Below are 136,607 nucleotides of genomic sequence, written 5' to 3'. Positions count from 1 at the left end.
TTATAATGGAATTTTTTATTTCAAATTCCATTTGTACATGGCTGGTATATATAAAAGCAATCTTTTGTATATTCACCTTGCTGTACTCACTTGTTAGTTCCAAGAGTTTTTTTGTTTTTGTGTTTGGTAGATTCTTCGAGATTTTTTTCATAGACATCATGTCATCTGCAAATAAAGACAGTTTGTCTCTCCAGTTTAAATATATATTCATTTTATTTTCTTTTTCTTTCTTATTGCAGTAGCTAGGACTTTCAGTATAATGTCAAATAGGAGTGATGAGAAGGATATCCTTGCCTTGATCCAGATACTAGAGAGAAAGCATTCATTCTATTTGCTACTTTTTTGTTGAGGATTTTTGTGTCTATGTTCATAAAAGATATTGGGCTATAGTTGGCTATATTGGCTATAGTTTTCCTTTCTTGTAAAGTCTTTATTTAGTCTTTATTTAGTTTGGGTAGTAAGATAATGCTGGCATGATTTTCTCAAGTATTTCTCCCCTGGCTGCAACACTTCTAGCTTATTTTCCTGAAGTCTTGATTCCTGTTGACTACATTTTTCCCCCTTAAGTGAGACAGAAAGGTTAGAGGAAACTAATGCTTCTTCTAACATTATGGAATGTTAGAATGTTCTTTTCCCAACTGAGTGGAATGAATGTTCTTTTCCCAACTGAGATCAGCCTCTGCCAGAGTCTTTTCCTCTGAAGATTAGATCTCTGTTATGTAAAATATTCTGGGCATATTTCACAGGGATTACTCTTCTTCTCCACTTCAAGAACCACTAAACCATAAGGGGAACTTCCTCAAGTCTTCACCAGCGGTACCTTGTGTGTTTCTTGAAAATAAAGTCCATGAAAGTGTGGGGGCCAGCCAGGCGCGGTGGCTCATGCCTGTAATCCCAGCACTTTGGGAGGCCGAGGCGGGAGGATCATGAGGTCAGGAGATCGAGACCATCCTGGCTAACATGGTGAAACCCCGTCTCTACTAAAACTACAAAAAATTAGCTGGGCGTGGTGGCAGGCACCTGTAGTCCCAGCTACTCAGGAGGCTGAGGCAGGAGAATGGCGTGAACCCAGGAGGCGGAGCTTGCAGTGAGCCGAGATCGCACCACTGCACTCCAGCCTCAGTGATAGAGCAAGACTCCGTCTCAGAGGAAAAAAAAAAAGTGTGGGGGCCACCACTAAGACTGCAGCTGTAGATGTTTGTCCTTCTCACACTAATCCACACACTACCTGCAGTAATTCATCAGAATCACTACAGATGCTCCTGGACTCATGATGCTGTTATGTCCCAATAAATCCATCATCAGTTGAAAATATCATAAGTTGAAGATGTATTTTATACACCTAATCTACCAAACATCACAACTTAGCCTACACTACTTTAAGTATGTTCAGAACACTTACATTAGCCCAGCACTGCAAGAGAGCATTGTGCCACATATCACTAGCCCTAGAAAAGATCAAAATTCAAAGTATGGTTTCTACTGAATGTGTGTCATTTTCACACCATTATAAAATCAAAAAATTGTAAGTTGAACCATTGTAAGTTCAGACCATCCGTTCTGAGGCATCACTGAGCTGGCTTCTGCTCCAGGTAAGGAGATCTCAGCTGGACTTCTTGGAAGAGCCTTTCTCTCCAGAACCCAGATGGAGATTTGGCCTCCAAACTCAGTTTGCTGATAGATCCAGAAAAAGTCATTGATTTTCCAGTTTCCTGTATTTTTCTTGTAAGGGTGAGAGTGCTTCTAACCTCTTTATATATCAGAATTGAAATCAGAAGTCCTCTAGAGAGACCACTTTAGATAGAAGGTCAGGGAACACTGAAAGTGACATTAGAATTGAGCTCCAAAAATAAGCAGGAACACAACAGCCCTGCCAGGCAGGTAATGGTCCCATTTTAGCCCTATAGACAACAGTCCTAGGGCTAGAGAGAGAAAGTGATTTTGCCAAGAGTCAAAGCCCAAGGCTTTGAAAGGGCCCAGCTGGCTTCAAAGTCAATCCTTTCTTCATTCCACCAAGCAGCCTCAAACTCGTAATGCAAAGGGAGAGGCTGGAGGAGCCATCTGTCTGTGGAAATGCTCAAATATATTCAGAGACTTTGAAATTGTGCCTTCTGGCTGGGCACAGTGGCTCATGCCTGTAATCCCAGCACTTTGGGAGGCCAAGGTGGGCAGATTACCTGAGGTCAGGAGCTCAAGACCAGTCTGACCAACATGGCGAAACCTCATCTCTACTAAAAAAAAAAAAAAAATACAAAAATTAGCTGGGTGTGGTGGCGCATGCCTGTAACTCCAGCTACTCGAGGGGCTGAGACAGGAGAATTGCTTGAACCCAGGAGACAGAGGTTGCAGGGAGCCAAGATCATGCCACTGCACTCCAGCCTGGGCAACAGAGCAAGACTGTGTCTCAAAAACAACAAAAACAAAAAGAAATTGTGTCTTCTTTTAGCTTTGCCTCAAATAAGCAAACTGAGTTTAAAGCTAAGCAATTGTGTTATGGTGACTAGAGCTCTGGGCAGGGAGCCAGGAGACCTCAGCAGTAGCCTGGCTCTAGCAGGAGATTGCTGGTGACTTGGGGGAAGTGCTTACTCTCCCTGGGTTTTATTTTTTTCATCCTTAAAATGAGAAATCATAGACAAATCACAGGAAGTTTTTTTTTGCATAGTTTTTTCTTTTTTAACAGGAAGTTTTGAGTAGCCTGAAAACATTGAAATTTTCCATGGAATGTCATTCTCCTTAGCTGTCTGTAGGCCGAAGAGAGTCAACCCTGCCTCAAGGGAGAGATTATCCATGTGAACCTCAGCTCTGGTTCAGGTTCTGATGAAGGGTTTAGAGCAAGTCAGATGAAATAGGGTGCAGACAAGGACAAGTTCTCCACCCTGCTGGCACCCTAAAGGTACCAATTTTCTGGACAAAGCCTGGCCTCTGGCCCCAGGCAAAGCCTCAGCATAGGTGATACTGACCATTCTCATTGTTGATGTGCTCACAGCCTTATTTAATTCTTCTTCAGTGCTTATCTCACTGAGGACAGCTATAAAGATGAAGGCAGGGAAAGAACAGAAGCCACTGTGCAGATCATCTTGGATAGTCTAGGGGCTCATTAATTTGGCAGCCCCAGACTGGGTCTAACTGACGGCAGCCCACATTATGATGCTGGGCTAGGCTGTCTGGGGGAAGCCAGCTGTCTTCAGGCTTGCATGACCGGGTTCAGATTTGAGGTGGAAATTGTGCAAATGCAGTGATGCTCCATATATGTTTCACATGGCCACCCGCACATCGCTCCATTCAGATGGAGACTGAATTAAAACTCCAACTCTACCTTTTCCTTGCTCTATGACCTTGACCAAGTCACTTAATCTCTTTAAGTCTCCAGTCCTCCTCTTTAAGAGGATAGTAATGCTTTCCTTACAGAATTGATGTAAGGCTGGTAGATAATGTATGTAAAGCACTTAGCATGGTACAAGGCAGATCATGAGCAGGCGGTCATTGGTAGTTACAGTCTCAACTATTACAACAATTAAGTTAATAGTTATAACCATTTAGTACCTAGCCACTGAGTACTAAGCATGAGCTACGTCCTATGCTTGGTTCTTCACATGAAAGAGAAATTAGTCCAATATAATCCCTGCCCTAAAGAAGCCTCTAATCCAATAAAAGAGCAAATCATATACTAAATAATTACACAAGGCTGATTGGCATCATGCTCCAGGAGAGGAACCACAGTCCTAAAATAATCCAAGGCAGGAGCATTTGCTGTGGATGTAGGAAAGGAGAATTAGGCTGGACTTTTCGATCTTACACAGGCAGGAGATGGAGGGGTAGAGGTCAAGCCCATGGACTCGGGATGGTGCAAAGAGAAAAGGACCCTACTACCCAGAGTTCCATTTACTAGTAAATTGGAGCACAGCCTACAGCCCAGTAGGAAGATCCATGCAATATCCTTATGCCTTTTGTAAGGGTATGTCTGTCTTCAAGACTTGCAGTGGCCAATAATGGGTCACGAAGTTACCTCCCTGAGGTCTCAGACTTCCTGTGAAAACAGAATTTGTGGAATCTTCTCAGAGAACTTTCCAGGATGCCCAGAGGAAGCCAAAGCACCTATGTCAGGTCCTGTGGCCTCCTGCATTCCATGCCCACCCACAAGGGCACGTTCAACAAACCGATCCTTAGCAGTTTCTTCACAATTACATTATTACCCAGACATGTACAAATCAATCTCCACCACAGATACTTTCTAGCAGAGAAGGTCAGTGAAGCCTTTAAAAAGAGGTTGGCATTGAGCTGGGTCTCAGTAGGATTTGGGAAAGATTCTCCAGGAAAGGGGAAGAGCAAAGCAAGGCAGAGACAGAGGCTGGAACAACAGACCACCTCTAGATCTGATAAGTGAGCCTATTCTGCTAGAGCAGAGGGCATCTCTGCCAGTGACAATGGCTCAAGTTTCCAAGTGCTTTAAAAGTGTATCAGGTTCTAGACTAAGATCTGGAAGGCATTAACTCATCAAACCCTCACACACTGGATAGTGTTATCTTCCCGTTTTTCTTTTTCTTTTTTTTTTTAGACAGAGTCTCACTCTGTCACCCAGGCTGGAGTGCAGTGGTGCAATCTCGGCTCACTGCAAGCTCTGCCTCCCGGGTTCACGCCATTCTCCTGGCTCAGCCTCCCGAGTAGCTGGGACTACAGGCGCCCGCCACCATGCCCGGCTAATTTTTTTTTTTTTTTTTTAGTAGAGACGGGGTTTCACCGTGTTAGCCAGGATGGTCTCGATCTCCTGACCTTGTGATCCGCCCACCTCGGCCTCCCAAAGTGTTGGGATTACAGGCGTGAGCCACCGCGCCCCGCCATCTCCCCGTTTTTCTTAAAAGAAAGCTGAGGCTCAGTGAGATCAATGACTACCTAAGGCTACAGAGATAAAGCCTAAAGCAGAATTCAACCCTGACTGAAGTCCAAGCTTTAACCACTAAGCAATGTCAGTTTCCAGTGAGAAACGACAGGAAAAGGAGATTAGGGTCAGGGCAGGTCACCTTGAATAACTAGCAAAGAGCTTTGCATTCAGTGATACTAAAACTCTGCATCAAGAGTGTCTTGGAGGCCTCCAAGCTTGTAGTAGAGTCGCCTTAAGCCTGAGCAGAAAGTTGCATGCAGACCCAGGCCAACAAACAACCCAACCTGGAGGCCAGAATAATTCTAATCTGAGATAAGGTAGTGTCTACTGGGAATGTGACTGCAGACCCCGGGCTTAGAAAGGTCTTCCCAGGTGCTAGTTGTGCTCATTTTACCAATCTTTGTCAACACTTTGAGCTTCTGTCATCTTCAAGACCCAAGGTGCCTGTCTCTGATCCAGGAGAAAAGTTCAAAAAAAGACCCAAGATGGCACTTGACTTGTTCTCATGGATATATATATTTGTGTCCAGGCTGAGCACAGTGGCTCACGCCTGTAATCCCAACACTTTGGGAGGCCAAGGCGGGCAGATCACTTGAGCCCAGGAGTTTGAGACCAGCCTGGCCAACATGGTGAAACCCCATCTCTATCAAAAATACAAAAAAAATTAGCTGTGGTGGTGCACGTCTGTAGCCCCACCTACTCCAGAGACTAAAGCAAGAGAATCACTTGAGCCTGGGAGGTGGAGGTTGCAGTGATCCCAGATCGCACCACTGCACTCTAGTCTGGACAGCAAAGGGAGACTCTGTCTCAAAATAAAATAAAATTTAAAAATCTGTGTCCAGTAAAAATCAGCAACCCAGCAGGCAGATGAGGGTATGGAAAAGAAGACAGAGAGAATGATGAGAATCTACAGCCTCGCAGAGCTTCTCCCCACTGACCTGGCTTTGTTTGGGAGCACCATAGGGCCTTGGGTACCTCCTTTCCCTTGCAGAAGAGGAGAGGGAGCTCACCACAGCTGCTGGAGCACGATGAGCATCTGTCTGTGAATCAGGTCACCTTGAGGAAATGAATGATGACCTTGGACAAGTCTTTGTGCTGTCTATAAAAGGATGGACCAGGTGATCCTGAAGACCCCTCAGCGTTTTGTTTGTTTGTTTAAATTTTTTATTGTGGTTAAAAGAAACACACGATGGCTGGGCACAGTGGCTCATTCCTGTAATCCCCACATTTTGGGAGGCCAAGGCAGAAGGATTGCTTGAGCCCAGAAGTTTGAGACCAGCCTGAGCAACATAGTAAGACCCTCTCTCTGCAAAAAATTTAAAAAGTAGCCGGGTGTGGTGGCACATGCCTGAAGTCCCAGCTACTCAGAGAGGCAGAGGTGAGAGGATAGCTTGAGCCTGGGAGGTCGAGGTGGCAGTGAGCTATGATCATGTCACTGCCCTTCATTCAGCCTGGGCAACAGAGTGAGACCCTGTCTCAAAAAAACAAACAAAAACACATACAATTGTTCCTAATCATATTTAAATGGTTACAGTTCAGTAAAGTTAGATATGTTCTCATTGTTGTGCAACACATCTCCAAGTTTTTTGTGTTGCAAAACCGAAACTCTGTACTCATTAAACAATTCCCCATTTATCCCCTCCTCCCAGCCCTGGCAACTACTGTCTATTTTCTGTCTCTATGATTGTTTTCTTTTTTTGAGACAGGGTCTCACTGTTGCTCAGGCTGGAGTGCAGTGGCGCAATCATGGTTCACTGCAGCCTCAAACTCCTGGGCTCAAGCTATCCTCCCACCTCAGCCTTCTGAGTAGTTAGGACTACAGGCATGCACCACAACACCCAGCTAATTAAAAAAAAAATTTGTAGAGATGGAGTCTCACTATATTGCCCAGGCTGGTCTCAACTTCCTGGCCTCTAGCAATTCTCCTGCCTTGGCCTCCCAAAGGACTGGGATTACAAGTGTGAGCCACCCATACCTGGCCTTATTTTGACTACTCTAGGTGCCTCATAAGATTCCAGTCTAGGTGGAATCATACAGTATTTGCCTTTCTGTGATGAGCTTATTTCATTTAGCATAATGTTCTTATGATTCATCTATGTTGTAGTGTGTGTCAGAATTTCCTTCCATTTTAAGGCTGAATAATATTCCATTTTGTGTGTGTGTGCGCGTGTGTGTGTGTGTAACATTTTGTTTATCCATTCATCTGTTGATAGATACTTGAGTTGCTTCCACCTCTTGGCTACTGTGAATAATGCTGCTATGAACATGGGTATGCAAATATCTCTTTGAGATCTGACTTGGCCTTTCAGGTTTAAAATGTAATGAATTTGTTTGCATATTTTAGTACTACTTGTTTTTATTTTTATTATTATTATTTTTTTTGAGACGGAGTCTCGCTCTGTCGCCCAGGCTGGAGTGCAGTGGCGTGATCCTGGCTCACTGCAAGCTCCGCCTCCCGGGTTCACGCCGTTCTCCTGCCTCAGCCTCCCGAGTAGCTGGGACTACAGGCGACCGCCACCACGCCCCGCTAATTTTTTTTTTTTTTTTTTGTATTTTTACTAGAGACGGGGTTTCACTGTGTTAGCCAGGATGGTCTCAATCTCCTGACCTCGTGATCCGCCCGCCTCAGCCTCCCACAGTGCTGGGATTACAGGCGTGAGCCATTACTACTTATTAAAAACAACAGAGCCGGGCACGGTGGCTCATGTCTGTAATCCCAGCATTTTCGGAGGCCGAGGCAGGTGGATCATCTGAGGTCAGGAATTTGAGATCAACCTGGCCAAGATGACAAAACCCCTTCTCTACTAAAAATACAAAAACTAGCTGGCTGTGGTAGCAAGTGTCTGTAGTCCCAGCTACTGGGGAGGCTGAGCCAGGAGAATCACTTGAACCTGGGAGGTGGAGGTTGCAGTGAGCTGAGATGGCACCACTGCACCCCAGCCTGGGTGACAGAGTGAGATTTTGTCTCAAAAAAAATAATAATGATAAAAATTTTAAAAATTAAAATAAAAAATAAAAACAATGGCCGGGTGCAGTGGCTCACACCTGTAATCCTAGCACTTTGGGAGGCCGAGGCAGGTGGATCACGAGGTCAGGAGTTCGAGATCAGCCTGGCCAACATGGTGAAACCTCGTCTCTACTAAAAATACAAAAATTAGCTGGCATGGTGGTGGGCGCCTGAAATCCCAGCTACGCGGGAAGCTGAGGCAGGAGAATAGCTTGAACCCAGGAGGCAGAGGTAGCAGTGAGCTGAGATCATGCCATTGCACTCCAGCCTGGGACAGAACGAGACTCCGTCTCAAAAAATAATAATAAGAAAAAAATGAAAACAACAACATCACCAATCTTCTTGAAGAATGAACAAATTAAAATTAACACTTCAGATGCTGCAAGGAGATATTCATTTTAGGAAGTTTAGACACTCAAAGCTAAGATTTTTGGCACTCAATAAAGTCCTAAAGCTGTACCACCAGAAGGAGCTAGAACAGTGCTAAACTTGGGCCCTGCACAGAGAGGTCTGGCATTCTGCAGTATAATTATAAACTTCAGTCACAGCATTATCTAGGAAATCTTTTCAGTAGAGATAATGGGTGTCTATTAATGTAAGTAATTTGCTGGATAAGCCATGCATTGACTTGTTGGAAAATATCAGAGATTACATGCTACGTGTGCAGAAAACATCCTTCAAACTCAGTCCTGCGTGCTGTCCCCTTGGGGGAAATCCATACGTTCTCCTTTGAAAGAAAAGTTTGGTTTTCTCTCCTGAGTAGCATGGTTGAAAGGTCTGGCTGAGGATCAGACTTGCAGACATGTTTGGAATCATTGCCTACTGCCCCTCCCAGCATAGTGACTCAGTGGGCCGTGGGTGATAGTTAAATGATTAATATTTTAGGTGTGCCTGCTAACTGGGGAGCAGTTAATCACAGAATCCTTTTTAAAGAAAAATCTAGTGAAAACTTGGGCTGATTCATCAAAACTTTCCTCTCTGGGTTCATTTCCACATCTGAATGTTCATCCCAGAGCAGGACATGGGACATGGTTTGGCAGGACAGCCAAACCATTCTTCTCAATACCAATCACCAAACCTTTGCCCGAGAGTGTGGATATGAAGGGCACAGCCTCTACCCTTGAGATCCTGTGCAGGGAGGAGGCAGAGAGAGGTAGGGAGTGTGCTAATAGACATAGGACTGAACTATGGGAGCCCAGAAGTGAACTAACTCAGGCAGAAAGTGAAGAAAGGCTTTACAAAGATAATATTTGACATGGCACTGATGGATGAGGAGGAGTTTTTTTGTTTTGTTTTGTTTTTAAGACGAGTCTCACTCAGTTCCCCAGGCTGGAGTGCAGTGGCGCCATCTTGGCTCACTGCAACCTCCGCCTCCAGGGTTCAAGTGATCCTCCTGCCTCAGCCTCCCGAGTAGCTGGGACTACAGGCGCCTGCCACCATGCCTGGCTAATTTTTGTATTTTTAGTAGAGACAGAGTTTCACCATGTTGGTCAGGCTTGTCTTGATCTCCTGACCTCAGGCAATCTGCCAGCCTCGGCCTCCCAAAGTGCAGGGATTACAGGCATGAGCCACCTCGCAAAAGCACAAGCAAGGGCAGTCTAGGCTGGAGGAACAGCATGTGTGCAAAGGCATCCAGGTGTTTGGAAACATGTAAGAAGGGCAATGTGGCTGAATAGTAGAGGGTATGTGAGATTGAGACCTGTGAAGGCCTCTTAATGAAATGTGAGTGCTCTAGAAAAGGGCCACAGTATCCCCTAAGAATCCCCACTAGGAGCCCTGGGTGGATCCATCCCCATTGCCAGCCACCCTGAGTATGCACAGTGTCTAATCAAAGAGAAGCCACAGGTCCAAGGGTGGAGAATAGGCGTCACTTTGCAGGCTACACAAGGGCCACTTTCATGGAAACTATCAGGGGGATGGGGACTCTAAATCACAAGACAGGAGACCCTGCCAGGCAAAAGCTTGGAGCTGATGTCCCCTCTGCTGAGGCTGAGGTGAGTGTGGAGAATGTCCACTTCTCAGCTCCTTCCTGCAGGAGCCCTGGCCACTCCAGCCACCTGAGGCTCACCAACATGCCTGGGATGCAGAAACAGTATCTTCTGGCTCCACACAGCTCTCTAGGTGTCCTGACAATGTGGCTCTGAGGGGATGCTGTTGATCATTTATGACATCAGCAAGAGAACAGCAGGTAAGGTGCCTGGAGGCAGGTCAGAGTCTTTTGTCTTCTCTCAGAAAAACTGGCTGGTGGCAGCAGGGTGTTATCCAAAACAAGTTATTGATGGTTTGGGAAACAATGCTTTTTATTGTCCCAACCAACTCTTCTATCTGGGACACATGCTATCCTGAATGAGACACCAGGAAAAGAGACAAAAATTTGAACTGTGTTAGACAAACCTAGACTCTCTCTACAATGCTGTTTTCCTCTAAATATTTTTAGACTGAAACTGAGAGTCTCTTGGGAGACCCTCTAGTGAATGGAGCAGCCTGTCTCACCAGACAGGCCTCTGTTTGTCTGGGAGCTCTGAGTGTCTTTCCAGCCTCATTGAAAGTGAAGATGGTTTTTAATAGTAATTAATAATTAAATGAGAGGCCCATCTAGGTAGCACTATACAGAGCAGGGGCACACAAGATGTGGGCTATGAGAACTTTTATTTATTAATATTATAGCTATTTTTGGCCAGGTGCGGTGGCTCACGCCTGTAATTCCAGCACTTTGGGAGGCTGAGGCGGGCAGATCATGAGGTCAGGAGAGCAAGACCATCCTGGCTAATACAGTGAAACCCCGTCTCTACTAAAAAAGACAAAAAAATTAGCCAGGCGTGGTGGCAGGAGCCTGTAGTCCCAGCTACTCAGGAGACTGAGATGGGAAAATGGCGTGAACCCGGGAGGCGGAGCTTGCAGTGAGCCAAGATAGCACCACTGCACTCCAGCCTGGGCAATAGAGCGAGACTCCGTCACAAAAAAAAAAAAAAAAAGAAAAAGAAATTGTAGCTATTTTTAAATTATTTTGCTTAAAAAATGCCAACACACAAGTCTGTAAATTGAAAAGTGAACCTCCCCCTCTCCAGAACGTACCCACTGTTACCGATTTGCAGTTTCCTTCTAGAGCTTGTTCTATGCTCACACAATGTCAAGCACATAGTCAGACACAGAAACAGTCAGAAGAAAGGCCAGAACTGGGACAGAGGCACATTTGATGTCAGCTGTTCCTTCCTGTTCAGATTCCCTGAACAGGGAATCTGAGGAGCTGAGAGTGAAGCCCTTGGGAATAGCGAGTGAGGACTAAAAGTTTCCTATTCCCATATAGCTGAAGGGGGTCACAGCGGAGCATCCCCACAGGGAAGGAGAAATGATGCAATGCTTGGAAACCAGGAAAGGCTGGAGAAGCTGGGTTCATGGAGATGTTGAGATTTCTAAGACTAAGAGAAGAGATGGGATCAGAGGTACCCAACATGATGTAGAGTCTGAGCCCTAACTGTCCCTGGATCGCTGCAGCATTTTTATAGAAACTGGACAATATGTACTAAAACATTGAGAGTGGCTTCAAGGGTCTAGTAGCTAGGATGCTGTCGGTAGAGGAAACACCAGGGACAATTGACAACACTTATTATCAGCAAGGACATACTGGAACTCTTTTTTTTCCATTGTTTGTTTGTGTTTTGAGATGAAGTCTTACTCTGTTGCCCAAGCTGGAGTGCAGTAGTGCGATCTCAGCTCACTGCAAACTCCACCTCCTGGGTTCAAGCGATTCTCCTGCCTCAGCCTCCCAAGTAGCTGGGATTACAGGTGCGCACCACCACACCCAGCTAGTAGAGACCGGGTTTCGTCATGCTGGCCAGGCTGGTCTCAAACCCCTGACCTCAGGTGATCCACCTGCCTCGACCTCCCAAAGTGCTAAGATTACAGGTGTGAGCCACCGCGCCCAGCCTGAAACTACTTTTTTCTGTTTTTTCCCGCAAAAAACCATCTGCAAGTAGCAACTTGCATGTGTTGCTGGTGGGAATGAAAATAATACAGTCACTCTGGAAAAGAGTTCAACTGTATTTTACAAAGTTAAGCATACACTTACCACATGACCACTAATAAATATTGATCCAAGGGAAATGACAATGTATGTCCAAACAAAGGTAGTACTCAAATGTTCCCAGCTGCTTTATTCATAATTGTTAAAACCTGGAAACAACCTGATTATATCAAATATATCCATTAACAGGTGAATGGATAAACAAATTTAAGCACATCTATACAATGGAATATCTAGGAGCAATTAAAAAGGAATGGAGTTATAATGCACGTGACAACATGAAGGAATCTCAAAAGCATTATTCTAAGTAAGAAAAGCCAAATACGCCAGGTGCAGTGGCTCACACCTGTAATCCTAGCACTTTGGGAGGCTGAGATGGACAGATCACTTGAGGTCAGGAGTTTGAGGCCAGCCTGGCCAACATGGCAAAACCCCATCTCTACTAAAAATACAAAAAAAATTAGCTGGGCATGGTGGTGTGCGCCTGTAATCCCAGCTACTCAGGAAGCTGAGGCAAGAGAATTGCTTGAACCCGGGAGGCAGAGGTTGCAGTGAGCTGAGATCACACCACTGCACTCCAGCCTGGGCAACAGAGTGGGACTCTGTCTCAAAAAAAAATTTTTTTAAAGGCAAATACAAAATACTACATACTGCATGATGCCATTTGTATGAAATTCTACAAAAAGCAAGACTAGGAAATATAGGAAACAGATCAGCAGTTTCCTGGAGCCAGGAGGCTGAGGGAAGGGATTGACCACAAAGGGGTATGAGAGAACTATTGAGGGTAATAGAAACGTTCTGTGTGATGATGATGGTGGTGATGGTACATGACTATGTACATCTGTCACCAATCTTCAAATCATACACTTAAAATTGGCAAATTTTACCTCTACTACACCTAAATTTAAAAATTATACTTTACTAAAGCTGACAAAAAAGTTTTAAATTTAAGCCAAAAAAGTGAGAAGGAAATTGATCTCAGGATAAGAAATGGGAGATAATTACAGGTAGATTTTTTTTAATTTTTAAAATAAATTTTAGCATGTGTATTTAAGGTATACACACAATGTTATGGGATACATATAGTGAAATGGTTACTATAGTCAAGCAAATTAACATATTCATCATCTCATGAGCACCTATTTTTATTTGTTTGCTTTTGTGGCAAGAACAGCTAAAATGAGGCCTGGTACAGTGGCTCACGCCTGTAATCCCAGCACTTTGGGAGACCGAGGCGGGCAGATCACGAGGTCAGGAGATCGAGACCATCCTGGCTAACACGGTGAAACCCAGTCTCTACCAAAAAAATAGAAAAAAATTAGCCAGGCGTGGTGGCGGGCGCCTGTAGTCCCAGCTACTCGGGAGGCTGAGGCAGGAGAATGGCGTGAACCCAGGAGGTGGAGCTTGCAGTGAGCGGAGATCGAGCCACTGCACTCCAGCTTGGGCGACTGAGCAAGACTCTGTCTCAAAAAAAAAAAAAAAAAAAAATTAACCAGGCATAGTGGCATGCACCTGCAGTCCCAGCTACTCGGGAGGCTGAGGCAGGAGAATGGCGTGAACCTGGGAGGCGGAGCTTGCAGTGAGCCGTGGTTGCGCCACTGCGCCACTGTACTCCAGGCCTGGGGCGACACAGCGAGACTCCGTCTCAAAAAAAAAAAAAAAAAAAAAAAGAATAGCTAAAATCCACTTATTTATCAGGAATCCCAAATATAGTACAATTTTATTTCCTATAATCCTCATGCTGTGCGTTAGACCTGGAGCCTTGCTCATCCCACATATCCTCTACTTTGTATCCTCTGACCTACATCTCCCCATTTCCTCTCCTGGTTCCCCCCATCACCCCTGGTGTTTGCTGTTTTATTCTCTAACTCTGTATATTTGGCTTCTTTTTTCTTAGATTCCACATGAAAGGGAGATAATGCAATATTTTCCTGAGTCTGGTTTACATCACTTAACATAATGTCCTCCAGGTCCACATGTGTTGTGACAAATGACAGGGGAAGTAGTTTTTAGAAAATCATTAGGGAACAACTTTAAATAAGTACATTTTAAACATAATGGAAATAGACCATGTTTCAGAAAAATACAATCTAATAAACTGAATCTATAGAAAAGTTATTAACAGTTTTACTATGCTGGCATAACCCAGAAGCGCCCAAACTGATCAAAGACATCAATGAGTTAGAAGTAGCACAGTCCATGCTACCCTCACTTCTGACACCAAATGTGAGTTTGGGGGTCCTTAAGATCCATGGGTTTGATAATGCACCAGAGGAACTCAGAACTCACTGATAGCTATTATGTTCATGGTTATAGTTTATTACAGGAAAAGAATACAGAGTGAAATCATCCAAGGGAAGAGACACATAGGGCAGATTCTAGCAAAGTTCCAAACATGGAACTTCCAGTGTTCTCTCTGGAGAGTCCTGGACAGTGTTGCTTTCCTGGCATCAGTGTGTGGCAGTACACACAGCAGTGGCACCCAGAGAAGCTCACCCCAGCCTTGGTGTCCAGAGTCTTTACTGAGGCTCAGTCACGTAACCCTGGTTGGCTGCCATGTGGCCCACCTCAGTCTCTGGCCTCTCTAGGGGTCAAGTTAATTAACTGCTTGGTCTCCACCCAAAATCACACGGTTACTATCTGACTGTACCAATACCATGTGATTTGAATTGCAATGACTTTGTAGTATTTTGAGATGTGATAAGGAAAACTGACTAACACTGATTTAAGCAATACAAACTTTTACTATTCACCTAACAAGATGCTTAGAGGGAGACTGGATGGCATCAGACCAATCCTGCAATGGTGTCAGCCATAAAACTGACTCTGCCTCCTGCTTCACCAACCTCAGCTTGTTGATAGTATGTTCTGCTTTGTGCCTCACGGTCATGACACGACTGCACAGAACTGAGCACAGCAACCAGATCCAAAGGCAGGAAGCAAGAACTCTATACTTATGAGACTCTGTTTTTTTCTGAGAATAGAAAAGCCTCAATAGACTACTTGTATCTCATTGGCCAGAACTGGGTGATAACGCTCATCCTTGGACCAATCACTGGCAAAAGAGGATAGAAATTAATTACAGTTACTGGTTGAGACCAACAATTCATTAGTGTTGGGAGCAAGCCCCCCAAAATCTGGCCATAAACTGGCCCCAAAACTGGCCATAAACAAAATCTCTGCAGCACTGTGACATGTTCATAATGGCCCTAACGCCCAAGCTGGAAGGTTGTGGGTTTACGGGAATGAGGGCAAAGAACACCTGGCCTGCCCAGGGAGGAAAACCACTTAAAGGCATTCTTAAGCCACAAACAATAGCATAAGCCATTTATGCCTTAAGGGCATGTTCCTGCTGCGGTTAACTAGCCCAGTCTATTCCTTTAATTCAGCCCATCCCTTCGTTTCCCATAAGGGATACTTTTAGTTAATTTAATATCTATAGAAACAATGCTAATGACTGGTTTGCTGTTAATAAATATGTGGGTAAATCTCTGTTCGAGGCTCTCAGCTCTTAAGGTTGTGAGACCCCTGATTTCCCACTTCACACCTCTATATTTCTGTGTGTGTGTCTTTAATTCCTCTAGCGCTGCTGGTTTAGGGTCTCCCCAACCGAGCTGGTCTCGGCACATTAGTCTGAGGTAAGGACCAACTGAGGCCTATTCTCAGAGAAAGTTGATCCCATACCTAAACCCAGTGGCAGGTCTGTTTGAAAGAAATAAGTGGGGAATAACTGTTGGGCAGGAATTGGGTCTGCTACACCTTAACGTTAAAAATACTGCACCAGGGTTTTTTTTTCAAAATGAATACTTTGAGAGTTCTAGTTTGAGTGTAATTAAATTTATATATTGCCTGTAATCCCAGCTATTCAGGAAGCTGAGGCATAAGAATCACTTGAACCCAGGAGGCGGAGGTTGCAGTGAGCTGAGATAGTGCCACTGCACTCCAGCCTGGGCAACACAATGAGAATCTGTCTCAAAAAAAAAATATATATATATATATATGTATAAATTTAGATACCCAATATATTTATGATAATCAAGGTTTTTAAATCAAGAACATGGTTTTTTTTTTTGTTTTCATCTTATTTTAAGAACTTTAATAACATTTCTAGTTTCTTTCATATAAGTCCTGCAATTCTGGTTCACCAAAGGCCCAAGTATCTTAGAGTATTTGTCACAATTGTGAATTGAACATTTTTCCACTGTCCATTTATAGGTGCTTATTGGTATTTGCATGTATCCCTTGCATCCTGCCATCTTTCTAAATTATCTCATGAGAGACAATACAGCATAGTATTTAATGTTATGGAGCCAAACTGCAAGAGACTTAATCCCATCTCCACTATGTTCTAGCTATGTGACCTGTGCAAGTTACTCTCTGTGCTCAGTTTCCTCATCCATACAATGGGTAATAATAACCCTTGTAAAGGTTGTTACAAGGATTAAATAAAGTAACATATATGAAGGTTTAGAACAGTCCCTGGCATATAATACATTATATATTATAATTTTCTATTATTAGAAAATAATATTTTACTAATTCCAGTCACTTTTAATAGAATATCTGAGGTTAGTTAGCCAGAAGGCGGCTTATGCCTGTAATCCCGAACACTTTGGGAGGCTAAGGTGGGAGGATTGCTTGAGCCTAGGAGTTCAAGAACAGCCTGATCAACATAGCAAGACCCCATCTCTACAAAAAAAAAATAAAGCCAGGTCCAGTGGCTCATGCCTGTAATGTCAACACTTTGGCAGGCTGAAGCAGGAAGATGGTTTGAGCCCAGGAGCTTGAGACCAGCCTGAGCAACATAGTGAGACCCTGTTTCTATAAGATAATAAAATAAAAATTAGTGGGCCATAGTGGCATATTCCTACAGTTCCAACTACTCAGGAGGATGAGGTGGAGGATTGCTTGAGCCCAGAAGTTCAGGGCTGAAGTAAGCTATGAGCTATGATTGTGCCACTGCACTCCAGCCTGGGCGACACAGCAAGACCCTGTCTCAAAAAATAAAAATAAAGATAAATCATGATTAGCAAAAAGTGATAGTCTTCTTTACCATTGTTTACATAATTTCATTTTTATTGCATTTTTAATACTCCAGTACTATGGAGATAAAGGGCTAGTTCCTTATTTAATTGAAATCAACATTTTTCCAGGTAAGAAATTTGCTTTCAGTGTTCGATAAAGAATTTTTATTATATTTAAGTGATTTGCTTTTATTTCTGTTTTACTTAGGGCTATGACTAGGAAAGTCTACAATTTTTACTGGATTTCTTTTCAGCATCTATTAATATGATAAGCAGTTTTGTTCCTGTTTTCTGTTCATATGGACTAATAGATCTACTAATGTTGACACCAACTTACATTCCTGGACTAAACTCTACTTGATTATAGAATAGCAAAGCTTGTAATTTCTAAGTTGCTCATTTTTTCACATTTTAACATGTCTGAAATTGGGTCATGCATTACACTTAGTGGTGTTCTATGAGTGCTATTGCAGTAACAGATGTGACAGTTGTCATTGCCTGCACACACATCAGTGTAGTCATAGCTGCTTAGATTGTTGACCCTTCAGTTGAGTTATGGACGTTGCTTGTACTCCATGATTGACTTTAAATGCTCTATAAAATCTTCTAGGGCCAGGTGCAGTGGCTGACGCCTGTAATCCCAACACATTGGGAGGCTAACAGTGGAGGATCGCCCGAGTCCAGAAGTTTGAGACCAGCCTGGGCAACATGGTGAGACTCCATCTCTATTTTTTTGTTTTTTATTTTATTATTTTATATATATTTTTTTGAGACAGAGTCTTGCTCTGTCGCCTGGGCGGGAGTGCAGTGGCGCGATCTTGGCTCACTGCAAGCTCCGCCTCCTGGGTTCACGCCATTCTCCCACCTCAGCCTCCCGAATAGCTGGAACTACAGGCGCTGGCCACCACGCCCGGCTAATTTTTTTGTATTTTCAGTAGAGACGGGGTTTCACGTGTTAGCCAGGATGGTCTCAATCTCCTGACTTCATGATCCGCCCGCCTCGGTCTCCCAAAGTGCTGGGATTACAGGCGTGAGCCACTGCACCCGGCCTTTTTTTATTTATTTTATTTTTTATTTTTTATTTTTTTGAGACGGAGTCTCGCTCTGTCGCCCAGGCTGGAGCGCAGTGGCGCAATCTCGGCTCACTGCAAGCTCCGCCTCCTGGGTTCACGCCATTCTCCTGCCTCAGCCTCCGGAGTAGCTGGGACTACAGGTGCCCGCCACCACGCCCGGCTAATTTTTTTGTATTTTCAGTAGAGATGGGGTTTCATCGTGTTAGCCAGGATGGTCTGGATCTCCTGACCTCGTGATCCTACCGCTTTGGCCTCCCAAAGTGCTGGGATTACAGGAGTGAGCCACCACACCCGACCTCTATTTTTTTAAAGAGTAAAATCTTCTAAAATATGGCTCCAAGATTTGACACTGAAATGAAAAAGTTTTTGCAAATGCAGAAATTCATAAAATCAGAGCAGTGGAACATAAATTTGATATTAGTAAAGCAATTTTGTTATCAAAAGAATTACTTCATTTTCCTATATTCTTGCAAAGCAACAATTGAGACACTTATGGAACCTAAGAAAGCTATACATACACACACAAATGAAGTCTATTATGTTTTGCTATTGAGAAACACACAAAAGAATTGCAAGGCACTGGAAAAGTTGCCAAATCTCTTGAAATGGATAAAAGGAATTCCAAAGCAATGAAAGGTTGGTGTCATCAATTCATTTGTTTGACATCATTAAGACGTCAAACATCTTTTTGTCAAAAACTTCTGCTGATGTTGAGCAGAAGGCTATATGGAGCACCCTTTAAGAAATGCTGTGTCACCAGTGTTTCTAATGGTCAGAGGATAATATTGTGTGACAAATCCAGAAATCATCAACTCTTAAGTCTAAAAATAGTAAAAAAAAAAAAAAAAAAAAAAAAAGAGTTGGACTTTGAATGTGAAGATATCTAAGGAATGCCTTATCCTGTTCATTTCACTTATATTTTTTTCTTTTTAAGTGTGCACACAGGGATAGATGAGATGGGAATGAACCCAGACTTAGAGTGCAGTAGTACCCTGGCCACAATGACTGGCCAATCAGTATGAGGCTCTGGGTTTCGTTCACTCCTTAGTCTAACTGCCCCCTCCCCATGTTGGATCCTAGGAATCATCCTATGACCATAGGGAGAACCATCCTTAATATGAAGCCAACACATGGATAACGGCAGAGAAGCAAGAGAACCTCGACTGTTGATGACATCATGAAACCACAGGATCACCTCAAGGCAATTTGAATTGGGTTTTCTGTTAACTTGCAAATCAAAGCTTCCTAACTGAATAAAGACTCAGTTAATGTTAGTTGGTAGTGCAGGCAATGATGGTTGAGGACACTTGAGACAATCCTGCTTTCTCAACCTGGGGGCAGAATAATACCACCATCTAGCCCTCAGCCAGCCATCGGTTCACCTGGTAAACCATTGACCACATCTATGGAAGGTTTTAGAAAGAGGTCCCTACTGACTTTGCTTTGCTTTGAGACACACTGTGGAAGTATAGGATTTTTTATGCTTAAAACAAATAAGAAAGAGCTGAATTCAGAGATATTGGCATATAGAGAAAATATTTGAAGCTGATCTATGCACATCTATTTTTGAGATTCACATACAAGTCTTGTTCTTGATTTCGCTTTTACACATCCGCAGAATGGTAGCCTGGGCCTGACATGTTGAAGTCAAGCACCAATTTTTGCTCTATTTTCATCTTGATGCTAGCTGCTTCCTGAACTGTTCCCAGCGAGCCCAGACGCTACAGGGCCATAAGCTTAAAAAGATCATGTTATGCTGCTGACTCTTCAGTCACTGCTGAGTAGCAGATGAAGCTGAAGCCAGCTGAATCTAGAAGTGCTATGATGCTGAAAGAGTCAGAAGTCCTTACCCAGATCTGCCTCCTGCAAGCAGTGTTTTCTGCCTGCCCTATGGGACTTGTGAGGGACAGAAAAGTTTCCCAGCCCCTGTCAAGATGGTAACATTATCTAAAGTTATCACAAAACTTCTAGTCAACCTTAATTTCTACCACCTGAAATTCAGAACCTAAGGCTATTTTACAATCTTTACAATATTTAAATTATTTTTCTCTTAAAAGCTGGGCAGCTTGGTGGGTTTTCTTGGTTTATTCTTCAGGTTTTTTGTTTTGGTTTGGTTTTTGGTTTCAGTCCTTGAGCTTTGTAGATAAGTTTTCCTGTGCCTGCTTGCCTGTAACTTATTTTTCTGGTCTAATGACTGTTTTTTAATGAGTTCAGCCTGTGCTTTCTTGTACAAAAAGAAACGTGGGCATGTGAGGAGCATATTAATTAGCTATCAGATGTAGCCTGGTTTTTGAAGTCCAGATCTTCAGGATGTTACCGAAGTGTAAATATAATCATGACTTTTGCACATGATTAGTAATTACATCACAGTTAAAGCCTCAGAGGACCTTCCACCCCAGAATTCTGCTATCCCCAGCCCCTGAATGGCTCTGTCATTAATGGTCAGTCTCCGAGAACTCATTTCCCAAGGAAATGACTTCCTGTTTTGTTCTAAGTGGCCTTCCCTGCAAACCCTCTTCACCTTTGAACTTCCTATTTTGGGATGGAAAGAGTGACCCTTCTCCCGCTCCTCTTCACAAGGTAAGGAGAAATAAGGGAGAAGAAAGAAAAGTCCTCTGGAGAGAGAGAGATATATATGATATATATATATGTCATGTATATCATATATATCTTATATATCTTATATATCATATATCTTATATATCATATATTATATATCATATATATCATATCATATAGATCATATATATCATATATATCTTATATATATCTTGTATATATCTTATATATATCTTGTATATATCTTATATATCTTTTCTATATCTTATATATCTTTTATATATCTTTTATATATATATATCTCTCTCTCTCTCAACTACACCCACATTGCACCAAAGTACATGAAATATTTTCTGGCCTTCAAATCATATGCCTAACTCCTGCAGGAAAACTGCATGGGCACTCAAGCTGATCTCCCTTACCCCACAACTTAGATCCACCTCTCACGTTTTCTAAGTACATTTCCGCGCTGTCCCTGGGCCAGGCTCTAAGGTCCCAGAGGTGAAGTGGAGGAACTCACAGTCTGGTTGAGGAGAGACCCCCTTGAATAGATCAAGCTCCCCAAGTGTTGCTATAAGTTTACATGGAACATGGAGTCTTGAGTGGGAAGTCAGGGAGGTGAATCACGGAAGGCTTTGGACTTTGTACACCTGTGCGCAGCTCCCAGATGAAGGGGGGAAGATGTTGCAGGCAAATGGCCACCTTTGACGGGCGGGCATCAGCCTGCTTTGCCACTTCACCTTATGCTGCCCTGTGACTGGTCTTTGCACTGTGTCACCGATATGTCTTTTTTTTTTTTGAGACGGAATCTCACGCTGTCACCCAGGCTGGAGTGTAGTGGCACCATCTCGGCTAACTGCAACCTCCACCTCTGGGGTTCAAGCAATTCTCCTGCCTCAGCCTCTTGAGTAGCTGGGACTACAGGTGCGCGCCACCACACCCGGCTAATTTTTGTATTTTTAGTGGAGACGAGGTTTTGCCATGTTGGTCAGGCTGGTCTCGAACTCCTGTCCCCAAGTGATCTACCCGCCTTGGCTTCCCAAAGTGTTGGCATTACAGGCATGAGCCACCGAGCCCGGCCAACCACTAATATGTCTCGTGAGTCAGCTCTGCTGTCTCTGAAAGTCCAACCTCCTACTTTTTGTTTTTTGTTGTTAAGACAGGGTCTTTTTTTTTTTTTTTTTTTAAGACAGGCTGGAGTGCAGTGGCGCGATCTGGGCTCACTGCAACCTCCGCCTCCCGGGTTCAAGCGATCCTCCCACCTCAGCTCCGGAGTAGCTGGAAATACAGGCATGCGCCACTATTCCCGGCTAGTTTTTGTTTTCTACGTAGAGATGGAGTCTTACTATGGTGCCCAGACTGGTCTTGAACTCCTGGGCTCAAGCGATCCTCCCAAAGCCCTGAGATTACAGGCGTGAGCCAGCGCGCCGGACACAACCTCCTACTTTCACGGAAGTGTGGGCACTTCCAACAGGAGGAGTAAGTGGAGGAGCGGTGTGTGACAAACCCGCCTCAGCGTCGCCCGGAGTCCGCAAGGCTGCAGCTCACCGTTCTCTGCCCCATAGCTAGCATTGTGGAGTGAAAGGGAACGTGGGTGGAGGATTGAGGTTGGCAATTCTGAATCTGTACATACAGCTTGAAGGGGCTCATCGAATGTGTCGGTCCCTTAGATTCCCCCTGCCCATGGAGGTTAAAAAAAAAAAAAAAAAAAAAAAAAACCAGAAAAAAAACCCTATCAAAAGAGCTATTCAAAACCAGGCTGAAGATTGGCCAGCCTCGGCTGCAGGACAGGTGCTTCCAGACTCCATTAGGGGTGTCCAGCGCCTTCTTTTGCCCTAGGCAGCGCCCTGAAGAACGCGTCGGGGCCTCGGTTCGCGGACTCGAGGAGTGGACCGACCGAGCGCTGTGCATAAAAGGACCGGTGGAGTACACGCCCGAGCGCCACCGGGGATAGGAGACCGCGGCCCGGCGGTCTGCGAGTCAGGGGCAGACCCGGAGCTCCTCCCACGGGGGGCGGGGCGGGTCACATGGCGGTGGCGCGGCAGCGCGCGATGCAGCACAGGCTCGAGGCTGCGCAAGCGCGGGGCCCGCCCCTGGGACCCTCCGGGCCGGGCGGTTTGGTGCCTTAGCGCCCGGGCGTCGGGGCGGCAAAAGGCCGGCAGAAGGGAGGCACTTGAGGTAGGTGCTGCGCGCCGGGGCTCAGCGAGGCACGTGATGTCCGTAGGCGGGGCCTGCCGCGGCATAGGTGGGGAAACTGAGGCAGGGCAGGGCCGGCGGCGCGCGGTAGGGTGGGTGCTGGGCTGGTGAGGCGGGCCCCTCGGGCCCGCGCCAACTTTCCTGGGAGCCGCCGCAGCGCTGGCGCTCCCTCCGAGGACGACGACCCCTCCGCCACCCTGCGTGGCGGCGGGTGGAAAAACCCTGCGCCCAGGCGTCGGAGAACGGAGACGGGGACCCGGCGCTGCTGCGGCGGGCTAGGACCCCCTCTGTCCCCGCCCCCAAGCCTTGAGTGACACCGGTGGCGCCAACCTTCGCGAATTATTGGGACAAGGAACAGAGGAGAGGGCCCTGCCCTGGAGCATGGGCCCGGGGGCGGCCCAGCTGGACCAGCCCCAGATGCGGACCTGGCAGTCCTCGTCCTCGTCTCTGTGCCTGCTTAGGGTCGTGTCTTTTAAGAGGGCACGGTTTCTAGCGTTGTTCAGCGTTTTGAAGGCACCTGTTCCCCCTCCTTCCCAAGAGTCACAAACGCCTGACTTTAAATTGGGTAGAGCCCAGTTGTAAACTTAACAGCCCTGCTGAGGTCTAGGAATGAAAAGATGAGCAATCTGCCCCCAGGGTTGTTGCTGGGGCGGGAGGTGAAGGTGCAGGTGAAGATGGTTAGAGGCAAAGGAAGGGAAGTTAAGGCCCAGCCGGTCCAGGGCTGTGGGAAGGAGGCACACCCGGGAGTCCACTGCCGGACCGGGGTTCACAGCTGCTTCTGCGTCTCTTTTCCTTGCCACATCATGCTGTCTCCACAGCCCAGCAACCCAGAACTCAGCTTTTTTGTTTGTTTTATTTTAATGTATTTTCCTTTGAACCTGGCAGGTGGTTTTTTAAAAAGAAAATAATCAGGATTTGTTTTGAAAAGCATTGTGAAAGAGTCAGCTTGAATAGTCTTGAATGCTCCTGCTCCGGCCCAGCTTTGGAGAATGAGGATTGGGATTTCCGCTGCAGACCCCGACTCGTTACCATACTCATTCATCAGAAAACTCTTCATTTTGTGTACAAATAACGTTTTGAGGGTAATCATTGCTCTAGAAATGAAGAATTATACATCGTATTTATTGCACTTTTTGTAAGGTACTTCACAAGGCACCTCCTATACATTTAATCCTTTGATTCTTGCAAATCTGTAGAAGGTAATTAAGGAAGCATTCCCATTTTACTGATGCAAAACAGTTCCTTGTCCAGGTTTATACAGCTTGCAAGAATTAGAGTTAGATATTATTCTTGGCGTGGGCCTTTCCTATATCCCCCTCTTTTATAAATGCATGTCATTTAGTTGAGACCTTCTGCATTACTTCTGAAGGGGTACAAAAGACATTTCTGATGATTGTCTCATCTCGTGTCATTTAAATGGTGCTCAGAAAGTTTGGATAGGACTGGAACTCTAGGGCTCAAGCCCCAGGCTCTGTCCCTATCTATGCAATAAGGCAGCCGTCCTGCCAGTTGGGTTCTTGCCTCTTTGTGAAATGTTGAGCAGAAGCTCCAAGTCTCTTTCTGCTGTGGCTTGTGTGGTGAAAACCATCCTGAGGTGCTGTGCAGAGAGCCAGCCTCACCTTTGAGCTCAGTGGCCTCTGGCACAGGGAAATTACAGCTGGGCAGTGTCGTTTGCCTTCTCTGGTGCTGCTAGTGCAGGAGGCAGTGTTAGCTGCTACAGGAATAGCATGGAGCGGGCCTGCAGGCCAGAGGGGCTGAGACAAGCCAGTGTTCCCACCAGACCTAGAACGTTCACCAGAAAGCAGGCCTGCAGTGACACAGCTGCAGAAGTTCACTATTTTGTGCCTGTCATGCTTCAGATATCCTGTCTTTATAGGGGCATGAGTGAATCTGAGCCCTGCAAAAGAGAGAAAGATAATGCTGCTTTGCCGTTTTCTAGTGCGTTACCGCATTGCAAATTGCTCTTCTTATATAATCTTTACGACAACTTTTTAAAGTGCCCTTGTTTTTAAGAAGACACTGAGGTTCAGAGGGATAAAATAACTCTCAAAGAGAGAAAACCCCAGGATTATTGGCTTTTAGCCCAGTGTCTTCTGTGGTATTGCCTTGCCTTCCTATCCACACTCATATAACTTGATGGAGCCGGAGTTCTGAGCCCAGACAGGAGGCTGTGCAAATGAGATTAGAATGGCTTGCTCTTTGTGGGGGCCCCTACAGCTTGAGGAAACAAGAGGACATAATCAGCTACTGGGAAACCCTGAGATATGCCCAAGAATGAGGAATGTGGGGGCTGGTGCTGCTTTCAGCATCTATTCAGAGGTTTCTGAATCTGGCATTGGAGAGTAGGGCTGGGCCAGAACCAGACAGATACACACCCCAAGGAGAGTTGGAGACTGAGGTAGGTAGGTGAGAGCTCATTGCAAGTGACTGGTTTTGTGGTATATGAAGACAAGGGTGGGTGGAAGGGCATCTGTTGCGCATAAGGCTTTGTGTGCCTGCATCATCCATCAGTCTACTAGACAAGGATGGACAGAGTCTTGTTACTGTGGGGAGGAGAGGTGCAGAATGGCTTCTCAGCGGAGACTAGGCAATGAGACCCTTAAGACATTTGGCTTCAGATTATAAGCTGCTTACCAAGGATTGGGCTTGGGAGAGGCTGATGATGTTCTCTCCAGGCAGCAGATTTCCCAGGCCCTGTTTAGGGGCAGTCTTGCTCTTAGCTTGCCTGAGGCCAGAGAACAGGCTTCAAGACCTGCAGGGCCCCTCTTCCTGAGCCCAGACTCCCGTGCTATTCCAGCCTTAGAGGCCACTGGCCCGTGGCTGGCTGCCCAGGACCCAGCGTGTCTGATGCAGGATAAACAGTCATGAACTGGAAGTTGGGAGACCCAGACCTGAGTCCCAGCGCAGCCACTGACAACCTGCCCTGCCCATGTGACCTTGGACTAGCCAGCTCCTTCTCTGAGCTTTAGTTTCTTCATTTGCTCAGTAAAATGAGCTGAACCAGCGCTTTGAGGGAAGGAGAGGGAAACAGAGGAGACCAGAGAAGGAAGATGAAGCATCCTTTCAAGCCTTATTCACTGAGAGCCTGAGGCAAGGAGGCCCATGTGCACTCTTAGTTTTTTGTCTCCCTCAGCACCATTTCTTGCTTCTCCCCTGTCTCTGCCTCAGGCCAGCTCATTCTGAAGAGGGAGGACTCCCTGGTTGGGGCTGGGCTGCACAGGTGTACCCTTGATGTTTAGAATATGATGCTGTCTCTACTTGTTTCAGACATGATTTAACTCACCCAGTGCTGATACTTTGTTTCATTAAGACTTTATCAGTTCCTGCCCACAGGCAGCTCCTGGAACAGTCAGGAGTTAGGCCCAGCAAAGGAGGCAGTGTGAATGTGCACACCCAGCAGGAGAACAGTGGTGGCAGGGGTTCCCATGGCTTTCTAGACATCAGATCCCTGTAGTTGCAGTCACATGGTACTTTAGAGTCTTTGGATGTCAGAGCTAAGCAACCTCATAGAATTTTGAGTTCCTTCCTGTCTCTATACAGATGATGTGATCCAGGCCCCGAGTGTCTTCATACCTTAAGTCAGATTGCCCTGCTAGTGAGCAGTAGAGCGAAGACCCAGCCTAAGGTTACCTAAGTCCCAAGCTAGAGTGTTTTGTTTAATGTCAAGCCAGCCCTGTCCAAAATTGCCTTTCATACTGAACTGAAATTGGAATTGAGTGGTTATAAGTTCCAAGTCTGCCTCACTGTGGAATTCTAAGAGTAAAATTCAGATAATTTCATTAACATTTAATGCCTGGTAATTACCAGGATCTGTGTTGAGTGCTGGGGATGCAGGAATGAAGACGACAACACATTGTGCCAACATATTGTGGAGACAGACATGTAAATAACTAAAATTTACAAATTCATTTGTGCATTGTGCAGGATTATAGGTGTGTGCGCACACACATGCATGCTATAGAAGTCAGTGAGCAGTCAGTTGTCAGGGCTTTCAGGAAAGGCTTTGGAGAGAAAGTGTTATGTGTGCTGGGCCTTATGAATAAGTAGGCATTTACGTGGTTGGCCTGGGTTGGAGCGGGGGCATCCCGGGCAAAGGAAACAACATGAGCAACACTTGCTGAAGCCAAGCTGTGGAGGGCCCCATCAGCTGGCATGCTGAGGAGTTTATTGTTAGTGAGAGTCTGAACACAAGGGAAAGGTGTAATCAGGTTGGGGTGTGCTGGGCTCGCTCTGACTACGGCATGGAAAATAAACTATAGAGGACCAGACTAGAACCAAGCCAGATTTAGTTCTGTGGTTCTTGAAATAGGCTAGAGACAGAGTTATAGGATCCTGGGTTTGGACAGCAGCAGTGAGGTCAAGAAGAGGATGGGTAGCAGATACATTTTAGAAGATGGACAGAATTTCCTGAGTCGGTGTAGGCAGTGAAGGCAAATGAACAGTAAAATGTGAACCCCTTTCCCCCACCGCCCCCCCTCCCTGCCCCCCCATCTACTGAGCCATGGAACTCCAGCAGATAAATCGACTTTAGTTTCGGATGTGGTACAACAGAGATACCTACAAAACCCCCAAGTGGAAACTTTGGGTCAGAACAGCAATAGGAACTTGGAAGTCAATAACAAAGTGGTGGGAGAAGTGCTGGAAGTCACCCAGGAAGGGAGTGTGGGTTGAGGGAAGCCAGTGATGTGGCAGAAAAGGAAGGGAAAGCAAAGGGAGGTAAAGAATAGACAGCAGGTGAGGAGCCTCAGAGGTGCCAGCTGATTTTCCAGGCCTGGGGTGAGGAATGGGGCAAGGGAGCAGGCTGCACAAGGAGCCACAGAGAAAAGGACATCTTCTTTTATTTGCACTAGTGTGACATGGGCTGTGTTACGAGCTTTGCTTCTTTAGTCTGCACCGGATAGCAGAGGAGTCTGGTGGCACTTGGGAAATGTTATAATCTGCATGACTGCAAATGACTCAAAGCTTTGCTCAACTTTTTGAAGGGCTAGGGGGCCTTGGCAGCTTTCCATTTAGATGTTTTCTGGAGACTGACTGTTGGCAGCTGAAGAAGCCCCAGGGTTTCTGGGTGGCCTGGTCCTGCCTATGGAGTGACTGAGCCTAGGGACCTAGTCCCGCCTCCAGCCCTCCCCTTGCTGCCTGCCCAGGCCCGTCTGCTCACCCCTGGGTATACTTCTTTGTCAGGAGAAGCAGAGGTGTGGACGCTGTGTATGGTGAGTGCCTTGTTCCCAAGTTTGAAGTGTCCGAGGTTGGGGGTAAGAGACCATTTGAGGAAGGGAGTTGCCTTGTATAGGAAAGAGACAGGGTCTCAAAACTGGAAACTGAATTTGGCGAGGGTGGGGGTGGGGGTGAGGGGGGTGGGGGGGGTGTTGAGGAACCTAGAATGTTCTGACTCCAAAGTGACCAGTTTTTGTTAGACTCATAGGATGTCACTGGGGATCATTAGGAACTTCCTCATGGAGTTGAGAAAAATGGGGCCTGGGGAGGAATTGACTCAGTATAGCCTAGGGAGCCTGACTGGGTCATCTCCTCTTGCCCCCATGTTCAGACCAGAGCTGCCACTCTGAGCTGCCACAGCTGTTGTTTGTTTGTGGCTTTATCCTGCTTCACCTTCTGTAGGAGAGGGTGGATCAGATAAGCCCAGCAGTGGGGAACTGAATGCTATAGCTGTGTCAGGTGGGGGCTGGCTCTTCTGTAAACAACGCTACTATTCTGTTTCAGAGAAACTGACCCTTTCCTTAATGGAAGGGGGATAGAAAGGGGGAGGAAAGAGAAGGAACATCTGGTGTATGGTAAATTTCCTTTAGAGTAAACATAGTTTGACTGTACATGATGACTGAAAAAATGTGATTAAAAAAACATTCTCTTTAAGATAAAGGGAATCATACTCCTGGATCTCCAGGACTGACTTCTTTCTTCTTTTCTTTGTTAATCAACAATTACAGCAGATGTAAACCCACTTCTGAATGTGTGGTGAGAAAAGGTAGTCTTTCAAGTTTTGGAGTCCTAATCCTGTTGACTCGGGTCCAGGTTGTAGTACCGCTGCCTGCTGGCTCTGTGACACAGGGGAAGTTACTGAACTCTGAACCTCAGCGTTAGCTGCTAAACAGGGTAATCTTTGCATCACAAGACTGTTGAGTGAATGAAATTAGGCCATTACTGACAGGCTTCTAAGACCACTGACTGCAGAGGTACGAAGGATTGCTGGCCTCCATACCTCTGCAGTCTTAGAGGCCCATGTGAAAATGCATCGTTTCTGTTTAGAAATTAAAATTCCTTTGATTGTCCTTTTTTGTGTGTAGGAAAAGTTGTGATTTCAGAATTCAGGGTCTGCTCACTGCTCACTGTGCAGCAAGTCACAGTAGTACATGCTTCAAGACATGCCAGGATGGGAGTTGCTTTGTAGCCAAGGGGACTTGGATAAGAGGCTAGGCCTGTGTGCTCTCCAGGTATTCCTGAAAGTGAATTTTCTGTGCTTCTCTCTGGCATAAGAGTGGGCTGCTAGAGGCCCACTGGGTGCGGTCTGTCCATGGAGAGGCTTGACGCTCACCACTGGTCCTGATAACACTCTCAGCATGGTGCTGCGGTGCCTGAGGATGGGGTCCACCGCCCCAGAGGACTGATTCTCTGCTCACACTTTCAGGATCACAGTGGGAGGTTGGAAGACAGCACTTCTGGGGGTTTTGAGGTCTGAATCTTGTACCCAGCCCTTGAACTTGAGGTATGGAGATGGGGGTCTTTGGAACATAGAAGTTTGAGTTCTCAGGGTTCCTTCAGCACTGACACTTGCCCCAGTCAGCCCGCTGTCTCCCAGCTTAGCTGGCCCCATCTCAGCCTAGCCTGTCCATGCTGCCTCCTGTGTCCTACACCGGCTCCAGAGCCACTTCCTTCTGGGTGCTTCTGTGGCTACCCAGACAGGCTGTCATTCCTGCACCACCATAGCCTCATGCCCATACCTTGCCCAAGCTGCCCCACCTTCCCACTTGATTTGTTATTTGTGTACCAGGTCCATATTTTCTTGAGGATTGTGTATCATTTTATGTCCTCCCAAATCGCCATTTATTGAAGAGGTCAGTACTGAATAAATGTTTAGAAATAAATGTTGAGTCTAGTTGAGTTGAATTCCCTTGTGCCTAGGAGCAAACATGCCAAATGCCCATCACTGGACAGTGGGAAGGTGGAGGCTGTTTGAGTGTGGCAGGGGTGGGTGTGTTGGAAGAATGTGGAGCTGACTGTGAGGGGCCCTGGACTTTGTGAATGCACTGGTGTGTCCTAGGAGTCAGAGTCCATTTGCGGGATAGATGTAAGCCGGTCTTTGTATACTGACACAGAAATGCCCATCAAATCTGTGATCAGAGACCATTCAATGTGCTCCTGAGTCATAACACAAGTCTGAGTCATAACACAAGTCAGAAATCCAGGAACATTTTGGAAGTGCATAAAGGTACAGAAGTTGTTCCAGGCTCTGGGAAATCTCTTGTTTACAGCAAGCAGATAAGAGCTGTGGTTTTCACCATTCTCAGCAAACTATCGCAAGGACAAAAAACCAAACACTGCATATTCTCACTCATAGGTGGGAATTGAACAGTGAGAACACATGGACACAGGAAGGGGAACATCACACACCGGGGACTTTTGTGGGGTAGGGGGAGCGGGGAGGGATAGCATTAGGAGATACACCTAATGCTAAATGATGAGTTAATGGGTGCAGCACACCAACATGGCACATGTATACATATGTAACAAACCTGCACGTTGTGCACATGTACTCTAAAACTTAAAGTATAATAATAATTTTTAAAAAAGCTGTGGTTTTCCTCCTAATTCTTCTGTGAACTATAATCCAGTAATGTGTAACTTTGTCAAATTAAAGAATTGGAAGCAGGCCTGTGGCAGGTTCTTTCCTGTTTGTCCCAGGAACTTTGGTTGTCCATAAGCCATTGTCTCTGTAATTCAATTTTGTTGAGTTCTTTTCAGCATGCACTTGTGGTGAGCCTGCTTTGTACCAGATGTGCGCTGTGCTAGGCATGAGAGATTCAGAGATAAACTGCAGAAAGTCGCCAAAGGAGAGAAATCTGACAGGTCCAAACCAGTGTGTCAAGCACATCAGAAGAAATGTGGGTGATGTTTGGGCACAGAACTGAGGAGGGGGTGGATCAACACCTCTTGGGGGTGGAAGTGGGAGGCTGGAAGTAGGGGGCTGGCAGAACATCAGGGAAGCCTTCTTAAAGAGGCCTCTGAGTTGTGAAGCACAGAATGAAATAGGATATTCCAGGCAGAGGGGTAGAGATGTGTGTATGTCTGTAATGTTCTGTTCTCAGGGTCTTGGCTGGGGGCCCAGCTCTCCAAGGCCAGACCGCCCTCGTGACTTGACTTTATTCTGGTGGCTGATGGCCAACCGAGCGCAAAGTCCTGAATTCTTTGCCCTAACACAATGCTTCTCAATCTTTAATGTGCTTATGAATTGCCTGCCAGTCTGACTAAAAGGCAGTATAAGATTCCTTAGTTCTAAGGTGGGGGTTGAGATTCTGCATTTCTAGATGGTGCCATTTATGGGTTACGTTTTGAATAGTGGGTAGTAAGAAGCTCTTCTTTCTCAGCACAGGTCCCTCATGTCAGACACACCATAGCAGCACCCCCTTCCCCAACACACACACACTGATTTTCCCCTTCTTTTTCCTCTTCCCAAGTATATAGATGGCAAATTCTTCTTTCTTAGATGTTGTTTTTGTTTGGTTACTGCCCCCCGCTTACCTGGAACTTCTTTTCTTCTTCTTCATCTTTTTTTTTTTTTTTTTTAAAGGACAAGATCTTGCTCTGTCACCTAGGCTGGAGTTCTAGGCTGTAGTGATTCTCCCACCTCAGCCTCCCAAGTAGCTGAGACCACAGGCGTGTGCCACCATGCCTGGCTAATTTTTTATAGACAGGGTCCTCCCATGTTGTCCAAGCTTGTTTCAAACTCCTGGGCTCAAGCAACCCTCTTGCCTCAGCCTCCCAAAATGCTGGGATTACAGGCATGAGCCACTGCACTCAATCAAGGTTCTCTCTTATTCCTTTTTTTAAAAAAAAATTATTTTAGATTCATGGGGTACGTATGCATATTTGTTACATGGGTATATTGTGTAGTGATGGAGACTGGGCTTTTAGTGTACTCGTTATCCAGTAGTGACCCTTATACCTGATAGGTAATTTTCACCCCCCCCGCCCCCTCCCCTCCCCTCCCCTCTTCAGCAGTCCCCAGTGTCTGTTATTTCCATCTTTATGTCCATGTGTACTATTGATTAGCTCTCACTTGCAAATGAGAACATGTGGTATTTGATTTTCTGTTTCTGGGTTAGTTCACTTAGGATGATAGTCTCCAGCTCCATGTTGCTGCAAAGGACATGATTGCATTCTTTTTTATGGCTGCCTCTTTTATTTCTTAAATCTGAATTTCCAGGTGGCTTCAATGCTAGTCTGGCCTATCCTCTCCTTCCCAAAGTTACCACCGACTCACTCCCACCCCCACTTCATGCAGTGCACCCCTCACAGCCCCCACCCTTGGCAGTGACCTTCGGATTTCTAGGGCCTTTCCTGATCCTTTGGAGACATCGTCTCCCGGCCAAGTCCTGCAAGGGAGACTTGAATCGGAGGTTCGATGGGCTGGGGTGAGGTGGGCCACACAATTACCACACCCACTCCCAGGCCTATCCCCGGTGATCTAAACACACAGAAGCAGGCTGGTACTTAGGGAGGAAGGCACCAGGGTATGCCAGAGCTTAGGATGGTGTGAAGACCAAATGGAAAGATAGATATTGTAAGTGGTTGTTGGGAGAAGGAAGGCTGGAGGTGGGGGTACCTTGTGGGCTGCTTCCAGGAGCTCCCACCCACAGGCACAAGTCTTCCTAGCTGGAGAGGGGCCTCAGTGAGGCACCCAGGCAGATGCCAGGAGGAACACTGAATTCTGACAGAACCCGCCTGGAGCTCCATTTCAGTTGCAGAGACCCTTATCTTATGCAGCTATCTTTTGCCCAGCCTCCTCTGCAGATGCCACAGGACCTCCTCTTTCTTTTCTTTTTTTTTTTTTGAGACTGAGTCTTGCTCTATGACCAGGCTGGAATGCAGTGGCACAATCTCAGCTCACTGCAACCTCGCCTCCCGGGTTCAGACGATTCTCCTCCCTCAGCCTCCCGAATAGCTGGGATTACAGGCATGCGCCACCATGCCCAGCTAATTTTTGTATTTTTAGTAGAGACAGCGTTTCACTATGTTGGCCGGGATGGTCTCAATCTCTTGACCTCGTGATTCACCCGCCTCGGCCTCCCAAAGTGCTGGGATTACAGGCATGACCCAATGCGCCCTGCCAGGACCTCCTTTTTCTTTTTTTCTTTTTTCTTTTTTTTTTTTTTTTTTTTGAGACGGAGTTTCGCTCTTGTTGCCCAGGCTGGAGTGCAATGGCACAATCTCGGCTCACCGCAACCTCCACCTCCCAGGTTCAAGCGATTCTCCTGCCTCAGCCCCCCAAGAAGCTGGGATTACAGGCACGCACCACCACGCCCAGCTAATTTTGTATTTTTAGAAGAGATGAGGTTTCTCCATGTTAGTCAGGCTGGTCTCAAACTCCCGACCTCAGGTGATCCGCCCACCTCGGCCTCCCAAAGTGCTGGGATTACAGGCATGAGCTACCGTGCCCTGCCAGGACCTCCTCTTTCTGATATAACATCTGCATTTGTTTGGCAGACATCTGTGTAGTTCTGTTCACAGGAGAAAAAAGTCAGATTACTAAACACCAGTGTTTAACAGTGGCCATCAGTAGGTGGTAGCTTCAGAGAGTATTTGCTTTCTTATTGACTATGGTTTCATGTATTCTCTTTGTTTTGTTTTTTACTATAAATGTATTTTGTTTTTATAATGAGGGAGAAATAAAACTCTTCTCAATTGGGAGAAATTACTGCCTGCCTATAATGAATGAGGCCCTGCTGGGCACTGGCTGGGGGCTTGATGAGTAGGATATGGTCCCTGTTTCTGGAGGGTCCTCAAACTAACGAGTAAAGAAGATAGGGGAACAAAACAGTGTGGTTGGTGTTCTAAGTATCCTCTGATCACAGAAGAGAAACCTGCCCCTACCCAGGGACGTGATCCTGAGCCACCTGGATTGTGAGGGAGAATCAGGCATTGATGAGGAGGGGAATGAGGAAGTAGTCTGCCTACAGGGGACATAGCTCAGCACAGCTCCACAGAGCTAGGGGCTGCAACTTGGGGCATGAGAAGAGAGAGCAGCAAGAGAAGCATTTGAGAAGGCTGTCCTTTCTGTCATCACTCCTGACTCCCTGGTGAGCTCCATGGTGCAGGAACCTCCATGTGTGTGCTGCATCCCCAAGTTGTGGTGGCAGCAGGTGCTTAGCAGCTCTTGTCCAGTCTCACCTCTGACGCTGCTGCTCCCCTCCCCTGTCCTGACCTCCTGGTTGGCTGTCCTGCCAGAGCCTTGCCTGGAAGATGAAATTCCAGCTACCCTGTGGGAGCAGTAACGCCTTCTTCCTTCTTCTCAATCTCCAGAAATGTCTTTCCTCCAGGACCCAAGTTTCTTCACCATGGGGATGTGGTCCATTGGTGCAGGAGCCCTGGGGGCTGCTGCCTTGGCATTGCTGCTTGCCAACACAGACGTGTTTCTGTCCAAGCCCCAGAAAGCGGCCCTGGAGTACCTGGAGGATATAGACCTGAAAACACTGGAGAAGGGTAAGTAAGACCCTTCAGGTCTCAGTACTTTTCCAAGGAGCTGGGATACAGGCTTACTTACTGTTTTCTTTCTAAACTCTCTCCTTTTTTTTAATTGAAAAGATAATATAACAACATTAGGAAAAATTTAATAACAATTTTTAAACTAGCAATAATTCTATTACCCTAACACAGTAATTTTTATTTTGGCATATTCCTTTCCATGTGTACATATTACATAGTTGTGCTTGGCTTAGGTGCTGTTTTACATTTTAGCTTTTCTTATCAAAAGCATTTTTCATTATCTGTTGTTGTCTCTGTAACTATAATGATAAATTGCTCCATAATATTTAGTAATAATTACCATCTTTTACTAAACCAGTGCTTCCAGAGTGTATTCTAAGGAATTCCAGGCTTGTGGGATCGTCAAACTAAAAGGAGTTCCTGAGTCAACAAGTATGGGAGACACATTTTATCCAATTCCATGCTCCTGATGCTCAGCACAGACATGTGCTTATTAGAATGAGGTGTCTAGATTGCTGCTGATTCAGGCATGGCCAGCCCCTCCCTGTGAAGAAGCTGTGGTGTCTGAGGAATCACTTCAAGGTCGCCTGTTAGAGCAGACCTGCCTATCTCCCTCTTCTGGGAGACTACTAGAGTCCATTGTGGACAGCTTAGAGCCACACACTCAAATGTGTTAGCTCTGCCTCCTTGCTGTGTGCTCTCAGTGTTAGAGCTGTAGCTTGGTGGGATTTCAGTCATGCCAGTGGTGTGGCAAGAGAGTTAGAGTGGTGAAGGTCTCATTGATGGCGTGGTCACCATGTTAGCCCCCCAGGTGGAAGTCATCGTCATCTGTTTAGTAAGTAAGGAAGCTTGCCAAAGGAAGGCAGGAGATTGTGCAGGTTTATAGTAGGTCACCTTAGTAAGATACTAAGAGAGAGACCTGTTAAGCTTTGTTCAACCCAGGGTTTCCCAATCTTATTTGATTACAGACTCTTCTCCCCACGCTCTCACCCACCTGACCACACTTTTTTTTTTTTTTTTCCACCTAACATCTACGGGAACATGGATCCCTCTGGGAAATACTAAAATAATTAAGGGCTCATGTTTATTGAGCCCTCACCAACTCTATATTACCAGACATTGTGGTGAGCACTTTTATATTCATCTTTCAATATGCCCTGTGGCCCAAAGTGGAGCTACTAGATATTTGCATTTTACAAATGAGGAAGCTGACGTTCAAAGAGCAAAAATAACTTGCCCAGAGTTACACAGCTAGATTCAGACTTAGTTGGACCTTAGAGCTGGGCTTCAACTACAGTACTGTACTACCCCAAAGCATTTTATTCCTAGGCATCTTCTATCCTCCTCTGTTAATAATATTGCAGTTAACATATTTAAGTTAAAAATTTGAGACTTTTTCAGTTTGGGCCATGTTTCTCTTCTAAAGGATTATTATACAATATCTGATGACATCAGCAATAGACAAAATGGCCATTTTTCCAGAAATGTCCCACTTCTGAATGTTCAGGTTGGAAAAAAGATTTTCATGGTGGGAGGGACCTAGTGAATATATAATAGGATTCTTAAGCTTGGTTAACTTTCCTCAGGAAGGTGAGTATTCTGTCTGTCTGTGTTTCCTGTGTGTCTTTTCCCACGTGTGAAATGCCTGTCCAGGTCCTCTGCTAGGCCGGGTCTCTGACCTCGGCTGGACTTAGTGTGGTTCATGAGCTGCTTAGTGATTGGGGCTGGGCCGGGAGGAGATATCGAATTCCCTTTTTTTCTCTCTTAGAACCGAGGACTTTGAAAGCAAAGGAGCTATGGGAAAAAAATGGAGCTGTGATTATGGCCGTGCGGAGGCCAGGCTGTTTCCTCTGTCGAGAGGTGAGTGCAGATGAGGATCTATTCAGAGAAAAGGATCCTGGCAAGTAGGGGCCATTGTTTTCTGGCCAGAGCCAAGGGCCCATAAGCCAGCTTTAGCCTTTTACCCACATGGTCTGTTCTGTTATTTGCTCTAGGTATTTCTTTTGATTTGTGCTCTATTTCTGTTTTGTTGTTTTTTTTTTTTTTTTTAACAACTCACCCTCTCCTACTGGGGTTAGCAACACATCTGACTTTCCCTCAGTACTCCCAGGCCTTTCACCCTGTGCTATACCTTCTGAGTCCTGGACCATCTTCCAATTTAATCAGGGGCAGCGACCAGGTCCAATTCCGTGCTTCTGATGCTCAGCACAGACATATGATGTGCTTGAATTGCTTCTGATTCGGGTGTGGTCAATCCCTCCCTGTGGTGAAGCTGCAGTGTCGGAGGAAACACTTCAAGGTTACCTACTAAAGCAGACCTGCCTGTCTCTCTCTCCTTGGGGAGCTCCTAGAGTCCATCGTGGACAACTGAGAGCCACATTCTCACGTTAGCTCTGCCTCCTTGCTGTGTGCTCTCAGCATTGAATCTGTAGCTCAGTGGGATTTCAGTCATGCCAGTAGTGCATTTAGCATGAGAGTTTGTTGAAAGTTGGAGCTCACTGACTGGGTGGTCTCCAGGTTGGCCCCTCGAAGGGAAGACATCATCTATTTGTATGTGATGGAGCTTATCAATGGAAGCAAGGAACTGTGATTGTTGAAACACAAAATGCTAGTGTGAGAAGGAACATTGCAAATACTTGGATCTAGCCTTGTCCCTTTATAGGTGGGCAAACTGAGGACCAGAGTGGTTAGTGGCCTGTTTGTGGTCACACAGCCAGTCAGTGGCAGAAGACCCAGATTCTGAAATTACTGCCCTGCCTGGGAGAAGACTGGGAATGACAGTATTCCTGCTCTTGAGACAACTTTGCATCTCAAGCAGTGGCTGTGGCCCTGTCCAAATCGTCATCCTCATTCTCCTGGTTCCCCTCCCTGACCCTGAGGCACCACCTTTCAGCCTTGCTGATCTCTGCATGCTTGTGTGGCTGGGCTGGTGAAGAATCCACTTGCACTGCTGGATGCATGTGATGCCTGCAGTACCCTACCCCCAGGGCATTGTGTGCCTGCTATCTCAGTGGGTCCTCACCATAGCCCTTGGAAATACAGCTTGTTGTTTTACTCTCGTTTTATTATTCTCATTACAGAGGAGGAAACAGTTACAGAGGTTGTAACAAAGCCACCCTGATCGGGGAGATGTATTAATTTCCTATTTCTGTAACAAATTACCTCAAACTCAATGGCTTTAACCAGCACAGATTTATCTTGTAGTTCTAGAGGTCAGAATTCCAAAGCGGAATCTGGTTGCATTCCTTCTGAAGACTATAGGGGAGAATCCATTTCTTTTGCCTTTTCCAGCTGCTAGCGGCCACCTATGTATATTGGCTTATGGCTCCTTCCTCTATTTTTAAGTCAGCAATGGCTGGCAAGTCAGCAATAGCATGGAAACCTGTTTTGACTTGATTTCTTGGGGCCATTAAAATCCAGAAGGTTCCAAGAGCAACAGTTCTCCCTAATTATAACCTGTTTCCCTCTGTACTGGTCTGTGCCCACATAGAACATTTAGTGGAAACTTATGTTTCCATAAAGATGGGTGGATGGCAGTCTGAGTTATTTTGAGTGGCCCAACTAGCAGGTATGTGACTCAGTTTCCACATCATGGCTTTGTATAGTGCCACACCAGGAGTAAAGAGCCAGGGAAAGCGAGTAAGACCTTTCATCTCAGCCAGGTGCAGTGGCTCACGCCTATAATCCCAGCACTTTGGGAGGCTGAGGTGGGAAGATCACTTGAGCCCAGGAATTTGAGAAAACCCTAGGCAACATAGCGAGACCCTGTCTCTACAAAAAAAAATTAGCCAGGCATGATGGTGTGCACTTGTAGTCCCAGCTTCTCAGGAGGCCGAGGCAGGAAGATTGCTTGAGCCCAGGAGTTCAGGGCTACAATGAGCTATGATTGTGCCACTGTAGCTGGGCAACAGGGCAAGACTCAAAAGGCCAGGTGTGGTGGCTCACACCTGTACTCCCAGCACTTTGGGAGGCCGAGGCAGGTGGATCACTTGAAGTCAGGAGTTCAAGACCAGCCTGGCCAACATGGCGAAACCCCATCTCTGCTAAAATACAAAAAATTAGCCAGGTGTGGTGGTGTGCCCCTGTAATCCCAGTTACTTAGGAGGCTGAGGCATGAGAATCACTTGAACCCAGGAGGTGGAGGTTGCATTGAGCTGAGATGGTGCCACAGCACTCCAGCATGGGCGAGTAGCATGGGCGACAGAGCAAGACTCCATCTCAAAAATAAAAGACCTTTCATATTACAAAAAGGTGGTTTTTGATTATATCAAACACAGTAGTCCTCTGCTCTAGGGCAAAATTTGCCGGTCAGTAAAACTCTTGATAAATGTATTGTAATCAATTCTGCCTCATTAGTTGTCTTTTTTCTTACTCTAGAAAATAAATGAAAAATTAAATGTAGTTGCAAGCATACCACAGCAAATTTGTACTGGAGATGGGCAGACTGCATTTAAAAGGATTTGCTGCTCATTCTTTAATTCTGACACCAAATGTGAAAAAAGGATTGAGTTCTTAATGTTTAAGCTTTACCATGACTCATGCAGTTTCCCTCATTCATCTAGCACGCAGTTCCTGAGAGTCAAGGGTGTCTGCATCTCTCAGCTCAGCTGCATTCTCCCCATTGTCCCCCTTCAAATCTTTGCACCTGGTATTTAGCACCTGTTTTATACTCAGCCATGTTCTAGGCACTGAGGGTTCCAAGAAGTGGAAGACATAGTTTCTAACTATTAGAAACATTTGGCAATTTAAGAGACAACACTCGTTAGTGGTAACATGCAGACTCAGTACAGAAAATGTCACCAAACAGGGAAGATAGGATATGCACAGAGAAGTAGGGCTTTACTTCAGGGTGGACTAGCCAGGGAGATCTTTTTAGAACAGGGATACCTTTCCAGTGGGTAGGATTGAGCTGAAGAGAGAAGGAAGGTTATGGCTAGAGGAGCGTGTGTCTGCTGGGCCCTTGTGTTAGTTTGGTCTAGTGCAGGGAAGGGGCTGGGAGATGATGTAGGAGAGAAGCATTGTGGGTAGGAGGAGAGGATGTGTTCAGGTATGGCTGCTCCCAAGCTGTGGTTAGGACAGCCATAACAGGAGCCTTGCCTCTGCTTCCCACTGGAGAAGACAAGGAGCCTGGGCTGAGGAGGGAACCTGACATCCTATGTGGAGGCCCACAGCCAGCTGGGACAGATGTCCCTGAACCCTTGTGTCTTCCACAGGAAGCTGCAGATCTGTCCTCCCTGAAAAGCATGTTGGACCAGCTGGGCGTCCCCCTCTATGCAGTGGTAAAAGAGCACATCAGGACCGAAGTGAAGGATTTCCAGCCTTATTTCAAAGGAGAAATCTTCCTGGATGAAAAGGTGTGTGTGCTGGGAAGCTTTTAGACATAGACTGCTGGGGATTGTTCTCAGCTGTGTGATAGTGGGGTGGCCCAGGTATGTCTGGCCTGGAGCTAGAGGCTGGCCTTCCCTTCAGCTGTCCTGAACTTGCAAGGCCTTTTTCAGCCCCCTGAGAAGAGCATGATCAGACATTTTAAAGCTGTCCTCTCAGTTACAGACAGTCCCTGACCATCTGATGGTTTGACTTATGAACTTTCAGCTTTGTGATGATGCAGAAGTGATAAGCATTTAGTTTCTACATTTCTTCAAGAACCCATACAGCCATTCTGTTTTTCACATTCAATATTCAATAAACTACATAAGTTATTCAGTACTTCATTATCAAATAGGCTTGTGTTACATGATTTTATTCAACTGTAGGTTAATGAGAGTGTTCTGAGCATGTTTACGGTAGTGTAGGCTAAGCTATGAGGTTAGGTGTATTAAATGCATTTCAATGTAAGATATTTCAACTTATGATGGGTTTACAGGGACATAATCCCATTGTAAGTTGAGGAGCATCTGTATTACTTATTACTTAAGACTTTCCTGCCATGTGAACTGGCAGAGTAGGAAATAGCTGAAACTCCAACAGGTTCCTCCACTGTTGGGGGCCTAGTACAAAGCCCCACACCCTGTCCCTTAATTCATTTATTTATTTCTCTTCTGCTCCCACCTCTGCAGAAGGTAGCACTGTTACCATCCTGTCAGGTGGAAGACTAGTGAAAAGGTAGAGTCAGAATTGAAAGCTACGGGTGTCACCCTAGGTCAGGCCTACCTTGAGGTCAGAAACGACCCAGCAGGGTTCTGTTTCCTTGGCAGTTGAGAATGGACCTGGATTGGCTGGGCATGGTGTCTCATGCTCGTAATCTCAGCACTTTGAGAGGGTGAGGTGGGCAGATCACTTGTCAGGAGTTCAAGACCAGCCTGGCCAACGTGGTGAAACCCTGTCTCTACTAAAAATTCAAAAATTAGCCGGGCGTGGTGGCAGGCACTTGTAATCCTAGCTACTTGGGAGGCTGAGGCAAGAGAATCGCTTGAACCTAGGAGGTGGAGATTGCAGTCAGCTGAGATTGTGCCATTGTACTCTAGCATGAGTGACAGAGCAAGACTCCATCTCAAAAAAAAAAAGAGTGGACCTGGATGTGGGCAGTGTGTGTGTGTTGGGTAGGAGAGAAGACTGGAACCAGCAGCCTTTTGAGTCTTTGCCTTAGAACCAATGCCCTGTCGGGAGACTTTCCTCCTTGAGGAAGGCAGGCATGTAGAGTACTCATATGGCATCTGTCTTTCTCACTCCATAGAAAAAGTTCTATGGTCCACAAAGGCGGAAGATGATGTTTATGGGATTTATCCGTCTGGGAGTATGGTACAACTTCTTCCGAGCCTGGAATGGAGGCTTCTCTGGAAACCTGGAAGGAGAAGGCTTCATCCTTGGGGGAGTTTTCGTGGTGGGATCAGGAAAGCAGGTGAGTTCTTGGTGTTTACTTGTGGTCTGTAGGTGTCTGTGTCTGTGAATGTGAGACTCCAACCAGAAGCTGGAGTGGGGGTTGACTTTCCCTGTTTTGGGTCTCCTAGCCTTCCTTCTAGCAAGCCAGGGAACATGAAGAAGGGAAGGGAAGGCAGTTGTTGTTTATCACACATCTTTCTCTGCTAGTACCTCATACTTGAATCTACTCACTCATCACAGTGACACCATGAGACAGTTTGATCATTTTGCAGACAAGGAACTTAGAACTGAAAAGGGATGAGCAGCTGCACAAGAAGCACAGCTCATCGGTGGCTCTGCTAGGCCTGAACTCAGGTCTGCTGACTTTTAAGTTCAAGGAGCACAGCTCATGGGTGGCACTGCTGGGGCCTGAACCCAGGTTTGCTGACTTTGTTTTGTCTTCTGTGCTTGAACAAAAGCATAGTTTTATTCTGTTTTTGAATTTACTCTCTCGCAGTGTTCCAGGCCACATGGATGGATGACAGAAAAAAAAATAAGAGGAGAAAATAAGGAATAGAACTAGGCCTAATTAGGGGAAGTGGCAAGGAGGTGGCGGGGAGACGATGCTTTTTTCTGTGGGGATCTTGGTGTCAGGGCTGCCTAGGAAAGGTATCTGACTCCTCTGCAAACAGGCTATTATTATAGGTCCTGGCTGTGAGGCTCCACAAGCAGCATGGAGCCCTAGGGGAAGGTGTGGAAAGGAGGAATGGGGTCTCTGTAGGCCCAAGAGCCGGGTGGGCAGTTGTTTGTGTCAGAGTCTAGGCAGCCTTGAGCTATGGTGGCTCCCCTGCCCTGGAGAGCAGTGTCAGCAGAGGCCAGGAGGATGTGTAGCAGGGATGGAGCAAAGTGGATGAGGGGGCTGGGTGCGGTGGCTCACACCTGTAACCCCAGCATTTTGGGAGGCCAAGGCGGACGGATCACTTGAGGCCAGGAGCTCCAGACCAGACCAGACTGGCCAACATGGCACAATTCCATCTCTACTAAAGAAAAGCTTAAAAAATTAGCTGGGCATAGTGGTGCGCGCCATAGTCCCAGCTACTTGGGAGGCTGAAGCAGGAGATTTGCTTGAACCCAGGAGGCGGAGGCTGCAGCGAGCTGAGATTGTGCCACTGAACTCCAGCCTAGGCGACAGAGCAAGACTGCGTCTCAAAAAAGCAAGTGGATGAGGGAAGGGTATGGGAGAAGGACCTGGAAACTGGTGGCCTGACTTCTAGGCCTGTCTCTGTCAATTTTGGACATGACATTAATGTGTAGAAAGTGTTTTCTTGCTGTAGAAAGACGGGGTTTATCTGCATTGTTGGATCTCACTATTAATGTTGATAATTACATACTCTTCCCAATTTGGGAGGAATAAAAGGGAATAGAAATCCTTCAAGTTTAAGCTTTCTTTTTTTTTTTTTTGAGATGGAATCTCACTGTGTCACCCAGGCTGGAGTGCAGTGGTGCGATCTTGGCTCACTGCAAGCTCCACCTCCTGGGTTCACGCCATTCTCTTGTCTCAGCCTTCCGAGTAGCTGAGACTATGTAGGCATCCGCCACCACGCCTGGCTAATTTTTTTGTATTTTCAGTAGAGACAGGGTTTCAACTTGTGATCTGCCTGCCTTGGCCTCCCAAAGTGCTGGGATTACAGGCGTGAGCTACCACTCCCGGCCTAAGCTTTATTTCTTATGTTTTCCTTTTACAGCTTGGTAACTGATTCACTTGACTATATTAGAATTTAGCATAAAATGGTGTCTGATTTAACATAAACCTATTTGCTAATTTTCTGGTAAATCTGTCAAAGTGTCTTAGTAATAATGGTTTCCAATGAGTGCCTGTCTTGTTCTACGTGTTCAAGTACATGGTCTCATGTCTTCCTCACAACCAATCTAGGATGTTAGCCATTTTTATTCCCATACACATATACAGCAGTCGGCTTAGAGATTTAAAATAACTCAGCCAAAGACACAGCTAAGTGGTACAACGGAAATGAAACTTAGGAACTCAAATCTGTCAAACTCCGGAGACCCTGCCCAGCCCTGTCCTGCCCCTAGCCTCTCCTGCCCTGCCCTGCCCCTAGCCTCTCCTGCCCTGCCCTGCCCCTAGCCTCTCCTGCCCTGCCCTGCCCTGCCCCTAGCCTCTCCTGCCCTGCCCTGCCCCTAGCCTCTCCTGCCCTGCCCTGCCCCAGCCTCTCCTGCCCTGCCCTGCCCCGCCCCAGCCTCTCCTGCCCTGCCCTGCCCCTAGCCTCTCCTGCCCTGCCCTGCCCTGCCCCCAGCCTCTCCTGCCCTGCCCCTAGCCTTTCCTGCCCTGCCCTGCCCCCAGCCTCTCCTGCCCTGCCCCTAGCCTCTCCTGCCCTGCCCTGCCCCCAGCCTCTCCTGCCCTGCCCCTAGCCTCTCCTGCCCTGCCCCTAGCCTCTCCTGCCCTGCCCTGCCCTGCCCTGCCCCTAGCCTCTCCTGCTCTGCCCTGCCCCTAGCCTCTCCTGCCCTGCCCTGCCCCCAGCCTCTCCTTTCCTGCCCTGCCCCTAGCCTCTCCTGCCCTGCCCTGTCCCTAGCCTCTCCTGCCCTGCCCTGCCCCTAGCCTCTCCTGCCCTGCCCAGCTCCTAGCCTCTCCTTGGAGGTGTTTCCCAGTGACCACTTCCTGATGTCCTTATGCTTGGGCAGGCCACTTCCCCAGTGGATTGCCCATCCTCTCCCCACTCTGACACTGTGGGGTTGCTTCCCCTACCCGCCTCTGCCTTCTCATGGCCTCTAGGGCAGGGCTTGGCATGCCTGCCAGCCTTTTCTTGCCTGGCGATGACTCATCTGGTGCTCATGGGCCCTATGGCACGTTTCTGATGTTGCTAGGTGTGTTTGACTTTGTTGGTATTCCCTGGAGCCGCTGGCCTTCATTCTTCCAGGAGGAAGGTTAACTGGCTAGCTGAACTTCAGGACTTACCTCAGTTCTTGTTGGGTATAGAGTTTTTGTAGTCTAAAATTGGGGTGGTGGGGATTTCCTTTTTTTTTTTGAGACAGAATTTCACTCTTGTTGCCCAGGCTGGCGTGCAATGGCACGATCTCAGCTCACTGCAACCTCCACCCCCCCGGGTTCAAGCGATTCTCCTGCCTCAGCCTCTTGAGTAGCTGGGATTACAGGCACCCGCCACCATGCCCAGCTAATTTTTGTATTTTTAGTAGAGACAGGGTTTCACCATGTTGGCCCGACTGGTCTCAAACTCCTGACCTCAAGTGATCTACCCACATTGGTCTCCCAAAGTGCTGGGATTACAGGCGTGAGCTGCCGCACCTGGCCTGAATTTTCTTTTTAATAACAATCTTGAAAGCATTCTTAAAGAAGAAGCAGCTGGGCAACATAGCAAAACCCCATCTCTATAAAGAATAAAAAAGTTTAGCCGGCGTGGCGACATGCACCTGTAGTCCTGGCTACTTGGGAGGCTGAAGCAGGAGGATTTCTTGAGCTCAGGAGTTCAAGGCTGCAGTAAGCTATGTTCGCACCACTGAACTACAGCCTGGGAAACAGAGCAAGACCCTGTCTGTAAATAAATAAATAAATACAGAAAATTTAAAAACAGCAGAACATTAGAAGGTGGGGAAAACCATCCTATGAGCTCAACCACCATGGACAATCCATTGGAACAAAGCTGAGTGGCCTTTCCTTTTGTTTTGCTTTGCTTTAGAAAATTGTACCTTACTAAACTAGATGTTCTTTTTTCATTTAACAGTATATTGTGAACATTTTCCTATGTCACTATATATTCTTAGTTTTTTGTTCGTGTTTTTGTTTGTTTGTTTAGATGGAGTCTCGCTGTGTCGCCCAGGCTGGAGTGCAGTGGCACAATCTTGGCTCACTGCAACCTCCGCCTCCCAGGTTCAAGGGATTATCCTGTCTCAGCCTCCTGAATAGCTGGGAATAAAGGCTTGAGTTACCATACCCGGCTAATTTTTGTATTTTTTAGTAGAGACCGAGTTTCACCATGTTGGCCAGGCTGGTCTTGAACTCCTGACCTCAAGTGATCCACCCACCTCAGCCTCCCAAAGTGCTGGGATTACAGGTGTGAGCCACAGCACCCAGCCTATTAGTATTTTTAATGTCTGTATTATGGTTTACTGAGCAAGTAAATATAATTTTCTGATCTGCTTGCCCATAATCACCACAGTGTGGTGGGCCTTTTTTTTTTTTTTGTAAGTCTTTATAAATATTGACACAACGTATTTACAGATTTTCTTTTTAAGATGAGTTTCCAGATGTAATGAATCAAAGAACTCTAACAAGGATTCCTTGATGCTGATCTCAAACATGTTATTTTGTCTTTTTTTTTTTTTTTTTTTTTTACCACCTCTGACTTTAGATAACTTTGGGGTATCCTGTGTCTTAGTGCATTTTTCTTCACTGTATGAGAAGAAAGTGGCTTCCAGTTTCTTAGGAGACTAAAGAAAAAAGAGGGTCTCTCTTTTAGATGGTCATTCAGTGCCTTCCAAAGTCTAACTTCTGAGCTCCACTTCCACACCTTTGGGCCTTTCTGTGTTAGCTTCATTTTTTTCTCTTCACCTGGTGTGTTCTTTTACCTGCATCTCTACTTGTAGACATCCTGGTTACCCTCCATGCTTTATCATCTGTGAGGCCTTCCCTGATTGCCCTTGTCATGCTTTATCACTTCTGACTACCTGCTTCTAGAGAGCTGCTGGTACAGGCCAGATGGATGTGGCCTTCCCCGGTCTATCTTCCCTCAAAGACTGAACTCCTTGAGGGCAGGAGCCAGGCCATATTTGGATCTGTGTCCTTTGCTATTCAAGCAAAGGGCTTGACAGACAGCTGGTCCTCGATGCCTGTCTCATGAATGAAAGATTTAGGATGAGGACTGACATTACCTCTTGTTTCCTTTTAGGGCATTCTTCTCGAGCACCGAGAGAAAGAATTTGGAGACAAAGTAAACCTACTTTCTGTTCTGGAAGCTGCTAAGATGATCAAACCACAGACTTTGGCCTCAGAGAAAAAATGATTGTGTGAAACTGCCCAGCTCAGGGATAACCAGGGGCATTCTACCTGTGTTCATGGGATGTATTGTTTCCACTTGTGTCCCTAAGGAGTGAGAAACCCATTTATACTCTACTCTCAGTATGGATTATTAATGTATTTTAATATTCTGTTTAGGCCCAGTAAGGCAAAATAGCCCCAAAACAAGACTGACAAAAATCTGAAAAATTAATGAGGATTATTAAGCTGAAACCTGGGAAATAGGAGGCTTAAAATTGACTGCCGGGTCAGGTGAGGAGGCTCACACCTGTAATCCCAGCACTTTGGGAGGCCAGGGTGAGCAAGTCACTTGAGGTTGGGAGTTCGAGACCAGCCTGAACAACATGGGGAAACCCTTTCTCTACTAAAAATACAAAAATCAGCTGGGTGTGGTGGCACACACCTGTAGTCCCAGCTACTCGGGAGGCTGAGGCAGGAGAATCACTTGAACCTGGGAGGTGGAGGTTGCAGTGAGCCGAGATCATGCCACTGCCCTCTAGCCTGGGTGACTGAGACTCCATCTAAAAAAAAAAAAAAAAAAAAAAGATTGCTGTGCCTCATTACAAATGCATATGGTGTTTGAGTGCTGTTGTTTGAAATTATTTTTCTTTTCGGGTCTTCAAAAATCCGAGAAAAGTTGATGATTGACTTGAAGATTACAGAATTTAAGGTTTTTTGGCATGTGTGTTTTCTATTAATAATTGGTTATGTGATGTCAAAGTAATACTTTCATAATAGAATTGACATGCTCTGGGATAGTTTGACAAAGGTAAATTATAAAGTGAAATCTCTCATTTCATTATCTTCCATTCTAACCTTAGAGATCTGTTTCTCTAGAAAAAATGACCACCTCTGGCTTTAATAAAATTATGCATCAGAAATCACCTGTATGTACAAGATTTTCTGATAAAACTAATATTTACCATATAATTGGCTGAAAGTAAAAAAAAGTCAGCATTCTCCATGGCTTAGGGGTAAAGTGCCTGGGGAGATTCCTCTGGTTCTAGCTATCTAAGTGGTTGAAAATGACCAGGGAAAATTCATCCCGTCATTCATGTTAGTAATTTTGCTGTCTTTCCTAGACGAATGACTTCGGTGTTTAAAATTGGTAGCTGTTTTTCTATTGGTCTTTTAGCCTAATTTGGGAAATCAGAAGAAAGGACATAGAGATGATGAAATATAACTTAATTTCTTAATCTTTTTTGCTTGAATTTTGTCGTGTATGTTTGAGTGACATCATCGAGACCTACCAGGGAGCTCGGCTGCAGGGAGTCTACTCAAGGCATCAAACTGGCCCAGGAGAAGAAAGGTGGGGGTGGAAATAGGAAATAGTGTTTACCCAGGGGACTGGCCCAGCCAGGAGGAGAAGAGAGTCAGTATTTACCCAGGAAAGCAAGAATGGATACTGATGTTGGAGGTAAAGCCGGGAAAGTAGGAGAGCATCGGGATTGAGTATGCAGAGTGAGTTAGGGGTGAGTGGTTCAGGACTAAGACCCACTAAGACCATGCTTGCATCTGACTTCATGTAGCAGTGGCTGCACGGGGTATGCACGGGCCCATAAAGGGCTGGGCTTCTGCAGCAGTTGAAGCCACAGCCTTTGGTACTTGCACAGGGTTGGTACCTGTCATCCTTGGGACTCCAGCTACTGATAGGATAACTCAGTACCTAAACTTAGAACTTTAATACCTAAGACACTTGATGCTGAAACAGTTCTCTTGCAACTAAAGAAGAACCTGAGGTCAGGTGTGGTGGCTCACGCCTATAATCCTAGCACTTTGGGAGGTTGAGGTAGAAGGATCACTTGAGGTCAGGAGTTCGAGACCAGCCCGGCCAACATGGTGAAACCCCATCTCTACTAAAAATACAAAATATTAGACGGACGGGGTGGTACATGCCTGTAATCCCAGCTACTCAGGAGGCTGAGGCAGGAGAATCGCTTGAACCTAGGAGGCTGAGGTTGCAGTGAGCCGAGATCATGCCACTGCACTCCAGCTTGGGCAACAAGAGCGAAACTCCGTATCAAAAAAAAACCTGAGAGGACATTGCACCAATGGAGATGCATCAAGAGAAACATTTTTGTTTTTTTGTGAGCTCTCACCAACTTTTTTCCCCTGGGTCCTCACGTGCAGTGTGGTCTTCTCTTTCTGATTAGCATGTCACTTTGGAAAGAGCACTGGATTGAGTCATGAAGCATATTCAGTTTCTAGTTTACCAGTGTGATCTTAAGCAAAGATCTAACTCATTGGCAAAATGGGCATAATTCCTTCCCATTCAGGGCTGTTTATAAGTCACTGAGGGAATGATAAATATTATGACACTGCTTCTCAGACTGTAATGTACATGCACATCACATAAGGACCTTGTTAAAATGGAGACTTAAAGAAAAAGCTGGACACTAGTTAAAGGCAATAATGACAGATTTTACTCAATAACTACTGCAGAAGGAGAGCGTCCTCAGTATAGAACTGAGCTTAGCTCCAATCTGTGCAGAGGTGACGGAATTTTAAAGAGGGGAGGGAGGAGGTTCAGATAGAACTAGGGAAGTGGAAAATTACAAAAAGCTGGTAAGGAGATTGGTCTATGTGATTAGGCTATCTGTGTCTACTATCAATTTTATCTGTCAAAGTTAGGATCCTAGCCTCCCACAGAGACCAGGAGTCGGCCTTATCATTCCTGATAATTATATGACAAAGGGATGGCTCCCAGAAAAAGTGAGAAACACATTCCTGTGCAGCAGAAGATACATATATCCCTCAAAGGGAAAGAAAGGATTTACAATTGTAAATTTTATAAAGTAAGTCCTCTAAGAAGATGGAGGGGTTGGGTGCCATGGCTCATGCCTATAATTCCAGCATTGGATGGCCAAGGTGGGTGGATCACCTGAGGTCAGGAGTTCAAGAGCAGCCTGACCAACATGGTGAAACCCCGTCTCTACTAAAAATGCAAAAGTTAGCCTGTCGTGGTGGCACACACCTGTAATCCCAGCTACTCGGGTGGCTGAGGCAGGAGAATCGCTTGAACCTGGGAGGCGGAGGGTGCAGTGAGCCGAGATTACGCCACTGCACTTCAGCCTGGGTGACAGAGCGTGACTGCATCTCAAAAACACAAGAGGGAGATTAGAAACCTATGATCAGGCATTGGCTGAAACAAATGGTAAATTCTTTTGGCAGCCTTGAGCTTCCCCAGGCAGGGACCCAAAGGGGCCTGGGTTATCCCTGAGACACGGCCTTGAGCTGCTAGAAACTATGCTAGTATTTGTTCAAATCTCTCAGTGTCCGGGGTGGGCAAAATCGTTTGTGCTGAAAATCAATGATTTGCAGCTCTCAAGATTCCAGTAGGGAGTCTGGGTGGACCTGAGTTTCCGTTTTTTTTTTTTTTTTTTTTTTTAGGTAACAGGATCTTGCTCTGTCCCCTAGGCTGGAGTGTAGTTAGCAGCCCAATCATGGCCCACTGCAGCTGCAAACTCCTGGCCGCAAGCTGTTCTGGCTCAGCCTCCTAAGTTACTGGGCTTACAGGTGGATGCCACCGTACCCAACAGATTTTATTTTTGTAGGGATGGGAGTCTCCCTGTATTGCCCAGGCTGGTCTCAAACTCCTGGCTTCCCAAAGTGTTCAGATTACACGTGTAAGCCACCACACCTGGTCAGCCTCTGCATTTCTAACAGGTTCCAGGTGATCTTGATGTTCTGCTGGTCCATGGGTCACACTTTGAGAAGCGTGGTTCTAAAGGACTGTACAGATGAAAGTCATTAATCTCTATGGGCTTTGGACTTGAAGTTTCAGCAGCCTTTGACAAGCGTTTGCAGGTTTCCTTTTTATTTATTTGATAAACTGAGAATCCATATGCAAAGAAATGCAAGAAAATTCAAAGAATGTAAGAAAATGTCCTTGCTGTAAAGCTGGTGGTTCTCAATCTCGGATACACAGTAGAATCACCTGGTGCAGGGGTTGGGGGCGGGGTGCAGTGTAAAAATTATTAAATCAGAATCTCTGGGGTAGACCCCAAGCAACTTTTTTTTTTTTAGATAGAATCTTGCTTGTCACCTAGGCTGGAGTGCAGTGATGCAATCATGGCTCACTGCAGCCTTAACTTCTGGGCTCAAGTGATATCCTCCCACCTCAGCCTCCCTAGTAGCTGAGACTACAGGTGTGGACTACCACACCCAACTAATTTTTAAATTTTTTGTAGAGGCAGGCTCTTACACTATCTTGCACAGGCTGGTCTCAAACTCCTGGGCTCAAGCAGTCATCCTGCCTCAGCCTTCCAAAGCTCAGGGATTATAGACATGAGCCACAGCACCAGGCCAACAATATTTCTTAAAGCTCCTGGGGTGATTCCAATATGCAGCCAAGGTTGAAAACCACCCTTTAAAAGAGCTCGGTATCCAGTGTGGAAGACCAGCACTCACACATCGGGAGACCTTACCCAGAGCCAGGCTGCCCCTGATCATCTCTGATACTTTAAAACGAAGGCCTCAGAAGCAGCCCCAGAAGCAAAAGTTTCTCTCTGACCTTCTCCTGCCCTCTTGTTTCTGGCTTCTCATTCTCCCCCCAAGGCTACCCATAGAAACTAGAGTCCCTCTTCCCCAAGGCAGGTCATCAAAAACCAGAACCGGTTTTACCCAAAGCCAGTTATAAAACCTAAAAATAGTCCTCTCACTCCCCACTCCCCTTTCTGTGTAAAAACTGGTCAGAAAGAAATGATCTGACCTACTGTGTTTGACTGTCATAAGATACGCATTCCAGAGAGGGTCCCACCCTGTGCCCAGAAAGAAGGAATGCTGCGCAGAGAGGCCAAGAAGAATCTAGACAGGCCTTGCTGGGTTTCCCCTCTCAGTCTATTACTATTAGATCATACCCTTCTTGTCCAATCATATTTCTACACAGTCCATAATCTGTTGAACCTAAACATAAAAATGGACAACTCCCCTGTATCTTGGGGTCTTCATTCTGAAGGCTCACATACAATTATGATCAAATAAATTTGTTTGCTTTTTCTCCTGTTAATTTGCCTCTTGTCAGTGATTTTTTCAGCAAGTCTTCAGAGGGTGAAGGGCGAATTTTTCCTTGGCCCTGGCAGTGGCAAGGGTCACAGATGGTGTGGACATGGGTGCATGGGGAACCCCCAGCTGGAGGAACTTTCAAGGCAGAGATTTGGATAGCGAAGCATGACTAGGGGAAAACAGGGGGTCTAGTCTGTTTTGTTTATCTGGTTCTATGTCCTCTCTCCCAATATGCAGATTTCTCAAAAGCAATGCCTGTGTCTGCTTTCTCTCTTTCCCAGAGCAAAGCATACCATTGGAGTGTAGGGGAGTGGAGGGTAGGGAAGGTGAGCTGTGGGGAAGAGGCTGTAGGGGTTGTGAGGATAGAGGGTGGGTGCAGTCAGGGCAGACTGAAGTTTCTCCCCAGCACTGGCTGCCCTTCCTCCATTCTGGGTTGCCAGTGCCCCATGGGGCAAGCAAGAAGGTGTGTATTTGTCAGTTTATGTTTGGGAGGGGAAGGGAAAGAAAGTTGACTTGTTCTCATTTAACCCTTCAAATCCTTTCTACATTTAAAGGAGGATTTATTTGTCATTTTGTTTTGAAGACAGTTACAATTGAGGATGATAGTGGGTTAGACCCTGGATTAGGGAGGTGTGGGGAGGTCCTTTCAAGGACGTGCTTCTTCCAGCTGTACCTGGTCACCTTTCTGTGTTATATAATGATGGTCAAAGTCAACCCACACACTAGTCACTGCAGTAGGGGATAGGAGACAATTCTAAATTTTACTGGGAGCGATGGGAATTTGTTTAGAGGGTTTTTAGAAGAGTGACATGATCTGATTTCTATTATTCTGGCTGCTTTGAGAAAATAGATTTTAGAGGATCAAAGGTGGCACCAGGGAGCCCATTTGGGAGGCTGGTGCAATGATCCAGGCAAGAGAGAACGGTGGTGGCAACCAGGTGGGAGCACAGAAGGTAGTGAGAAGTGTCATGATGGATATATTTGAAGGCAGAGCTAAGAGGATTCTTTCACTGTTGGATGTAGGATGTGACAGGAAGAGGAGCTAAGAGGATTCTTGAACTATTTGGATACAGGATGTAAGAAAAAGAGGAGTCAGGGTTACCTTCATGATTTTTCTCCTGGACAACTAACTGCTCATGAAGTTTTGATCATTTTACAGCAGAAAATGATGGGGCAGTAGAAGGTTTTACTGTGCTATAATAGTTACAATGAATGAATTAGAGGTATAAGTATCAACTTGGATGCACTGAAACAATGCTAAGGAAAACTTCAGAATGTACATTCAGTAGGATACAGTTTACATAAATGTGTAAGGCTTGCAAACAGTATTGTGTAAGCTCCATATATAGATGGTAAAAGTGTAAAGACAAATACAGAATAATTACAGTCAGGGTTGAGCCCCATCTGCGAGCCTCACACTAAACAAAACAAAAAACGAACAAAAAAAAACATGCCATTGCTCAGTCCAGATCCTAGTCCAGTTAAACCAGAATCTCTGGGGATGGATCGATCCAGGCATCAGTATTTTTTAGAGCTCCCTAGGGGATTCTAGTATGTAGGCAAGGTGGAAGACCACTGCCTTACATTGACAATTGTGAAATCTTTAAGAAGCAGAGGAATTTTCCCCTTTCGTGCCAAGTCTTGGTCCGCGTCTGTTTTGAAGTTAGTTAAGAGACACCCGTGCCCTAATTTCCATGGTGTTCAGCCAGGAAACAAGAATAAAGTCTCTCAAGAGACAGCTGAGCCCAGAACATGGTCTTCCAATATCAGTTTCTGCTAAAGGGAACTCCTTGGGGAAATGGCTGATTGCAGGATTGGGGCAGAAAATGTACAAGATGAGCCTGTAACATCTTGTACCAGATACCAAGCAAGCTCTCAATCACCACTAAGGGCTTGTATAAAGGACAGACTCAGGAGACAACTCTCACTTGCCAAAGATGGGACTCTTTGAGCATCAATAAGAATAATGGCAGTGAATTAAAATACATCAGATGTTTAAATCAATGAGTTCATAATGATCCTTTAAACAAAGAAAATCTCTGGATAATGCTAAGAAAGCAACTCATTTGAAACCTGGTAAAGAAAGACAAGAATTTATCCTGGCTTTGTTACTTGAAAGTTACCAAAGAGTTGATGATAGAAGTTTCTCATTGCAGAAGCACTCGTTAAGGCCCAGGTCCAGCCATAATTAGAGTGAGAGTTGCCAAGGGGTGGCCAATGGGAGATACCTGAGTCCCCGAAAATGCCTCTCTGAGTCTGTCCACAGGGCAGCTCCTTGCAGAGCTTTGTTCCGGCAGAAGATGCCTCTAACTGCACTCTTCATCCAACAAGATGTGCTGGTCCCACTTGCTACACTAAATGCTCTCCCAGCAGTCTGAGTCAGTCAAAAATCTTGATCTTGGGGCCGGGCATGGTGGCTCATGCCTGTAATCCCATCACTTTGGGAGGCTGAGGCAGGTGGATCACTTGAGGCCAAGAGTCTGAGACCAGCTTGGGCAACATGATGAAACCTTGTCTCCACTAAAAATACAAAAATTAGCCGGGCGTGGTGGTGCGCACCTGTAGTGCCAGCTACTCAGGAGGCTGAGGTAGGAGAATCGCTTGAATCCAGGAGGTGGAGGTTGCAGTGAGCTGAGATTGTGCCACTACACTCCAGCCTGGCCAGCAGAGCGAGACTCTGTCTCAAAACAAAAACAAACACACAAAAGAAACAAATGTTGGAAAGGATGTGGAGAAAAGGGAACCCTTACACACTGTTGGCAGGAATGTAAATTAGTACAGCCATTATGGAAAACAGTATAGAGTTCCTTAATATAGAGATCTTATATGATCCAGCAATCCCACTACTGGGTATTTATCCAAAGGAAATGAAACCAGTATGTTGAAGAGATACCTGCATGCTCACGTTCTTGGCAGCGCATTATTCACAATAGCCAAGATATGGAATCAAGATAAGTATACATCAGTGGATGAATGGATAAAGAAAATGTGGTATATGTACACAATGGAGTACTTTTCAGCTTTTAAAAAGAAGGAAATCTAACACTGGGTGTGTTAGTGCACATGTAGTTCCAGCTACCCAGGAGGCTGAGATGGGAGGATTGCTGGAGCCCAAGAGTCTGAGACCAGCTTGGGCAACATTGCCACACACCATCTTTAAAAAATAATAAAATAAGGAAATTCTGTCATTTGTGACAACATGGGTGAACCTGGAGGCCATATGTTAAGTGAGATCACGCAGTATCTGTCTTTCTATGCCTGGCTTTACTTATTTGTGAAAAAAAATTTTTTTTTTTCAAAAATTGAACCCATAGGCCAGGCACGGTGGCCCACGCCTGTAATCCCAGCACTTTGGGAGGCTGAGGCAGGTGGATCACCTGAGGTCAGGAGTTCGAGACCAGCCTGGCCAACATGATGAAACCCCATCTCTTTTGTATTTTTGTACTAAAAATAGAAAAATTAGCCAGGCTTGGTGGCAGGCACCTGTAATCCCAGCTACTTGGGAGGCTGAGGTGGGAGAACTGCTTGAACCTGGGAGGTGGAAGTTGCAGTTAGCCAAGACCACACCATTGCACTCCAGCCTGGGTGACAGAGTGAGGCTCCATCTCAAAAAAAAAAAAAAAAAAGGAACCCATAAAAGCAGAGAGTAGAATGCTAGTGGATGGTGAAATTCTGCACATTAGATGGGCTGGGGGTGCCATTGGATATCACCCCCTGGGAATGAGATGCACCATTGGGCCAGCAGCCTAAAGCTGTACACCAGGCTGACTAGGGAGCCTGCCAGGAGGTATAACTGACTCTGCGTTCATGTTCTTGATGAGCTCTTTGGTACCTACCTAGGAGTCAGTGCTCATAAAAGAATGATAAGAAATCTGTCCCTGACCATGGCAGATGTTGCCTCCTTCTTCCTTCACTGCCACTGTCTTGGCAGCCCTGCAGACATCCCTCATTTCTCTTGGGAAGATTGTTTTACATAACAATATTGCTCTAGACTTTCTTTTAGCCCAAGTAGGAGGAGTGTGTGCAATTGTTAACACCTCCTGCTGTACCTGGACAAGCACATCAGATTTCATAGAAACACAAGTAGGCTGGGCACGGTGGCTCACACCTGTAATCCTAGCACTTTGGGAGGCCAAGATGGGCAGATCACCTTAGGTCAGGAGTTTGAGACCAACCTGGCCAACATGGTGAAACCCCATTTCTACTAAAAATACAAAAATTAGCCAGGCATGGTGGTAGGCGCCTGTAATCCCAGCTACTCAGGAGGCTGAGGCAGGAGAATTGCTTGAACCGTGGGCGGTGGAGGTTGCAGTGAGCAGTGAGCCAAGATTGTGCCATTGCACTCCAGCCTGGGTGACAAGAGCGAAACTCCATCTCAAAAAAAAAAAAAGAAAAGAAAAGAAACACAAGTAGAAGAAATTCAGGAGCAGACCCACACAAGCAGAAAAAATTTAGGAGCAGGCCCACCGGCTGCAGACAGTGGGGCTACCTGAAGGATCCTTCTTTGACTTCCGTACCAACTTCTTAACTGGATCGCTGGGTCCAAGGCTAGGTCATGCTCCAGGCAGCCCTGGTTATTCTGCAGTTGTAGGGGTCCTCCTGGGCCTCGTGAAATGGATTCTGGCTATGGCTCAATGATGTTGCACTGAGATTGTGTCAGTTAAAGTGTTAACATCGAACTAATGAGACAAAACAAACCCCTGCCTCCAAATCCAGGGAGGTTGGTGGGATATGAAATTGACCAGCTTTGCTAAGGGGGATATCTGGGTTTCGGATGGACTACAGGGCAGTTCTCCAGATGGCCTTGGACTAACCCAGTTCTCCCAGCTTTCTCACTGTAGTTCTCAAGAATAACTGTAGAATGTGCTGGGAATGCAATAGCCTGAGGTCAGGAGGAACTAGCCAGAACAGCCTGGGCTTGTTCCTGTCCCCGCCATGAAAGAATGCCCTTCAGGCCGGGAGAGGCGCTCACGCCTGTAATCCTAGCATTTTGGGAGGCCAAGGGGCAGATCACCCGAGGTCAAGAGTTCAAGACCAGTTGGCCAACATGGTGAAACCCTGTCTCTACTAAAAATACAAAAATTAGCCAAGTGTGGTGGCACACACCTGTAATCCCAGCTACTTGGGAGGCTGAGGCAGGAAAATCACTTTAACCCAGGAGGCAAAGGCTGCAGTGAACTAAGATTGTGCCACTGTGCTCCAGCCTGGGTGACAGAGAAAGACTCCTCAAAAAACAAAAGAAAACGAAACAAAAGATGATGAAGAAGAAGAAAGAGTGGATTTGGGAAAAAAAAAAAAGAAAAACCAGCAGTGTCTGCCATAATATATTTATGAGAAAATACGTGAAAACTTGTAACAGTATTTGCCCTAGGAACAGGATACTGGTGATTGGGGACATAAAGGAGAATGTCCCTTTTAATACCCTTTTGAACTTTTATAATTTGTTCCATATGAATATATTAACTAATCACACACTTTTAACAGAGTAATAAAAATGCACCATACTGCGTGCTTGGTAAACCTCCCTAGCTAGTTCACTGACAAGAAGTTTTTGTGCCCTCACCCTTAGCCCCTCAGAGAGGGCTATTTGTGTTGTGAAACTCAGGCCACATAGAACTGTAAGAAATCCATTTGATTCAAGGAGCACAGGAAGTCTCATGGGCCTGCATGGGTAGGAGCCTGGAAAGGGACACAAATCCAGCTAAGTGTCCTGGGGGGGGGGGGGGTGCCAATCTTCCTGAGCCAGTGGACCCAGCTGGTACTAGCCCTCCCTTGTGCCCTTCATGACTGTGCTAGGCTTCCTTAGGGGGAGAGAAGGCCAGTTCTGCTGCTAAGCTCTCACCCCAGCACTGCTTATACACAGAGGCAGGAGGAGGCCAGATGCCTCTGGCCAGGAGGGGCTAGGGTGTGGAGCCTGGGGGCCAAAGCACAGCCAGCTCCTGGGAAAGCGGGTGCTGCATGAAGCAGGAAGTCTTTAAAGTCTCTGCCATGTAGAGCTCTGGGCTGCCCTTATTGGACTCTCATCTTTCCCCAGCCTTCATGACTCAAGAGAGCCAAATTTATGAACCTCGTCATTCTTCAGCTGACGATAATTTTTAGAAAGTAGATTTTCTTTGAACATTTAAACATTAAATGTAATCAGTTACACTCTTCCCAACTGTAATGACTCCGTCTCATAAATGTTTAAAACGCCTTTAAAAATTGACAAATAATAACATAATCATTACAAAACTGGATCTGTATATGCATGCTAAAACCAGTTACAAATGCTAAAATGTGGCTCTAAATTTGCTTTTTTATTATTTGCAGTTAGCAGCCTTAGCAGCAGGTGGCAAGACATTATGTGCCCAGATGTTGCTGTCCCATCCTGGGGACCTCAGAGTTGGCCATGCCACACCTTCCATTGGAGGCACCCAGACTCTCCACGGTCTGCACCACAAACCCCGATCCTGGGCACATCGACTGGACCAGGGGTGGACCCTGGACCCTAACTCAGGCCTCTGTGAACTAGCCAGGGACCTGTAAAACCTGTACAAAGTTTTTCCCCAGAAGGGGCGCAGATGGTGACAGCTGCCCGGCAGAAGGCAGGGAGGAGCCCTGAGGGGAAGCTGGCCAGAAGTTGCTGGCACCGTGGAGATAAATGAGATACCAATGTCTTAGCGAGAATAGAGAGTGGGTGACGTGGAGGCAGTACTAGATCCTGACCTCTGCTGGGCGGTTCTCCTAAGGGCCTGGCTGCGAGGTTGTGCTGGGTGGCTTTCTACTTCCTGTGCTCAGACAGGCAAAGGAAAATAACTCAAAAGCTGTTCTGAGCCAAAATGATGGCATATGCCAAGTGCACAGGAAATGGAAGCTGGTCCAGAAATGTGTATGCAAGAAGTGAGAGGAGCAAGACTGAGTGGAGGGTGACCTGGAGCTGTGAGGCCTCAACTGATCCCACAGGAGCTCTGAGTTGGGATCACCCAGCAGATGCCCCAAAATGAGACAAGGGGGCTTTGTAACTCCCACCCATCACTCATTTAGTGGACATAGGCTGCACGCTGCACCAGGAATGGGGGTGGGGCAGAGCCCTGGCGGGGGCAGCTTCCTTCTGCCAGGGGCAATTCCAAGTGAGTGATCTAATCTAACACAGTGGGTCCTGAAGTGTGGTCTAGGTGGTCACAAACCAGAGGTGACAGGCTAGGTCACTGTGTGTGAGGTAGGCCTGTGGTCAGAATATGGTTGGAGAAGCCCACTCAGAGGCCAGGCCTGGTTAATCCCTGTAGAACAATGGAAGGAGCTGTGTTCATGAAATGAACCTCTAAGGGTTTGCAGGAGGAGGACTGATAGGATCAGATTTTCTTTCTAGTGTGAGGGATGGGGAACCGGAGCTCAGGAGAGGGATCTGGCCATAAAGATGGGTGGGGCCAGTGCACAGAGGATTCTAAAGACACAGTGTGGCACTGAGGGCAGAGAGCCTGTGGAGATGAGAGGGGGAAGAAAGTGGTGTTAGATGTTTCCAGCATCTGGGAAAAGTAGCATTTGCAGGAAATGGGGAGCAGGATCTGCAAAGAGACTGAGGAGGAGCTGCGTGCAGGACACGTGGTCCCGAGTGGGTAGAGGAAGAGAGCCAAGGGCTCCAGGAAAGAGAGAATCAGCAGTGCCAGACAAGGACTGAAAAGCCCTCCCTTCCTCCCCCAACACACAGAAAGACAGACAGACAGACACATACACACACCCCCCCCCGTGGTTTAATAAACTTGGAGTTTCCTCAGACTGCCTCTAGGTGGCAGTGTGTGCACGCAGCATCAGCTGCTGCGCAGCCCTCCCCGGGGACTACCAGATTCTCCCATGGAACCAATTAAAAGTCCCCAGAGCTGTGACAGGGACAGGGAAAGGTACCTGTGATATTTGCAGCATCCCTCTTCTGCTCTGTGTCAGAGGAGTCTAGGTGTGCCTCTCTCCCCTACTTTATAGTGGTAGGGGGAACTTTCAGTGGCTCTCCTAGCAGTGTCTGCGCCTAGAGGTCCCAGGGCCTTAGCCGACCCTCAAATCTCTGGGTGTGAGATTGAGACAGACTGGGGACTCAGGTGTGGTCATAAAGCTGACAGTCCTGCTTCTACCACTTATCAGCTAGGTGATTCCCTCTGAGGCCCCTTTCCACATTTATGTTACTAAGTCAGAGCTTTGTGAAGGTCAGTTTGCGTGACATTATTCCAGAAGTAACACTCTGTGCTGTCAAGTGGCTTTGACATCCGCACAGATCCCATAGTTCCCTGGGTAGACATGAGCAGCTCTCCAGCCTGAGTGGACCCAGCTTTCAGGGGCAGAGTTGAGACTTAGCCCAGGCAGTCCCATTCCTGGTATTATACTTGCTCTTAACATCTAGGATCTGCTCCCTCCCTTGATGTCTTATTTGGCCACATGTGGGGTTTTCTTCTTTGGCAAAACTTTCTTCTCCCATGTGGAGTCATTACAGTGTGGTTGATGCACAGGGCTGAAAGGGCCATGGGATGTCACCTGTTGAACAACCTTTCTTTCTCTGCCACCTTCAGTTTATGAAATGGGACAACTGAGGGCAGAGAGACAATGGGACTCCTTGTCACCACCATCTGTTTAGACGTCTTAGATGCCATGATTAAAGGGTGTTCCACTGTGTCTTGTCCTCACACATGGGCTCCTATCACAAATCTTAGTCCTAACTCTTTGCAGGGGACACCACTGGCAGGCAGAGGTCCCATGGCTGAGGCTGCAGATGCAAATAAGAGTAGGAGCCTCCTAGAAGCTTGCAGATTCCTTAAAATAGATTGTTCTGGAACAAATAGGCCAAGTATAGAATGACAGGCCAAGAAATAAATTTCCTTTCTGTTCTCTTTTCCCCAAGGCTCCCTGACCTCTTTCTTCAAGAAAGGCAACATCAGTGCAAAACTGAGCTTGAAGTAAAAGTTCTACCAAAGATGTTGGCGCCTAACTCATTGCCATTGCCTGCACTCCAAGTCCTGCCATATACTGATGGAGTGACCCATCTTTCCACTAGCCTCTTGGTCCTGACCTCCTCACCCTCAGGGCCATTGGTTTCTCCGTTTCTTCCATCTTGATCACCTGGTCCCATGGATACACACCTCTGTCTGACCACAGCCTTGTGTCACCATATCTCCCTTCTTCACATGCTGAGGGCCCTCCAGCCCCAGCCTCATCTTCTTTCCCCCTATCTACTAGCCCCTCCAGCTGTCACTTCTCTCCCCTAGTAGCCAAGACTCAGGATACAACACCTCAACTGCTTTATTTCCAACCTTCTTGAATCCTTTGCACCATTGTTTTTCTATCATGCTCTCCTGGCAAACCCCAAATTTTGATCAATCCTGCTGTCTGTACTCTCTGCACTTGCACTTACTCCAGCTGCTGAGTACTGACGAAAAAGGTCATGTAATCTGAGATGTGTGTCACTCTCACTCTGGGTCTCCATTTGCAGCTGGGCTTGCAACCCTTCCCCAAACATTCTTGCTTGCCCCTGCTCAGAGGTGTCTCTCGTTCTCTCCTAGGTTTCTCTGAAATCCTTGGATCCCACCCAACACCCACTTACCTTCAGCAGGTGCCCATTCTGTCTACTTCCAGAGAAAGTGGACCCCTTCCCTTAGGAAGCCCCACCGAACCCACAAACATCTGCATCCTCACCCAGCTTATCTTCCTGCCTCCTGTCTCTATGAAGGTCCTGCTGTCCTCCAGTTTGGGGCTCTCCTCTTGTTCCGAACACCAATCCTTCCCACCTTCTCCAGCAAGCGTTTTCTCTCTTCCTTCAGACTCTCCCATCTCCCCTCTTCTCTTGCTTTCTCCCTTCATCATTTAAACATATTTGGGTCTCTCCTTTGTTTTTCTTGTTATTTTCTTTTAATAGAAACAGGGTTTTACTATGTTGCCCAGGCTCACCTGGAACTCCTGGGCTGAAGTGATTCTCCCACCTGGGCCTTCCAAAGTGCTGGTATTAAAAGCATGAGCCATCGTGCCTGGCCCAAGTCTCTCCTGCAACTGCTTATCCTCGTCATCTTCCAGTTAACAACCTCTCTCTAATTTTCCAATTGCTGTTCAGCCCACTGTTAACTGTCTTTGACCCAATTCTCCACTGAAACAGTTCTCTGAAGCTATTAACCCCATGGTTGCTCTTCAGCCTTGTTTCACTGGCCCTCTGCAGCCCTGGAAACTGGACCACTCCCCACTTCTTGAAACACTTGTTGCCCCTGGGCTTCCATCCATTCCACCCTCTTGGCTTTTCTCCTACCTCACTGGACAGTCTTCCTCAGTCTCTTTGGTCCCTCTGCTCTCTCATTTTCCAAAGATTCTGTCCTTGGTCCTTTTCTCATCTCCCAGTCCCAAAATAATCTCTACTCTGATGATTTCAATTATCACATGCTGCTTCCTCAATATCGATTCTCCCTTCTTTCTTTAAAACAGGAGTTAATTTTTTAAACATTTCCCAACCTCCTTTGGAGTTAGGGTGTGTCATGTGACTGCACTCCGCGAGTGAGGCATAAGCAGTAGTCTGGGGATTTCTGGGTAAGTTTTAGGTGTTGCTCCTTCATTGTTTTTGCTCTTTCTTCTGTCTGGAATGTGGGTGGGAAGCTGGAGCTGGGGCAGCCATTGTATGACCACAAGCCAACTCTGCCCCATAAGGAGAGCCAGACACACCAACAGAGAGGAGCTGGGACCTGATGACATTGTGGGGCTGCTGACCAGCCTTGCTCTGCTTACCTTTAGACTTCTTGTTGTGTCAGAGTTTTTTCCTACAACTACAGCAAGAAAGCTGAATGGAGTTAAAGCAATGTAGTTGTGTTGCTATTTTCTCTCCCCTCCCTCCCTCCTTTCCTTCCCTCCTCCCTCCCTCTTTTCCCTCCTTTCCCTCTTTCTCCTCTCTGTTTTCTTTTTTTTTTTTTTCCTAAAGAGATGGGGTCTTACTATGTTGCATAGATTAGTCTCAAACTCCTGGGCTCGAGTGATCCTCCTGCCTCAGCCTTTCAAAGTGTTGGGTTACAGGTGTGAGCCACTGCACCTGACCTTGGGTTATTGTTAGAAAAGCTAAACACAATTTCAAATGGATACAAGTTCCAAATTGATAACTTCTGTTTAGCTGTCTCTCTTAACTCCATACAGCAAATTGCACCTCTCCACCCTACCCAGGAACACTTCAAATGGAAGAGGTCTAAGGCATCACCTCTCACCAAACATATTATACATCCATACAGGGTCTCTTGTGTTCCTTCTCAGTGAATAGCGCCACTGCCCATGCAGCCAGAATATGATGTCTCTTTATTCCTCATTCTCCCATGCAATTAGTCACTTGTCAGTTCTAGCTCCTAAATATATCTGGATTCTGTCCACCTCTTTCTATTTCCTCATCATTTCTTTCCTAACCATTTTTTATTCCAGTCTTGCTCCCTCCCACCTTCCCTTCCCACTCCAGCCTTAGGGATCTTTCTAAAGCACAGATGTAACAATGTCACTATTCTGCCTAAAACCTGCCCAGGGCCTAAAGAATACTTGGTATACAAGACTGCTAAAAATGATGATGTTGGCCTTGCACACACCACTACCCCTTCTTCTGCATAAGCCTTGCCCTACTGATCATAGGCATGGGCATGCGACCCAGACCTAGTCCAATTACGGTATCTCATCTCCCTCACCACACTGGTTGTGTCAGAGTTTGTTTGGCTCTCTCAAGCCACTCCATGGTGCTGTAAGAATGGGTCCAGGAGTGAACATGTGACCAGAGCTGACCCAATTAGGATCCTTTTTTCTTTTTTTCTTTTTTTTTTTTTTTGAGACGGAGTCTTCCTCTGTCGCCCAGGCTGCAGTGCAATGGCACAATCTCAGCTCACTGCAACCTCCATCTCCCCTGTTCAAGCGCGATTCTCTCACCTCCGCCTCCTGAGTAGCTGGAACTACAGGCATGCGCCACCACGCCCAGCTAATTTTCCTACTTTTAGTAGAGACGAGGTTTCACCATGTTGGCCAGGCTGGTCCGAAACTCCTGACCTCAAGTGATCCGCCCACCTCGGCCTCCCAAAGTTCTGGCATTACAGGCGTGAGCCACTATGCCCGGTCGATCCTTTCTTGAGATTTGTTCATACCGACTTAAGAGTGTAGACTTACTCAGTCACACACCTGACATGGCAAACTCTGAGAACTAGGAGAAACAGAGGGTAGGGCCCCTGGTCTGGGACGCTGTCAGGATCAGCCTTGTTTTGTGTCACTGGTTTCAAGTTCTTCTTTCAATTCTGTGAGCGATCTGAGGCTCCTTCCAGTATCTCCCCTTTGATGACCTAAGCTAGTCTGAGTGGGGTTCTCATTTCCAGCCAAAATGTCCCGACTAATCCTTGGTAGTCTGGTCCTAATAAGACATCTTTCCTGGGTAACAGAGTTCTTTACAGCTTACCCAGTATTTTTCGAAGTTTTACAAACTTTATCTCTTTGGATTTTTATTACAAGCTTGTGAGGTGGGTTTTAGTATTACCTTGACTTTACAGATAAGAACAGCAGGGCTCAGGGATGTAAAGTGGTTTGCTCAAGATCATGCTGAGAACTAGGAGAGCTTGGACACCAACTCCCTCTTCTGTTCAGTCTCACTCTGACCTGCCCATTGACCTGTAAACACACACAGAGGCTGCAGAGTGGAGCCCAGGGTGGGAGTGCAGCACTGGGGACCGACACAGAGGGCTATAGAAGAAGTCAGGGGAAGACAAAGGGCAAGCTCTTCCACTTAAAATTTTATCTGTGGCAGCTTCAGGTCCAGGAAAAAGAGGAGAAACTCTCAGCTTTTTTCTTTTCCTCCTTCCTGTACTGTTTTTGTTCCCACAGTCCATATATTAGGCTTGCAGTCTGCACTAGAATTCATTATATGCTTGGCAATTATGGTTCTAGGTGCTAGCCAGGAAAGTAAACCACTGGTTACAATACAACCCTTTTATGAGTTGGGGCTGTTTATATTGAATTTTTTATTTTTTAATAAAGGAGAATAAAATAGACCTGTTTTGCATTTTGTGTCTCTGAGGCTCTCTCAAGCCACTCCATGCTGCTGTAAGAATGGGTCAGATAGGCCAGGCACGGTGGCTCATGCCTGTAATCCCAGCACTTTGGGAGGCCAAGGAGGGCAGATCATGAGGTCAGGAGTTCAAGACCAGCCTGGCCAACATAGCGAAACCCCATCTCTAATAAAAATACAAAAATTAGTTGGGTGTGGTGGCACGTGCCTGTAGTCCCATGAATCCAGGAGGCAGAGGTTGCAGTGAGCCCACGCCATTGTACTCCAGCCTGGGTGACACAGTGAGACTCCGTCTCAAAAGAAAAAAAAATGGGTCAGATAAAACTTTGTGGGTCTCTGCTACAGCCGGGAATGGCAGGTGAGTGTCAGATGTGACTGTCTGGGGCGTGGCAGGGAAGGCCATGCTGGCTTTGTGGGTATTCCCACCACACTTTTCATAGCCTGCAGCAGTGTGGCCAACTGTTCCAGAAAGGACACGTCTCCCAGACGCTGCTCAGGCCAGCAAGATCTCCAAAACCACTCAGTCCATGGTTGGCAAAGCTGGCTTCCCCATCTCCTTCCTCCTTGTTCTAGCTCATGACCTCCTGCACATCCAGGATTAAGGAGAAATCACCAGGTGTGAGTAATCATCTTCCCAATCCCAGCCTTTACTAGAAACCTCTCCTCGGCCTCCACACTCCTCTCCTTAATAATGGTGGAGGTGTCCCTTTGTAGGAGGTGACCCTCATTAGTGCCCATACCATATCTCCTTTCACCTGCTCTTCCTATCATGGCCCCTGTCTTCTTCTTAGATCATTCCTATTAGTGTGCAAGCCTGCTTCAGTGACTCCCATATTTTAACAAACCCCTCTTTATTCTAACAAATGTTAGAATTAGATGTGGCTACATGTGCCATAAAACAGAGGATTAAACAAGACAGAAATGTCCTTCTCCCATAAAGAAAGTCAAGAGGTAGTAGTCCAAATGTGTGGTGGCTCCCTACACATTAGCATCCACATTTATTCTCACTTCCACTAACATCCTCAACACTTTGGCTTCCACTTGAGATCCAATATGGATGCTTGAGCTCCAGCTATCTATTAATATATCCTAGTGGGCAGGAAAGAGTAAAGCACATGACTTCCCTTTAAAGCCAGTTTTGAATTTGCACATGGACTCCTACACTTACTTCCTATTGGGAGGAATGAAGTGTAGCTGCAAGGGAGGCTGAGAAACTTGCCTTTATTCTGGGAAGCCATGCGGCCAGACAGAATTAGAAATTCTATGAAGGGAAGAGAGAATTACTACTAGGGGCATCTAGCAATCTCTACCAAAGCATTCTATGCTTCCATATCCTTTCTAGATTCCTCCCAGTTCTCCATTCCCTGTTAGACAAGTTGTGCAAACATGGTAGCTCTACCACAGCATGGCTTCCACCACTACTCCAGGAACACTGCCCTTATCATGTTCACAATTGCCTTCATGTTGCCAGAGCCAACAGGTCCCAGTCCTCATCTTACCTGATCTCTAAGCAGTATCTAACACAGCTGACAACTGCTTTCTGGAAACATTTTCTCAGTCTCTGGGATACTCCTGATTCTCCTTCTGCCTCCCCAGCCTCTTTTTCAGTCTTCTTGCCTGCTTTGGCTCCCCTGGGTCCCTCCTGAACTCTCTCCTCTTCTGCATCTACTCCCTCACACTGTGTGTCCTTCTCAGATCCCATGGCCTTGAGCATCTTTATGCTGATGTATCCCAAAGCCCCTCTCCAGCCCTGGCCTTTCTTCTGAGCTCCTAGTGATAGATAACCCCACTGGTTCTCTAACAGGCATCTTAAGCTCCATGTGGCTTTAACAGAATTCCTGATGTAACTCCCTGAGATGTGGTTGGTGCTTTTTGATCCAATAAATGAAGCACTGTCCACCCACTTACCCCAGCCAGAAACTTGAGTTATCTTTGGTTTCTCCATTTCCTGCCCCCATGTCCTTCCTATCAATGTGTCCTGTTAAGTCCAAAATAGCATCTCTCAACTACTCATCTTAGCACGACCACCACTTTGGTTCAAACCACCATCATCTTTGGCCTGGATTGTGGCAAGCCTAATTGGCTCCCTGCTTTTATTTTTGCCTGACACCCACACACAGCCTTAAATCAGAACATGTTAGTCTTCCGCATAAAACCCTCCCAAGGCTCAACAAAGTCTCCATTCTTTGACACAGCCCACAGGCCCTGCATGCTCTGGCCCCCGCCCACCTTCCCACTCCATCCTGGGCCTCTGCCCCTAGGCTTAAAACTTCAGCCACACTGATTTTCTTTCAGCTCCTTGACCCATCCAGAACTTACCCTGAAAAGGCACCTACATCTACTGCTCTCAGCGAGGAATGTCTCTGCCCAACTTTTCCCAAGGCTAACTTCCTTACTCTTTTGACTTCAATTTCAGCATCACCTCCTCACTTTCCCTTACTGCTTCATCTAAGGTAGCTTTTATTCTCTATTCTAGCCCCTTGTTTTTGTCCCAGCCTTTACTTCAACTTTTGATTATGTATTTGTCTTCTCCACTAAAAATTAGCTTTATTGGGCAAAAGGCCTCAGCTGTCTTGTTCACTGAAGTATCCCACCATGCACACAGGGCCTGGCATATTATCAGGCACTCATTCAAGCACTCACTATCTGCTGAATGAATGGACAGGTTCCCAGGGAGGTTCCAGAGCTGACTGAGCTGTCACAGACAAGTTGCACCCCCCTTAATTAAACAAACAAATAAAATTAGCCAGGCACAGTGGCTCATGCCTGTAATTCCAGCACTCTGGGAGGCAGAGGCGGAAGGATTGCTTAAGCCCAGGAATTTAAGACCATCACTGGCAACACAGCAAGATCTCGTCTCTATAAAAAAAAAAAATATTAGCTAGGTGTGGGGGCCTGCACCTGTGTTCCCAGCTACTTGGGGAAGCTGAAGTGGGAGGTCCAGGCTGCAGTGAGCCACGGTCATGCCACTGCACTCCAACCTGGGTGACAAAGCGATACCTTAGCTCAAAAAACAACCCAAACAAACCTGGGAATGGACTGAACAGTCTCCATTTCAAGACTTCCTCCTTCCATTGGAATTAACCTGTTGGTTGCTTGTACTGGCATGTGGCAACCAGTCTTAGCCCAGTTTTAATAGATCCCTGTTTGGTGTTACCCAACAGAGCAGACCACTCGGCCCTCAGCCACCGAATAAGTTTAAGAAATAGAGGTGTGGCATGCTTCATTCTACAGGTAGGGAGGCTGAGGCTGAGGAGCCGCCCCTGGCTATCCCTAGAAACCCCTCTACCCCACAAGAATCGTCCCAGCCATCTCTTTAGCGTAAAGGTGAGGAACAAATCTCAGCTACGATCCAAAGAGGGGAGCCACCCCTGGCTGTCCCTGGAAACCCCCCTACCCCACAAGAATTGTCCCAGCCACCTCTTTAGCGTAAAGGTTAGGAAGAAATCTCAGCCACGATCCAAAGAAAGCTTGGTATTTTTAGCACTAAGGCCAGAAAGAGCGTGTCCTTACTCCTTGGTTTACAAAGAAATAAAAACCTTTTCCCCTTCCTTCTTTTGAAGACTACCCCCGCCCCCAGGCTCCAAAGCCCGGCAGGAACGCCTCTTATCCCCACCAGAGCCATTTTCCTAATCCTTCGCCCGCTCTCCACGGTCATCCCGTGTATCCCTCGAGACGCCGCCTCCCACAGCTCGTGCTTCTCCCAGGTTCGGCTCCGACAAGGCCAGAGCGGTGTCTGCGCAGCGCAACGGCTCAGAGCGCTCGCGGCGGCTACAAGTGCCCGGCCCCGGGCCAGGCCCGGCCTGCGCCGCGCACCCACTGGGAGGGCGCGGACCCGGGCCGCCCCAAGCCTCCGGCACCGCCCAGAGCGGGACAAAGGGGCGGGCCGGCGACCCGGCCTCGCGGTCCCTGGTGCCTCGCGGGCCGGGAGGCGGGGTGCGGTGGGGGAGGGGCGAGGCGGCGGGGGGAGGGGCGGGGCCAGGGCGGGCCCAGGCGCGCGGGGCCGCACCGGGCGGCGCAGGGAAGCGGCGCCCCTTCCTCGGCAGCCGGTAGGCGCCGCGCCTCCGGCCCCGCCCCTCCGCGCCCCGCCCCCGCCGCTCGGACGGCCCGAGTCGCGCCCTCCCGCCCCGCGCCGCCGAACTTGCTCTAACTTCCTCGGCCGAGCCGGGCCGCGCCGCCGCTGCTGCCGCCGCGCGCGGGTGAGTAGAACGTGGAGACTCGGCTGGGGCGTCGGGCCCTGCCCCTTTCTTTGTCTGAGGCCGACTTCCCCGAGCGTTCTCCGGGGACGAGGGCTGCTCCCTAGGTCCCTGTTTGGCCCCTCAGCCTCCCTCCCCGCCTGTCCGGGAGCGGCCCCGCGGGCGGCGCTGGCTTTGTCTGCCAGGATTGCTCGCTAGAGGTTGGAGGCCTCGGCCGGGACCCCGCTGAGCCGAACTCCGGCGCCGGGCGGACGAGAGCCGCGGCGGGCCCGGGGCCGGCACTCCTGGTTCGGTAGCCCTCGCCCCATCCGCGCGCCCCGGCGAGTGCGCGCCCGTGCCGGGCGGGGTGAGGGCGACGGGAGCCTGGACGGCCGCTGCGGCTCGGAGCTCTGCTTCTCGTCCCCAGCAGCGAGCTCGGGGATGGGCCACCCTTTCGGCTCAGTCACCCACCCTCGGCCCCCCGGAGCTCGGGTCCGGGGTTGGGGTGGGCGTAGGCCGGGGCGGGCCGCCCCTTCCTCCGGCCCCGCCGTGGTTGTGCTCAGTCTCCCACGCTGCCGTGGGTCCCACTCTGCCCGGCTTGGGTTTGGGACGGCTGGAGTTTGAGTAGGCGGTGACCCAGCTTCTCCACGTTAGGCGCGTGGGGTTGTGTTTGGGAGCAAAGCTTGACCCCTGACTTAGCCGGAGTTCTGGTAGAGTGAGGTTTGTGGCTGCCGAGTGTGCTGGTACCGGGCCGCTGCTGCTTCTCCTCCACCCCCAGGGGTGGGGTGCGGGTGGGTAGGAAGTGCCTGTGTGACGGTGTGTGGAGGGACTTTGGCCCTGGGACCGCAGGAGCACTTGTCTTGGGGACTTCAAGTTGATCTCCGGCGAAAAGCAGTCCGTGCTAGGGGGAGTCGGGGGAAGTCGTGGGCCCGGGTACTGGCCTGGGGCTGGGAGCAGAGCGGTGGTGAGTGCGGCGGTGTCACACACTCGTTGGCTTTGCTGGCGCTGCTATCCCGGAGGTCAGGCGGTCTTGGGAGGCTGTGCAGAGCGTTGTATTGGAGCCTCTGCAGGTGTGCTCTTGGCAGTGGTCTGCCCCTCAGGGGATCTTCCTCCCTTCCGAGAGGGGGTTGCTCTTGGGCTAGTGAGAGAGTGGCCTGCCAAATCCTCAAAAGTAACCTTCCCCTCGCCCCTTGACCTTGAAGTCCAGAAGCAGTTAGTGCCTGCTGAGTGCTCCGGCCACTCTTTTCTATTTGTGAAGGGAAACCTGGGGACAGGCCATCGGAGCACCCCTACGTCCTTGCCACATTTCAGTCAGCCGAGTGGTTGGTGGGGGCGGCCTTCCTTCCAGGGATCTTCCTGGGCCCTGGCACCCCCAGAATGAAGCCCAGACTCCACCATCGTGGCCCTGTATGCCCTTCTATCCCCTTAGCTGCCGGTGTGATCATAGCCTCAAATTGCTGGGCTCAAGTGATCCTCCCACCTCAGCCTCCCAAAGCACAGGGATTACAGATGTGAGCCACCACGCGCAGTCTGATCCCACTCTGATCCCTAACGTTATAGTGACAGGCCCTGGAAACCCAGGGCCACCAGATGTATTTTCCCTTTTCTTCTCATTGTGTTGCACCTCAGCTTCAGTTGGAGACTTTCTGGATATATCCATCCCCACATCTCTGAACTCCACTGCTTGGACCACCTAATGTCATCCTCAGTTTACTTAACAAAGCATGGTTGAGATTTCTGTGGGGTGCGAGGCATTGTTGCAGGCACTATGCCAAGTCTGGAAAGTCCCTCACCAGCTATAAACTTGGTGTGGTCTTAGAACCCAGGTTGGATGTGGCATAGGTGCTCAGTAGTGTTTATTGATCTGAGCTTGATCTCAGCGTAGCAGGATCATTTGGGGGTGGGGGTCTGAGCCCATGTGTGCTTCTGAAGGTTTGTGGCTGCTCCAGGAAGAAAGGGCATGGAGCCGCAGAGTGGTTGGCTGCCCAGGGAAGTGTCCCCTTCACCAGCTGGGCAGCTGTGCTAGTCTCTGAGGACTGGTGAAGGTCCTTCTCATGTAGGAAGTGGCAGGATGAAGTGGGAGAGGAGATGGCTCTGCCCTGAAGGTGGTGGCGGCAGTGAAGTGAAGTTCCCATGGAGGCCGGGGAGCAGGAAAGCCCTGGGTTCTGGAACTATTTCCTCAGGCCTCACTCTATGCTACCATGTGCTCAGGAATTTGACCCATTTAACTTCAACTGAGGTAGAATTCGTTTTAGCAGTGCCTGCAAAGTGGCATTTTCCAGGCCTGGGAAACCTTTGCTGGTTTAAAATTTAGTGAAGGACAAGATTATTTCATAGTGATACTAATAGTGAGTTTATTGAGACTTACACCCTAGAAGTTTGACTTGTAATAACTCATTTAATCCTTGAAAACAACTGTGATGGCTGGGCGTGATGGCTCACGCCTGTAATCCCAGCACTTTGGGAGGCCGAGGTGGGTGGATCACCTGAGGTCAGGAGTTCAAGACCAGCCTGACCAACATGGTGAAACCCTGTCTCTACGAAAAATACAAAATTAGCTGGGCGTGGTGGCACATGCCTATAATCACAGCTACTTGGGAGGCTGAGGCAGGAGAATTGCTTGAATCTGGGAGGTGGAGGTTGCAGTGAGCTGAGATCGCGCCGTTGCACTCCAGCCTGGGCAACAAGAATGAAACTCCATCTCAAAAAAAAAAAAAAAAAAAAAAAAACAACAACAACCGTGATGTCAACAGCTCCATTTTACAGATGAGGAAACTGTGGTCCCGAGAGGTCACAGAGTAACTTGCTTGAGGTCTCAGTATGAGCTGGGTTTTCTCATTTCTTTTTTTTTTTGATACGGGGTCTCTATTGCCCAGGCTGGAGTGCAGTGGTACGATCTCGGCTCACTGCAACCTCCGCCTCCTGGGTTCAGGTGATTCTCCTGCCTCAGCCTCCCAAGTAGCTTGGACTACAGGTGCGCACCACCACACCCAGCTAATTTTTGTATTTTTGGTAGAGACGGGGTTTCACCATGTTGGCCAGGCTGGTCTTGAACTCCTGACCTCAAGTGATCCACCCGCCTCGGCCTCCCAAAGTGCTGGGATTACAGGCATGAGCCACTGTGCCTGGCCAGGTTTTCTCATTTCTAATTTAGACAATACGTTCCTCTCAGAGGTGATTAAAATGGATTCATATACCAAACAAGCCTGGCCCACAGTGGAACTAATGAGTGTTTTCAGTGAAGGTGTCCTTGTATCCCTGCCTCTGAACACATCTCATCTGTCCAGCACAGCCTGGGCACATAGCAGGTACCCCGGAACCCCCGCTGATTGGTGATGTAGCTTCTGTCTCCCTAAGGCCAGGGAATGGGAAGACCAGCACTGCCACATGCAGAAGACTGGGGAGTCACTGCTTGTGTCTGTCTGGACAGATCACGGTTTGCTGTGGTAACAGCAATCCCCAGGTCTCAAAGGCTTAAAGCAACAGAGGTTTATTTCTTGTTCACACTGCATATACATCACTTACCTGCTTTATGTTGTCCTCACTGGGGGAACCCCTAGTGATTAGTGGGAACACCCCTGGTGGCTTGGACAGAGGGACAGAGAACATGATGATCCCTCTTTCCTGCCACTGAGTCCTGGTGGCCTTTAAGACGCCTATGGGAAGGGGATTAGGCTCCTGCTGCCTGTCTCTGCCCTGCCTTGTCAGTCCTTGGACATCTTGCATGTTCCATCCCCTACCTCGATGTGGCCTGTAGGGGCAGCCACCTTTCCTAGAAGCAGGAGCAGGTAGCGATACCCAGGCAGGCCTGGTCCTCCCCACTTTTGTGGGACTTGGGGATTGAGCTTGCAGGCATGGGGTGTAGAAAGCAGTGGTAGTGAGGTGACTGAAGGTGGACTCCCACTGGGGACAGGATTGAGTGTGGGGCTAGATCCCTGGTCTGTAGAAGGGAGTAGGAACCCTCTGTTAATTACATTTTCCCCCTCAGGCCACCTTAGCAGGATTTTGAAGAGTCAGCCACACTGTGGCTCTTGATTTTGTGCCTGGTCACCTGCTTAGTCTCTGGTGATTTCCCTCGGGGCCAGCAGACACTGTTGGAGGTGGTGAGGCCTCAGGTTCTTCTGCTTCATGGTTAACTCACTCTCCTTAGGCATATTTCCACCTTTTCCAGGGCCTCCGTTTTTCTGCCAGTGGATTGAGAGGTGGTGGTAGTCTCCAGCAGTGGTCTCACTCTTGGCAGGCTATCAGAGTACCCAGGGAGCTGCGTAGAATGAAGTTTTGAGAGTCTTTGGTCTAGGTGAATGCCAGTGTTTCAGTTTGCTTATCTTCCATTATAGCAGTGTCCTCTGTAACTGTGAATCAGGGAGGTTATTCATAATATCTCCACATCCATTTTCTCCCTTAATTGTGTATGCTTTTGGTTTAGACAGGGCAAGTAGCCATGTTGGTGGAGCGCAGGCCCTGGCAGGGGGGCAGTGTCCAGTGCCGCTCTCGATTAAACGTGAAGATGTGAAGATGAATAACACTGTCCAGCTTGCAGAGTGGACGGTGGTGAGGCAAGCTTTCAAGTTGTACCTACTTTCTAGTTGAGTGACCTACACAAGTCTTTGATTTTTTTTTTTCTTCCTGGAAAAAAAAAGTTGTCTACTTTTCTCATCTGTAAAGTGAGAAGAATCAAGTCTGCCTTTCCTGTCTCACGGGGTTGCAGTGAAGCATTAGTACACTGAGAAGCAAGATCCAGAGCCCCTGAGTTAGGCCTGACACTGGTGTGAGACAGCTGCCATCTCTGGCGACACTCAGCAAGTGTTCACCAGCAGCTGATTCTGGGAACCTCACTTCCTCCGCCCTTGGGCTTGGTGGGGTTGGGTAGGGTTGGGTGGGGCTGTGGTTTTCTTTTAGGAGGCAGCAGGCCAGGCCTGGAGACCAGAGCTTAAGTGGGCCTGGGCAGGCTGGGGTTGAAACTCTTCACCCCTTGCGGTCTGTACTGCCTCCCAACTGAGCAGCCAGGGAGAAGGCCTAGAGCCTGTGCCTTTCAGCTAGATAGCTGGAGGAACTGGCTCCTCCCTCCTTAGGCTGTGCTGGCCTGAGCTGGGAGCCTGAGAGCTGGGGCAGTTGTCTCTAAAGTGGCTTCTGGGATTCTGGTAAGAGGTGAGCTCCTGGTGCTGCCTCAGAGTCTTTGTGTTTCCTGGCATTTGGGAGAGCTGGAGTTGGGCTGTCCTGCATGGGTAAGGTTTGAGGAGGGACTGGAACAAGGGGCTAGTGAACCTTCTCCGGGTTTTTTCTGCCTGACTATGCATCCCAGCTGTTGGGCCTGTGCTCCTGTACACTGCACGGCCTTGAGAAGAGTTCGGAGCCCTAACATCCAGGAGAACGGCCCCACAGCAATGGAAGGAAATGGGTCTCTCCCAAATCTCTTTTGTTTGTACCCCGAGGTCTGAGTGGTGATCCTGGGGGTGCTGTGGGACTCTCAGCAGTAGGGGTGTGTCTGTCCCCAATCTGGGTGCCCACCAGCTGTGCTGAGGGTCCTCTCCTGTGTCCCTGGGCCAGGCAGACAGGGTCTTTTTCTGGGGCTTGGTAGGGGAGGTCATCGACAGCCCCAGACTAAGTAATTTACACACTCTGAGTGAGGGGTGGGAGCAGTGGGTCCAGGAAGACTTAGGGAGCTGGTGAAAGAAAAACTGAATTCTGACACTTGTTAAACTGGTAAGGTAGACTGTATCAGGACTATTACAATAGATGTAGGAATTATCGCAATGGATTTTGCGGTAGAGGGGAGAAAGTGGGCCAACTCCAAATACAACAAAGAAAAGTGGGAACTTATAGCCAAGGAGCGGAGTGTGGGGGCTCCTGAAAATTTCTAAGAGGGTAGGGAAATTTTTAATAAACTTAGCTAACTGAATTCTTGCTGCAGGCAGGCCAGGGTGATCAGGTTTTACCTGGGAGATAGTAGAGGATGAGAAATACCATCAGATATCCAGGGTGATTAGATATTGAGGATGGGGGATTCTGGTTAACAGGATTTTTGCTAAAACTAGACTCTTAGAGAGAATGGAGTTAGGAGCCCTAGGTCAGGACCAGGTGAGTAGAGGGCTCAGAGGAATAAAGTTGGGTCAGGGACAGAATCTCTGTCAGTATTGCATGGCTGGCAGTGTCCTGTCCGTTCTTCTTGCACTGGCCTGTCCCTCAGGAGACAGGTGTGAGTGGTCCTGAGCTTGGGCCAGTGCAAGAATAGGGGACAGGTTTCTCTCCTTGTAGGTATCCCTTCTTGTAAGTGTCACTCTCTTTTTTTTCCAGAAACCTTGGTCCTTTTCAGCATCTGCTGGCCCCTTGTCCCTTGGCTCCCTTGCTCTTGGCCTGCTGGATTTCCCCTCTGCACCCAGGAAATCGCATGGACTGGGTCCTCGTTTCCCTACAGCCCACCAATTTTGCTGTTTGTAACAGCTATCCGCTGCTAGCCTTCTATTGCCAAATCTGTTGGTTGTCAGACCACAGCCATTTTACTTTGGACTACTCTTTTTTTTGCCCCCTGAAACTGAGCTCCTGCTGCAATTTGTGTTTCCTGCTCTCCCTGTCCTGGGCAAACCAGTCTGACAACTTTGTGGTTCTCGCTCTCGCCTCCATCAGCCTGGGGATTGACCGTCCCATTTGTCTGAGCTGGGCAGAGGGAGGTGCTGTGGGGGATCTCTTCCTCTTGCCTGGACTGCATACTCCCGCGGCCTTCTAGCCAGAGCTCCTGGGCATTTTGCCTATGGGAGCTTCACCAGCTTCCTTCTGTCTGAGGCCTTCAGGTCCCTGCCTCCAGCCCACCTTGTTCCTCCTCCGTGAGTGAGGCTCCTCCTTTTCTCTCTGGCCCTCCTGTCTACTTGATCAGACTCTGCCTCTCTTGAGGGCCGGCTCCCTCCAGCCTCCCCTGCACAGGTGACCCTGTTTGGCCTGCCTCCTTTTCTTGAGGCTGATCTTGTCTCAACAGTCAGCTTTTCAGGAACCAGGCCCTTGCTGTTGTAAGGAAGACCTGTCGGCTGTGGATCGGGCCTTCCCTCCTTCCTAGAGGCTCTGTAGCCAGCTTCCACCCTTGCAGCGGAACAGTGGTGGTGACAGAACCCTTCTCTCTGCAGACATCGTACCTGCCACAGTCATTGTGTTTTGTAACTCTAGTAGCTTCTTGTGAAATACAAGTGATGGTATAAACGTGGATAGGTTTTTGAGGGGGGCATGCCAAAATCGGAGTTGGTGGTAGTGGTGGGGGATTCATTCCCAAGGGCTCTGGGATGCTAAGTGTGTGAGCAAAGAGGAACAAGTGGCATGTGCCCAGGATGGGGTGGGGCGGGCAGGTTTAGTTGAGGGCTCTTCTGGTGTAGGGTAGCCCTGACGCTCCCCTCCATGGCATGACTGATGAGGTGGCAAAGGCAGGTGCTAGGGTTTGGTGTGTTGAGGATTAGTGCTTGGGTTGGGCTCTGCTCACTCCTGCAGAAAGACGGTTGGAGAGGGGCTGGTCTTGGTTTCACAGAGGATTATGGGATTACAGGCAAGACCTGCTGAGGGCTTGCACTGAGCTACTGAGAGGAGCAGAATGAAATATGAGGGCTTCAGGTGCCAGTATGATTCTCACTGTTGTGAGATCTCATTTGTGCCTTTTTTTTTTCTTCAGACAGGGTCTCACTCTGTTGCCCAGGCTGGAGTGCAGTGGCTCTATCACAGCTCACTGAAGCCTCCACCTTCCTGGCTCAAGTGAGCCTCCCGCCTCAGCCTCCTCAGTAGCAGGGACCACAGGCATGCTGCACCACACCCAGCTAATTTAAAGAATTTTTTGTAAAGATTGGATCTTGCTATGTTGCCTAGGCTGGTGTCAAACTCCTGGGCACTTCATTTGTGCTTCTTAATTCAGGGGCTACTTATTGAACATATTTAGCAGTCTTCAGAAAGCATCTTATTCTGTAAGGGGAACCAAATATACCCATTCCCCTCTCTGGCCTTCTTTCCCTGTGGTCTGGGTGATCTTTGAGCTTGAGGTCATTAGGAGGTGTTTATTTCTGTCCGCCCTGGTGGCCTAGGGGGTAGGAATGGGGTGGGATGGGATGTGATGGGGTGGGGTGGAGGAGTTGTTCTACATAGATAAGAGTTCTGTTTGTGAACCACTCCCTGCCATCCACATCTCTCACTCAAATGGTCTGGCCAGTCCTGGTTCTAATGGTCATTGTGTCATTCCCCTCAGCAGCAGGAAAGGCTGGAATGGTTTTTGTATTGTTCCTTAGGGGGAAAAATCACTTGGAGGAAGTATATCAGTGCTTCTGAGTGCAGAATATTTATTGACACGTCAGTTAAAGGAAGCTTTTAAGCAACATATATGTATCCCTTTAGTGAGGAATAAATCTACAAGTGCATCTCACAGCTCCATTTTGCAGCTTCCACTTCCTAGAAGGTACATGGAGTTTAGTGGTTAGGGAATGGGGTTTTGAGCTGGGATTTTGGAGAAATTGTTTTTAGCCTGTCCTTGGAATTGGGCCAGGCCTAGAAATCTGTTGAAATAGCTTTCTTTAGTTGCTGAAACTGGGATGTGTTCATAGCACTAAGACCTCGAGCTCTAGTGATGACTGAGTGGGGAGGGCTCAGAGAAGGGTCCCTGTGGATGCCCGGGATGCCTGGGTTTCAGCCCCATCTCCTGCATCGCCTACATTGCCTGAACCTTAGGGTCTTACAGTTTTATCATGAAGTGGGCTTGGCAGCAGATGGTCTGGTTTCTTTTGTGCCTTTGTCAGAATCTGCTCTTGCTCTTCTTAGGAAAACTTTCTATTTCGGGACTTGGGGTGGAGTCGTAAGCAGGGAGCCCTGTGAGTTGGTGAGTCTGTATCCCTGAGGCTGCCACTGCCTGACCCCCTCCTTCCCCTTGATTCCTTTCCCCTCCCCGTTACTCTGCCATGTTCTAGGGAAACACCAGAAGCTGCCTGCAGACAGCTACGGGTAAAATTGTGTGTCCAGCCACAAACTTTAGGCGTTTTAAATATTAATTTAGGTTTAACATTTTTATTTACAAAAATGTATACATGATGAAAAACACATAACAAAGATACCCGGTGAAAACTCCTATTTCTATCCCTGACCCCTTCAGTTCTGCTCCCCTGAGGCCCCTGTCACCAGATGTTCAGTGCCTAGTCAAGCATGTCTGTATTCCTCTCTTGTTTATTACCCCAGTGGTATACTAATTATGCTGTTTTGCACTTCCTGATTTTTGCTCTAAAAATTTATCCCAGGATTGTTCCATTTTAGCATACATAGTTTAGTCCATTCTTTTTAACAGCAGCACATGATTCTGCTGTACAGTGAATGATGACTCACTTTACCAGCCCTCTATTGATGGATTTTGAGGTTGCTTTCAGTATCTTGTTTCTATAGGCTAAGCTGCAGGAGTATCTTAAGCATGCTGTAGGTCTGTAGTTGAAATGACTAGATGTGGAGTTACTGCATTAGGTGTGTAAAAGGAAAAGAAACATGCGGCTTTGATTCCGAAAGGGGGAATGAAAGTTTACAAAGTTTTCTTTTGGAGGGATCTTGGCCTTCTACAAAGACAAGAGCTGGAGAAACTACCGGGAAGGCATGAGGGGTGCCAGCGTGTTGGTTCCCACCCAAGTCCATCTTTGGTTCAGTTCAGGCCAGCCTGTCTCCGTGAGCTCCATATTTACAGCCCTTGGCTGGCCCTCTGGGTCATGCGGCCTGTGCCCATAAAAGTGTGAGGAGTCAGCCAGAGTGAGCTGGGGTGTAGGGAGTGGGGGAGCAGGCTTCTCATAGTGGGTTCCAGCAGCCTCACGACTTTGCAGGACCTATGTGGGGTGTGAAGGGAGAGCGTTGGTTGCAACAAGCTGGAGCTGGCGTCAGCTTTTAGAGGAGCAGATTTTCCCGCAGTGTCAGGGGTTGGTGTGAGGATCGGCCTCCTGCTCTGGCTTCCCTTGGCCTTTCGCTGCTCTGCAGACCTCCCTGTTCAGGCCGCCTTGGGCCTGATTGCCACCCTGTGATTTTAAAAGCCTGTGTAAAAGGCACCTGGTGAAAATAATAGATGGGTTTTGTGTTTTGAGCCGGCGCTTCGTTTCAGAACAGAAATGGGGTACGGTTCTTCCTGGGGTGGGTGGGGAAGGAGGGACAGTCGTGAGAGCATGTTGGAGGTGCCCACTCCGTGTTGGGAGCTCTCTGGTTGTTTCCCTGTGTGGCTGTCACTGCCCCATGCCAGGGCAGGGTGGGAAGCAGGGAGACTTTAGGGCTGGCTGGCAGATAGACCTCCTAAATAGACCCTGACTTGGTGGGTTTGAGGCCTGTGTCCCTGCCATGGCTCTCCCACCCTTCTCCTCAGAGAACTTCTCACCATTGCAGTTACATGCAGTCCCCTTGAGAAGGCCAGAGCTTCCCATGTGCAGCTCATTATCTGGGCCTGGGTCCTTGGTAGCACAGAGGTTTCTATTGTGGCCTGGTGGCAGTGAGGGCTGACCTGTGGGGCTGAGGAGGCGGGACCTGGGGACTCACAGTGGAGCTATTCAGGGGCTCTGCCCTGGTTTCCTGCTGCTTCCCATTGTAGATTTTTTTTGGGGGGAGGGTGGGAGGGGACTAGAGAAGGAGGAGAGTGGGAGAGGGAGTGGTCAGTGCAGCTATTGTTGCTGGTAGCAGGAGCCCATTATGCTTAAGAGAGGTCCATTTGCAGACAGCCTTGAGCCACTCCAAGGCCCATCATGTGTTCTCAGATTCTAGTTTCTGCCTCTGTCAAGATCCCCCTTCGTGCTTCTCAAGTCCCTGTGCTTGCCTGGAACACCTCTGGGTAAGAGTTCTGAGCAGCTGGGCAAGGAGCAGGAGTGGCCGGTGCCAGGCTTGTCGGCCACCTGCCCACTGCTTTGGGGAGTGAGTTCTGCCGAGTCTTCCCGGCCCAGCTGTGCCCTTGGGTGGGGGCCAGGCACGTGCCTGGGTTGCTATTAGTCTCCCAGGCCCCCCACTTGCTTTGTGCCTCAGTGCTCAGCCCAGTGCCCCCTGTTCCTCACGCGAGCACTCAGCTGCTGAAAAGCCTCTGTGCTGGCAGCTCAGCCTGCAGCCACCCCCGCTGCAGGAGCCACAGCCATTTTCCTTTGTTCTGCCATCTCCGGGCTCTTGAATCTCAGGCTGGCAATGGGCAGCAGGCAGCCAGCACACAGCGCTGGCGGGGTGGAAGCCCTTGTGACATGAATCTGCCCACTGAGCCAAAGGCATGGCAGCCCCCTGGCTGCACCCCTAATTCCTCTTGCCTGTACCCCTATCTCCCAACCATGCTGAGAGAAGCACAGAGTATCCCCTCTTACTGGATCAGAAAGATAGTGACACCTACAGTGGGAACAGAGAGAGGTCTCACCTGTTTTGGGCCGCCAAGGTGCACACTAAAGAGAGAGAGAGTTAGCCTCCGGGTCTTTGGCAGAAAAAGCCACTCTCAGGCACAAAGGATGCTCATTCTTAATCTCCTGGTCTTTGTTGAAAACAGAGGCAGGATTGGTTAAGAATATTTTTTATTTTGGTCCCTATGGTTGTGAGGACTTTTCTCTGAGGGGAACTGTCCCCTGCTCCTTCACATCTGAATCTCTCCCTTCTCTCCCCCACCACTTTTTGGTGGGCAAAATGAGCATTCTCTCTGGGGGTACAATTTCAGCTATGTGTGGGGTTGCAGGCGGGGTGAAGGCCACTCTCACCCGCTGTCTGACTTCTCTATCTGAGGTGTGCCTGCCCCAACCCATACTGCCTCCTTTCTAAACCACAGACAAAATCTGTAAGGCACCTGCCTTTGAAATAGAGTTGTTATGTATAGAACTCATAACTCCTGCTAGTTTTCATGTGTTTAGCATTATATCTTACCCTTTCAAAACCCATCCTGGCTGTCTTATTTGATTCTCTTATCAGCCAAGTCTTACAAATCAGGAAGCAAGCCTCAGCCCCAGATAGGGTTGCACCTTGGGGTGTCCTCATTTTATTTTGTTTTTTGACATGGAATCTTGCTCTGTTGCCCAGGCTGGAGTGTAGTGGCATGAATATAGTTTAGTGTAGCCCCCACCTCCCAGGCTCAAGTGATCTTCCTGCCTCAGCTTTCCCAGTAGCTGAAACCACAGGCACGCACCACCATGCGCGACTGATTTTTAAAAATTTTTCATAGAGACAGACTCTTGCAATGTTGCCTTGGCTGGTCTCGAGCTCATCTTCTGGGTTCAAGCTGTCCGTCCGCCTCAGACTCCCAAAGTGCTAGGATTACAGGTGTGAGCCACAGCACCCAGCCCTCATTTTAGCAAATGTTGTAGCACCTACGACTCAAAGTAAAAAGAGCTGGTGCTCATCGTGAAAGGCGTTGAAACACAGACGCCACTTCGGTGGGGGGTGGAGTATGTTAACAGAAAAGCCAAAGTCTCTGAAATATTTTAAAGAGGTTTATTCTGATCCAGTGAGTGTCTGCGGCCTGGGAAAAGCACGGTCTCAAGAGGTGTGGGGAAAGGGTGCTTGAGGACGTCGGATCACAGTTTTGTTTTATACATTTTAAGGAGGCAAAAGTTACAGGCAAAGGCATAAGTCAGTACATGGAAGATATGCATTGGTTAAGCCCAGAAAGGTGGGGTATCATGAAACGGGCTTACAGGTCATAGGTGGGTTCAGAGATTCTTTAATTTGTAATTCGTTAAAGGAGTAAAGCTTTGTCCAAAAATTTAGAGTCAGCAGAAAGGACTGGTAAGATAAGGAAGTCCGTTAACTAATACACTGGGTTAGAGCTGTGGCGTGAGTGACTTAACCCTTGTCTGGCATGGCCTTCGGTCCTCTTTATATTTCGGTATCTTATTGTCACAAACAGTCTTGTTTCTTAGTCTTATGATCTCTATTTTAATATTAATGATGGTCAGTTTTTGTGTCTAAATCCCAAAAGGGAGGAGGTATGTAATGAGGCCTTTCCAACCTCCTCCTTGTTGTGACCAAGAGCTGTTTTTCAGGTTTCTCTGGGGTCCTCGTGGCCAAGAGGGTCTGTTTAGTTGGTTATGGGGCTTAGAATTTTATTTTTAGTTTACAGGTTGTTGGACCCAAACAAGACTGGGAAAGTCACGATCGAGGCAGCTCACTATTCTTTCTGGGAAAAACACAATGGATGTAGAGGCTGGGGTTTGAATTCTGGCTTACTGGGTGACCTTGGGTCACTTCCTGGGGTATAGATTCTTACTAGAAAATGGAAGTGTTGCTCAGAGGAACTTTGGGAACATTTTAGCTGTAACCCTTGGAGTTCTATTAATCTAACTCCAAAATGGTTCTATTAATCTGACTCCACTACCAGGAATCTCTCTTGCCAACTCAGGATCCTTTGGAAGAAAATGTCATCAGATGGAATTAACAAAGGGCCCCTCTTTTCCTGGGCGTTTCTTCCTCAGGTTCTTGAGGGGTGGTGATGATCACCTCAAAAGATGCCTGTAGTTTTCAAATGGAAACCGAGCCACCCTGAGCCCAAACACACACTCCCAGTTCTCAGGCGCTGAGTCTGGCCCCTGGAGCAGCTCACTGATAAGTAGTCTTACCTTGGACCTCGCCTTGGCTTTTCTTGGAAATGGCACATTACTTTTGTTTATTAGTGTAGCCCCTCTGTTGTGAAGTGGAATCCAGGGAGAGGGAAGTAAAGCTTTTAATTTTACCTCTTGCCAAAGTGAGGCCAAGCTCTTAAATGTAAAAACAAACTTGTTGAAAGTAAAAACGAAAACAGTATCCCCATTCCTCTTTTGGGGGTGGAGACAGTGTTTGAATTTTGCCTCTATTTTGTCAACAGGTTCTAGGAGACAAAATGTTCTTTTCCTGGTGACCTTTCAGGCTGGGTTTCTGCCCTTTATGTGCCTTTCCTGGCCCAGCCTCCATCCTCTGGGCCTGTCCGCCCTAACCAGCACTGCCTACCAGGCCCCCCTGTGCCTGCTGCCCGTCTGACTTCCTCCCATTGTCTTCGGGGCCAGCCTGTGTCACTGCTCTAGGCTGTGTTTCTGCCGGGCACGACACAGGAGGGCGGTGGTCTTGGAAGAGGCAGGTCTCTATCATTTGGTTAGAGTAGTTTTTACAGCTGAGAAATGGGAATAAAAATAATCTGTGAGGATCCAGTGGGATGCAACAAAATCCCAAACAAATCCCAAAATTAAAGCATTCCTCCAGGGAAGCTGATTGCATCCTTGTAAATCAAGCACAATAAAGATGGGTGGCTTTCTTCCCATGACTTGCTTTAATGGTTGTTTTCCTTCTGTGTGTCAGTGTTACATCCTTACTATTCAAAGTGCCATCCACAGACCTGCTGATGGGCAGCATGGGCATCACCTGGGAGCTTGCTGCGCTGTAGAATCTTGGGGGTCTCCATCCAGATCAGCTGAATCAGAATTTGCATTGTTAACAAGGTAACCCAAGTGATTTGAATGCTTTTTTAATTTTTTTTTTTTTTTTTTTTGTGAGATAGGGTCTGACTGTGCATTCAGTGGCACAATTAAGGCTCGCTACACCCTTGATCTCCTGGGTTCCAGTGATCTGCCAAAGTGCTGGAATTACAGGCCGAAGCCACCGTGTCCGGCCTGAATGCACTTTCATGTTTGAGAAGCACAGCCTCAGCCAGCCACACTGTCATGCTTGCGCCTTCGCTTTGTTAGCCTGTTTCGTGGTTTTGCAGTCTTTACCCACTTGCTTTCCTGAAAGTTGTCGACTTTAAACAGGTTCGGCAGCCCCGGCTCTGCAGTCCTTCCCCTCTGGGTGTGCAGTGCACAGCAGTTATTCCTCGGTGCTGGGGATGTCTTGGAAATGGAGCTAGTTCGAGAAAGCCCCCTTGGCCCAGAGCCCTGCTGGCGAGGTTATCTTTGGGGCATGGGGGTGGGGGTGGGGATGGGGGGGGTAACTGGAGCCCTCCTGGGTGAAAGGGCAGCCCTAAGCCTCCCTGGCCATCTGGTGCCACTTGCCCTGTCCTGTTCCAGCTGGAGAACAGGTTCAGAATCAGGTCGTAAATATTGTTTGCTTTTGGAAGAAACACAAAGCATTTTCTATAAAGGTGTTTTGGTGTATATTGAAGATAAATAAATAGTCCAGAAGAGGGACTGTAAATTTGTATTTTGTAGTAGTTTTGCAGCAGAAAACAGTTTGAGGTGCTCTCCTGATTTCACTTTACGCCTGCACATCCCCTGCATTCTGGCGAAGTTTGGGGCTTTGTGGGGAAGAGCTTGCTTCCCTGGGAATGAGACCCTGACTCTCCTGCTCAGCTACCCAAGGGGTCCCCTACCTTTCTGGCTCTGTTTTAGGGGATGATCTGCTTTCTCCTGACTCTTGATTTCCTCTCAACCTTTTCCAGCAGTTTCTCACCATTGATTTGCAGTTTAAAAAATTCTGCCGCCTCTTCCTCCTCTCTTTTGACGTTCACGAGGCACATTTAGTTTTATTTTTCCCCACTGGGCTTCACTTTTCATGGCTTCTTTGGAAAGGATTTTTGTTTGTTTGTTTTGTTTAACTCTGTAAATCTTTTTCCCCCAGTCTGGGGCAGCCAGGCCCTGGGGTGGGCTGGAAAGTGTCCCACCCTAGACTCAGAAGTTTTCCAGATTGCTGTCCTTTGAGGTGGGTTTTTTTGTCTTAAAACACAATACAGTTGTCTCTTGGTGTCGTGTCTCCAAGGAGATTGGTTTTAGCCCCTGCACTTAGTAGTATTTGCATATAACCTATGTCCTTCCTCCATATACTTTAAATCATCTCTAGATTACTTATAATAACTAATACAATGTAAATGCTATGTAAGTATTATATAATTTAAAGCATTTGTATTTTTTTTTTTTCTTTTTGAGACAGAGTCTTGCTCTGTTGCCCAGGCTGGAGAGCAATGGCGTGTTCTCAGCTCACTGAAACCTGCGCCTCCCATATTCAAGCAATTCTTCTGTCTCAGCCTCCTGAGTAGCCGAGACTACAGGTGTGTGCCACCAGGCCCGCTAATTTTTCTATTTTTATTAGAGACTGGATTTCACCATATTGGTCAGGCTGGTCTTGAACTCCTGACCTCAGGTGATCCACCTGCCTTCCAAAGTGTTGGGATTACAGGTGTGAACCGCTGCGCCCAGCCTTTCCTGAATATTTTTGATCCTGGTTACTCGAATCTGAGGATGTGGAACCTGTGGATATATGGAAGACTGACAGTATATTCTAGCTGACTGTGCAATTTTGTATAAAAAGATTTTTAAGCATCTTACAGCCATAATCTTTATGGCTTTCAGGCATGGAAACATAGAGAATGAGGAGTAAATATAATTCTAAACTCTCTTATGTAGTTTCTTTGTGACCTGTACAAAGAGAACACTTCAAATCTACATTAGGCATGTAGGTCAAATCCCTGCAGCCTACTGGAGCAGCTCCTGTAACAGCCAGCTTTTAAAGACCCAGTTATTGGAGCAAAGTTTATTTCTCCCCCAGAATGGGCCACTCATCACTTGGAACATCTGTGGTGTTCAGGAGTGGCTCCCACCCCAATGGTGTCAGCCCTGCAAGGATGACCATGCTGGTTTTGTCTTGGTATCATCTGCAGGGCCCAGCCTGGAGCTGGGGATACACTGAAGGCTCTGTTAATAATCTTCATTGGAGGGTCAGTCTCGGGGTGAGACAGTTGCCTGCTGCCAGGTTGGGTTGCAGTGTGTCCCTCCCTATCTTCAGGCACAGCTCTTGATCCCAAACTGGGGAGCTTCTAGATGTGCTGCCCTCATCTAGTACACATTTAAACTAGCTGCTTTAGGGAGCATTTCCTGACCAGCTTGCCACCACCACGACCTCCTCCTCTCTGCCCTCCAGCACCTACTTGACTGCATTTAGTGAAGGGAGTCATGTTCTGAGTCCCCTGAGTCAGGCACAGGTCCCACTCTGAGTTGGTGTTTGTCTCCACGGCCTCATTCTTGGTGTCTTACATGCAGCAGTGCCCTGAATATGTAGAAACAAGTCTTTAGGTGCTTGTCTCCCACAGCAAAAGCCTTTTCACCCCATGGGCTTGGCAGGCGAGCCTGTGCACTGATGGATTGCTGGGTGGGTTGCTTCAACCTTGCTGATCTAGGGAGGCCACAGGGCCCAGCCCAGTCCTCCTGAGGTCTGGAGGCACAGCACCTTGGACCCCGTGGGTTCTTGTTCACATTGGGAATACTAGTGTAGACTGGGCCCAGACTCTCCACGTTTGTTTGCAGCTAGCTGAGGAAGAGGCTCTGATGTGCTCTTACCAGGAGCATGTAAAAGGATTCTGTGTATAGACATTTCATGTAGACTTAGATTTTCAGAAACAGGCCTGTCATGATGATCAGGGTATGGGTATAGGACACGTTCACTATGCCTGCCTTGGCCTAGCATCCTCCCGTGAGTGGGCAGCTTCATCTTCAATGGCAGAGGGAAGTAGGTTGGGACATCAACTTGGAAGCCAAGGTGCCAGGCCTCCTTTTGCCTAGCCATTTGAGAAGTGAGGGTGGGGTGGGTGGCAGGTGTGGGGTGAGTGGCAGGTGTGGGTGACCAGGCCCTGCCTCACCTGGGTGGGCAGGTGTTGCCCTGAGGCTGCTGGTGCAGTTGAATGAGCTGCCTGATGAATCATTCTGAAAATCTCTCATGGGTGCTGGGCGTGGTGGCTCATGCCTGTGATCCTAGCTAGCACTTTGGGAGCCCAAGGCAGTAGGATGGCTTAAGCAGGAGTTTGAGACCAGCCTGGGCAACATAGGGAGACCCCATCTCCCTACGTAGCTGGGACTGCAGGTGTGCACTGAGGTAGGAGGATCACTTGAGCCCGGGAGGTCAAGGCTGCAGTGAGCTGTGACGGTGCCACTGCACTCCAGCCTGGGTCACAGAGTGAGGCCCTGTCTCAAAACGTGAAAGTGAGAATCTCCAATGGGGCCCAAGGCCTGAATGTTTTGTTTGCTTTTTTTTTTTTTCTTTCTCCAAGAAGGACCACAAACTCTATGTTTCAGTTACTTGAAGCCAGTTATTTTGTAGTATCTCCCTTAATTTAAGTTTGTTTGTTGTTTCCTCATGGTTAGATGCAAGTTTTGCAGTTTTGTAAGGAATACTGCGGAAATGGTGAGTCCTAGGTGCATCCCCTTGGGAGGCACATGATGTGGGTCTGAGTCATTACCGGTGATATTGACAATGATCGCTTGCTTATGGTGATGTCTGCTGGGTTTCTTCCTTCTGAGTTACTATTTTGTTCTTCGTAAGTGTCCTGTGGGGAGATACTTTGAGACTATGCAAATACAGTATGCTATTTCATGTCAAACTCATGACTGGTTTTAGGACCCATTGCAGATTCTTGGCACAGTCGGTTGTTTCTGTCATGGGTGTTGAGTGCAATGATTTAATTCCATAATTCCTCCTACATTTATCATTTAACTATACGGAACTGCTGTAGCTATGTATCATTGTGCTACACATAGCTTTTCCTTCTTTCCTGTTTATTTATCTCTGTGTGTGTATTAGAATGGGCTCATGAATTCTTATTTTATTCAATGAGTTAAAATCCATTGTTATTATTGTTTGTTTTGCCGCTCAGATTGTTCCAGATTTGGCCAGTGGGGGCTTTTTCAAGCTGCTGTGAATGACAGCTCTTCAAAACATGCATTTCCAAGCCTATCACAGTTCTGTTGAAGTAGTTGCCATATGATTCTGGAGGCAGCTCCTTGAGCCATTCTGCTGTCCTGTGGAGCGTGGCATCAGTCGCACTAGGCCCATGGTTTTTAGTGTGCACCTTGTGAAGCCTTCCTTTCCCCCAGCCACCCGAAGATAAAAGTGTCCTGCTCTGCCTGCCTCCATGTTGGGTTTCTGGGTCAGAGTTTCTTTGAACAAAGCCTCCTGTAGCTTAAATAATAATAAAAATAGTAAGCTTGGAAGTCACTGGACTAGGTGACCTCCATTCCAGGCCCAGTGCTTCTCCCACTGAGGCCTCCCCTGACTCACATCCACCCACTCTGCTGCTTTCCTGATGACAGCATTGAGGTAGACAGAGGCCTCCTCTCACCAGATTAACGACGAGGCCCCTTGGTGTCCTGAAACTCGGCAGGTTTTGGGTTGTGGGTTTTTGGTGGTGGAAATTCACAGTGCTTCAGTCGCTAAGATCAGGGTTTTTACAGGATGCCAGGCACTGAGACCCTCAGACCCGTTGGAGAGGCTGGTGGAGCTCGGAGCTGGGGCCCAGCCTCTCCTGCACCTCCACGTGGAGGCCATCCAGGGCTGGCGGTCAGGGGCTTGATGGCCTTGGAAGCCGGGGGCCCACTTTCCCCACACTGTGCCAGGGCAGTGTTTGTCACCCTGTGATAAAGGAGGGGATCCAGCTCCCCTGACATTGTGCAGCTGTGTAGTGACTTCCCACAGTAAAGAGTCAAACTTCTTCACTCCAGTGAGTGGTTGCTGCCGCCATGGTGGGTTTTTGTTTTTTTTTTTTAATTAAAGTTTTTTGTTTTTTTTTTTCTTTTTTGATGTAATCCATAGGTTCACATGCCACGGTGTCTGATTTTGCATTGTTTCTGGTGGCCCCTGGATGTGGCGTTTGGGTTAATGAGGGAATGGGTCAGGGATATACATGGACAGTTCTGGCTCTAAGGGGTGAGTCAGAGAGAGCCGAGCCCCTCCTTCCATCCTCAGAGGGTGAGATTCCTGTGGGCAGCTGAGCAGCCTGCCCTGGCCTGCCTTAGTGATTCTCTCTCCTACTGGGGCCCATTCCCTTTCATATTCGCCTGCCCCCTCCTAGGATTCTGTCCCTGGGCCTGCCTGTTCCTTTGGCCTGTGAATGTTTCCCAGCACCTAGCGGGCTCTAGAGACCCCCTTCTCAGATGGTAGGAATGTCCAGGCCCCAGGTGCTACTGGAGGTGCAGCAGAAACTCCACCTTCCTTGGGGGATGTGGCTGCCCTTCCTTGGGATGGGCCTGTGATCAGGTCAGAGGCCAGTTCTGGGAGCCTCAAAGGCCAGGTGGTGTTGAAGGATTGGCTTCGGAGAATGAGAGGGAAGAAGAGATAGCAAGGATAATTTGGGGGCATGGGGTGTAGCTCAGGATATGGGTGGTGGGTGTTGTCATTGTCAGTTGGGTCCTTAGGAAAAAGAGGGGCCAGAGGAGGGGTGGGGTTGAAGGTAGAGAGCAGGGTAAGAGACCTTCAGACCTTCCCTGTGAGGTCATGAGGAACTGACCTGTGCCCTCAGGAGGGAGGGGAGGGGAGGTATTGGAGCGTGAGGAGTTTGGGAAAGCTCCTGAGTGTCTGGGTGGGTGAAGGCTGAGGGATTCTGGGTGGGGCCCCTTGGTCCATGCTTTGTCTGGTATTTGTGCCTGGTGCTTGTGTGGAAAGATGCAGATCTCTGGAACCATCAGCAGAGTAGTGTTGGAGGGTTGTGAGGCATGTGATTATCCCATAGGAGGGGCAAACACTCCAGGGACATCACTGGAGGAGAAGCCTGGGGAGCTCGCAGTGCCTTTGTGCAGGGTCAGGCCACATGGTTTGGGCCTCGCCTTCCCAACACTCAGTTCACTTTTCTCCACTGTCATGTCATCCGGCTTCCTTCCCTTGGGGCTTCTCTCCCCTCTTCCTCCCTCATGACGCCTTATTAGTATATAAAAAAAATGAGCCTGTTGTCTCAGAGCTTCTCAAATTTTCATCTTATTCAGGATCTTAGTGAAATGCAGATTGAAGGGAATTGAGATTCCACATTTCCAGCAAGCTCCTGAAATGGGCATCGTCCAAACAGGGCCAGGCAGAATCGGGGGATGCTAAAGAACTAGAGGTAGAGGACATCCCGTTGGAGGGGTGCAGGTGGCCATCCTCCCCCTCTGAAGGTCCCTGTGGGAGGAGCCAAGGGCCTGACTTCTTTGGGTGTGGGGCTGCCAAGCACTGGCAGTTTAATCTGGATCCAAGGCTCACAAACAGCTGGTTCTTAAGGGAGTGCCAGTGTTGCAATGATGTTTGATAGAGCTAATCTGGCAATAGGAGAGATAATGAGCTTTTCTGTAAATCTAAAAGTTTTGGGCTGAGCGTGATGGGATTATGCCTATAATCCCAGCACTTTGGGAGACTGCAGAGGGAGGATCTCTTGAGCCAGGGGTTTGAGACTAGCCTGGGCAACATAGTGAAACCCTATCTCTACAAAAAATTAAAAAATTAACTTGGTGTGGTGGTACACACCTGTGGTCCCAGCTACTTGGGAGGCTGAGGTAGGAGGACCACATGAAGCTGGGAGTTTAAGACCCTGTCTCTAAAAAGAGAAAAAAAGTTTTAAGTTAAAGGTCCACTCTGTTCTGAGTTGATGTTATTTTTCTGCCCCCTTTCCCCATCCTTTTTGTTGTTGTTGAGACAGAGTCTCGCTCTGTCGCCCAGGCTGGAGTGCAGTGGCGCGATCTCAGCTCACTGCAACTTCCGCCTCCTGGGTTCAAGCAGTTCTCTGCCTCAGCCTCCCGAGTAGCTAGGATTACAGGTGCCTGCCGCCACACCCAGCTAATTTTTGTATTTTTGGTAGAGACAGGGTTTCACCATCTTGGCCAGGCCGGTCTTGGACTCCTGACCTTGTGATCCACCTGCCTCGGCCTCCCAAAATGCTGAGATTACAGGCATGAGCCGTGGTGCCCAGCCTCCCCATCCTTTTTATACAGTCATCCCTCCACTGTCCAAGGGGGTTTGGTTCCAGGACATACCCCCTCCACGATGCCAAAATCCATAGATGCTCAAGTCCCTAATATAAAATGGTGTAGTATTTGCATATAACCTTCACACATTCTTCCCTAAACTTTAAACCATCTCCAGATTACATAAAAATATCTAAGACAATGTAAAGGCTGGCTGGGTGCGGGGGCTCACACTTATAATACAAGCGTGTTGGGAGGCTGAGGCAGGCGAATTGCTTGAGCCCAGGAGTTCGAGTCCAGCCTGGGTGACATAGTGAGACCCTGTCTCTTAAAAAAAATTTAAAAATCAGTTGGGCATGGTAACACACTCCTGTAGTCCCAGCTCCTTGAGAGGCTGAGGCAGGATTGCTTGAGCCTGGGAGGTTAAGGTTGCAGTGAGCCCAGTTTGTGCCATTGCACTTGAGCCTAGGCGACAGAGCATGACCCTGTCTCAAAAACAAAAGTAAATGCTGTGAAAATAGTTGTTTTACTGTTTTTTTTGTTTTTTTGTTTTTTTTTGTTTTTTGAGACGGAGTCTTGCTCTGTCACCCAGGCTAGAATGCAGTGGCGAGATCTCTGCTCTGCAAGCTCCGCCTCCCGGGTTCACACCATTCTCCTGTCTCAGCCTCCCGAGTAGCTGGGACTATGGCACCCGCTACCACACCTGGCTAATTTTTTGTATTTTTAGTAGAGACGGGGTTTCACCGTGTTAGCCAGGATGGTCTCGATGTCCTGACGTCGTGATCCGCTGGCCTCGGCTACCCAAAGTGCTGGGATTACAGGCAGTTTTACTGTATTTTTTACTTGTATCATTTTTTGTTTTTTTTTTAAATATTTTTCAAATATTTTTCATTCCCAGTTGGCTGAATCCATGGATACAGAACTGTGGTTGCAGACGGCTGACTGTATGAAACCTCACAATTTCTGTAGGTCAGAGGTCCAGGCCCAGCATAGCTCAACTTATTCCCTCCTTAGGGTCTCACAAAGCCCGAATCAAATTGTTGGCGGGGCTGTGCTCCTCTCTGGAGGCTCTGGGAAGAATCCACTTCTAGGCTCATTCAGGTTTTCAGCAGAGTGCAGTTTCTTGTTACGGTAGGACTGAGTCCTTGCTGACTGTCAGCCAGGGCTACTCTTAGCCCTTAGAGTCCCTCACTGGTCCTCGCATGTGGCCCCTGTGCTCAGATCCAGCAATAGTGCATCAAATCCTGCTGCTGCTTCTCTGCCTTCCTCTTCTGCCCTCAACTGGGAGGAAGCTCTGCTTTTAAGGGCTCATGTAATTACGTTGGATAGCTCAGATGATCCCCCTATGTTAAGATCAGTTGATGAGTAACCTTAATTACATGTGCCAAGTCTCTTTTGCCCTTTCTTTTATGTAATAATAGACTATACTTCCTGATTTTTTCACTTTGCTAAATAAAAAGGTGGCAATTAAAAATACTTTGAAATCTTCCTAGAGGTCTTCTGGGTAAAAAATAGTGGTTTGAGTAGACACATGTAATTCTGCTTTCTCCTAAAACCCCACATAAGATAAAGGGAGTTGTAAAAAAGAAATCAATGCGTGAGAACAGGGAGAATGAGAAAGAAAACAGCAAGAAAAATTTTGCAAGCAAAGAGTATGTGAATGATTCAGTTTGAAATGTAGGAGTGGATGGCATGAGATTTTTTTGTGGGGGGAGGGGAACGTGGGCATCAGAGGTTGCTGAGTACAAGAATAGTTTGAAAGCAGCTGATGCAGTTACATCCTTCCATCCCTTTCCTTCCACCGCGATGCTGGGTGATGGCCTCCGACTTTTAGCTGCATGTTGCACATTTCTGCAGAAGGAAAAACCAAGGGCCCAGGAGCCTCCAGATATTCTTGGGAGTTAATATAGAGACCACCTCCATTCTCTAGTCTTCTAACCCCTTTTAGCTTCTAGAACATTGACAGCCCGGCCCTTATAGATGAAAAGGGGCCTCACTGTGGAGTCTAACCAGCCTAAGATGGGAAAAAAATACAAATGATGCTGACAACAGGGATTTCCCAACAAATGGCCCAACCAGATCATCCTAGACAGAAACTTAGCTGCCCAAGGACTCAGAGCTTCCAGCTAGTTCCTGAGTCATTCACTCTTAGTCATGCGGACTGCCAGGGATTACTTGATGGCTAAAGAAAGTGCCTAATATGAAGGAAAGCAAAACAAATGAAAAAAAGCAATTTGAAAGGAAGTCTATTTAGAGAAAAGAACATTTTGAAAAAAATTCTTGTATCCATGAAATAAGAACAGGATACAATAAAAAGGAACAGTTAGAAAACAAAGTTACCAGAAAATTTTTAAAAAAAGCAGAGCAAAAATATCAGTAGTAGTATTAGAAAATAAAGTTCAGAGAGTCTTTCAGAAAATAGAGCAAACAGATGAGGAGATGAATAATAAATAAGGCAGAAAAGGTAAGAAAATTAAAGCATCAGCCAGGCTTCCCACATCAGTTGATAGGAGCTAACCGAAAGGGAAAACAGGGAAGAATGCAAGTGTCAAAATCATTGAGGAAAATATTGCCTGAAATAGGTTATTAGCTTCTCTATGGAGGGGCCTATGGAATGTTGAGCCAAGTAGATGAAGGCAGACCCAGACTAGTACCCTCAAATGTCAGTATGCTTGGGAGAAAGGGAAGATGCTACAAGTTACACAGAGAAAGAAACAGGTCAAATACAGAGATCAGAAATCTGAGTGGTTTTGGGCTTCTCAATACATCTGAATAAAGGAGGTAGGGGAGTGATGCCTTCATCATGCTCAATGAGATTGATCCCCAGCCTAGAACTCTGCACATAGCCAAACTCATTCAAGAGTGAAGGTGTCCTGTAATCCCAGCACTTTGGGAGGCCAAGGCTGGCGGATCACTTGAGACCAGGAGTTTGAGACCAGCCTGGCCAACATGGCAAAACCCTGTCTCCATTAAGAATATAAAAATTAGCTGGGCGTGGTGGTGCATGCCTGTATCCTAGCTACTCCAGAGGCTGAGGCAGGAGAATCTCTGGAACCCAGAAGGCAGAGGTTGCAGTGAGCTGAGGTTGCACCAGGGCACTCCAGCCAGGGTGAAGGAGTGAGACTCTGTTTCAAAAAAAAGAGTGAAGGTAGAAAAAAAATGTTTCAGACATACTGGATGTGAAAAACTTGCCTTTCACATTGAAGAAGCCCATGAAGGTGAACAAAGACTGGATCTTCTTTAGGGTGTATCCCAAAAGATGTAAAGGGAATTCTGTGCACTGGTCCAGATGGAAGGATCTCCCCAGGAGGATTTCTTTCTGAAGAAGAAATAGAAATAAAACATCAGATGTGAAAAAGCTCACTGAGGGTAGATTTAGACAACTGACATCAAATTTTCGGTTAAATATTGATAAATTCAAAGAAAATTAAGCAAACAAAACAAGAAGTTGTACGGGAAAAGAAATCATGTGTTATGTTGCTCACTCTGATAGCTCACGTGGTCATAATAAGGTCAACTATGAAAATTACTCCAGCCAGCACTGCAGTTTAATTAGTGGAGAGATTGGAAAGGACAAGCGTGAGGGGTGGCTTGCAGGGAGAGGGATTTATGGGGAGTAAAGGGTTAAGTCCTCCTCTTCCAAGGTAGAAAGCGGATGCATAATGCGTAAAACTGAAAAGCTGGGGAATTGTAATACAAAATGGCACGATCTTGGCTCACTGCAACTTCCACCTCCTGGATTCAAGCGATTCTCCTGCCTCCGCCTCCTAATTAACTGGGATTACAGGCATGGGCCACCGCGCCTGGCTAATTTTTTTTTTGAGATGGAGTCTTGCTCTGTCGCCCAGGTTGGAGTGCAGTGGCAGCGATATCGGCTCACTGCAAGCTCTGCCTCCTGGGTTCATGCCATTCTCCTGCCTCAGCCTCCCGAGTAGCTGGGACTACAGGCACCTGCCACCATGCCCGACTAATTGTTTGTATTTTTAGTAGAGATGGGGTTTCACCATGTTAGCCAGGATGGTCTCGATTTCCTGACCTTGTGATCCTCCCACCTCGGCCTCGCAAAATGCTGAGATTACAGGCGTGAGGCACTGCGCCCAGCCTATATGCAGACATTTCTAAGAGATATTTGGGTGTAAACATCAAGAGTCAGCTAGAAGTTGGAAGTGTCACCTAGAAAGGGAAAACCTGACTTAAGGGCTGGGATCTGCTGTTTTCTCAACACGGTTTTTACAGTCGTTGATTCTTAGATTATGTGCAGTTATGATTTTGAAACATGAAAAGAAAAAAGCAAATCTACAATGCACGGCATATGATAAGGGGACAGATTTCACAAAACTCATTTTTATTTTTTTGAGCTGGCGTCTCGCTCTGTGGCTCAGGCTGGAGTGCACTGGCGCAATTTCTGCTCACTGCAACCTCCACTTTCCAGGTTCAAGCAATTCTCCTGCCTCAACCTCCTGAGTAGCTGGGATTACAGGCGCCCGCCACCACGCCTGGCTGATTTTTTGTATTTTTAGTAGAGACGAGGTTTCGCCATGTTGACCAGGCTAGTCTCAAACTCCTGACCTCAAGTGATCCACCTGTCTCAGCCTCCCAGAGTGCTGTAATTATAGGCGTGAGCCACTGTGCCCGGCCTCCACAAAACTCATTTTAGTTGTGCATGTGAGTGTGCATGTGCACTGGATTGACTTTTGTTAAATGTATTTCTTACTATGGGTCATGATAAGATTTGAAAACCCTTGTTTAGTGGTTTCTCATTGTCAGTTCACTTTTCTTTTCCTTTTTTTTTTTTTTTGAGACGGAGTTTCGCTCTTGTTGCCCAGGCTGGAGTGCAATGGCGCGATCTCGGCTCACTGCAACCCCCGCCTCTCTGGTTCAAGTGATTCTCCTGCCTCAGCTTCCTGAGTAGCTGATATTACAGGCGTGAGCCACCACGCCTGGCTAATTTTGTATTTTTAGTAGAGATGGGGTTTCACCATGTTGGTCAGGCTGGTCTCAAACTCCTGACCTCAGGTGATCCACCTGTCTCGGCCTCCCAAAGTGCTGGGATTATAGGCGTGAGCCACTTTGCCTGGGCAGCCAGTTCACTTTTCACACTTCTGAATTGTTGAGATATTTTACAGTTGAGAATGTGCTACTTTTTTAATTCAAAAAGGGGCAGGAGGGAGGAATGTTAAAGGTGAGTACAACACTGAAGCCAAGGAGCCCTGTTTATGATGACTGCCAGCCTTATCATATTGTAGCCAGCATTCTCCTCTCCAGCAGGGGCACCTCCAACCAGCAGTGGCCCCATTTTCATTTATAATACAAAGGTGGTAGTGGTAAGTGTGATGCTGGAAACCTTTTTGGAAAATCACTTGTAAGTCCACCACCACCCCATGCAGCCATTTTCATGCTCAACATTCTACTTTGGCCTTTAAGCACATGCTTACAAATTGTCTCATAATTGCAAACCATGAGGTTCATGTTTCACTTAATGTGTGTTCTTTTTCTGGAGGCAAATTCTTAGTCATTAGTTTATTGATTAAGGGTGTGACCTTTTTTTGGGGTGGTAAATGTAACCATATTGCTACCAAATGGTAGTAACCTTTTTATCTGCTGCCAACAAGGAATAAATGTGTTTGCCACAATAGTGGTGGCAATTTTGTTAAATTAAAAAGTGTAAAGTAGGCCGGGTGTGGTGGCTTACGCCTATAATCCCAGCACTTTGGGAGGCTGAGATGGGCGGATCACCCAAGGTCGGTAGTTTGAGATCAGCCTGGCCAACATGGTGAAACTCCTGTCTCTACTAAAAATATAAAAATTAGTTGGACATGGTGGCAGTCGCCTGTAATCTCAGCTACTCAGTAGGCTTAGGCAGGATAATCGCTTGAACCCGGGAGGCGGAGGTTGCAGTGAGCCGAGATCGCACCATTGCACTCCAGCCTGGGCAACAAGAGCAAAACTCCGTCTCAAAAAAAAAAAAAAAAAAGTGTAAAATAGGCCAGGCACCGGTGACTATTGTCTGTAATCTCAGCACTTTGGAAGGCCAAGGTGGGCGGATTGCTTTGAGCTCAGGAGTTCAAGACCAGCCTGGGCAACATGATGAAACCCTGTTTCTACAAAAATTAGCCAGGCCTGGTGGCATGCACTTGTGGTCCCAGCTACTGCAGAGGCTGAGGCTGGAGAATCACTTGAACCAGGGAGGCGGAGGTTGCAGTGAGCTGAGTGCGCCATTGCACTCCAGCTTGGGCAACAGAGCGGGACTTGTTTAAAAAAAAAAAGTGTAAAATAGTATGTCTGGATTGTCTTTAAGTTTTATTTCTAGTGACATTGACTATTTTCCTTTATTTTTTATTTTTTATTTTTTAAAGACCGGGTCTTGCTCTGTCACCCAGACTGGAGTGCATTGGTGTGATCACTGTTCATCACAGCCTTGACCTCCCAGGCTCAAGTGATCATCCCTCCTCAGCCTCCCAAGTAGCTGGGACTTCAGACACCACATCCAGCTAATTTTTGTACTTTTTGTAGAGATGGTGTTTGGCCTTGTTGCGCAGGCTTATTTTTCCATTTGTTATGTTATTCTTCCCTTTGTTATTCTTTCCTTTGTGTATAATGTTCATATCCTTTCTTCATTTGTGTACAACGGGAGTCTTTTTGAAGTATGGGTCTCTATAGGTTGCAGATATTTACTGTGTCATAATTTTTTCAGCTGCAGATAACATTTGTGTTTCCTTTTTTATTTTAATGTTACTTTTAATCATGGGGATTTTTTAGATTTGTTATCTGTTCAGGCTTGGTAGTCTTGTGCTTTGAATTGTTTTTTCCTGTTGCCTCAAAAGTTGAAGGAGGGTAAAATGGACTTGAAAACCCTGTTCTCTGGGTGTGGTGTGTGCGTGTATGTGCGTATGCCCTTTAAATCTGTAAGTTGTTATTTGCTTATTATTTAACTCCCCTCAAGTTGCTAACCAGTTATCTCACTACTGTTAAACAATTCTCCCTTTGCCCCATTTTGAGAAGTTGGTATTTTGATAAACATGTGCCTCCTTCCTGCCACACTGATGCTTTATTTTCTATCACGTTCTTAGAGTTGAGACAGCTTGAGATCTTAATTTTTTTTCTATGCACACCAAATAGCTTTTGGAGATTCTTCTCTGCTGGAATGGTACTTAACATTTGTGAAAAGTTTACCCATCTCTACTTTTAGGAAGGTTCTTAGTCGTGCGTGCGTGTGTGTGTGTAAGATAAATGGTGTTGCTGTTCTTTGTGGATGCATCTGCTCATAGAAGGCTAACTTCTGCCTTCCTTCAGTATGATGTGGTTGAGCAAATGAGGTGAGATGCTAGGGACCATGGTCATTTTGGGAATCATTTTGGGTCAGATCTGGGTTCTAGTTTCAGCACTACTGCCTTTATCAGCCTTCCTGCATTTTTGTGAAATGCCCTAGTAGCTCCGTTGGTGGCTCAGGAGCGCTCAGTCCTTTTTTCCTCCATTGGGGTTCTGAAGCCTCCGAGCCACACCTGTTGTGCAGCTCCATCATTACCCTCCACAGATAGAAGGCCACCTTACACTGTGTAGGAGGATATGGCTTAGGCTGGAGTCCAAATGAGTCTCCCATTTACCTTCCTCAGCTTAAACTATGTGGAGACCAGGATCTGACAGCCCCACAGAGGGTCAAGACCTGCTTTCCAACCCGCTGGCCAACACAGCAGAGAGGGACAGAGTGAGAGGTGCCTTCCTCCCTGTCCCGAGGTTAGATGGGTGGCGGGGGTGGGGAAGGGGGGCGTGGAGAAGGAAAACTGAAATGTTTCTTTTCAACAGTTTATTGCAATAATTTCCTTTTCTGTGGGTTGAGGATGGGGGAGAAAGTGTCACTGGGACAGCCCCACCCCTAGACTTCGTGGGGTTATCCTGGGTTGTACAAAAATGGCCAAAAATGGCATAATACTGGCAGTGCATGTGCTCTGGGTTGTAAGTGGCACGTGCATCAGGATATGTTGTCTGGGTGTGGCACACCTCTTCTTGGATGAGAGGAGGTTTCTTCCTAGTTATTCCGCAGTGTGGCCCCTAGTGTAGTTTCGAGTGTTGATGTTACCGGGGTGAAGTGAGGGCTTAGAGTTTAGGATGTGGCTGTGAGAGTCTCTGACGGGTGTAGGTGTGGACCCCAGCATCTGAAGGCAGAATTGTTTCCTGGTTGGTCATGTGTGTTGGGTGGAAGGTGAAGCAGCAGATGGTGAGGGAAGCCAGGCGCCACGTGGAGAATCCTTGCTCCAGAGCGCTGGCCTCCCTGCCAACTGCATCCCCATGAAGTGTTCCCTGTAGCCTTTCCATGTTCTGTACACTTTATGGGTGTGAGCTGCAGGAGACCAGGGACCGTCAGGTTGAGATTCCCTGTGTTGTCACAGGACAGTCATTTTGCAAAGGCCCCGGGCAGGGGAGCAGAGGTGAGCCACCAACACTGTGGAAAGTACACAGACACATTTGCTAATGAGCTGGTTTCTTTGTGGAGCTTTCATCAAGGAGGAAGGGGGAAGTTTGGCTTTTCTTACTGCTTCCGGAGAGTTCTTTACAGGGTTGGGTTAATTGAGGTCAAAGGAGCACTCTATAGGATCCCAAGGCATTGGATTCCGTGGCTTGCACCAGCCCTCCTTAGTTCCTGAGGCCCAGCTCCCTGGAGGGCACAGCTTTCTACTTTCCAGGCTCCTCTGGGAACCACGAGGAAGAGAGGAGGCGGGATTGTCTTGTCCCTAAAAAAAGAATAGAGTTTCTACCGCTTAGGACATTTTTCTGCCTCATAAGGCATTTCCAGCTGAATTGACAGTTCTCTGTGATAAATGTACTTGAGTTTTAGGTTAAAAATTTTTTTTCATCCTATGTGCATTAATCCAGACATGGATTTATGGTTGGGTAGCCCAACCCTCCCCTGAAGGGAAAAAAAAGAACAATTAAAAAAGTCAAACCATTGGCTGGGTGTGGTGGCTCATGCAGGTAATCTCAGCAATTTGCGAGGCCCTGGCGGGAGGATTACTTCAGGCCAGGAGTTTGAGACTAGCCTGGGCAACATAACATAGTGAGACTCCTATCTCTACCTACACAAAAAATTAACAAACCAACCCAGTGCTTTGGGACCCTGTAATCTGAAACAAGCTGGTGAATGTTAGCTATAGCTACCGTTAAGTTAGTTGCCTACAAGGAGCCCCTCTCTGCGAATCCGTGTGCTGCACCACAGTTCAACAGGCCCATCTACCTTTGTAAGATCCCCAAGGGGACTGCTGCAGCCCTCGGTGCCTAAGCTGATACCTGATCTGCTGGGCATGGGTCTGCTGGCATGTCAGTATCACAGTGAGGGCGGGAGTGGGGGACTTGTTGGAAATGCAGATTCAGGGCTCCAAAGCAGACCTTCTTACCAGAACCTTGTGTTGGGAGCTGGGATCTGTATTTAAAATAAGTGATTCTGATGCTGCCAGCCAGGCCCCTCATGCCATTGACGTTGGGGCAGGTCACTAAAAGCCCCACTTTAGTTGAGGATGCTGAGGTCCCGAGAGAGCAGGGACTTGCCTGGGCTGAGGTCATGTTGCTGAAGGAAGGCGCCTGTGTCTCTTCCTTGAGAGCTCCTTTTCTCCCTGCAGCTGCTCTGGCCCATACAGTGTTCAGGCCTTGCGTGTGTCCTTGTGTCCTGTAGAGTCCTTGGGCAACAGGTGGTTGTGTTCACACTCATTCTTGGAGGCAAGTTTTATGGATGTGCTCTTGTGATGGTGGGGCGGTGGTATGGGGGGGAGGTGGGGATGGGGCAGCTGGGTAGCCGTCTGCCTGTCATTCTCCCCAGCTGGTTTCTGAGGTCAGACAGAAGGAGGGGCTGGTGGGTGAATGGTGGTGTCTAGGCTGTGCCCGTCAATTCCACACCGTGGGAGAGGTGGAGCGGTCACAGGTTCCGTTTCCAGAGGAGTGTGGTTTCATGTCCCTTCTTGGCACTTCTTTCTCAGAACATTGCCGACCAGCAGCCAGCCTGCCGTGGCTGCCTCACAGGAAGGGGTTTTGCAAGTAGCCACTCAGTGGAAACTGGTTTCTCACTGGCGGATGTGGGTGGGTTGCCTCCTCACCTCTAGGGTGGCCTTGTCTGCTTTCGCCTTGGGCTGTGTTACTCTCCTCACCTGGGAAGTGGGGGGTGAGCAGGGGGCTGGCATGGGACCACTTGCCCTACGGGCCTCTGATTCTGTCCCTACCTGTGCACTTGAGGCACTCCCTCCTTCCCCGCTGTTCAGCCACTGCATTGGGGGCAGGGGACCATGGAGGACTTAGGGGTCCACCTGGATTGCTACTGGGGTTCAAAAAGGAAAGCAGGGTTCAAAAAGGCCAGGCCCTCAGAAAAGTCCCTCAGAAATAGCACCCTCCTGCGGTAGGACCTCTGAGGTTGCTTTGAGGGTTAGACACAGATAAAAAACAGTGGCCCCACCCTTCACTCTGTAGTTCACAGGGTCTTCCCACATAGGCTGTGTAATCCAAGCTTCATTACAGCCCTGGAGGACAAAGCAATGGCTATAGTCTAGGTTGAGGTGGAGTGGGAGGCGGGTGACAGGGGAGGGAGGGAGCAGGGGGATGGCTGCTAGCTGTAGTGGCCTTCCTCACCTCTGAGGGCTGAGCTTCAGAGGTTTTCAGAAAATGTTGCATGAATGAGTATGGAGCCCTCATCTTGGCTTTTCTTCACTGGGCACAGTTGTATCATGTCCAGACCTGCCTGCACGTTGATCTCCCAAACGTGGCTCTTTGTGATTAAGCCCGTTTCTTCTGTTGGCTCTGGTGGGTGGAAAGAACGTGGACTGTGAAGTCCCCTGTCCTTGGTTCCAATCCTGGGCTGTCATTGCTCTCTTGTCCTTGGGCAAGTCATGTGACCTTTCTGCATGGTTTCCTCAACCATGAAGTGGAAAAAATCAATTCCCAATCGAGGTGATGATATCAATATTTGGGAAGGCTCCAAGCAGAATTTCTGGTACTTAGAAGACACTTAAAAAGCATCTTTCTTCCTTTCAAAAATCTCCCTTATCCTTTCGTTTGTTTTTTGGAGAGCTGATTTAACCTGAGTTTTGCATTACCTATACCTGGCCTTGGTATCAGGCCTCTGCTTGGACCAGTAAAGGGTCATGAGGGAAGTGATCGGGAGCTTTCTAGAATCCACATATGAGCAGGTTTGGGGGAGAGATTTTAACGCTGAGCCTGCAATCTCACTAGTCACACATCTCTCCGCAGATTTTGCTTCTCAGAAGATGCACTATTATAGATACTCTAACGCCAAGGTCAGCTGCTGGTACAAGTACCTCCTTTTCAGCTACAACATCATCTTCTGGGTAAGTGGATGAGAGCGGCCACGTTCCCTTGTTTAGTTCTTCATTCAGTAAATTATGGTTTTCCACACACTCTTGATTTGCCAGACATTATGTAAGGCTCTGGGATAAGGTGGTGGGCAGGGTCAGTGACCCCTACCCTCACAGAACCAGTTGCAACTGTGGGGATGGGGGAAGGCCAAAGGCCGAGGTGATTGAAAGTCAGAGTAAGGCCAACCCAGCCTTGGGGGTTCAGGAAGCCTTGGGGCTCTGGCCCAGATGTCTGTCTGTCTCCCCTACCTGCCCCCTGTTCCGATCCTGGGAGTGCCCCAATGAGACATCAGCAGCAAGATACTTTGTGTGCATCTGACTATGGGCCAGGCCCTGTTTTAGGTTCTGGGAGGTGATAACAGACAAGGGCAATAAAGTCCTATCCTTGTAGTGCTTATGTGTAACCAAGAGCCATGTTAGCCTCCTGAGCAACAGGACAGTGAGGGAGAAGCTCCTTGGCTAGGGTGGCCAGGGAAAGGCATTCTGTGGAGGTGACTTGTGGGCTGAAAACTTGAGTACTAATGAAGAGGCAGCCAAGCAGGGGTCTGGGGAAGAATGCTCCAGACAGACAGAATGGCAGCTGCAAAGGGTCTGAGGCAGGAATCAGCTTTGTGTGTGCAAAGGACAAACAGAAGGCCATGTGGCTGGAGCTGAGTAAGTGGGAGAAGGGACACAGGTGGGGACAGAGGCATGCAGGAGCCAGGTCACAAAGGATCATACGGATCTCAATAAATAGTTAGAATTACTTTCTACTGCTTTAAATAATTATTGGAAGGCTTATAAGTTGGGTGGTGTGATCTGATTTTGGAGTGACTGCAGAGTGAGGGCATGGATGGTGGTACCAGGTTCTGAGATGGGGTTTGGGGTAGAAGGGGTACATTTATGTTATCTCATAGCCAGCCTCAGGGAGATACTATTTCCTTTGTCGTTGACTGTCCTGGAGATGGAAGTCTTGGCCAACCACCATCAGAGGAGGGGATGGACCAGATGAGAGCATGGAAGATGGGTGTGTTGACTGAGAAGAGGAGAGGTCTGAATATTGAGCCCTACGATGCTAGAGGTTGGGTCGAGGAAGAAAACCCACTCCCAAGTTGGCTGAGGGTGAGTGGCCCGTGGTAAAGGGAAGACCAGGAGATTGTGTATTGTAGAAGCCTTTAAAGCAGAAAGGCATGGTCAACCATGGTGCAGGGAGGTGAAGAAGGATGAGGACAGGACATTGGTAATGGCTTAGACAAAGTGGAGGTTGTTGATTATGTTGACGGGACCACTGTGAGCTCTGGGTAGGGGATCTGGGTGGGTAGATAGAAACCCAGCTGGAGTTGGCTGAGGAGCCAATGGGAAGTAAAGAAGTGAAGGGGATGACTCTTGACAGTTCTTCCGAGGATGCTTGCCTTAAAGAGGAGAAGAAAAATTTGGACACTGGCTAGAGATGGTCAAGGGGCCAAGGGAGATATAGCATGTGTTTATTGCCAGTGGGATTGGTCCAGGGAGAGGCAGACATTGATTCTGTGCAGGAGGGCCTGGGGACATGATCATGCACAGAGGCTTTGAAAACCATTAAGCATAGCTTATGAATATCTGTGTGGGGGTAGGTGGAGAAAGAAGGACAGAATGAGTGGCCATGATGTCACATTTGCTTCTACTGCAGATTTGGCATCTCCTATGGGGACTGGAACTCTTGAAAACAAGGCAGACTTACTAAGCCTTCTCAGCCTTGCAAGCTTGATTTTACAGCCTCATCTCCTGGTGATTTATCTTAGTATGTTTGGGAATTTTCTGTCCTAGAGAAATAAGATGGGATTCAATGGCTTGGTCTTTTAGCCCACATCTTTTCCTGTGGTCCGATAACTTTGCACCAACAACTGCATCATTGTCCCTGGAATAGGGCATTGCTGGATATTTAATGTGGTGCCTCTGGGTCCCTCTTAATGCGGGAGTCCATGCTTCATCCTCATGATACATGGCTTCTCAGAGCAGCATTGTTCCCTGTCTGGAGAGCCCTCTGGCCTTACCTGGTGTTCCCCTCCACCATCCCGCACCCCCAGGCAAGTATATGGTGGAGGTTCGCTGGGCTAGGCAGGCAGTCTGACACTTGTGCACTTGGACACCCAGTTGCTCCTCTCTGTGGGTGTGCTGCTTGGCTTTGTGCCTCAACCTCCGACTCTCATCTTGATTCCTGCAGCTAGAGCAACACTCTCCCACTACTGCTGTGGCTGAGGGCCCTGGTATCTTCATTTCTTCAGAGGGTTCCAGGAGAGAGTTTTTGACATCAGGGAGCTCTACTAACTTGCCCAGTAACACGTTTGCAGCACTATATTCCAGTAGTGGAGTGCATGAATCCAGCATGGTAGCAGGTCTGCTTGGTGGTTGAAGGGTGCTGCAGTGTTTTTGGGCTTTTGCAGATTTGGCAATGTGTGTGTTGAAAGTTAATCATTTTTCAGTTAGTGTGCATTGGGGCAGAACAGGAAGGAACAAACAGGAACAGTCAGGAAGACCAAGCAAGAGAGAGCTTGGTTGGGAAATAAGAGTGGGAGGCCAAGTGCCTTGCTTAGGCGGAAGCTGCTGGACCCCTCCCCACTGGGTTCCTGGTAGTGATGTGCAGTCTTCATTTGCACTGGAGCTGGCAATGTGGGGTGAGGCCTGAGACGGGCGCACAGACCTCTGGGAAGCTCACTGTGTAGCAGGAGGGTGCCAGGCTGGCTCTGGGCACTCAGGGCCTCCCTGAGCTGAGTGACCTGGCTAAGCCTCAGTGTTTCCCTTGTGACGTAGCACTCTCAGCTGCCTAGTGTCTGCCTCAGGTTGCTAAAAATGTATAAAGTGGAATGCCCAAGCCCTTACCTCTCCAGATAAGTTTTCTTTTTTTTTTAAATGGAGAAAATATAAAAGTAGGATAATAAAATGAACTCCATGTTCCCACCATCTAGCTTAGTTGATTTGTATCCCCCTGCCCAACCCTTTGGATTATTTTGAAGCAAAGCCCAGCTAGATGATTTTGCAGTGTTTTTATTTGTATTTTGTTTAATGAATTAACAGTGAGCAGTGGTGCAGAAGGATTGCACGTGCTGATGGTGGACACTGGGCTCAGCAGGCAAGTTTGAATGTGCAGAAAGCAACTTGTTGCTTCTGTGACCAATCCTAGGTGTTGGGACAAATATGAGGTTTTATTTAGTAGTTTGCCCTCACTTAGAATTATTTTCACAGGCCGGGCACAGTGGCTCACATCTGTAATCCCAGCACTTTGGGAGGCCGAGGCGGGCGGATCACGAGATCAGGAGATAGAGACCATCCTGGCTAACACAGTGAAACCCCGTCTCTACTAAAAATACAGAAAATTAGCCGGGCGTGGTGGCGGGCACCTGTAGCCCCAGCTACTCAGGAGGCTGAGGCAGGAGAATGGCGTGAACCCGGGAGGCGGAGCTTGCAGTGAGCCAAGATCACGCCACTGCACTCCAGCCTGGGCGACAGAGTGAGACTCCGTCTCAAAAAAAAAAAAAAAAAAATTATTATTTTCACAATAGCATTCTTTATAGATAAATACCCTTTGGTCGCTAATAGATTTTTTTAAGCTTTCTGACTAAGGGGCCAAGGTTTTCCAGGGATTGTTAAAACCTGCTTGGGATAAGAAATGTGGATGCCACTGATGTTTGCATGTCTGTTCTGAACCTCTTGGTTTACAGAATGAGAATGGAATGGGCTTCATGAGGTTCTTATCACAAGGATGTTAGGGAAAATATGCTTCCATGCAACATGGCTTTTTGAGAGCACTAGTGTTTTTTACTTACTAAAAAAATCATTCTTTGGTTGTGCTAGACCTGTTTTTAGTGCAAAAATCTCACTTTGACTTAGGAAATGCAAATCAAAACCACAATGAGATACCACTTCACACCCATTGGGATGGCTATTATTTTAAAAAATGGAAAATAACAGATGTTGATGAGGATGTGGAGAAATTGAAACCTTTGTGCACTGTTAGTGAAAATGTAAAATGGTGCAATTGCTATGGTAAACAGTATGGTAGTTCCACAAAAGTTAAAAATAAAATTACCATATGATCCAACAATTCCACTTCTGGGTATAACCAATAGAGCTGAAAGCAGGATCTTGAAGAGATATTTGTACACCTATGTGCACATTCATAGCAGCATTATTTACAGTTGCCAAAAGGTAGAAACAACTAAAGTGTCCATCGATGTTTGAGTGGATAAACAAAATGTGATATACAGATGTGAAAGAGCTTAAAAAGGAAGGCAGTTCTGTCACGTGCTACAGCATGGGTAGACCTTGAGTACATAGTGCTGAGTGAGATAAGCTAGATACAAAAAGACAAAACACTGTATGATTCCGCTTATATGAGGTGCCCACCGTAGTCAGAATCATAGAGACGGGAAGTAAAATGTTGGTTGCTAGGACCTGGGAAGGGAAGATTGGGGAGTTGTTGGTTAGTGGGTACAGAAGATCTCACTTTGACGTGCAGAGGAAGGGAAGCTGGGAGAGGCGTACACTGGAGGAGTGGCATCTGGCTCTTTGTCTTTGTTCATTCATACCCCCCACTGGTTCCACAAAGCACTTGGGCTTTTCTAAGTTTGCCGAGTGAATCCTCTAGAGGGATGATTCAGATAATGTCTGCAACTCCAGGGTTGGTTTCCAACACAAGCATTGGCTTTAATCTGCATGCAGAGGTTGGATGAAGTCCTTGCCTGGATCTGCTTCAGAGATGGATTAAAAGTGAAGAACTGAGACACTTTCTAAATAGACTGTAGGCCTGTGTTACCCAGGAGAGTCCTTTGCTTGTCTTTAGTTTAAAAAAAAATTTTTTAAATGACATTCTGCCATTGGCTTTCTCAGTGACTTGGGTATATTTGAGCCTACCCTTGTAAAATGTGTGAATTTGCCTCTGTGCAGCCTGTTTCTGAGTGAGATGAGAGTCATGGACATCTGTGCTCTGTGATCAGCATGGCTTGAGGCCTCTTCCTTCAAAGTCACAGATGCCTCCTGTGAGTAGGGTGAACATGTAATCTCTGGTTCAACTTTTGAGAGTAAGAGAATTTTGAGAGTCTTGAGAATTTTGCCAGAACAACAGGTGTACCCCAGGCCTGTCCTGTGCAAACCTGGGTATGTGGCCACCCTGCACAAGAAAGGGAAGACAAGCCCAAGGTGGAAAGATCAGCTCTCTTCCCTTACCTCTGTGTAGGGCATCTTTGCAGGTGGGGTCTTATTCTCTTCCTCCGACTTTTATTATGCTTCTCTTTATAGAGGACTTGCCACCTCCCAGGATAGTCTGCTGTTCCTGGGGCTCTTCTGACTGATGGAGAATTGCCCTTATTTGAGCTGAACTCTGCTCCTTTGATATCAGGCTCAAGGCCTGATCCCTAGATCTTCAGGCAAATGATTTCTTCATTACCATCTCAGTAATGCAGTCAAAAGGGAAAAGTCTAGTGTTTTAATAATGTATATAGTGTACTTTTGTTTTCACTGCTGGGAAGATGTCCCTTTTTCTCTTCAAATAGTATTTAATCAACTTTTGTAATTTCATGGAAATTCATAAAGGCTAAACAAGGCATCCCAGGTTTACTGCATTTCCTTTTCCATGCCCCAGCGTCCTGTCTGCAGGCACACAGTTTCATATCCTGTGAGTAGTATCCTTGCAGTCTTAAGATATGCATTTTCACATCAGCATCTACTAATACAGAACATCTACTAATACAGAACATTCCAGGTTGCAACATTATCTTTCCAATTGTATTTTTAGAAATTCCCGTATTGGACATTTAGGTTGTTTCCAATTTTTTTGCTATCCTAGATAAGGATGCAGTGATTAGTTTATATAATACACATTCTTCCCTTTAGGGAAGGGAGGGAAATTATTCACTGAGATAGATTCCCAGGAGAGATTAATTGGGTCACAAGGTGTGTACATTGTTTTGACCTGCCTGAACATACAGTCAAAATCACATCCCCAGAATGACTGCCCCAATTCATAGGAAATTGACTGTCTTTTGGCACTGTGTGTGTGTGTGTGTGTGTGTGTGTGTGTGTGTGTGTGTGTGTGTGTGTGTGTGTGTGTGTGTGTGTGTGTGTGTGTGTGTGTGTGTGTGTGTGTGTGTGTGTGTGTGTGTGTGTGTGTGTGTGTGTGTGTGTATTTCATCATTTAGGCTTGCCAAGGCAGAGGGCAGGGATTGCTTAATCAGAAACTCCACTAGAACTTAAGGAGTGGCCTGTGGTGCTGATGCCTGCATGGCCTCAGCCCCTGATTTCCCCAACTTAGGCAGGTGTGAGGCTGGGACCACCAGTTGGGATTACTGAGGAAGGGATGTTCCAGGTGCTCTGAGATTATTGCCTGGCACACAGGACTGTTAAATGCTTGCACGTACTTTCAAGTCTTAAGTAGCTTAGTGTGCTTGTATAACTCTGCCTCCTTGGCTGGTAAATAATCAGCATGGCATAGTCTACAGGAGTGATTTTTCTTGTTTGTACTTTTTTTCTTTAATGGAAATCCTTCTTATAATGATCACTTCTATTGATGTCTGATTTGGATAGAATAACATTTATTCATTTCAACTGTACAGTTCAGTGACAGCTGTACATGCCACATAATCACCATCATCACAATGAAGATACAAAACATTCCTATCACCCCAGAAACTTTCCTTGTGCCCCTACAGTCATGCCTGCCCCACCCTACCCCTTCCCTGGGTGATGGTTGTTCTGCCTGCTGTTGCTATAAATTAAACTCTTTGGTATCTGACTTTTTTTAGTTAGGTGGTAGTGTCTCTGTTGTTTTTCTGTTTTTAATTACTTTTTAAAAATCTTTTGAAATTATTTTTTATTTTTTAATTGTACAGTATAACAACATTTAAGTGTATAGTTCATTGGCGTTAAGTACATTCACATTCACCTTGATTGCTGTTCTTATTTTTATTATTTCTTCCTTTCTACTTGGGATTATTTTGCTTTTTCTTAGCTACTTAAACTGGAAGATTAGATCACTGATTTTTAGATCTTTTTTTCCTAATATAAATATTTGAAGCTGTACATTTTCTGCATCCCACAAATTTTGATATGTTTTCACTTGATTTGGTAAAAATAGTTTGCATATGCATACTCTATGAACTGTGTCTCCTCCCACTTCCAGGCTGACTTCAAGAGTTTCTCCTTTTATTCTGGATTATAGCAATTTTATACATGCTGGTATAGTTGTCTTTGTGTTTATTCTGTTTGGAGTTCATTGGGCCTTTGAGATTTGTGGGTTTATAGTTTTCATCAGATTTGGAATATTTTAGCTATTATGTTTTCAAATGCACACCTTTTTCTCCCCTTCCCTGTCCCATTTCCCTAGGACATTGTTTATCTAGGTCACAGAGGCTCGGTTTAGTTTTTTATTTTGTTGAGTGTTTTACCCTTCTCTTTTAGTTTCCATAGCTTTGTCTTCAGCTTTACTGATCTTTCCTTCCATAGTGTCTCATTGGCTGTTATACCCATCTCGTGAAGTCTTCATTTCTAATATTGTAGTTTCTATTTCTAGTTGTTACATTTAGGTCTTTTTTATGTCTCCAGTTTCTTTCCTTATCATATTTATATTTTCCTTTAAATTCCTGAACATATTTGCAATACTTGTTTTGAAGTTGTTGCGATTTCATCTTCTTTGTCATTCTTGTGTCTTCTGTTTACTGAATTTTTTCTCTCATAGCTCACTTCTTTCCTTTTCTTGCCTATCTAGTAACTTTTGATTGGATGTTAGTTATAGTTTTTCTAAGTATTCTTCCCTAACAGTATTAAGTCTTTTGTGTCTGACATCTTTCATTTAATATCATATGTGAGATTCATTCATGCAGTTGTACGTAGTTGTAGATCTTTTATTCTTGTTGTGTAATATTCTATTGTGGGGATATATCATTTGTGTTATTTACAGTTTTAGGCTATTAAGACCTGTTACAGTGATATAAAAACATACCGGTGTTGGAGACCTGAGTATAGGGTATCCCAGGCTTTGTGTGGCTGAGCAGGATGAAATCCCATCCTTCCTCTCCAGGTCCAGATGGTTTTAGTGTGATAGTTTAGAGCTGAGCTTTTCAGACTATGGCTTGCAGGCCAAACCTGGCCTTCCGCCTGTTTTTACACATACAATTTTATTGGAACACAGCCCCACCCATTCATTTATGTATTATCTATGGCTGCTTTCCCATTATAACAGCAGAGTTGAGTAATTGCTACGGGGATCATCCAGCACACAAAGCTGAAAATATTTACTATTTGGCCCTTTACAGAAATACTGACCACTGCCTTAGTATCTTGATTTTCTACCCACTGTTAATCACTGTGAACTGTGCCAAAGTTAGGTTGGGGGGTTCCCTCTCTCCTGGGGATACTGCCTGTCACCTCCCTTGAATGGCTGTGCTCCCTCCGCCTTCCTTCCTTTCCAGGGCCTTGACTCAGGTTCCTGGGCAGGGCTCAGTGGGGGTCAACTCTCTGTTATCTGGCAACACAGAGACAGCTGTGGAAGCTGTCCCTGGAGCCCTCTGCACAGTCCTTCCCCACACTGGGGCCCTCACATGGGTTTGCTGGCTCTGCTGGGAGGGCACATGTGTTGCCTTTTCTCAGAACCACCCTTCCGGCAGGAGGAAAAGCTGGGGTGTGATAGCTATGTGACCCCATGCAAGGCACCTCCTGCTCTGGGCTCTGTTTCCCTCTGTCATAAGGAAGCCAAGCCCTAGCATCCCTTCTGGCTCCCAGACCTTCCGAACTCCCACTGAGAAGTGGCTTGGTTCAGACTTTCAACACAGGACAGATAACTGCAGCTCCTCCCTTGGCCCACTGGGCTCTCAGGGCCAGGTTGGGTCTGGGGTCTGCACCCTCTGGTCCTTTTCGGCTTCAAATTCAATTGAATCGTCAGCATTTCAAGTGGCCACAAGTATCTCTGTTGTTTCCTGAATGCCCCAGGCCTGGATTCAGGATTTCTTAATCTGGAGAGTGCCAGGACCTTGGGGTTTCCATCTGGCGTAATTTATAATGGCAAAACTTAGCCAGTGGGAGGTGCATGGGTCCTTGCTGCTTATTTTGCTGATTGGCAGACTGAGGCCCAGGAGAGGGATGGCTTCCTCGAGGCCGTGACTCTGTGAGTTAGGGACAAAGCTGAGACTCAGTCCTGGCTTCCTCCACTCCCTGCTGTTTTCTTTCCATCATCCTTTCCTACCTCACTTGAAAAGCCTCCAGAAGGCCCTATTTCCCTAAGCTCTGCTTCACTGTTGTCTCCAGAAGCCCAGTAGAACAGGTGCCTTTGGAAAGGACGTGGCCTTAGGACAGAGGCTGGTGCTGGAAGTAATTGGGGGTGGGGTACAGAACACCAGTGTCAAGAGAAGGAGACTCAGTGTCTTCAGGACAGCAGATGCTTGTGGCATATCCTTGAACGTCCCTCACATCTCTGCTGTGTCTGCCCTGCAGGAGGGCATGGCCACCTTGAGACTGGCTCTGGAATAAGCATGTCACGTAGGATCTTCCTTCAATCTTTACAACCTTCCTATGACCTAGGAAAGATCATCCCTGTTTTGTAGAGAACATAGGCTCAGAGAAGGTCTCGGACTCGCATGAGGCCCTGTCACTAGGTAGCTACAAAGCAGAGACTGGACCCAGGGCCGATTTTGTTCAGGGGAAGAGGCTCCGTGAATGTCAGCCTGAGTCAGCGCGTGGATTGTGCAAGACCCGGAGGCCAGCAGGGCAGAGCTTGAGAGCATCGCCTGTTGCTGGTGGTTCGCCTTGATCTTGCTGAGGAAAGGCCTCTGGGGCCTGCAGGAGTTGCCAAGTACTTTTATACACGCTTAAATGAAATCTTGCAAGGAGCCAAGGCCATTAAACCATGGGTGAGAGGCTGCCTTTGACCTGCTTGGAGCTGCATCTTTCTCCTCCAGTTCAGCAGGGCCTGGCCAGGTGTCACTTCCTTTGTGACTTGATTGTGCTTGGGTAAAGTACCACATGCTTGCTCATGTGGTAAGTGGATTTCTTGTGTCTGGACTCTGGCTGGACCAGCCCAGAGTGCCCCAAGAGGACCTCCTGCCTTTCGCAGGGTCATTTGCCTAAGGTGAAAGGTCAATATTTAATCTTTACAGTGACCCACAAAGAGGCCCTGCGGCCTTGTCCCCCTGCCCTGGTTGGGACACAGAGTGGTCTCACCACCTGACAGTGTGGGTCATTTGGCTTTAGAGCTGCACAGCCCCAAAGCCTCCCTGTGGAATTCCTACATCCCTGGGCCCTTGTGTGAGTGCCCCTGTGTGGAAGGCAGCTGCTCTGTGGGTGGTAAGATAATGTGTTGCCAGGGTCAGAGGCATCCAGGTTTGGTTCTTAAGTCTGCCACCAGCTAGCCATGTGACCTTGGGCAAAGGACCAAATTGTTCTACATTTGAGCTTTCCCATCTGAAAAATGAGGGTAATTGAGCCAGAGTTATGGGATATGGAGGGATAGCCCTTAGGTCCATTAAGTGTTTAATGCAGCGCACAGCTCCCAGGAAAGGGCAGCTATTCACAGTGACCATAGCAGTCTAGGTGCTCGCTGGTCCAGCAGAGAGAAGGCTGGCTTCTCCTCAAGCTGGGCCGGATCTGGGCCCCGTTCTTCAGTAGGTAATTCAGTTAGATCATAGGAGGGAGACAAAGAAGGTCACTTGAGGCTGGAGGGCACTCAGCTGAACCCTCACTCCCAGAAGATTGGCAGCCAGGGCTCACAGCAGCCAGGGCTTACCCGGCCTGGCCCCATGGACCATCTGCTGCAGAGTTCCAGGGAAGGGTTCCGTGGGGTGAAGCGGGCCAATGACCCGGTTCATTCATGGGACTGTTATGTGAGCTCTCAGGCAGGTCACTTCCCCTGTCTAGTCCTCCCTCAATCTCCTGGTCTCTGAAACCAGGTTTGTTGGTACTCAGAGTTCCCGCCCTGGGCCACTGTTCATTGAACCCATGATCTGACATGTGATCCCCAAGTTCCTGTCTTTCCGGTGTGAGTTAACTTTAGTTCTTCCTTTAAAACAGAATGGAAAACAACACAAGGCCTTATTCTTTTTTTTTTTTTTGAGACGAAGTTTTGCTGTTGCTGCCCAGGCTGGAGTGCAATGGCGCGATCTTGGCTCACCACAACCTCCACCTCCCAGGTTCAAGTGATTCTCCTGCCTCAGCCTCCTGAGTAGCTGGGATTATAGGCATGTGCCACCACGCTCGGCTAATTTTGTATTTTTAGTAGAGATGGGGTTTCTCCATGTTGGTGAGGCTGGTCTCAAACTCCTGACCTTAGGTGATCCGCCCGCCTTGGCCTCCCAAAGTGCTGGGATTTCAGGCATGAGCTACCACGCCCAGCCAAGCACTTATTCTTAGAGCTGAGAGAAGGAGAACTGCATGCAGTGGTGGGGAGCTGGCTTCCCCAGCAAACAGAGTGTCAGCCAGGGCTTTCCCTGGGGGCCTTGAGAAGAACAGCAAGCGAGGGAGGGTGTGGTCTGTGGGCCATATGCAGAGCGGTAAGCGGCCCTACAGCGGCCCTGCATTTGGGGAAGGGGCGATTGGAACAGAGGTGAGCAGGAGCGGGCCTACCTTTGCATGGGCACTGTGCCCCTGAGGGTGGGGATATGAACTGCTCTTGAGGTCGAGGGTCTTTTTGAGAACTTATGCAGACCAAAATTCCTTTTGTGAAACCAGTCACCTCTTCCTATTGTATCTGTTTAGTCACTATTTAGTCACCTAGGAGAACAAAACAACTAAAACAGCACCTCAGCATGAATTCACAGAAACCTATTAGTATAGATGGAACTGAGGCTGTTTTTTTTTCTTTTTTTTCTTTTTTTTGGGAGACCTGATCTTACCCTGTCACCACCCAGGCTGGAGCGCAGTGGTGCAATCTCAGCTTACTGTAGCCTTGACCTCCCAAGTTCAAGCCGTCCTCCCACCTCGGCCTCCGTGGTAGCTGGGAATACAGGCATTTTTTTTTTTTTTTACAGCTAATTTTTTTTAAAAACTTTTTTTTTTTTTTTAAAAGAGATGGGGGTCTTGCTGTGTTGCCCAGGCTGGTCTTGAACTCCTGGGCTCAAGCAGTCCTTCTGCCTCAGCCTCCCAAATTGCTGTGAGCCACTGTTCTCAGCCTGAGGCTGGTATTAATGTGGGAAACGATACCGTTAGAAGTCAGACTTAGTAGTCAAGGTGAGAGAAGGGGTGAGCTGTGAAGTGCAGTGTGGAGGAGAGAGGGGAGCTCCAGCAGTGGTTTTGTTGAGTGTCTTTAAGGCAGACTTTTCTCACCTGTCCCATGTGGCACCACAGGATGAGCGGACTGTCACAGAAAGCTGTTAGGCAGGGGCTGGAATGTCTGTTGGGAATGCTGGATGGGGCATCAGCCTCTGGGCTTGTTCTGCTCTGACCATAGGCGAATGCCCCTGTATAGAGCTTGACCCATGCACCTGGGCCAGGCTGAGCTTTTCTTGGCCCACATTTGCTCTGAATGCCTTTGGATTGAATCACACCCAGAAGTGTGCCTGGGGGTAGCTAGAAGGACCCAGGCAAGCACTGTCCTGGTCTTGAATCCTGGGGAGTCACTCATGCCTGCTCTGTGCCTACTGAGGGCCAAGCCCTCCTCGTTGTTGGGCTGCAACTCTGAACAAAACAGATAACATCTCTGGCCTCAGAAGGGCTTAGCTGGGGAGACACAATAGAGAGACAGCCCCCGTGGTCTGGGATCAGTGCCGCAAAAAAAATCAACAGAGGAGGTCACAGATGGAGGATGGGGAGCAGTTCCACTCAGGGTGGTAAAAGGAGGCCTTGAACGCAGTGAGGGAGGAGCCAGGAATGGATATGGAGGAAGAGCATTCCAGGCTGAGTGTCCAGGCTCTGAGGCAGGGGTGATTTTGATGACTTCAAGAAACAGAAGAATGTCAGGGTGGCCCAGGGAGTGGCATTGGAGCAGGGAGGTGGGAAGGAGATGCCGTGGGAGATGTGTGTGAAGCCTGGCTGCAGAGGCCCTTGGCGGCCATAGGAGAGACTGTGCATTTTCTTCTAGGTCTGCGTGGGAAGTCACTGCAGAGTTTCGAGGGGGGAGTTCCCAGCCCTGTATTTTTGAAGGATCAGTCTCGTTGCTTGGACCAGTGAGGAGCCCCGTGGGATCCAGACCCGAGTGGGTGGAGCCGGGGCAGGTGGGAGCAGAGACACTGGAGGAAAGCTGGTCGAATGCACTGTGTATTTGGAGGCAGAACCAGCAGAGGGTCCTCTGGGTTGAGTGTAGGTCAAAAGAGAAAGAAGGCACCAAGCCTGGGGTCTGGGTTTTCTCTCTTAACACTTGCTGGGTGGACGGTGGTGCCACTGAATGAGACGGAGAAGAGTTGAGGGGAGCTGGGTTGGGGTTGGGGGACCAAGGCTGCATAGTGGGGCACAGTAAGAGTAAAATGTCGTTAGCTGTCTTAGGAGGACAAGTAAAGTAGACATTAGGGTATTTGACTGGGGGCATGGCCAGGACTGGACATCTGAGTGTGTCGCTCAGCAGTGTTTAGATGGTATTTAAGCCTTGTGAATTATGAGATCATCGAGAGGGCTCAGGGCAGAGTGAAGGAGCTAGGACTGTGAGTGAGGCCCACCAGCGTCTAGAGGGGTCTGAAGGAGGAGGAGAAGGAAGAGCAGGGAGGATGGCAGTCAGGGGCATATGCTTGGAGTCCCCGAAGCAGGGTGTGTCAGTGGAGTGGTTGGAGGAGGAGAGAATGACCAGCTGTGACCAATGAGGTCAGATACCATGAGGAAAAGTCTTGGCCTCCAGCTTTGGCAAGAGGGACGCAGGTCCCTTGGGGCCTTGAATAAGATAGGTGAGGATGGAGCCTGCAGGATTCGGCAGGTGGTGACCAGTCGCCTTCAGGCTTGCTCAGCATGCCAGTGTAAGACACCTGGGGAGGGAAAGGAATTGGTCGTGCATTCCATCAGGAAAACCCTTCCCAGCTAGTCAGTTCAAGGGGAGGACCGAGAAGCGGGAAATGGGTGTGGTGTGGTAGAAAGGGCTAGGGATGAACCCAGGGAGCTCTGCCCCCTTGGCTTGGTGCTGTATCCAGTACTTGAGACGGTATCTGGCACTCGGGATGTACTCCGTGAATATTTGTTGAATGAATGAGTGAGGAGTGAATGAATGAACTGAGACTTGTGATTCAGCCCTTCTCCCCACTGCCTGGCATTTTGGTCTTGGCCCTCCCTGGGCCCCAGTGCTCTGCTTTTGTAAAATGGAGGGATTGGTTCTTGGTGGGGGTTCTTTACTTAGTGTTCACAGACCATTGTGGGAGCCAGCAGTGGGAAGCTGTGACCCCTCTAAAATGTCATACAAAATACTGGGCATGTGTGCATTTTCTGAAAGTGATCTGTGATCCAGAAGAGGTTGGATCACAGATCACTTTCAGGTTGGGTGAGACTTCCTGGGGCTTTCCCTGAGCCCTTTCTTTCTATTCTAGCCCGTGGGGCTAGTTATTGAGTAAAATAGGCAGATCTCAAGCTCAAGGCTTGAGATCACTGGTAGTCATAGAGAAACGTGGTTCTGTTATTTATTGTGACATGGTGATAAATGGCAGTGAAATGCCAGTGTGGTGTAAAGTAGTCACAGAAAAACAGGAGGCAGCTTTATTAGCAAAGCCCACATTGTGTTTTGTTCTATATGGAAAAGCCCTCCCTGGTTCAGGAACCTGTGTGATGTATTTTGGTGGGCCCCTTTCTGTTGTGGTGCACATGGGGTGTGGGTTCCTGCAGGTGGGAAGTTGGGGTTGGGGCTGGTGCTTCTCTGGGGCGAGCTCATTGGTTAGAGCAGGCCTATTTTCATTCTCTAGCTAAAAACCCAGCCTTTCCTGAGCATAGATGCGCCTGCTGCTCAGTAGATAACAGTGGGGAGGAGGCTCAGCCTTGGCCAGTGAATGGCCTGGGCCGCTGGGTAGCTGCTTATCTGTGCCTGGAGTCTATCTCCAGGGCTGGAGAGCTGGGGTGTGTGGCAGAGATGCTGGGCTGTTTCCCCCCTTCCTCACCCTGTGGTGGTGCCTGGTCCTGTGCAGTCTCATCCTGCGTTGGGAACCTCTGAGGGGACCTGGGTCAGCCCTCCCAAAGGGTGATGTCTTCGTATACACCAGATAGTGCACTGAAATGAGTTCAGGGTTGCAGAAAGGGGAAGAAGCAGCACAGCCTGATGTCTGTGACCCATAGTCTCTCCAGGGTGGAGTCTGCTCTGAGATCTTTTCCTCTTCCCTCCCTGGGGCATAGGGTCATCTGAGGTTGAAGGAGTTTGTCCAGATATTCAGGAAGGTAGGTTCAGGTTATCTGTCATCTGCAGGGCCTGAGGGGCCATGTGGGATGTGAGCTAGGAGCATTCCCTACCTGGCAGTGTGGACTTTGCTCTATGAAGCATGTTCACAGTGCTGGTTTCCAACCTAACTTCCTTCTCTGTCTCTTTCCTCTGCCCCGCTTAGTTGGCTGGAGTTGTCTTCCTTGGAGTCGGGCTGTGGGCATGGAGCGAAAAGGTAGGTGTAACTGTCACAGGACACTGAGCTTCAGGTGGCCAAAACCAGATTCATTGGACTTCATTTTCCCTCCTCCAGTCTGTTCCCTGACAACAAGCATTTCTTGTGCAGTGTCAAGGTGTATAGTTGTCAATCTTTACAGACACAGCTCTTGCGTACTCTGCCCACATGATAGTATTGGCTGCTGGAGGCATGGGCTGAGGTGGTTGGGTTTTGAGCCCTGTGGATGTGGAGAGCTCAGCTCTTGTATGCAGCTGTGCCCAGAGCAGGCTTGGGGCAATCCAGCTTCCTGACCCTGTCTGTGCCTCTGGGAGCAAGCAGGCAGGTCCCTGAACACAGACATGCTTATTGTTGAAGCCCTTATCCTCCAGGATGAGAAAGAGCAGGGAGCGGGGCTGGGTGACATGCCTCCAGGGTGACCTGTGGGGCAGGGGTGGGCCTTTAAGCACCTCTGGGCCTCCTTGCCCAGCCTCAGGAGGAGAGGGGAGGAGTGGAGACCTGGCTCCTACTGTCGGGAAGGACATGGGGCAGTTGCGGCTCCAGGAAGGGGATGAGACTGGATATGGGCAGGATGGGGCTGTGCTGCTGCTTGTTGCCCCGTGGCAGGGGTGCTGGGGAGGCGGTGAGGGCTGAAAAGGGCCAGGGAGGGAAGAGGGGAGGGGAGGGAAGCAGTAAGGTGGAGCAGGCCTGGCCAGAAAGAGCCAGGACTAAAGCTTCCTCTAGTGTCTTGGGCCCAGGCCTTCTTCCTTCAGTGGAACCTCCCTTTGCTTCCAGCAGGAGGAGGCAGGAGAACCTAGGTCTACAGGCTTTCCTGCCATGGTCTTAGGAACTGGATAAGGCCCACCTTCAGGTTTGGGCACCTTCAAAGTGGCCTGTGAACCCCTAAAGGGCAAGAGCTGGGGTACGATGTCCCTTTGCCCCAGTGACCCAGAAGCAGGTTCAATCTGTGCCTCACAGCACCACCGTGTGGCTGCCCCTGGGACTGCAGCCGCCTAACTGGGTGTGGCACTGAGTGTGAGCTGGCTACTACAATTCCTTTGAATCTGTCGATCTAAAATAATTAAAAAGGCCAGAACCTAGTTTAGAGAGAGTTTATTCAAGCACCCATGTTGACGACAGGGCTACCCAGGAAGCACAAATTCCAAAGAATGGAAGTCAGCCTTCCTGTTCGAAGTGTAGGAGCTTGGGATCATTTATCTAGCTAAAGCCAGACAGTCTCTGTTGCCCAGGCCGGAGCGCAGTGGCTGGATCTTGGCTCATTGCAACCTCCGCCTCCTGGGTTCAAGAGATTCTTGTGCCTCACCCTCCCAAATAGCTGGGATTACAGGCATGTGCCACCATGCCTGGCTAATTTTTGTATTTTTAGGTAGAGATGGGGTTTTGCCATGTTGGCCAGGCAGGTCTTGAACTTCTGGCCTCAAGTGATCTGCCCTCCTTGGCCTCCCAAAGTGCTGGGATTACAGACGTGAGCCGCCATGCCCAGACACCTATGTATGTCTTGATTCTTAGTCACAATGTTCTCATTAGTTGAGGCGGTCTTTTTCTTTCAGGAAAGGTATGTTTAACATTCCACACTGAAGATGTAATTGTCCCTGGGTCTTAGATGATATCCGATCTGAGTTAGTAAAGAACAATGAAGGAGGCAGTTAAACTTTAACAGAGATCAGTGACTAGAAGGGGGGCTGTGGTCTCTCCAGTCCCTTAGTTCAACCATAATCTAAGAAACAGAATTGCAAACATGCTACATGACTCAGTCTCCAGGGCTTAGCTTCCCCCTTGGCATTTTACAAACCCTATGGAACTGCTCTGCCCATTGTGTGACTGTCTGTGTTTATATTTAAATTGAAATTGAATATAAATTAAAATTCAGTCCTTCTGTCTCATTAGCCACATTTCAAGTGCTCCACGACACCTATGGCCAGACAGTGGGGGTATAGTCTAAAACACCTCCATTGGTGTAGAAACTTCTATGGACAGCATTGCTTAGGCCTGTCCTTGGGTGTGTTTTCCACAAGAGTGTTCATATTGTGGCTGTTTTCATCTCAGAAGAGTAGTGTTCTTCATTAATTAGGTGCTAAATTGGGGGACTAACAAGGTCAGCCACCTGGGTGACCAGTTTGACCACAGGCCACAGGGCCCCGTTTCCCTCCAGGCCTGGAATAGGCACCCCAGAGGCTGCAGAAGAAGCCTGGTGGCTGCCTAGGAGGAACTCACAGCGTAGGTGGAGGCCAGGAACACTTTCTGGGACCTGAGGTGGGCAGGGATCTCCTGGTCGGAGGGGCCCCTAAGGGCATGGATGGGGCCAGACTCTGGCCTGGCTGTCAACAAGAGGACTGAGCCTGGGGAAGCAAGTCCCTGTTTTCAGTACCACCTGCACCCCCTAGGGCTGCACCCCCTAGGGCAGCACCCCTTCTGGGCCAATGCTGCCCTGCTTTCTCTGTCTCTTTCAGGGTGTGCTGTCCGACCTCACCAAAGTGACCCGGATGCATGGAATCGACCCTGTGGTGCTGGTCCTGATGGTGGGCGTAGTGATGTTCACCCTGGGGTTCGCCGGCTGCGTGGGGGCTCTGCGGGAGAATATCTGCCTGCTCAACTTTGTGAGTGGCCACAGAGACAAGAGTGGGATAGGATGGAATGGGGTGCAGGCTCTGCTGGGCAGGATTATATGTTACCTGGTCAGAGCAGGTGGCAGCTCTTAGGAGCCTCCCCCAGGCCCCTGCCTGGGAGCAGGAGGCAGCCCTTTGCACTCTACTGTCTAGAGAAGCTGGTTCCTCCTGGCAGGAGAATTAGGTACCCTCTGGTTTTTAGCCCTGGGTGGGAGGAGCCAGCTGCCTATAGGCCAGCTCTACTCCCTGCTCCTTTGCCTTTTATCTTCCTTCAGAAGTTCTAAAAGAATTGTTTGTCTGCTACTGTCCTTTGCCCTTCCTGGCTAAGATCAAAAGATGTTGCAAGTAACCTTAAATCATTTCCCTCCTCCAAGGATGTGTGAGTCTGTTGGATGTACAAGTCAAAATCCCAAATTTCCTGGCAGAACTGCAGATTACTAAGAGTTTAGTTTTATATTTAGATACAAATTCATTTTTAGATTTATTCAGTTAAATAACACCTGGTGGGGAAAACACATTATCATATTTTGCAGTATATTGTTTGTTGACTTGATTAGATCAAGCCTTCTTTTTCCTGGACATAATTTTAAAAGCAAAGCTATGGGCTTTTTTTCCTAATTTTTCCTCTGGAAAAAAAAAAAAAAAGCTATGTTTAGCATCTTGCTTTTATATGAACAGAGATTATGTTTTGGCAGGCCTTGTGTGCATGTGTGTGTTTCCTTTTTCTTTTTTTTTTTTTTTTTTGAGACCGAGTCTCGCTCTGTCGCCCAGGCTGGAGTGCAGTGGCGTGATCTCGGCTCACTGCAAGCTCCACCTGCCAGGTTCACACCATTCTCCTGCCTCAGCCTCCCGAGTAGCTGGGACTACAGGCGCCCGCTACCATGCCCGGCTAATTTTTTTTTTGTATTTTTAGTAGAGACGGGGTTTCACCGTGTTAGCCAGGATGGTCTCGATCTCCTGACCTCGTGATCCTCCCGCCTCGGCCTCCCAAAGTGCTGCGATTACAGGCTTGAGCCACTACGCCCAGCCGTGTGTATGCTTTTTCTTACTTTGAAAGATTACTCCAAATTTGCCGGTTGTGGCAAGCTGCTTAGTGTCTTATATGGCCAGTGATAATGTCTGTGAGAGCACAGACTGCAGGCTGGGAGTCTGTCCTGATGGGATGTGGACCTGTGGCTGCACTGGCCCCTTGCAGAATGCCACCACTGCTTGTGGCCTGGGGCAGCTGAGAGCTTCTGGAGGGGTCTTTATGCTGACAATCATATACTTTCATGCAGAGTTGGTCCAGATAACATTGGCACTTCCAGAATTGTAAAGAGCCCTGCAGGGAACTCACATGTCCTGCATGAACTATGTGACCTCAGGCAAGCTATATACCTCGTGACATAGCCATAGTTTCCTCGTCCCTGAAGTGAGGTAACAGATACGTAGGCACTCGATGGTTTTGTGTGTGTATGGGGAGACATCAGATAGTGTCTTGGGCACAGTGTCCGTCCGAAAGGAGCCGACACCCCAGGATGCCACCCTGGAGGGTCCAGGTGGAACTGCTGGGGTAGGACAGGCATTCATTCCTGTGATAGGGTTTCCTCTTTGTCCAGGGAGGAGGGCTGCTTCATAGCAAATGATTGACACATTGGCTTGGAGGTTTCTCAACACTTTTTCACTCATTTGAGTGTTATCAGCAATGCAGTGACATGGGTAGGGATAAATAGCCCCTTTTTACAGATGAAGCGAAGTTGCGCAGTCACCCAGCTAACTAAGTGTGGGGTTCTGGGGCCCCGATGTGGGACTCTCAGGTGCAGATCCCACGCTCTGCTGAGGATGGTGGTTCTGGGTCAGGTGGGGTTATGTGTGTGGGGGTGCAGGCTGGTGGGGTGGTGACTCCTGCTCCCGTCCCCTTCCCCTGCAGTTCTGTGGCACCATCGTGCTCATCTTCTTCCTGGAGCTGGCTGTGGCAGTGCTGGCCTTCCTGTTCCAGGACTGGGTGAGGGACCGGTTCCGGGAGTTCTTCGAGAGCAACATCAAGTCCTACCGGGACGATATCGACCTGCAAAACCTCATCGACTCCCTTCAGAAAGCTGTAAGCACCTCGCCAGCGGGCCCCCGATAGAGCACGCGCCTCCCTGTGCTGCCCGGAGCTGAGTCTAGCAGGGGCACCAGGCCTTCTCTGTGGGTTTTCTGCCTGCAGCTTGGCAGACAGCAGGGAGGCCGTGGAACAAGCCACCCCACCTCTGGTCTGTTCCACTTTGCCGGCTTGTGGTTGCCTGGTGGGCCAGCCCTTTCCCATTGGGATTGGGCAGGCAAGTCCAGCTGCACCCGAGGCCACCCACCCCCACGTGCCCGGCCCTCCTCTTTCAGCCCCAGATCTTTCCAATCCTGTCCAATAGCCACACCAGCTGCAATCCTCCTTAGGTGCTGCATACCGTAAGGCACAGCTTCTTCCCCCTGGCTCATGACTCACTGTCTGACGCTATTCCTATCCCCTTCCTCCCCGGGACCTTTTCTCCTTCCTGTTTAAGAAGCCAGGGCTGCCTGGAGGAAGCTTTGTCAGATCTAGTGGAATGTGACCTCCCTGGAATATGTGCCCAGGGGTTTGTCTAAGCAGTCCCAGGCTGTGGCCTTTACTCCATCTGGTCCCCATCCCTCTTATCTCTCTCATGTGTGGCTGCACCTGGAGGCTTGGACCATAGTTGTCACAGCCCCCTGGGGAGGAACCCACTCTTTGGCCATGTCAGCCTGTGCAGTGCAAGGCTCTTGTTTGATCTGTGTGCTGACAGAAAGCCCAGCTTTCTTAAGAACTTTTCATGTGGAACACTTTGGTTTTGAGAAGAAAATAAATCAGAAACCATTAAAAATCTATGATTCACTCTCATTATTAACGAAAACTTGTTTACCTTTATTTCATGTATTATGGAATCCAGCAAAACCCATTTATGGGACCAAAGACCCTGCCTGTATTGTTATTACTAATGTGTATTAGTCTGTGAAAGTCACCAAATCCCAGCCATGTTTTGATGCCTCTCCTTTCTTTTCTGTTCAGTGCCACTGTCCTCTTTTCATTTTCACATAGCCTTGGCTTGCTGGTCTCAGCATGCTAGGTTGTGGTTCATCCCTGCATTGCCTTAAAAACATAGTTGTCTGCACTGACTTCTTTTTCTTTTAAAAATAAAACTTCTGGCCGGGCGCGGTGGCTCACACCTGTAATCCCAGCACTTTGGGAGGCTGAGGCGGGTGGATCACAAGGTCAGGAGATAGAGACCATCCTGGCTAACGTGGTGAAACCCCATCTCTACTAAAAATACAAAAAATTAGCCGGGCGTGGTGGTGGGCACCTGTAGTCCCAGCTACTTGGGAGGCTGAGGCAGGAGAATGGTGTGAACCCGGGAGGCGGAGCTGGCAGTGAGCCGAGATCATGCCACTGCAGTCCAGCCTGGTCAACAGAGCAAGACTCCATCTCAAAAAAAAGATTAATAAATTAAAAAAAAAAACTTCCCAGGGGAGGGAATTCAGTAAATTACAGAGCTTCCTTGGAGTGAAATTTCAGGTAATCACTAAAGCAAGTGGAACCGTGGAGGTGTGGGGGAGACAATTTTACCTGAGAAGTAAGCAAAACAAAACAACCAACCAGAAATCACTGTTGTCATTTGTTGTGATTATTGCCATAACCATGTCAGCTGTAAGGGCAAATGCAAAAAAGTTTTTTAGGGGAAGAGACACTGTCAACTTCACAATGATGCTTTTAGTGTTTGGATTTTACAAATTTTTTAGTCAAATGAGGATTTTCTTTGTAGCCACACCAGATGAGAGGAAGGGGAGGGTAGGGGCCCCAGGTGTGGGGCAGAGCTTTGATTGTGTTAGCTTTCACCTTCATCGGACCTCTTTTCCTCAGGAGCAGACACTTAGCAGCTGTTTTTTGTAAAGGGGTGAAAAGGGGAATTTGCTTGCAAGTTTCTCAGGGAGGAAGAACACTGCACACTAGGAAGTGTTCTCTTGTGGCAAGTAGAGGACCACACCAAGGTGCCGAGGGGGCCACAAAGGAGAGGAGGCCACTCTCCTATCCTCTGAGGAGACTGGAAGGAGGCGTCTCCTTTGAGGAGGCTGGGAAGAAGGGCAAGCTCCCTGCTAAGGAGGGCCAGGGCTGGGTATGTTGTGCCCGGCAATGGGGCCAGAGGGCTCCACTGAGCCAGCCATGCGGGTTGGACAGAGGAGGCACTGTGGCCCGGAGATACCTTCACTGCCATTTCCTTTTTGTTTTTATTATTTTCTTTAACACATCAAAAGGGCAGGTCCTCTCTCTCTATTTCTCTCTCTCTCTCTTTCTCCCCTTTTTTCTTTCTCTCCTTTTCTCTTTCTCTCTCTCTTTCCTTTCTTTCTTTGTGATTGGGGGTGGGGGTCTTGCTGTGTTGCCCAGACTTGTTTCCAACTCCTGGGCTCAAACCGTCCTCCCACCTCAACCTCCCGAGTCACTGAGGTTACAGGCCTGAGCTACTACGCCTAGCTGTTTTCTTCTTAAAGGGCTGCCTGGGTTGCCAGCTTAGCATCTCTGCACATGGGAGGTAGGGGGCGGGCCTTGATTTCTCTGCATGGTAGATGCCAGCAGACTTAGCCTGGCATCACTATGAATGATGCCCTGTGCTGGGCAGCCATGGCCCTGTCTTGGAGACCCTAACAGTTCTGGCTTTTGTGGTTGCAGAACCAGTGCTGTGGCGCATATGGCCCTGAAGACTGGGACCTCAATGTCTACTTCAATTGCAGCGGTGCCAGCTACAGCCGAGAGAAGTGTGGGGTCCCCTTCTCCTGCTGCGTGCCAGATCCTGCGGTGAGTTGGCTTGTGCTGGGGCACAGGGAGCCTGCCCTTCCTGAAGCCCAGCAGCTTTCCTGACTCCTCCAGTGCTCTGAGATACTTCTCTGTCATGGAGGTCTGAGGAGCGGGTGTGCTCTCTCCAAGCCCTCCTCAAGGCTGCCTCAGCTCTGAAATCCGATATGTGTACATTCTAGGAACACTGCTTGCATGACCCACCCTGGCCTTGGTGTTATGGGTGAGGCAGGAGAAAAACAGTATTATTTCTACCTGGAGGGCTGTCACTCGTGGTAGCGGGCCAAGAGCTATGAGTGAAATAAGGCCCGCTTAGACCTCTTCACTGTCCTTTTTCTGGAGCAGATTCCTAGAACTCAACAGTGCACAGGGGCTGGGGGTACACATCATTAACTGGGGAACAGTAGTGGAGAATTATTTTCTTTCTTTTATTTTTGAGACAGGGTCTTGCTGTGTCGCCCAGGCTGGAGTGTAGTGGCATGATCTTGGCTCATTGGAACTTCTGTCTCCTGGGTTCAAGTGATTCTCCTGCCTCAGCCTCCTGAGTAGCTGGGATTACAGGTGCACGCCACCACACCCGGCTAATTATTTTCTGGTTTTTTTTGTTGTTGTTGTTGTTGTTGTTTGGTTTTATTTTAGAGACAGTGTCTCACTCTGTCACTCAGGCTGGAGTGCAGTGGTGCGATCTCAGCTCACTGTACAACCACTGATTCCCCGGGCTCAAGCAATTCTCCAGCCTCAGCCTCCCAAGTAGCTGGGACCACAGGCTTGAGCACCACACCTGGCTAATTTTTGTATTTTTTGTAGAGATGGGGTTTCACCATGTTGCCCAGGCTGGTCTTAAACTCCTGGGCTCAAAGCGATCTGGCCATCTTAGCCTCCCAAAGTGCTGGGATTACAGGTGTGGGCCGCTGTGCCGGTCCTGTCCTTTCTTTACCTATTGGCATTCCCAATCCAAGGCCAACGTCCTTGGGTTCCAGAAGCTGGGTTCTTGGGGTGATCTGTGAAGGAGCTCTGAATTTTGCCTGAACTGAGCCTGAGTAGAACTGGGCCAGTTGCCAGCTCTCGGTGCAGTTATGCAAAGCCTGGTCCTGGGTTACGGGCTTTGAGAAGGCAGAGCATCACCACTATTATATGGGCAAGTTCTGCAGCCCAGGAGAGGCTCAGATTTGCTGAAGCTGCACAGCTCTTCTGAGGTCTCCACTGCGACTGTGAAATGTACCAGTCTTGTAAGTGTTGCTTTTAGCACGTATAGTTCTTACCTCCAAATATAGGTCTTACCTCCTAGCAAACTGTGGCCCCCAGGCCAAATCTGGCTTGCTATTTTTCCATGACCTGTGAGTTAAGAATGCATTCAGATGTTTTTAAATGGTTGGAAATAAATCAAAAGAAGAATAATATTTTGTGGTACGTGAAAATTATATGAAATTCAAATTTCAGTGTCCATAAAGTTTTCTTGAAATACAGCCATTCCTGTTTGTTTACAGATTGTCAGTGCCGGCTCTCATGCAACAAAAGCGGAATTGAGTCTGTGTCTGAAATACTCACTCTCTAGCCCTTCACAGAGAAAGTTTGCCACCCTGTCCTGGCCTGAAGGATTAGTTGGTGGCGTGATTGAAGGACATGCGCTGTAATGGAATTTGCACAAATGTTTGCTGGTGTTTGATTGTGACTTTACTAGAGCCTCTTACCACCAGCTTCTTGAGACACCAAAAGCAAATAATTTTTCTGCTTTTCTTGCAGCAAAAAGTTGTGAACACACAGTGTGGATATGACGTCAGGATTCAGGTGAGAACTCCCATGTATACAACTTGAAGAGTTCTTTAGGTTTTATTCCCTATGGTTCAACATTCTGATTTAGCACAAGTGCAAATTGAAGTGGGAAAACTCAGGGCAGTGAAGCTCCTGATGCCACCTAAGCTGAGCATGGGCACAGGGTCACACACACTGCTTCCTGAGCTGGCGGCAGGACTCCTGGGAGCAGTAATGGTGATTCTAAGCCTTGTGAGCTGCAGTCCCAACAACTAGGAGTTGCTGCATTTAAAGAGGTGGGATGGAAGTTTTGAGGGACAAAGATTGCATTTTTAGGAGGCTCCTTGGCATCCCAGAAGATGTCTCTCGTTAAGGGGACAGCTGCAGGAATGTATGTGCCTTGGTCTGGCCTCCGTGTGGAGGCAGTGGTGACAAAGAGGGAGGCAGGCCTGGGGCAGGGGCGAGGCTCTGTCCTCCAGGACTTCCTTTAGGCTGTAGGGAATGTGCTCTTGGATGCAAAGAGAAGGAAGACCCTACCCCACTCCAGTCCTTGTTCTAGTGGTCTTTGGTGATATGAGTGACTGCTGTTCTAAAAGGGAGGAGTCTCGAGGAATCTTCAGAGACCCCTCCTGTTAGCCTTGGATATGAGGGATGTGTCCCTACAGCTTGGGGAACTGTCCTCCTTTAGGGACCTGCATTTCACAGGGAGAAACTGCTGTAAACTGAATGTGTGTGTCTCTCCAAAATTCACATGTTGGAACTTAAACTCCAATGTGACGGTATTTAAGAGGTGGGGTCTTGGGGAGGGGATTGGGTCATGAGGGCAGAGTCCTTATGAGTGGGATGAGTGTCCTTATGAAAGAGGCCCAGAGAGCTTATTTCTCACTCCACTGTGTGAAGACACAGTGAGAGGGTGCCATCCATGAACCAGAAAGTGGGCCCTCATCTGACACCGGATTTGCCAGTGCCCTGATCTTGAACTTCCCGGCCTCCAGGACTGTGAGAAATAAATTTCTGTTGTTTATAAGCCACCTAATCTGTAATATTTTATTCTAGTTACCTGAATGGACTAAGATGAGAACCTATATCAACATCAGTTTCCCTATTTATGATTTTTTTTGCCACTTATATTAACTTGCCAAGGCTGCTGTCACAACATACCACAGATAGAAATTTAAGCCACAGCAGACATTCCTTTTCTCACAGTTTGGAGGCTGGAAATCCAAGATCAGTCAAGGTGCTGGTGAGGTGAGGTGGGTGCCTTCAGAGGGCTGTGATGGAAGGGTCTGTTCCAGGCCTCTCTCCTGGCTGCAGGTGGCTGTCCTCTCCCTGTGTCCTCACGTGGGCTCCCTCTGTGCATGTCTGTGTCCTGATCTCCTCTTCTTAGCAGGATGCTCTTCATATTGGATCAAGGGGCACCCTGATGGCCTCATTTTAGCATAATTATCTCTGTAAAGAGCCTGTCTACAAATACAGTCACCTTCTGAGGTCCTGGGGGTTAGGACTTCAGTGTATGGATTTTGAGGACACAATTTAGCCCCTAACACCTCTAAAGTTAGGGGCTAATGCTCTATCATGTTGCCATGGAGGAGGCTGATAGGTGTGAGGGGGCTGGGGCCGATTGCCCTGTGTGGGGTGGGCAGGGCTGGGGTGTGTGCTGGGATGGTTACTGACATCCCACCGGGGTTAGCACTGGAGGGAGCTGGTTGGCTGGTGACTGTTGCCTGCTGGCTCTGTCTCCTGGAGCTGAGCTTACTGGTGGGATGCCCGCTCCGAGAAGCACCCTTCTCTTCTTAGGAGACTCTGGACCCCCTTCTCCAGGTTTCTCTCCCTTTAGAGGCACATTTTCCTCCAAGCCTTCAAGCCTCTTCTCTTTCTCCGGATGTGGATGATGGGGAAGGGTATCTTGAGAAAGTTCGTCTTTAAATCTCTGGAGACCTGAAGGGAAACAGCCAGGGAGCCTTTGGTCAGACAGGTGGTGCGATGGCACAGTGCCCAGCGAGGGGCAGAGGCTGAGAGGAGCCTACAAGCATCTCCTGGAGAGTCCTTCTTGCCTGCCTCCTGGATCCCTTGTTCCCACCCTGCTTTGCCCTGCTCCTTGCCAGAGCTCACTAGGGGATCAGGGTGGGGACTTCGTGCATGCCAAAAGCTCAGACCCGTGTGGTGTTTTCCTGCAGCTGAAGAGCAAGTGGGATGAGTCCATCTTCACGAAAGGCTGCATCCAGGCGCTGGAAAGCTGGCTCCCGCGGAACATTTACATTGTGGCTGGCGTCTTCATCGCCATCTCGCTGTTGCAGGTGTGTCCCAGGAGCCTATAGGATTGGCAGGTGGCCTTTTTTCATTTGAGGTTGGGCCCTTAACATAGAGTGCGTGGGTCCAGTTTGGGTATGGTATTAAGGAAGCTTGCAGAAGAAAAAAAGGGATTCAACTGGATGTCCAAGGCTGAGAGAGTGTATGTGTGTAAGCATATTGGGGAGGAGAATGGTGGCTTCCATAAATGCTACCTATAGGGGGGCCCTCTGGGTGGAGGCAGGCTGGGAGGGACTTGTGGCCCCGCACAGGTCCTGTTGGCAGCCCTCTCCAGAGGACCCAATGGGCTGCAGAAGGGTCACTGCCTATCTGGAGGTAGGTCAGGAGTGTGCTCGGGGTGGACCATCAAGTGCTGCAGATGGGAAGGCGAAACTCTTGGTCACCTGGGGCCTGAGGGTGGCCTGAGGCTCATGTGTGTACACTTGCCCCAGGACCTCTCCTCCTGTCTCTGGCCCCTGGGCTGGAGTTGTCAGGTATCTTCCCTGTCCATGAGACATCCTCTGAGGCCTGCTGCCGTTTGTGGCATCCTTTCCCCTCCCAGGCTGTGCTTGTTCATTTGAACCAGGTTTCACATGTGGGAGGATGTTGGTGGCTGAGCAGGCAGTGAGGCCTGGGGTGACTGGGCTGGTTGGTGACTGCCAGGAGAAGAACTGGCAGAGAAAGTCAAGAATTCAGTGATCAGAGAAACCAGGAGTCTTTCCAGTGCTGTTCAGGGCTTCCAAGAAGCTGCAGCTTCTGGGTCCACTGATGCATTTCTTGTGTGGAAAATAACACCATTTAGAAAGTGTTTGACTCTGTTTTTGCCTTGAAGAGGGTGACTGAGGTGGACCCAGGGCCACCAGCCACGCACACATGCCTTCCTCCTTCAAGGAAGACTAAGAAATAGGAGGAAGCAACTGGAAAAGGAAAGAAAAAAGTTATTTGCAAAATAGGCAAGGGAAGAATCAGACTTCAGAAGGACTGACTAGTCAAATTAGAACCACACAAGAATTTAAAGGGAAAAAAAGCCATTTCCAGAGGTCACCAAGTTCGTGTTCATCTGTTCACATTAGAAGAACATCAGTCTCCTCTCACGATTTCCCTGCTCACCAAGGTTGGGATGGATCTTCAGACATTAGCACAGCCAAAATTGGGGATGGCCTTGGTTTTATTGTGGAATCGACGTTTTCAGGAAACATTCAAGATTTATTATTTTGGGAATCAGAACCAGTCAGGGTGACCTGTTATTTTTGGTTTAACCCAGGGACAGGCGTGTCTTGCCCCATGGCTTGTGACGTACTTAATCATGTTGGAGGCAGGACAGAGTGCCTGTTTTGCTTATGGTGCCTGTGGTTTGCCTCTTCTAGGCTTTGGGGATGTAACAGACGAGACCCCAGGACCCCCCTTTTGTGGGAGGGGTGGCTGTGCTGTGCCACTCGCTCCACGGTGCTGTCTCTACGTCCTCAGTCGCAGCTGGGGGGTGAGGAGAGGCGTGCAGTGGGAGCTCCCAACCCCACCCTCCGCTCCCTGCCCTCTGCCTTTGGGCCCCAGCAATGGCCGCTGACTCTGCTGGTGTTGGTTTCAGATATTTGGCATCTTCCTGGCAAGGACCCTGATCTCAGACATCGAGGCAGTGAAGGCCGGCCATCACTTCTGAGGAGCAGAGTTGAGGGAGCCGAGCTGAGCCACGCTGGGAGGCCAGAGCCTTTCTCTGCCGTCAGCCCTACGTCCAGAGGGAGAGGAGCCGACACCCCCAGAGCCAGTGCCCCATCTTCAGCATCAGCGTGACGTGACCTCTCTGTTTCTGCTTGCTGGTGCTGAAGACCAAGGGTCCCCCTTGTTACCTGCCCAAACTTGTGACTGTATCCCTCTGGAGTCTACCCAGAGACAGAGAATGTGTCTTTATGTGGGAGTGGTGACTCTGAAAGACAGAGAGGGCTCCTGTGGCTGCCAGGAGGGCTTGACTCAGTCCCCCTGCAGCTCAAGCATGTCTGCAGGACACCCTGGTCCCCTCTCCACTGGCATCCAGACATCTGCTTTGGGTCATCCACATCTGTGGGTGGGCTGTGGGTAGAGGGACCCACAGGCGTGGACAGGGTATCTCTCTCCATCAAGCGAAGCAGCATGGGGGCCTGCCCGTAACGGGAGGCGGACGTGGCCCTGCTGGGCCTCTGAGTGCCAGCGCAGTCTGCTGGGACATGCACATATCGGGTTGTTTGCAGGATCCTCAGCCATGTTCAAGTGAAGTAAGCCTGAGCCAGTGCGTGGACTGGTGCCACGGGAGTGCCTTGTCCACTGTCCCTCTGTGTCCACCAGCTATTCTCCTGGCGCCAGAACTGCCTCTGATCTTGATAGCATTAAGCCCTGATGGTGCCGGTGGGGCGGTGGGCATGGTTCTTCACTGAGAGCCGGCTCTCCTTTTCTTAAAGTGTGTAAATAGTTTATTTATAGGGGTAAGAATGTTCTCACACCATTTCACTTCCTCTTCCTCTCCTCCAGCTTTCTCCTCTGAGCAGCCTTAGATAGTGTCCATTGCTGGAGCCGACCCTTTGAGTCCCCTTGAGAGTCTTAAGAACCAGCCCACAACAGCCTCTCTTTTCCCCTCCACATACTGCAGCCTCCCTCCATGCATCCCACATACAAGCACTCCCCCACTCCCCAGCGTGGCCTCACTGTCTTCTGGTCTTGGTGCTACTGAAATTGTCGCCCAGAATTTGAATCCTGACCCTCCCCACTGCAAGCCCAGGGAGCCCCAGCCCAAGATGGCCAGCCTGAAACTGTTGGCCAGGGCTCCTCTTGTGGCCATGTACCCAGGGCTGGCTGGCCTGCCATTTGCCACTCCCCGGAGACAGCCGTTCTTCTGCAACCACGCCCCGTGCCTAGCCACAACCCCAGGCTGCAGCTGCTCAGACGCTCCAGGCGTTTTGTTTCTGGTGACCGCCCCTAATGGGATATCGGTGATCACTGGTCCACCCTTCCTGTCAGGGCTTTTCTGGGGCTGCTCTTGGAAATGAAGTCTTAAGTACTGAATAACTCTCCTGGGGATAACTGGGGCATTTGTCTAGCTGGGCTACTTTCTAACACTGCCATAGCTCGGACCACTTCTCATCGTTCAGGGATCGAGTGCAACCTTCAGTTACTTGCCGGAGTGTACATTCTAGTGTGGTGTATACTGGTGGCTATTTGTTGCTGATGATATTATCTTTTTTTTTTTTTTTTAAATTCTCTGTAGACTAGGAGAAGAAGAATGCTTGTGTTTTTCGGAAGTGTGATGCTTCTCTTTGACTTCCAAATTCTTTTATGGAATATATCTTTATATTAATGCTGTTTTGGTCGTTTTTGTTTGGGGTCACTATTGAGATATTGCTAAGCATCTCAGTGGTAAACGCGGCTGCCAGAGGAACCAAGGGATAGGGTATGTAGACCTTACAGAAGGGTGGATGGTAAAGGCAGTCCATCATCAGCACAATCTGACGTACATTTCACTGAGTGATTTTTTTTTTTTTTTTTTTTTTTTAAGATTCTGTATGGCAGCACTTTCAGTTACCCTTGTGTGCCGGCCACAGCCAGCACAAGTTGGCTTGTGGTTTATCCCCCGCTATAAGTGAGAGCTGGAGAAACTTCAACTCCATAGGTCTAGCGGAAACATTGTTTTAGGTTATTTCTGTCCACCCCTGGGCGATACTATTTATTGATCCAAGCAGAAGAGCTTGGGGACACTGAGTCGAAGTGGGGACACGGGATTGAAGCCTGGGCACTGCTGCTGCATGAGCTGTGTGTCCTGGGTGTGCCGGCCTTTCTGTGAAGGGGGTTGGTGGCAGTGCCCACCTCACTAGATGCCTCTGACCCAGCCTCCCCTGGGGGAGTGGGTGGCCGCAGACCCTCCCTGCCAGAGCTCCTGGAAGGCTCCTGCAGGCCTGACCCATCTATTCCTGTAGACCTGGTTTAGGATGAAGTCTCGGTGTGACTTTTGCAGAGTTGGGTTTGTCTTTCAACTATAGACCCTTCTGGCTGTTCTCAGCCATATCATGTGACTCTGAATAGTTGGATGAGGAATGGAAAGAAAGCAAGGATGAGAGCCGGGCACGTGGCAGTCTCCACCCAGCAACGGCTCTCCGCACAGAGGCACAGGGCAGGCCTCCTGTGCACTCCCCACCCAGCACTGGCCTGTCCTGAATCCCTGCCTTCCCTGGTTGGAGGCCAGCTGTGGTGTTTGCACCCTTTTCTCACCTCACCATGCACATGCTCACTTTAAAGCCTTGGGGTCTGTCCTGTACCCCTTCCTCAACCCTGGTCCACCCCCTCTCAGGATCTTGCCACGTTATTTTTCCTGTCCCCTCTTCCTGTCGCTGGCCTACCTTTCCCCATCCTAAAAACTTGCTGAGGCCCTATGGCTCCCTCCCTCTCTTTCCCAGGCAGCTTCTTAATCTGGGCTGTCTGTACCCCCTCCTTTCCACCACCCACCATGCCCCACGTAGCTGAAAGCTGCTTATCCCAATTGTCAACCCTGGCCTTCTTCAGCCTCTGTAGCACCAGACACTGCACCTCCTGAATGTCCTCTGCTTCTCTGCTTCAGAGGCCCAGGCTCGCCAGTTTTCTGACCTCTCCCATGTGCCTGCTTAGGACTCTGCTGCAGCTGTCCTTACTGGCCTCCAGGGAATCCCACTTCCCACAGGGCAGTGCTGTGGGCTGGGCTGAAAAACCATCTGCATGGTCCACAAGAAGCCTGGCACTGGGTTTCCCCATGAATAACAATGAAAATTAATGGATGCAGAACCTTCCTGGAACATGGAATTTCTCTGGGAGATTCCATGCAGAAGCCACTGGGGAGGTGACAGGCACGCATGTAGGTGGCTGCAGTGTTGGAAGGCTCCCAGCAGAGCAGAGAGGGTGTCAGTCTCATCAGGGAACCCACCTGATGGCTTCTCAGCCAGCAGTCTCAGAGGAACATAGACAACTGCTGAGAAAGGAGGGAGGCAGCAGTGGTCCCGGCACCTGAGGCATCCTGCTGTCATGGGAAGGTCTCCCCCCAAATGTCAGATGCATCAGCCTGTCACCCACTGGTCCAGAGCTTTCAGCTGTACTGGTTGGGGGTGGGTGGTGGAGTGCTGAATGACCTTCACAGGTGGGCCTTTCCAGCTCTAGGGTCTTACGGGTGTCAGTCCACAGAACCACGGTTTTTAGGTTGTGTGTCCGGGGCTATGGGAACCTGTCCCCCATGATGGATCTTGGTAGAGACACTTCCCTCTGTCATCGTGCCCAGGAGGATGCTGCAGGTGACTACCTGCAGCCCTGTTCTCATTCATCTGGATGCCCTCCAGAAATCTGGGGAGCCATATACCTTTAGAGCCTTTTTAGCTCCTTATCAAGTTGGCAAGGCTGGCCAATTCCTGTTCAAGGCTGCATTAAAGACACGTTCACCATCCTGGCTAACACGGTGAAACCGTGTCTCTACTAAAAATACAAAAAAATTAGCCAGGCTTGGTGGCGGGCGCCTGTAGTCCCAGCTACTTGGGAGGCTGAGGCAGGAGAATGGCGTGAACCAGGAGGTGGAGCTTGCAGTGAGCCGAGATCACACCACTGCACTCCAGCCTGGGCTCAAAAAATAAAAAAAAAAAGGCACGTTCATTCTCAAATGCTTTTGGCATCTCCAGGGTGCCTCAGGAAAACATGAAGTGGGCATTGTAGAACTTGGGGCTACTGTGTAACTTTGGAAGAAAAAGTTAAGGGTACTTTTAAGTGGATACTGTTTTGATGAAATTGCCAACTTCAGGGAGCCCAGCTTGGAGAAGGAGGACGTGAGTATTCCTTACAAGGCTCCGAAACAATTCTTTCTTCACTCAGCTTGCTTTCTGTGCTCTGCATCTTGTATTCCAGCAGGGTATTCCAATGCATGGTTTAATAACTACCAGAACTGGCCGGGTGCAGTGGCTCACGCCTTTAATCCCAGAATTTTGGGAGGCTAAGACAGGCAGATCACTTGAGGCCAGGAGTTCGAGACCAGCCTGGACAACATGGTGATACCCAGTTTCTACTAAAAATACAAAAATTAGTTGGGCATGGTGGTGTGCACCTGTAGTCCCAGCTGCTCGGGAGGCTGAGGCAGGAGAATCGCTTGAACCTGGGAGACGGAGGTTGCAACGAGCCAAGATCGAGCCACTGCATTCCAGCCTGGGTGACAGGAGACTCCATCTCAAAAAATAAAAAAAAAACTACCACAATAAATTATCAGCTTGGACTGTACTTTTTGATACCTCAAACAACTTTTAAACTAGTCTTTTTAAAAAGTACACTTAAACAAAAATCTAAACATAAGAGAACGTAAAGTGAAAAGTGAAAGTATGTCTTCTGTTCCCCAGAGGTAACTACTGTTAGGAATGCTTCCTGAAAATGTCCATGCATATACTCAGGTCATCACACCCATGGAATCATTTTACATAGTATTTTATGAGTGTTACTTAATATACTGATCCACAGTGCGTTTTCACGGTCATGCCATCAGTTGTAGGAGTGTGCCAAGAACAGATGGGCCTTGCCTTTGTACCAGAGGAGTCCATTTACAGTTGCAGGTAATAGAAAACCCAATTCAGACTGGCCTAAACAATGAGGGGAGGTTTTGGCTCCCGAAACTGGAAAGTCCCAAGGTGGGGTGAGTTTCAGGGTTGGGTTGATCCGAGTGGCTCAGTGACATCAACAGGATCTTGTTTCCATTTCTCTGCCTTCCACAGCATCCCCTTCATCTATGGTGGAGGGAAGGAGTCTACCATAGACAAACCCCGAGCCTCCCCCGATGGGTGGTGTGGTGGTGAAGCCAGCAAGGGAAGGGACCCCCGGACACACCCCTCCTCATGCTTCATCCCACTGAAACCATGCGGCTGTGAAATGCAGCATCCTCCAGGAGGGGGACGAAGGCTGGGGGTGCTGTCAGCTGTTGCCATCGCAGTTCTGTGGATGGGTGTTACAGTTTTTTGCAGGGTTTTGCACTTATAAGGACATATAAAAAAAAGTACAGTGTTATTGGAATTACTTCTTACAGTTTGTAAGAAAAAAACATGTTTTTAGAGGAGTTCTCCTGGGAGGTGGGATCACATTTTAATAAGTAGGTGCTCAGGGCTGGGGTGTACCTGTTGCTGCCTGACCACTGCTGGTGTGTGTGGGTATAAGGTGACAAAACCTCCTACCTCCGTGAGGTTGTTTCAAGGATTAAATGAGTTGAGATGGGTAAAGCATCTAACAAAGATCCAGATTATTTAGTATGCAGCCCCTGAATTATTGCTAACATAAATTTAATGATTGGGGAATTTTATCTGTGGCTGCCAGTCCCTACGAGAGAGCTGCCTGGGTCACATGTCAGATAGCTCAAGCTTTGAACCACGCTGAAACGAAACGGTCCACTTCCCTGTCCCTTTAGGAACAAGGCTTCGAGGTCTGTGGCAAGCCTCAGCAGGCATTTGGAGTTCAAGGTCTGTTCTCTTTCTGTGCCATAGAGGTGGGGAGGCAAGGTAGGGTGTTGCTTCTTGCCTGGAGCGCAGATCCTACCAGAAACCAACACAACCGAAGTTGCCCGGGAGCCCCTAGAAGCAGCAGAGTGGCCATCAACTGCCAAGGGGCCAGGGTAGGCCACAGGCCTGGGGCCCAGGAGGGATGGTCTGTGGGGAGAAAGGGGATTATTGTGAACATCAACGCTGGGGATAATGTGCCCTGAAGACAGCAGGATATCACATTTGGATGGTTGGTGGACCCCATCTGGTCCCACTCATAAGGAGAACAGAGGCCCTGGGGTGTGCTGGGACTTGCCTGAGGCCTCAGACTGGGACTGGGTGCTCCTCCGCACCTCCTATGAGGGAGGGTGTCCATCTCTTTGAGGACAGCTCAGCAGCGCTGGGAACCTGGGGGTGGGGCTGGGGGACATGTGTGAGACTAGCGTGTGTGGGCCTTGCTCGGCTTGCCCTGGTGCCCTGAGAAAAACCTGGTATTTGAAAATACACACGGACTGCTGAAAGGTCAGGAAATCCAGGGTTTTGTTCTGAGGCAGTGGAAATGTTACCGCGAGCCTGTGTTGGCCTCTCTCCTCACTCCACCTGCAGCCAATTCAGCCACACTGCCTTTGCATGGAACCCAGAGTTGCAGGCCGCGTGTGTAGATGCTGATTTAGGCCCAAGCACTCAGCTGTCAGCAGGAAGGACCATAGTGTTTTCTTCTAGTTTT

General features: G+C 48.1%; 2 protein-coding genes across 9 annotated transcripts; both read left to right on the top strand.

Annotated features, from left to right (window-relative positions):
• Positions 1–22,589: 22,589 nt before the first annotated feature.
• On the top strand, positions 22,590–47,209 carry PRXL2A (peroxiredoxin like 2A). 4 transcript variants are annotated; one of them, XM_054503695.2, is made up of 6 exons: positions 22,590–22,744; positions 34,312–34,474; positions 36,246–36,337; positions 39,691–39,831; positions 41,151–41,315; positions 46,198–47,209. In XM_054503695.2, exons 2-6 carry the CDS (start codon positions 34,330–34,332, stop codon positions 46,309–46,311), a joined length of 657 nt encoding a protein of 218 aa, XP_054359670.1. In that variant the 5' UTR covers positions 22,590–22,744; positions 34,312–34,329; the 3' UTR covers positions 46,312–47,209. The 4 variants fall into 4 exon arrangements, with proteins under 4 accessions (XP_054359670.1, XP_054359668.1, XP_054359667.1 ...); XM_054503693.2 differs by having other exon boundaries at positions 22,609–22,744; positions 34,295–34,474; XM_054503692.2 differs by lacking the exon at positions 22,590–22,744 and adding an exon at positions 27,924–27,972 and having other exon boundaries at positions 34,295–34,474.
• Positions 47,210–68,394: 21,185 nt separating this feature from the next.
• On the top strand, positions 68,395–131,721 carry TSPAN14 (tetraspanin 14). 5 transcript variants are annotated; one of them, XM_054435283.2, is made up of 10 exons: positions 68,395–68,540; positions 82,770–82,909; positions 101,324–101,421; positions 116,886–116,936; positions 119,387–119,533; positions 121,452–121,622; positions 124,236–124,361; positions 126,102–126,146; positions 128,288–128,407; positions 129,985–131,721. In XM_054435283.2, the coding sequence occupies exons 3-10, from the start codon at positions 101,341–101,343 to the stop codon at positions 130,054–130,056; spliced, it is 813 nt and encodes a 270-aa protein (XP_054291258.1). In that variant the 5' UTR covers positions 68,395–68,540; positions 82,770–82,909; positions 101,324–101,340; the 3' UTR covers positions 130,057–131,721. The 5 variants fall into 5 exon arrangements, with proteins under 5 accessions (XP_054291258.1, XP_054291259.1, XP_063525961.1 ...); XM_054435284.2 differs by lacking the exon at positions 82,770–82,909 and having other exon boundaries at positions 68,482–68,540; XM_063669891.1 differs by lacking the exons at positions 68,395–68,540; positions 82,770–82,909 and adding an exon at positions 73,540–73,741.
• Positions 131,722–136,607: the final 4,886 nt, after the last annotated feature.

Source organism: Pongo pygmaeus, chromosome 8 (assembly GCF_028885625.2).
Source record: "Pongo pygmaeus isolate AG05252 chromosome 8, NHGRI_mPonPyg2-v2.0_pri, whole genome shotgun sequence".
NCBI classification, from domain to species: Eukaryota; Metazoa; Chordata; class Mammalia; order Primates; family Hominidae; genus Pongo; species Pongo pygmaeus.
This window is presented reverse-complemented; position numbering and strand designations above follow the sequence as displayed.

Coding starts and splice junctions, on each gene's coding strand:
- PRXL2A (XM_054503693.2), top strand. CDS start 34,297: ATGTCTTTCCTCCAGGACCCAAGTTTCTTCACCATGGGGATGTGGTCC. Junction 34,475..36,245: donor CCTGAAAACACTGGAGAAGG/GTAAGTAAGACC, acceptor TTTCTCTCTTAG/AACCGAGGACTTTGAAAGCA. Junction 41,316..46,197: donor TGGTGGGATCAGGAAAGCAG/GTGAGTTCTTGG, acceptor GTTTCCTTTTAG/GGCATTCTTCTCGAGCACCG.
- TSPAN14 (XM_054435282.2), top strand. CDS start 102,331: ATGTTATCTCATAGCCAGCCTCAGGGAGATACTATTTCCTTTGTCGTT. Junction 121,623..124,235: donor TCGACTCCCTTCAGAAAGCT/GTAAGCACCTCG, acceptor TTGTGGTTGCAG/AACCAGTGCTGTGGCGCATA. Junction 126,147..128,287: donor GATATGACGTCAGGATTCAG/GTGAGAACTCCC, acceptor GTTTTCCTGCAG/CTGAAGAGCAAGTGGGATGA.